The 144,179-nt window shown below is 42.5% G+C and overlaps 4 protein-coding genes across 8 annotated transcripts; all 4 read left to right on the top strand.

Moving 5' to 3' along the window:
* Positions 1-29,714: 29,714 nt before the first annotated feature.
* On the top strand, positions 29,715-139,882 carry LOC115107642 (collagen alpha-3(VI) chain-like). Of its 5 annotated transcripts, XM_029631118.2 has the most exons (42): positions 29,720-29,815; positions 41,031-41,144; positions 44,114-44,710; positions 50,037-50,630; positions 50,964-51,599; positions 51,737-52,327; positions 110,453-111,079; positions 111,275-111,871; positions 112,053-112,664; positions 112,885-113,219; positions 113,399-113,477; positions 113,589-113,734; positions 114,909-115,001; positions 115,172-115,225; positions 115,619-115,690; positions 115,818-115,844; positions 116,767-116,811; positions 117,110-117,163; positions 117,291-117,353; positions 117,620-117,685; positions 117,917-117,970; positions 120,682-120,717; positions 121,373-121,435; positions 121,773-121,835; positions 123,849-123,911; positions 124,308-124,370; positions 126,552-126,602; positions 126,874-126,909; positions 127,264-127,326; positions 127,584-127,646; positions 131,421-131,453; positions 131,577-131,613; positions 131,837-132,342; positions 132,627-132,735; positions 133,067-133,768; positions 134,017-134,125; positions 134,261-134,313; positions 134,497-134,763; positions 135,187-135,270; positions 138,608-138,664; positions 139,093-139,209; positions 139,506-139,882. In XM_029631118.2, exons 2-42 carry the CDS (start codon positions 41,057-41,059, stop codon positions 139,544-139,546), a joined length of 8,046 nt encoding a protein of 2,681 aa, XP_029486978.2. In that variant the 5' UTR covers positions 29,720-29,815; positions 41,031-41,056; the 3' UTR covers positions 139,547-139,882. The 5 variants fall into 5 exon arrangements, with proteins under 5 accessions (XP_064867732.1, XP_029486995.2, XP_029486978.2 ...); XM_065011660.1 differs by lacking the exon at positions 139,093-139,209 and having other exon boundaries at positions 29,715-29,815; positions 138,611-138,664; XM_029631135.2 differs by lacking the exon at positions 139,093-139,209 and having other exon boundaries at positions 29,715-29,815.
* LOC135565315 (collagen alpha-3(VI) chain-like) lies at positions 52,409-55,085 on the top strand (the record flags this gene model as incomplete). The annotated part of the gene is made up of 1 exon (XM_065011669.1): positions 52,409-55,085. A coding segment is annotated over one exon (750 nt), but the record flags the coding sequence as incomplete, so codon positions are not given.
* Positions 99,510-100,798, top strand: LOC135563598 (collagen alpha-3(VI) chain-like). The gene is made up of 2 exons (XM_065006436.1): positions 99,510-100,032; positions 100,169-100,798. Exons 1-2 carry the CDS (start codon positions 99,510-99,512, stop codon positions 100,786-100,788), a joined length of 1,143 nt encoding a protein of 380 aa, XP_064862508.1. The 3' UTR covers positions 100,789-100,798.
* On the top strand, positions 100,952-104,786 carry LOC135563597 (collagen alpha-3(VI) chain-like). The gene is made up of 4 exons (XM_065006430.1): positions 100,952-101,189; positions 101,793-102,068; positions 103,234-103,510; positions 103,994-104,786. Exons 1-4 carry the CDS (start codon positions 100,952-100,954, stop codon positions 104,769-104,771), a joined length of 1,569 nt encoding a protein of 522 aa, XP_064862502.1. The 3' UTR covers positions 104,772-104,786.
* Positions 139,883-144,179: the final 4,297 nt, after the last annotated feature.

Here is a 144,179-nt window from a genome sequence, read left to right as displayed (position 1 = left end):
ACTGGTTGCATCACCGCCTGCTTTGGCAACTGCTCAGCATCTGACTGTAAGGTGCTACAGAGGGTAGTGCAAACGGCCCAATACATCACTGGGGACAAGCTTCCTGCCATCTATGACCTATATAATAGGCGGAGTCAGAGGAAAGCCCATAAAATTGTCAGAGACTCTAGTCACCCAAGTTATAGTCTCTGCTACCCCACGGCAAGCGGTACCGGAGTGCCACGTCCAGGACCAAAATGCTTCTCAACAGCTTCTACCCCCAAGCCATTAGACTGCTGAACAATTAATAAATATCAGCACTGGACAATTTATAGTGACAAATAACGTTTGATTTGATTTCCTATAGTGTTTTTATTTTATTATCTTTGACATAGAAGTGTAGTCTTTCTCCTTCAGGAAACCTACTAGAGAAATACTAAAAGAGCAAATTTTCCAGAACCTGTAGGTACAATTGAAGTCGGAAGTTTACATACACTTAGGTTGGAGTCATTAAAACTCGATTTTCAACCACTCCAGAAAATTCTTGTTAACAAACTATAATTTTGGCTTTGTGCATGACACACTTAATTTTTCCAACAATTATTTACAGACAGATCATTTAACTTATAATTCACTATATCACAATTCCAGTGGGTCAGAGGTTTACATACACTATGTTGACTGTGTTGACTGGAAAATTCCAGAAAATTATGTCATGGCTTTATAAGCTTCTGATAGGCTAATTGACATCATTTGAGTCAATTGGAGGTGTACCTGTGGATGTATTTCAAGGCTTACCTTCAAACTCAGTGCCTCTTTGCTTGACATCATGGGAAAATCAAATCAAAAGAAATCAACCAAGACCTCAGAAAAACAATTGTAGACCTCCACAAGTCTGGTTCATCATTGGGAGCAATTTCCAAACGCCTGAAGGTACCACGTTCATCTGTACAAACAATAGTACGCAAGTATAAACACCATGGAACCACGCAGCCATCATATCGCTCAGGAAGGAGACGCGTTCTGTCTCCTAGAGATGAACGTACTTTGGTGCGAAAAGTGCAAATCAATCCCAGAACAACTGCAAAGGACCCTGTGAAGATGCTGGAGGAAACAGCTACAAAAGTATCTATATAAACAGTAAAACGAGTCCTATATCGACATAACCTGAAAGGCCGCTCAGCAAGGAAGACGCCACTGCTCCAAAACCACCATAAAAAAGCCAAATACGCTTTGCAACTGCACATGAGGACAAAGATCGTATTATTTGGAGAAATGTCCTCTGGTCTGATGAAACAAAAATATAACTGTTTGGCCATAATGACCATCGTTATGTTCGGAGGAAAAGGGGGACGCTTGCAAGCCGAAGAACACCATCCCAACCGTGAAGCACGGGGGTGGCAGCATCATGTTGTGGGGGTGCTTTGCTGGAGGAGGTACTAGTGCACTTCACAAAATAGATGGCATCATGAGGAACAAAATGTATGTGGATATATCGAAGCAACATCTCAAGACATCAATCAGGAAGTTAAACCTTGTTGGCAAATGGGTCATCCAAATGGACAATGACCCCAAGCAGACTTCCAAAGTTGTGGCAAAATGGCCGCTGAATTGCAGCGTGCCAAATTCAAATTAAATTACTAAACATGTTTAATTTTCATGAAATCACAAGTGCAATATAGCAAAACACAGCTTAGCTTGTTGTTAACCTCTTGGAACTACCCATCCCATCCGAGAGAATTGTCATCAAATGACAATAATTAGCATAACGCAACAGACATAAATATTACTAGAAAATATTCATATTAATGAAATCACAAGTGAAATACATTGAAACATAGCTTAGCCTTTTGTTAATCACCCTGTCATCTCAGATTTTGAAATGATGCTATACAGCCAAAGCAAGACAAGCATTTGTGTAAGTTTATAGATAGCCTAGCATAGCATTATGCCTAGCTAGCAGCAGGCAACCTGGTCACGAAAATCAGAAAAGCAATCAAATTAAATAGTTTACCTTTGATGAGCTTCTGATGTTTTCACTCACGAGACTCCCAGTTAGATAGCAAATGTTCCTTTTTTAAAAAATATTAATTTTGTAGCCTAAATAACTCTGTTACTTCTTCACGTTTGGCTGAGAATTCGACCGGAAATTGGTCACGACAACGCCGAAAAATATTCCAAATTAGCTCCATAATATCGACAGAAACATGGCAAACGTTGTTTATAATCAATCCTCAAGGTGTTTTTCAAATATCTATTTGATAATATATCAACCGGGACAGGTGGCTTCTTAGTAGGAAAGAGAGAAACAGTGGCCGCATTTGTCTTTTACACACAAAACACTCTGAGAGCCTCCAGCTGACCACTGACGCAATGTTGAGGTTCAGGCTCATTTTTCAAAATAAAAGCATGAAACTCTCTATTGTGACACTAGACACATTAGGGAAGCCATAGAAAAAGGAATCTGGTTGATATCTCATTCACTGCTCAATAGGGACGCATAGGAACGCAGAGCTTTCTAAATAAGAGTCCCTTCCTGATTGGATATTTCTCAGGCTTTCGCCTGCAATATCAGTTCTGTTATACTCACAGACAATATTTTGACAGTTTTGGAAACTTTCGAGTGTTTTCTATCCTAATCTGCCAATTATCTGCATATTCTAGATTCTGGGCCTGAGAAATAGGCAGTTTAATATGGGTACGTTTTTCATCCAAACATCCAAATACTGCCCCCTACACTCAAGAGGTTTTAATAAGGACAACAAAGTCAAGGTATTGGAGTGGCCATCACAAAGCACTGACCTCAAATCTACAGAAAATCTGTGGTATAACTGAAAAAGTGTACACGAGCAAGGAGGCCTACAAACCGGATTCAGTTACACCAGCTCTGTCAGGTGGAATGGGCCAAAATTCACCCAACGTATTGTGGGAAGCTTGTGGAAGGCTACCAAAAATGTTTGACCAAAATTTTAAAATGTAAAGGCAATTCTACCAAATACTAATGGAGTGTATGTAAACTTCTGACCCACTGGGAATGTGATGAAAGAAGTAAAAGCTGAAATAAATCCTTCTCTCTACTATTATTCTGACATTTCACATTCTTAAAATAAAGTGGTGATCCTAACTGACCTAAGACAGGGAATTGTGAAAAACTGGGTTTGAATGTATTTGGCTAAGGTGTATGTAAACCTCTGACTTCAACTGTAGGTAGGACTAGGGACTGAACGGCTAGCTCAGAGCGTCTACTCTTTTCTTTAACCTGTAGGGACACAATATAGTTAATACTTGGTTTGTATGTTTCTCACTTATGGGTGGAACAAAATACAATTTGGGGAGTGGAATGGGCAGGGTATATGTCAATTTAATACTGTAGTTTTTACTATAGTTAAAAAAGTGTAGTTTTTTGTTGGCATTACAGTAATATTTACTAGTGTTTTTTTCTGGATAATACTATTGCATTTACTATAGTATTCTACAGTATACCACAACATTCTATAGTAGGTACTAGAATTGATCGAGTGATACCACAGTGTGTAGTATAGTATTCTAGAGTATACTACAGTATTCTATATTGAGTACTGTAGTATTCTATAGTAACCTGTAGTATATTTTCATGTGGGTCTGTTTGCTGTATTGCTTCATGTCCTGTTACAAAAGGAGTAAGTTACTAGCAACCATTGTGACAACCAACCCCATAAGGTGTGACATCCAAATTTGCAATGAGCTGATTGTCACAAGCGCAAGAGTGTTTTGATGGCTAATAACTACATTTTTGAATACGATATTAGGATTAAAAGGGTCCCCATTTTAAACACAGACCTTGGTATTTTTCCTAATAGTCTTGTAAGAAATACACACGAGAGTAAAAAGTGTGACAACCAACCCCGGTCTCCCTTACAGTACCCTAACATGACATAGAGAAGAACAGAGTAGAACTATAAGTCTGATTTTCTAAATGGTTCCCAGATGTACTGCAGCCGCCCCATTTAGCCAAATCACGGAAATTATAACTCCTAAAGGTAAATAGCACTCAGGAACTAGGGGTGGAAAAGACCACAGTGCGGTGACTCAGCTCCAAAACATGCTGCAACACTGAAGGGTCTTTTCAAGACTACTAACACTGTTTAGTCACTGTGCGCGGGCTGCGCCAAACAAAGTCTGATGTTTCCATCTTAGTTTCATTGTGCCAGGCTTAAAATATATTTTCTGTCATGAATATGGATGACAAAGTTATTGTAGAGTCACTATGGCTACCGGGCTTGGCATTAATGATTTCCAGCTGTCAATTAAAGACAACCATTGCGATTTCAATGGCTGGCATTGTTCAGTCCGATTGGTGAGTCAGTGAAGGCTGTGCGGCTACAATTGGCAAAGAGAGAGCGAGATGTGATACACCAGAAGCTAGTTACAGTACAGCAGTAACTGTTGGAAAGACTGTTGGTCCCAGGCTCTTTTTGTGCAAGAACACTAAAAGTTACTTGGACGAGGGTCCTACAAAATGTAAGAAAGGTTCATGCAAATCTACAAAAAAAGGGTATTGCACAAAGGTCTTCCGTAAATGGTAGGCCTACCAGGGGGTAAATGAATCAGGATAAATGAGTAAGCGAGCTAATATAATGTAAACAATCGAAAACAATGTTTTCAATGTTTCACAATAACTCCATACAACCAAGTTAGTTATTTAATGCACTGCAGTACTAATTTATTAAGACAGTTCACCAAACTGTTGAACATGCTTTTTGAAATACCTGGGTCATGTTCATTAGGGCATACAACAACAACAAACATTTTGCAACGAAAAACAAAATTAACTGTTTCTTATTAGATAGCCCCTCCCTGTTTCTTTCATTTGATGCCTAGTGAGGTTTAGAGTTTGCCTCCTCATCATGCAGGGGTTGTGTGTGGGGGAGGTGCGGTCATGCTCCCCATTGATGTCACACAGGAAGAGGTGTAATAGAGCCTGAGATTGGTCATGCATGGGAAAACTCAGAGGAATATTCCAGAAACTGCCTTCATACCGAAAGGATATGAAAATGTGTCGATCACGTGTTTGGCTGTGTTAGTAAGCTTTTTCGTTGAAGTGGGTTTTCACCAAAGAAACACTAAATCCAACTGAATTCATTTCAAAGAGAAATAATTGAATAATGATTCTTGGACTAAACTGGCATGTTCCCTGACATTTGTCTGTTTGTGTTTTCTAACGCATAAGTAATACTTGCATTCATATATAAATTACATCAAAATAAACAACATCAGTTTAGACTGATTTTATATTACCCTATCCTATTTAAAGTACTATATGTGTTGTATCATTCTACTTAAAGGTTATTATGATGGTTTTCACTCATGTAGATCATGCAATTACCGTATATCACGTCCATAATTCTTGATAAAGATGAGCAAAAAAGACTGTAAATAAATAATACAGCTATATTGTAAGCTCAAATACAATCACTCATAGAAAGATATTTTGTTTAATAAGTAATACAACAAATCTAAAAAAGATAGGGGTCAAAACTATTGGCAGTGAGATGAACATTGCAAAATCTGGATTTTGTGGTGAATGAACCATTTCTTTATGGAGTTTGGTGTGTGCTTGGTCCTTACTGTCTTGCTGGAAGATTCACTTGCGGCCAAGTGTCAGCCTCCTGGCAAAGTCAACCAGGTTGAGCTCTCAAGGTAAGAATATCACTGTACTGTTTTACACCTGTTGTATCCTGTGCACATGGCTAATAACCTGTCTAAAATATCCTGGTACTTGGTAGAGTTCATGATGTCGTTGACCTTAACAAGAGCACCAGGACCAGTGGAAGCAAAACAAACCCATATGGTAAGGTCAACGGCATCATGAACTTTACCCAGTACCAGGACATGAAATGAATGTAAAATATGAATAAACATTGTTTTCTGATGTTTCTTATACACGTATATGCAGTGAAATAAATCCATATAATATAGCTATACATATACATACAATAAAAGTTAAAAGTTTGGACACAACTACTCATTCAAGGATTGTTCCTAATTTGACTATTTTCTACATTGTAGAATAATATTGAAGACATCAAAACTATGAAATAACACATATGGAATCATGTAGTAACCAAAAAAGTGTTTTTACATTTTTTTATGAATATATTTGAGATTCTTCAAAGTAACCACCATTTGCCTTGATGACAACTTTGCACACTCTTAGCATTCTCTCAACCAACTTCATGAGGTACTCACCTGGAATGCATTTAAATTAACAGGTGTGCCTTGTTAAAAGTACATTTGTGGAATCTCTTTCCTTCTTAATGTGTTTGAGCCAATCAGTTGTGTTGTGACAAGGTATGGTTGGTATACAGAAGATAGACTTATTTGGTAAAAGACGAAGTGCATATTATGGCAAGAACAGCTCAAATAAACAAAGAGAAATGACAGTCCATTATTACTTGAATTAAGACATGAAGGACAGCCAATCCGGAAAATGTCAAAAACTTTGAAAGTTTCTTCAATTGCAGTTGCAAAAACCATTAAAAACGTCATTCCATGTGTGTTATTTCATAGTTTTGAAATCTTCATTATTATTCTACAATGTAGAACATTTTTTAAATAAAGAAGAACCCTTGTATGAGTAGGTGTACAAACTTTTGATTGGTACTGTACATACCGTAGAATTACATTGTCAGATGTTTATTTATAGGCATTTGGTACAGAGTATAATGTATGATTTGACCAAGTGACAACCTTATTCTATCCGGCTCATCAAAACAATGTGCAAGAAGTTGGGCTATTGTATTAGTAGCTAGCAAGTGTGCATCACTGATACAGGGAATAGTTGCTTTCCTTGGCTCCCTACAGAAAGCTTTAGGGCCAGCTGTTATGTTGGTTGTCTATTAGCCAGCTAGATGGGATACTTGTAATCATTACAGCTAGGTTGGTCCAGCTGCTTTTTGGTGTGTTTACAATTCGCAGAGTGTGGGCTGTGCCAGAGACCGTATGGGCCGTGCACATGGAGGAAGGTGGAGATGTGAATATGTATGTATTCGAAGGGTGTAACTGAACTAGCATTTCTGCACTAGGACAGGAATTAAGTCAAAATAGTGACAGCAACTTCCTCTGGGGTGGCCCTTTAAAGTGATTTCCAATCTTCTTAATTAATGGTTCAGCTAAGAGATTTTTGTGCTTATTCAACATTTGGAACCATGCGGGCAGCATGTTGTTGAAATGTGTATGCAAAAATGAGTGGGGTGTGTCAGTTCCAGAACATACAGTAGCTAGCTAGCTTTACCACCCTGTGTTAGTATGTTTTATTAACTAAAAGGGTGACTGCTTTGAGTCTGAAATTGGGAATTTAATTTGAATGGTTTGAATATGATTCTTTGTCAAATCCATTAAAGAAAAGCCAAACAGAAAAATGTTGCTCTGTCTCCTTATTTCTCCTGGTTTGCCAATTATCTGCAAAGGTTGTTACATTGTAATTACGAAATAATTTTAAAAAATGTCACTTTTAAAGGTAGACTCAGCTAAATAGCGTTGCCATGAGTGAGATGCAAGACTTCGCTCTCACACAGTCACACACAGTATCTGTGCTTTTGCACCAAAACAGCTGAGAGGTTTAGCCTCACTTTTCAACGCCCTTAGTTGATGCGGAAATTGGCCTACTATGCTGTTAACTTTCTGTATCTGCTTTCTACTGGGTAAGTACATTGTAAATATACACTGAGTGTACAAAACATTAGGAAAACATCTTTCCATTACATAAACTGACCAGGTGAATCCAGATGAAGGCTATGGTCCCTTATTCATGTCATCTGTTAACAGTGGTGGGAAAAGTATTCAGTTGTCATACTTGAGTAAAAGTAAAGATACCTTAACAGAAAATGACACAAGTCAAAGTGAAAGTGACCCAGTAAAATTCTACTTGAGTAAAAATCTAAAAGTATCTGATTTTAAATGTACTTAAGTACAGTGGTAGAAAAACTATTTAATTGTCATAATTGAGTAAAAGTTTGAATTGAAAGTAAATGCTATATATCAAATTCCTTATGTTAAGCAAACCAGACGTCAGGATTATTATTTTTAATTATGGACAGACGGGCACACTCCAACACTCAAACATTACCAAACACAATATTTGTGTTTCGTGAGTCCGCCAGATCAGAGGCAGTAGGGTTGACAAAGAGTTATATTCATAGGTGCCATAATTCTGTCATGCTTGAGCATTCTAAATGTAATGAGTACTTTTAGGTGTCAGTGAAAATGTTTGGAGTAAAAATAACATAATTTTCTTCAGGAATGTAGTGGAGTAAAAGTAAAAGTTGTAAAAAAATATAAATAGTAAAGTAAAGTACAGATACCCCAAAAAACTACTTAAGTAGTACTTAAAAGTATTTCAGTACTTTACATCATTTTCATGCTCATTAAACCATTCAGTGACTCTTCGTGCATTGTCATCTTATGGGGGCATAGCCAAAGTAGCTAAAATAATGGTTAAAATAGCCTGTCCATCATTTTTATATGACCCTAAGCATGATGGGATGTAACTCAGGAACCACACCTCTGTTTAAGCACCTGCTTTCAATATACTTTGTATCCCTCATTTACTCAAGTGTTAAAAATTACATACCCAAATCTTGTATCTCAGGACCTGAAGCAAGGATATGTATTTTCTTGATACCATTTGAAAGGAAACACTTTGATGTTTGTGGAAATGTGAAAGTAATGTAGGAGATTATAACACATTAGATCTGGTAAAAGATAATACAAACAAAAAAATATGCATTTAGTATTTTTGTAAAAATGCCATACTTTCAGATTGGAGTCTAGGTGTCATTTAGATTTCGACCACCAGATGGCAGCAGTTCGTGTTCAACGTTTCAGACTGATCCAGTGAAGAATTAAATTACTGCACAATTTTTGTATCAAGTCTGCCAGGAGTTTGCCCAAATGTGCCGAATTGGTCAATTGATACATTTTCAAGTACATAACTATATAAAACATACAAAAATGCTATGGTAATAAAATATTCAAGTTTACACACTCAAAGGAATGTCATACATGATGGACCATTAACTTATACACTAACTTTCACACATCTAGATGGCCGGGCGGAGTGGGTGTGGAGCCAGAGACAGCAGTGGGGTCAAACTGTAGATCCCCCCAGTTCCTGCATTTGAACATAAAAATTGATTTTATCAAACAAAACTATGCTACATTTTTATCTCTGGGACCTTCAGGATGACAAATCAGAGCAAGATTACTGAATGTACACTACCGTTCAAACGTTTAGGATCACTTAGAAATGTCCTTGTTTTTGAAAGAAAAGCAACTTTTTTTGTCCATTAAAATAGCATCAAATTGATCAGAAATACAGTGTAGACATTGTTAATGTTGTAAATGACTATTGTGGCTGGAAACGGCAGATTTTTTATGGAATATCTACATAGGCGCACAGAGGCCAATTATCAGCAACCATCACTCCTGTGTTCAAATGGCACGTTTTGTTAGCCTTTTAAAATGATCAACTTGGATTAGCTAACTGATCATTAGAAAACCTTTTTGCAATTGTTAGCACAGCTGAAAAATGTTGTTTTGATTAAAAAAGCAATACAACTAGCCTTCTTTAGACTAGTTGAGTTTCAGTAACATCAGCATTTGTGGGTTCGATTACAGGCTCAAAAACAGAGAACTTTCTTCTGAAACCCATCAGTCTATTCTTGTTTTGAGAAATGAAGGCTATTCCATGCGGGAAATTGCTAAGAAACGGAAGATCTCGGTCAACACTGTGTACTACTCCCTTCACAGAACAGTGCAAACTGGCCCTAACCAGAATAGAAAGAGGATTGGGAGGTCCCGGTGCAAAACTGAGCAAGAGGACAAGTACATTAGAGTGTCTAGCTTGAGAAACAGATGCCTCACAAGTCCTCAACTGGCAGCTTCATTAAATTGTTCCCGAAAAATACCAGTCTCAATGTCAAAAGTGAAAAGGCGACTGCGGGATGCTGGCCTTCCAGGCAGAGTTTCTCTGTCCAGTGTCTGTGTTATTTTCCCCATCTTAATCTTTTATTTTTATTGGCCAGTCTGAGATATGGATTTTCTTTGCAACTCTGCCTCGTTTCTAAGTAACCCAAAACGTTTGAACGGTAGTGTAAGTACATTCAATCCACAATGTAACTAAAATGGTTAAACCTAATGTCCTCCTGTCTCCTAATTTCTACTGCTTAGCCCGTTGTCTGAAAAGGTTTTACATTGTAACTACATAGTAATTGTAAAGGTTATACCCTACTGGGTTTCACTTTACATTAAGTTGCTTGCTCCTGGGTAGGCACATGATAATTACAAGTATATCCTATGTAAATGCATTGTTGTTATATTACACTTGATTCGGTATAGCCTTTGAGGTCATAACAGAAATAAATTAATTAAAAATGACCGGTAGTTTGGGCCTCCTGAGTGTCACAGCGGTCTAAGACACTGCAGTGCTTGAGGCGTCACTACAGATCCGGGTTTGATCCCGGGCTGTGTCACAGCGGCTGCGACTGGGAGACTCATGAGGCGACGCACAATTGGCATCGTCCGGGTTAGGGGAGGGTTTGGGCGGCCAAGGTGTCCTTATCCCATCGTGCTCTAGCGACTCCTGTGGCGGGCCAGGTGCATGCATGCTGACATGGTCGCCAGTTGTACAGTGTTTCCTCCGACACATGGCTTCCAGGTGTGTGTCAAGAAGCAGTGCGGCTTGGCAGGGTCTTGTTTCGGAGGACGCATGGCTCTCGACCTTCGCCTCTCCTGAGTCCATACAGGAGTTGCAGCAATGGGACAAGACTATAACTACCAATTGGACATCATGAAATTGTGGAGAAAAAATAAAAATGACCGGAGTTAATGACAGGTTGACGCCTTGTTACAATTGTTGTTACCAGGTCCTAGACTATTTATCAACCCTGGTTTTACATGAGGATTTGATGGTAGATGCATCTTGTACTTTACATGCAATAAGGTCAGGTTTTGGTTAGAGTTCTTTACATGGTAATTCACAGGTGACTTTCAAACATGTAACTACAAAACATTATATACATAGTGGAACAAGAAAGTGTAATAACATTAGTAATTACACGTAGAATAACCTTCATCTAGTGGATGTGTAATTACACATTCCTTGTTTAATTGTGTAATAACTTAAAGTGCTGCAAATGTATTACTATGTAGTTACATAATAACTGCTATGTTGTTACCTCAGTTATTACGTTGTTCCCCCTATAGTAATAGGGGGAACTTAATGTAAAGTGTTATCCTTTGAAGGATTTGGCATTATGACCTTAAAGGGTAGTATATCTCAACATACACCAGGAGGGTTTTAATGTTCAAAATCTGAAAACATACCTGGATCATGAGTATGAAGCATGTTTTCAATTCCTGCTCTTCATATATAAAATCGGATGTCTGTAATTGGGACCAGATTGCACCCATCTGTTGTGTGTGTGCATGCATATGTGTGTACGCATGTTTGTGGGTGTGGGTGTGTTAGTGCGTACATGCATACAAGCTTGCACATGTGTGAGTTTATCAAAACACATTGTGATCCCCTTTGCTGGGATGATTAAATGGTGTAACTTTCAATAGAAAACACATGATGATGCTGCAGGTTCATATGGCCACTAGTGACGTAACACTGTTCGAGTTGGCTCTCGGCAACTATGACTAAAGAGAGGGTTTATTTTAGAAAAAGGCCTTGGATGTTTTTATTTGTGGGCCACCCTCGCTTCATGTAAGGTGAGGGCTGGATCTTGATTATTTTGTCTGCCACTATTGCTCCCGACTTGCACTGTTTAACCATCACAACTAAACTGAAAGTTCCATTTTGAACGGATGCCAACTGTCGGCTGGATGCAAGGCATTGCTACGAACATCTATTATCAGTGGACCATTGGATACAGACCATGGGTGAAAGTAAGGCAGTAGGATCTGGTACGGCATCCTGGCAAGGTAAATAGTGGGGTTACACTGGTAAAACATGAACCTATCGCAATAATCAAAACAAACTGTAGGCTATTACACCATTATTTGTCATTACTGCTTGTCGGAGACATGAACATTGAGCGAACAGACTTGAAAATGGGTGGTATAGCTTGGGCAATAGTGGACACATACATTCTGGTCAATTAACAACCGCCCAATGTCATTACGCGTACCGGGAAGAAATCTACTTTCACCCCTAATACAGAATGTAACCTAGCAGATGTTGGAAGGTATTCTTTGGACTTCTGCAGCTAAATTGCTCATACAAACCCTTGAACTATACAGCAAAACTCTTGAAACAATACGGGTGGTACTGACAGTCGTCCAGAATCAAGCATTAGTGACATTAGTAGGGAAAAAGATTGAGCCACAGTGAAATACAGTACATTCCCGTTGAGATCAACAGATTTCACTCTTCTTTCGATTAACCCCCATAAACTGGTGATTTTCACTGTGTCCTGGATTCAGTTAACTTCTTAGGGCTGCAATTCCATTAACGGGATCGACATGACAACAGCCAGTGAAAGTGCAGGGCGCCAAATTCAAAACAGAAATCTGATAATCAAAATTCCTCAAACATACATGTATCTTATACCGTTTTAAAGGTAATCTTGTTGTTAATCCCACCACAGTGTCCAATTTCAAATAGGCTTTACAGCGAAAGCACCACAAATAATTATGTTAGGTCACCACCAAGCCAAAGAAAAACTCACTTTTCCAGCCAAAGAGAGGAGTCACAAAAATCACAAATAGTTGCTACTTTTGTTAGGGCGTTAGTACACATATCCAAACGCTCGTGCAGGTCAGGCATAACTTCGGACAAAAACTTCTAAAAGTTATATTACAGGTCTTAGAAACATTTCAAACTATGTATAGAATCAATCTTTTGGATGTTTTTATCAAAAATCTTCAATAAAGTTCCAACCGGAGAATTCCTTTATGTGTAGAGTAGCCATGGAAGGCAGGTCGATATCATGTGAAATGTGCAAGACCAGGAAATGGCTCTCTGCCAATAACCTGACTCATTCCCCTCTCATTCAGCCCCACAACACAGTAGAAGCCTCATTCAAGTTTATAAAGATGGTTGACATCTACTGGAAGCCCTAGGAAGTGCAACTTCATCCATATCCCATATCCCTGGGTTGAAAATCGACCAACCTCAGATTTCTCACTTCCTGTTTGGATTTCTTCTCAGGTTTTTGCCTGCCATATGAGTTCTGTTATACTCACAGACATCATTCAAACAGTTTTAGAAACTCCGGAGTGTTTTCTATCCAATACTAATAATAATATGCATATATTAGCAACTGGGAATGAGGAGCAGGCCATTTACTCTGGGCACCTATGGGCACCTTTCATTCAAGCTACTCAATACTGCCCCTGCAGCCATAAGAAGTTTTCACAAGAAATTGTGGTGTGGTTTAAAAAACGAGTTTTAATGACTCCAACCTAAGTGTATGTAAACTTCCGACTTCAACTGTACATTTCAAAACATTAACATGTGGTGTTTAGGTGTGTATCTATCAGTTACACATACAGTAGATCACATGGGGGAGAGGCATTGTGCCATGAGGTGTTGCTATATATATTTTTTGATACCAGTTTTGCTGTTCCCTTGCACTAAATAAGATGGAAGGGAGTTCCATTCACTCATGGCTCTGTATAATACTGTACGTTTCCTTGAATTTGTTCTGAATCTGGAGACTGTGAAATGACCTCTGCTGGCATGTCTGGTGGGGTAAGTGTGTTTGTCAGTAATATGGGTAAAGTATCTTAGTGGTGCAGCGGTCTAAGGCACTGCATCGCAGTGTTGCAGCATCACTACAGCCTGGGGTTTGATCCCAGAACCTGTCACAACTGGCCGTGACTAGGAGTCCCATAGGGCGGTGCACAATTGGCCCAGCATCGTCTGGGGTAGTTGAGGGTTTGACTGGGGGGGGCTCTTTTTGGCTCATCACGCTCTAGCGACTCTTTGTGGCAGGCCGGGCATCTGCAGGCTGAGTATAGACGTCAGTTGAATGGTGTTTCCTCCGACACATTGGTGCAGCTGGCTTCCGGGTTAAGCGAACGGGTGTTAAAAAGCGTGGTTTGACGGGTTATGTTATGGAGGACGCATGACTCGACCTTCCCCTCTCCCAAGCTCTTTGGGGAGTTGTAGTGATGAGACAAGATTGTAATTGGATCTAAATAGGGAAAAAACAGGGGTAAAATAACAATAAATACATAAATGACGCAGTCAGTCTTTCACCAACTCTTAGCCAAGAGAGACTGGCATGCATAGGATTCATATTAGCCCTCTGATTACAATGAAGAGTACGACATGCCGCTCTTTTCTGAGCCAGCTGCAGCCTAACTAGATATTTCATTGCAGCACTTGACCATGTGATTGTAAAATAATAACAATAAAATAAAAATAGAACCTGCAGGACTTGCTTTGTGGAGTGTGGTGTGATAAAAGCAGAACATCTCTTTATTATAATTTATTATTATTATTTATTAAGTCCCAACCTTATCTCAGCTTGCTGGTCACCATAGCAGCACCCACCCCCTCTAGTCACCCCCAAAACCAATTCTTCCTTTGGCCTCCTCTCCTTCCAGTTCTCTGCTGCCAATGACTGGAACGAACTACAAAAATCTCTGAAACTGGAAACACTTATCTCCCTCACTAGCTTTAAGCACCAGCTGTCAGAGCAGCTCACAGATTACTGCACCTGTACATAACCCATCTATAATTTAGCCCAAACAACTACCTCTTCCCCTACTGTATTTATTTATTTTGCTCCTTTGCTCCCCATTATTTCTATCTCTACTTTGCACTTCTTCCACTGCAAATCTACCATTCCAGTGTTTTACTTGCTATATTGTATTTACTTCGCCACCATGGCCTTTTTTTGCCTTTACCTCCCTTATCTCACCTCATGTATACTATTATACTATTATAGCTGGAAACGGCTGATCTACATATTCATACAGAGGCCCATTATCAGCAACCATCACTCCTGTGTTCAGATGGGCGGGGTGGAAATATTTGAGTTATTAAGTTTGAGTTTAATTAAAATTAAAAACATGGTCCAAAGTGCTAATTTCAGGCACCGCTGATGGGGAAATATATATATAAAGATATAAGACCAACCAAAAGTTGTAGGTTAAGTCATGGTTGGTTAAGTCATGTAAACCTTCTATTTAGAAGTTATCTGTAACCCAAGCCCTCCCTTAGGCCTACTATAACGAAGGCTGGTTCAACAGCAATGCATGTCTTTTTATCCTGCCGATTTTACGATATCATTACATTTTACAATTCGTTTTTGTTGTTCAAAACTTCTTTAAACTTCTGATGATGTGTGAACGCGATCTCATCTGTAAGATGGTTCCGATTATGTTCATAAAACATAGCCCTATTTGGGAGCAGTATAATGGTGAGTGGACATTCTCCCTTTCTCTTTATATTGGATCTTTGTCCACCTACTGTGAAAAGCTTGGATGTGCGTAAAACCCTCCATAGTCTGCGTTGTTTTAGTATTATATGCCCAAGGGCAGAAATGATGGTGCCTGTAAGTGTGACAAGCCTATTTAAAACAAGTTGTTCTTTCGTTTTGTTCAGAATTTGATTGTAAATTATTTGTTCTCTTTTTAGGCCTCATCAATAATGAATTTAATATTGCTTATTGACAATGTTTGGCTTGTCCTTGCTCAGCTATAATGCAATTTACAGTAGGCCTGGCCCCTATATCAGTGTGAATGTTATTTTGTTTCTGTAATCCATTTACCAAACTAAAATGGACTAACATTGGAATTGGAGCAATACATATAAAAAAGTAAATACCAAATTTGAAGCAACCACATAGTTCGCCATGGAACACATTCTGATTGGCCAGTGAGGAGCCAAGCCTCGACACACCCACAACTTGTGTATACATCAAAACCCGGCCCTTTCGTGCCAACGGCAGCAAGTGCGCCTTTAATTGAAATAGTGAAAATAGCTCAAATATTTCTGACACACCCCTGAACCTATAACGCTGCCTCCTGCACTTAGATTTACTGTTGCGTTAGGTTGATTAAAATAGAGCCCATAGTGTAATTAGGAGTTGCCCTCATTGCAACCCCTTTTAACGCATGGCATTTACCGTAAGTGCTCTTGTGTTGGGTCTGGGTGTGAGATCCATTGGCCACGTCACTCGTCTATCCAATGCCACGGATCATCTGGAGGGCCTGGTGTCTTTCCAGAATGCCAATGTTTAATCCCTTTAAAAATGAGGGGAATCAAAGGAAATGGGTTCACTAAGAGATGGATTGCAGCTGTGCCTGTGCTCCCCATGTGCACAGCACATTTCAAGCTTATTCGTCCTCTTGGGCCCGAGCAGCATTTTTTCCCAGCCTTCTATTTTTTTACTTGGACGGCTGTCGGGATGTCTGCTTCCCATTTAACCATTGTCTTTTAAACATTCCTTTATTTTTGGGGGGATCATAGAGATGAGAGGATGCCATCAAAAAGAGCAAACCAGTCAGTTTCACCGACACTAAACTCTGTAGCATTTACTCCCCCAATCTAAGATTCATTTTGGAGATTAAGAGCTCTTACTGACATCATTTTTATTTGCTTAGAGACGTCTCACGCATATGATGGAATAGCTTTTGTTTTCCTTCAGTCAAATTGAACTAAATAAGAGAGGATAAAGTGGACGGCACATGTCAAACGTTTGATTTATGACCCTATGTCCGGATGACGTGTGCATGCCCATATTTGGGCATCCTGTCAGGACATCCTGGCGGGAAGTGATCACGTGCTCTAGGGAGTGCCCATATTTGGGCATCCTTTCAGGACATCCTGGCAGGAACTTATCACGTGCTTATGCCCATACAGTGGGGCAAAAAAGTATTTAGTCAGCCACCAATTATGCAAGTTCTCCCACTTAAAAAGATGAGAGGCCATCATAGGTACACTTCAACTATGACAGACAAAATGAGAAAAAATAATCCAGAAAATCACATTGTAGGATTTTTCATGAATTTATTTGCAAATTATGGTGGAAAATAAGTATTTGGTCACCTACAAACAAGCAAGATTTCTGGCTCTCACAGACCTGTAACTTCTTATTTAAGAGACTCCTCTGTCCTCCACTCGTTACCTGTATTAATGGCACCTGTTTGAACTTGTCATCAGTATAAAATACACCTGTCCACAACCTCAAACAGTCACACTCCAAACTCCACTATGGCCAAGACCAAAGAGCTGTCAAAGGACAACAGAAACAAAATTGTAGACCTGCACCAGGCTGGGAAGACTGAATCTGCAATAGGTAGGCAGCTTGGTTTGAAGAAATCAACTGTGGGAGCAATTATTAGGAAATGGAAGACATACAAAGATCACTGATAATCTCCCTCGATCTGGATTTCCACGCAAGATCTCACCCCGTGGGGTCAAAATGATCACAAGAACGGTGAGCAAAAATCCCAGAACCACACGGGGGGACCCAGTGAATGACCTGCAGAGAGCTGGGACCAAAGTAACAAAGCCTACCATCAGTAACACACTACGCCGCCATGGACTCAAATCCTGCAGTGCCAGACGTGTCCCCCTGCTTAAGCCAGTACATGTCCAGGCTCATCTGAAGTTTGCTAGAGAGCATTTGGATGATCCAGAAGAAGATTGGGAGAATGTCATATGGTCAGATGAAACCAAAATATAACTTTTTGGTAAAAACTCAACTCGTCGTGTTTGGAGGACAAAGAATGCTGAGTTGCATCCAAAGAACACCATACCTACTGAGAAGCATGGGGGTGGAAACATCATGCTTTGGGGCTGTTTTTCTGCAAAGGGACCAGGACGACTGAACCGTGTAAAGGAAAGAATGAATGGGGCCATGTATCGTGAGATTTTGAGTGAAAACCTCCTTCCATCAGCAAGGGCATTGAAGATGAAATGTGGCTGGGTCTTTCAGCATGACAATGATCCCAAACACACCGCCCGGGCAACGAAGGAGTGGCTTCGTAAGAAGCATTTCAAGGTCCTGGAATGGCCTAGCCAGTCTCCAGATATCAACCCCATAGAAAATCTTTGGAGGGAGTTGAAAGTCCGTGTTGCCCAGCAACAGCCCCAAAACATCACTGCTCTAGAGGAGATCTGCATGGAGGAATGGGACAAAATACCAGCAACAGTGTGTGAAAACCTTGTGAAGACTTACAGAAAACGTTTGACCTCTGTCATTGCCAACAAAGGGTATATTACAAAGTATTGAGATAAACTTTTGTTATTAACCAAATACTTATTTTCCACCATAATTTGGAAATAAATTCATTAAAAATGTGATTTTCTGGATTTTTTTTCTCATTTTGTCTGTCATAGTTGAAGTGTACCTATGATGAAAATTACAGTCCTCTCTCATCTTTTTAAGTGGGAAAACATGCACAATTGGTGGCTGACTAAATACTTTTTTGCCCCACTGTATATGGGCATCCTGTTCCTGTTCTCACGCTTTAGAGGGTGTGCTAATTTATGCATATATTGCATCTATTCCTTTGAAATTGTCATGATGATTGATGTCTACGGACCTCTTTGAACTGGGGGGGATGTGTTTGAACATTTCAAAGAGTATGGCTCCCCCACCCCCTGTTTTATTGACCTTTTGTTGTCTATGAAACAGGAATGTCCGAGGGGTATTGGGCATGGCAGATGCATTATAAATAAAGCCCAGAACAAGACATGCGGCCCCAGAACACTAAACAAGATTTAAAAAATAAAACCCTGAATATTAAACAGAAAATGTTGTCTCCTAGACCAATTCTCGGGGTGCTATGTGTCTCTTATCATGAACTCAATGACAAAAGCCTCGAGGAAGTTGTGTGAGATCCCAGAATGTTTTAACCTCTCTAGGGTAGCGTCCCATCTGGCAAACATCCAGTGAGATTGCAGAGCACCAAATTCAAATACAGAAATGCTCATTATAAAATTTAGAAAACAAAACATATTTTACATAGGTTTAAAGATTCACTTCTTGTTAAACCAACCACAGTGTCAAATTTATAAAATGATTTTCAGTGAAAGCATACCTAGCCCAGAACATAGCCCAGTTGACAAATGATTTACAAACAGTAACCGGCCAAGCAGGAGCGTTACAAAACTCAGAAATTGAGATAAAATGAATCCCTTACCTTTGATGATCTTCATATGGTGTCAATCAGAAGACATTCATTTACTCAATAAATGTTCCTTTTGTTCGATGAAGTCTCTTTATATCCAAAAACCTTTCCTTCAGTAATCCACAGGCTCAAACGCAGTCAAAACAATCAGACAAAAAAATCCAAATTGTATCCGTAAAGTTCATAGAAACACGTCAAACGATGTTTATATTCAACCCTCAAGTTGTTTTTTTTAGCCTAAATGATCTATTATATTTCAACCGGACAATATTCAATATTTCAACCGGACCATCGTCAATATAAAAGGTAAACAAGAAATGCACTTGCGCATGAAAAAGCTCTGCGACACGGTAGGGTCCACTCGTTCAGACTGGTCTTACTCCCTTATTTATGAGAATACAAGCCTGAAACGATTTCTAGAGACTGTTGACATCTAGTGGAAGGCATAGGACCTGCAAATGAAGTCCTAAGTCATTTTTCTCAGGTTTTCGCCTGCTAAATCAGTTCTGTTATACTCACAGACACTATCTTAACAGTTCTGGAAACTTTAGAGTGTTTTCTATCCAAATCTACCATCTACATGCAAATCATATCTTCTGGGCCCGAGTAGCAGGCCGTTTAATTTGGGCATGCTTTTCATCCAAAATTTCAAAATGCTGCCCCCTACCCTAGAGAAGTTAAAGGAGTTCTGGGTACGAGTAAGGGACATATGTCTTACATATTCCAACCTGAGGGATCTACGGTTAAGATATTCACAGACAGCGGCCCCAAACCCCTTTATCAGGCAAAACCCGGGAGTTTTTCTCCTGCGCTGCAGATGAGAGAATGGCTTAAGATAAGGCTCACGCTCTGTCAAATTGAACAGGCCCTGAGCGGTACAACTCTCCCCGGATATGCACTGTAAGAACTGGTCTGCGGACGCAGTGATCTGAAGGCCCTAAGAATCGCTTCAATGGCATATAGCCTTGACTGTGACAATTTTAGCATGTGAACAATTTGATAGTGCAAATGTGACGAAATCTGTCAGTTCATATGTATTTTCCAAAGCATGCAAGGATGTAAACTTTTTATGCTGGTGTTTAGCTTTAAATGGATTGATTATCCCGTATTCATAAACCTTATGAATAAGCTGGACAGTCTTTTCCAAAATCGTGAACAATTACGGCGCTGGCTGCGTCTATCCTTAAGACATTCCCAGGACCCACATGCCCGACGGTGGATCTTTCCCTGGAGTGAAAACCTACGGAGCTTTGATGGAGTGTGCTAGAGAGCCAGGCTTGGCGTTGGATGCAGGTCAGAGCTAACCAGGCCCTATATCTGTAAGAAAGGAATAGTAAAATTGGTTATTTAATTATAACGGGTTTTAAACTGAATGTACTAAATATTTTGAATTAAATAAATGTTCAAATCCGAATTTCTCACCCCAGAGAATGTGGGGCTAAAAAGTCAAACACCCCAGAAAGAATAGAACATGTCTAGACCAACCCTTGGGTTTAAAATATTGTTATTTCTAACGGTCCCCCACCCCGGTCTATAAATTTACATCGGACACCCCACCAAGCTGCTACCCCTGAGGTGCTATGAAACATAAATGCAATACCTGCAGACATAATGTCTCAATATCGCCCCCTGTAATTCACGGTCTTTGTTCTCTAAAACATTCTGGGGGTACTCCAGACCCATTTTATGGCATACAGGATATCGTCCGAAAAACCGTCACCCCATGCTCTGTAAGCTCATTCCGTACTATCTCTCATTAGGAACACGACCCCGGAGTCTAGGGAAAACAGATACTTTCCACTCTGTTTGCACGGCCGTACCCTAACTCCAAACATCCGGCCAACAGCCCAGGACAGATAAAAGATCATCTGTGAATCCCTCTTAATGGCGCTTTCTGAAGGTGAGTTCGTGAAAATAATATATTTTAAGATCTGGAGTCGGGGAATTGTTTGAATATTATTGATATTATTGGAATATTAAACTGAAGGTATATGTGTTTTAAACCGGGGACACCGATTTTTAATGTCAAATGTACGTATTCTTATAAAATAAATGTATATAGGGTAAATAACTGTTGATATTATCTAACGTTTGTAGGTTCTCCATCATTTACGCAGCTGCTCAGAGGTTTAAATGATCTGGAACAGACAGCGTTAGACGGGGATTCCCAGGCGCAAAATGCACGCAGCCAATCCCCATCACACTATTTTCGACGTAAGTCCAATAATCACATACACAAGAATATTTATACATTAAAAAAAAAAAGTGTGCACCCTATATTAAAAGCTATTTTTGTGTTTACAGCCGACATACTGCCAAGAAGGATAACGGGCTCCTTATGGACCCTGAACGACTTTGTCGGAGCAGATGACACATCCGATGACACAGATGCAATTCTCCCATTCTGTACGAACGTTTTTTCAAACACACCGAGAACAGAGGATTTAAACGTCCCGCCAACTCTCCTGGGAACCTCCACACGCTCACTCCATATTCCAGACCCAAACAAGCAACGCACAACACGGGCTCTAGTACTGTAAGGGTTTTCCTGTGGTGAAGTAGAGGAGGACCAAAACGCAGCGTGGTTATATTGACTCATGTTTAATAAAAACAGATAAACATGAACACTACAAAACAATAAATGTGGAAAACCAAAAACAGCCCTATCTGGTGCAAAACACAGAGACAGGAACAATCACCCACAAACACACAGTGAAACCCAGGCTACCTAAGGATGATTCTCAATCAGAGACAACTAATGACACCTGCCTCTGATTGAGAACCATACTAGGCCGAAACATAGAAATACCCCAAAACATAGAAAAACAAACATAGACTGCCCACCCAACTCACGCCCTGACCATACTAAATAAATACAAAACAAAGGAAATAAAGGTCAGAACGTGACAAGTACATTGCTCAGAATCCTCCCCTCCAGAAAAGTACTACTGGGCAGGGAACTTGTGGCTTCACGAGCCGGCGCTCCATGGACACGGTATGAAGCCATTATATATATATTATTAGTTATACCTAGTTTATTATTTATACATTTTTTAGGCTTGAATATGTTAAAACAAGGACAAATTATGTTTTTACAGGCTCCAACGAGACCGGCCCTGCAGAATCGGGAATGCTTGATGAAAAAAGTCACGCCCCCCGGTTTCCACGATTCGTCAGAACAGCCCTCGCCAAAAAAGCTGAGGTATTTTAATTATGTATTGTTTATATATAGTATTATATCTGAAATGTAGTTGACATTTTATGTATCTAACATATTTTTATATTTAATAACCTATTTTGTATGTATTATTTTCTTTCAGACTCCTCCCCGGCGTATAACGGCACAGAAGACCACACACATCTAGAGTACGCGGAGGATTTTGGCTCACCGAACATTCCCAATGAAACAACCAAACCGGAGGATTCCACCATTTTAAATGACATTTCAGAGGCAGATAACCGGCTATTATGGGATGTGGCCAACCTTCTTGATTCCACCAAGTCTTTGGTGGCAACATCCGGATCTGAAATAGAACAAGATAGGTTTTTCACAGCCTTTTCCAGGGCTCTAAAATCCCGAAAGGTTTTGCTACCCAAACGAATGGGGTTTTTACTTGAGCGACAATACCGACGGGATCTATCATTCTGGCATAGAACAATTCCACGTATGTTAAATACTATTATTACACAGAGAGTAAGTCAATGCAACTTAGTATGTGTTAAGCACATTTTTACTCCTCAACTTAAAAAGGGGTTGAATACTTATTGACTCAAGAGAGTTCAGTTTTTTCGTTTTCATTAAATTGTAAAAACAATTCAAACACAATTCCACTTTGATATTATGGGGTAGGCCAGTGACAAAAAAATCTACATTTAATACATTTTAAATTCAGACTGTAACACAACAAAAGGAGGGAAAGGTCAAGGGGTGTGAATACTCTTTTATTGCCCAACTAGGACTAAATTAAGATTTTATGATTATTTTTTTATTTAAATAAACACATTTTTAAAATTGTAATAAAAAATGATATACAGTATATATGTATATATATATAGTCGGAAGTTTACATACACTCAGGTTGGAATCATTAAAACTATATATATATGTGTGTATATATGTGTATATATATATATATATATATATATATATATATATATATATATATATATACTCACACACACACCACCATTCAAAAGTTTGGGGTCACTTTGAAATGTCCTTGTTTCTGAATGAAAAGCAATTTTTTTGGTCCTTTAAAATAGCATCAAATTGATCAGAAATACAGTGTAGACATTGTTAATGTTGTAAGTGACTATTGTAGCTGGAAACGGCAGATTTGTTTATGGAATATCTACATAGGCGTACAGAGACCCATTATCAGCAACCATCACTCCTGTGTTTCAAGGGCACGTTGTATTAGCTAATCCAAGTTTATAATTTCAGAAGGCTAATTGATCATTAGAAAACCTTTTTGCAATTATGTTTGCACAGCTGAAAACTGTTGTCCTGATTAAAGAAGCAATACAACTGGCCTTCTTTAGACTAGTTGAGTGTCTGGAGCATCACCATTTATGGGTTCGATTACAGGCTCAAAATTGCCAGAAACAAAGTCCTTTCTTCTGAAACTCGTCAGTCTATTCTTGATCTGAGGAATGATGGCTATTCCATTCGAAGAATTGCCAAGAAACAAAAGATCTCGTACAACGCTGTGTACTACTCCTTTCACAGAACAGCACAAACTAGTTTTAACCAGAATAGAAAGAGGAGTGGCAGGCCTCGGTGCTCAAATGAGCAAGAGGACAGCGGCTGAATGGCCCCTTTGGTTCTCTAGAACAATTCCCATTCCAGCTCACACCACCCTCATCCAGCCATCAAGATGAGAAGTGAGCTTCTTAAGCACTTTTTGGCACACTACTAGTCCCAATAAATGACAAGATGAGAGGTGAGCTTCTTAAGCAGTTTTTGGCACACTCCAATTCCCTATAAATGAAACTCCTAATCTACTGGTTTATAGAGGCAAAGGTACAAATGGAACTGAATCCTACCGCAGTGAATAATATTCATGCGGAAGCGCAGCTGTCCAGATATCACAAGCCTGTCCAGATGCATTTTCGCCATTTAGTTATGAGATTTGGTGGATTTCAGAAAATGAACAGTAGCAAGGGAGGGTTTGTGATATTCCCACCTGGGCTTCAAAAATAGTGTCCAAAGAATTGGGTGACATAACGTGCTGCCCCTCCTTATGTTACACATTAGAGCTGTCTATCATGTTATACTCTCTTATATGATGCAAACACATTAGTGTGATTTTCCAGCTCAATGCCGTCTTCGGTCAGTTGACTAGTGGGTTTTATGTGGACTGATATGTTTGTCTTTGGCTATACAATTACAGTATACATTAACTATTCAGTATCTGTGATTTGTGTTCATTACAATAACTATTTTTTGTTCAATAAACATACAAATTCTAATTTGATATTGGAGTGGCATATTTTCCAGGCTGTATCACAACGTACTCCTATTGGGAGTCCCATAGGGTGGCGCACAATTGGCCCAGCGTCGTCCGGGTTTGGCCAGGGTACGCCGTAATGGTATATATGAATTTGTTCTTAACTGACTTGCCTAGTTAAATAAAGGTTAAATACATATTTTTATTTAACAATACATTCAATTAAACTTGGGTTGGTCCCCCCAAGGCTTCTCTGACTCATGGGCATTTTATCAGTTAGTGATTATGGAAACAACGAGACATGTCTTTCTAAAGTATAGTAACCGACAAGGAACAAACCACAATCCACAGAAATTAATTGATGATCATTTTACTGCTGTGCATGGGAGCGCTTCAAATTCACATTGGTGGTCTCTCCACAGCAAGGAAAACTGTGCTAATTAACCCATTAGAGTTTTACCACCATAAACAACTCATCATTTGACCGGAGCGAGTCTATCACTTTTTCTTACAAAATGCTCTCTAGTTGTTTCTCTCACAATCCGTGTCTCTGCATTTCTCTCTATCTCACTCCATGAATCCAAAACAAAATGTCTTTCTGCTTATCTTTCTTTCTCCTGAGAGCTTATCCTTCTCTCCTCCGAACTGCTCTGGAGAGGTTGAGGGAGGAATATATCAAATTATTTCTGAGTTCATCTGTTTTTGTTTTTAAGAGGGAGATGGGGGAAGCCAGGTTTTCAGAATGTGGCATTGAACTTGGATTTTGAGCAGAGAGTTGAGAGCTGTTTATGTATCCCGGGAGAATCCATCTGTAGAGGCCATACTGAGCCTCGTCCCTCTGCTCCAGTTGAGTTGGGGACTCAAGGCTCAGAAGAGCCCTAAAAGCAGGGTGTGAATTATGGAGTAGCCAAGGGGCTCAGCTCCCCTCAATGAGACATTAGCTCCCCTACATGCAACAAAAGTGGGAGGGGGGGTCTCTAAATAATACTAATTTAACCAATCTCCTTGTTTAAAATGCAGTGGTAAATGGTTTATAGGGGTACATTTTACAATAAAAGCTTCCAAATGAAACAAACAACCTCACCTCTCTGTCATTGTTTAAACCATTTCTTTCTATGTGGCTGCTCAAACTGTCTCCCTGTTCACTCAGTAGTGCTTCATTTTGGCCTCAGCTGAGCTCCTTTTAAATGCGTAGATTTTCCTTTATACTTCCTTTTTTTTTTGCCATGAATTCATGGTAAAAGATAGCCTTTATTCCAATGCGTTATAGATTTATCAGTTGATTTACCATTGTTTGCTTTTGTCAGTCAGCTGTTTCGAGCGCTCTTTGTTTTGTTTTTCAGGTGCGTGCGGGTATTGGTGTTCTCCATGCCGTCCGTGGCCAGAAGAAGTAGACCATGTGTGTTAGGTTGACCATCCCATTTTTCCAGGAAGAGTGTTCAGCCCCATTTCAGGTGTCCTGACTTATCAGGCTACGAAAAAATGTTTGTCAGCAAGGCGCATTGATTAATGCAGGCCTAATCAATCGCAAAATGTCATAAAGTGTCATAAAGCACAGTGTTTGGTGTTTTGTAAACAGAACAGTCTATTTTCATTCATCAAATGGTCCGAGTGTATATGTACATCCTAGTATTTGGGAGTGGACGAATATACAGAGGTAGCCTACTTTTTGAAGTGATTTGTTTGACAAATGTGTTCATGCCACATTAAAATGTTGTAATGGGTCTATGTCTTTGAACCACAGCACAGGCTGAAATGTAATGTGACATCTGATCTTCTCTACCTATATTTATATGTCCCTGCTGGAGTTGGCCTATAGAGATGGCCCCTACTTTAAAGCACACTGACTTTTTGTCGTCGGCGGCTTGATGAAATGGCCACCGGTGAGGCCAAAGCTATAGAAGACCATGGAAAGGTCGTACATTTGTCCTAAGAAGAGGTCAGATTAGTTCAAACTAATTATTAAGGGTCAATTTGGTTGATTCATGAGAGGTTCAACGGCAAGATACAGTACTTGCAGAATGGGCCCTTTAACACATGCTGACTTAGCCCTAGACAGCACGAATACAAGGTCTCAATTAAGGCCAAACTTGAGGAGGATCATGGGACAGTTGTACATTTCCCCCTGAGATCCACAGCAGAGTTAAAAAACAGTCCAAGCTTTTTAAGGGTCATTTTTGTTGATTCATGAGAGACTGCCGCTTGGCTCAGCAGACTGTAAAAAAACAGCAATGTCTCAATTCGACACAGCATGAAGGCACAAAGTCAACACACATCAATCAATTAAAAGGCCATAATTACCCTTAACGTTGACATTGCATACATTGTTTTGATGTGGTGTCAGAACGACCCATAATGTACTAGCCCAGTCATATTTTGAAGGCCTTTTCTGAGTATGGCAATGTTGCTTGTTGTGGAGGAACTGTGGTTTTAGAGGGACCACAATGCGAGAGGATGCATGTTTATTAACTACAACTATTAAATCTGAAGTGAAAAGCTTGCACAACTGCTGAGTGAAAACGTAGTTAGCCTACATCTGTTTGAAATGTAGGGCCACTGTTTCTACACAGATTAAAAATATAAACCCAACATGTAAAGTTGGGCCCCATGTCGCACGGATTTGTACACAATTCCTGGAAGCTGAAAATGTCCCAGTTCTTCCATGGCCTGCCACTCACCAGACATGTCATACATTGAGCATGTCTGAGATGCTCCATATCGACCTGTATGGCAGCGTTTTCTTGATTCCGCCAATATCGAATAATATCGCACAGCCATTGAAGAGGTGTGGGAAACCATTACGCAGGCCACAATCAACAGCCTGATTGTAACGAGTGCGCTGAGAGTCTGGAAGCAAGTTCAGGGACTGAGTGTTTTAATTAAAAAAATGTAACATTATACAATATAAGAAAACATGCAGAAAACTGAAGAGCTCTCCAGTAGGTGTACCAAAATATTCAAGGGCTATTTTCTAAAAAGTGGCATTACCATTTTATTAACCTCTTGCTTCTACTCGGGACGCTTGCGTCCCAACTAGAGCTCTGGAAATGCAAATGCGCTACGCTAAATGCTAATAGTATTAGTTAAAACTCAAACGTTCATTAAAATACACATGCAGGGTATTGAATTAAAGCTACACTCGTTGTGAATCCAGGCAACAAGTCAGATTTTTAAAATGCTTTTCGGCGAAAGCATGAGAAGCTATTATCTGATAGCATGTAACACCACAAAAGACCCGCAGGGGACGTAAACAAAATAATTAGCATATTCGGCGCTACACAAAAACCGCACAATAAAATAGAAAACATTCATTACCTTTGACCATCTTCTTTGTTGGCACTCCTAGATGTCCCATAAACACTATTGGGTCTTTTTTTCGATTAAATCGGTCCATATATAGCCTAGATATCGTTATATGTAGACTGTGTGATCAACGAAAAAAAACAGCGTTTCATAACGTAACGTAATTTTTTAAAATTCAAAAAGTCGACGATAAACTTTCACAAAACACTTCGAAATACTTTTGTAATGCAACTTTAGGTATTAGTAAACGTTAATAAGCGATCAAATGAATCACAAGACGAAGTATCTTCTATAGCTGTCCGTCTGGAAAAATGTCCGGCTAGAAACTCAACCAAAATATCCGGTCCTAGACCTGAAGAAATGCGCTGCCTTGCATGTGTTTGACCAAGAAACAACTCGTAGGCAAATGACAAGACTCTAGACACCGTGTGGAAGCTGTAGGTACTGCAACCTCAGCTCATTAATTGTGGTTCACCTTTATCAATGGGTTCAAGTAGCGCAGCAATATATTTTTCCATTTTCAGTGATCAGTTTTTCCTGCGCTTTCCGATGAAACGCACGTTATGTTATAGCCACAGCCGTGATTTAACCAGTTTTATAAACGTCTGAGTGTTTTCTATCCACACATACTAATCATATGCAAATACTATATTCCTGGCATGAGTAGCAGGGCGCTGAAATGTTGCGCGATTTTTAACAGAATGTTCAAAAAAGTAGAGGGTAGAAGCAAGAGGTTAACCTTCAATGATAATTACTTTCCCATTGTTCCTCAACTGTAGGTTGGTATACAATTTTCTATCTCTGGGTCTCTACTTTTATACATTGTAAAAGAACACAATTTCAAATTTTACTACGAGACCGAATCAAGCCGGTCGACCACATTTTCGAAAACTTTTACTTCACTACATTCCTAAAGAAAATAACGTACTTTTTACTCCATACATTTTGAATGCTTAGCAGGACAGGAAATTGGTCCAATTCACGCACTTAAGAGAACATCCCTGGTCATCCCGACTGCCTCTGATCTGATCTGGCAGACTCAATAAACAACAAATGCTTTATTTGCAAATAATGTCTGAGTGTCGGAGTGTACGCCTGGCTATCACAAACAAATAAAAACCTAGAAAAGTGTTCCATCTTGTTTGCTTAATATAAGGAATTTTAAATTATTTATACTTTTTTCTACCACTGACCACCACATGCCAGTTACTTATCTGAAACTGCTTGCAGACTTTACTCAACTGTGACATCGCAAACAAAAACAGAGTAAAGAGTGATGGAATAAAGACTGTGGAATAAAGATAGTTCAGCTCAGGGTAAGTGTTAAACTCTCTCGGACTGTTTTAAAAGGTACTTTTCTCACGCTGTTTATGTGTTGTTGTTTTTACCTAACAAATATCCAGATCTCTGAATAGCCAGATTATCCAATAAGGGTCCTTTAGAGACGGAGGAAGAAGCGGAAGGAGGGAGGTGAGAAGAGAATCTCACTCCAAGTTTGTGACATCATATTCCCCACTGCTTCCATCCAGACCAAACAGGGCTGTGCATCTGGTTTTCATTTAAGACCCCCCCCCCCCCCAATATTTCCCTGTTTCCCCTCTTTGGAGAACGTGGGAGGAGGAAAAGAGGAGTGGCAGTGCTCCAGAAGCTTGGGAGTTTGTCCCGTCTCAGCCTTAGTCAGAGCCACAGATCCTCTGCAGAGCGATCGAGAGGGTGGCAGTCTGTCTCTGAGTGCTTCGTTTCATTGTGTGCCATTGTTCCCAATAACAGCGGATCCTCTGCAATCATCCCCATCTCCACCTCGCTCATCTGCCTTCCTTCGGGAGGAGCTGGAGAAGCCAGCTGCACAGAGGGGAAATACCTGGAGGATAATGACCTAAAGGCCTTTGTCATTTTGCAGAATTTGTTTTACCAAAGACTGTCGAATAAAGATAGTTCAGCTCAGGGTAAGTGTTAAACTTAAAAGTGACTTTTCGAAAGTAGTGAAAGTTGGGAGTTGTTGTTTACTGGTGAGAGCATGTTTTTCCTAGTTTTTGCACAATGGATCAAGAACACTTGATATGTTATTTTTGTTCTCATTTCTTTGCATATTTTCAAGCATTAAATTTGACTTGTGCGTGTCTGAAACTGGCCATGGTATGGCATCTCATAAATGTGAGCATGCAAGACCATAATCATAGTTTTCTTCTGACATGTTACCTTTAAGCTCATAAATATCAGACACCAAGTGTTTGAAGGCAGAGTGATACCTATACTTAGAGGGCGAGAGGAGTGGAAGAGTTAGAGGTGAGACATAGTTACAGTGGGGGGGAAGTAGGAGTGCTTTAGCGATGCAATGCCACAGGACATGTGGAGAGCAGTACAAAGACATGACAAGACGTGTGTCTTCTCTCTATCTTTACTGGATCAGAAAAAGCTGCACTTCTGCATCTAAAATACATCTCTGCAACTCTGCATTGAGTGCTTGTTTTAAATTAGTTGGGATGTGAGGGTAGTTTGCTCACTGTGGAAACTCTGCCAGCATCAAAGTGAGTTCCAAGTGAAGATAATTTATCTGACCAGAGTCGTGAACATGTAAGGTACTGCATTCCACAAAGTGGTGCAGCCGCGCTCTCCTCCACAGACATGTGGTGCACAGGTTTTTGTATTAATTCCGATAAGCATTCATTTATGGCAGGGGGGTCAAACTCATTCTATGGAGGCCCTAGTGTCTGCAGGTTTTTCTTTTCAATTAGACAAACAGGTATGGGGAGTTCCTTACTAATTAGTGACCTTAAGTAATACATCAAGTTCAAGGGAGAAGCAAAAACCTGCAGCCGCCCGGCCCGCCGAGGAAAGCGTTTGACACCTGTGATTTCATTTAAGGCTTAACCTTTTCTACAGGCACATCAAAACAGCAGCATGGACTGAAATGTGTGTTCTTCAAGAAGCTCATGTCAATGTGTCCCAGAGTCACTTGTTCCTTAATTGTTGATGTTAATGCGCATGTTGTCTTTTTAGCATTTGGGCTTTTAGCATAATATAAGTGGCCCCCAAAAGCTGTTTGTTGAAATAAATATGTTCCTGAGTGATAGAAATGGCTCGACATAGACTTATGATTCCAGCGTGCTAAGTGTGTCCCTACATTGGCGTTTGAGCACCACCAATCGGTGGTGGTTGAGTGTAGCGATGTTTTCAGCTCGGTCTCAGCTATAAACCACACCCTCTGGAGTGAATGGGAGAGTGGAAAGTGTGACGAGGGAGCGTTTTCCACACCCCCGGCCAGATGGACTGTGGGAGTTTGGTTCTTCAATATGAAATCCAGAGTCAGGGAAAACCAGGTGTGCATCATTAACCTTTACCCTCACCCTCAAGAGTGAAATTATACATGAGTATTTTTGTGTGTGCTCAATCTTTACCATTTCACTCCAGAAAATGTACTCCCATCACAGTTGTACTCCCACAGCCAGGCTTTTAGGGAAGCTCTTATCATAAGACACCAGCAGAGCACCATTAGGAAAATTCGCAGTGAAGGAGTTGTTTTGTGAATCAGCCTAGCTAAGCTTTATTGCTCTATGCTCTCCAGCAAAGTCACTGTTTTTTAGACACTGCAGCACATAGACCTTTGGGGGGTTTTGCGGTCATTTTATAAGGCCCACCTGAAAGAGTTGTCCCCAAGGTAATTTATTTCAGAATGAACATTTGCGCCAAGTTTCACGACTTCATGATTCACTTCAACTGATGCCATTACTCTTTTGAATGATGAATGTCTAGATGAACTATAGATTGTTGTTCCAGGCTACGTGTGCCATTTTAAAATTGATGCAGTTCTGTACTTGAGCTGTTCTTGTCTAATTTATTTTAAATGTAACCTTTATTTATCTAGGCAAGTTAGTTAATAACAAATTCTTATTTACAGTGAAGGCCTACACCAGCCAAACTCCTACTTCCCCCCCACTGTAACTATGTCTCACCTCTAACTCTTCCACTCCTCTCGCCCTCTAAGTATAGGTATCACTCTGCCTTCAAACACTTTGTGTCTGATATTTATGAGCTTAAAGGTAACATGTCAGAAGAAAACTATGATTATGGTCTTGCATGCTCACATTTATGAGATGCCATACCATGGCAATTGTGCGATGCCCTATGGGACTCCCAATCACGGCCGGTTGTGATACAGCCTAGAATCGAACCAGGGTGTCTGTAGTGGCGCCTCAAGCTCTGAGATGGAGTGCCTTAGACCGCTGCACCACTGAGGAGTAAAAAAATTGTAATATTATGTTCTGAATTGTGTCATGTTTTGTGTAGATCCCAGGAAAAGTAGTTGCTGCTTTTGCAACAGCTAATGGGGATCCTAATAAAATACCAATTAGATGATAACATGTATTCCAATGAAAAAATAGGTAATGTGCTGTAGAAAGGAGTTACATTGTAACATTTAATTCATAAAGCCTTGCAGTCATCACAAAATCTTGAGAGGCCATATGACAGGCCTCGTATTCACAAAAAAAACTCAGAGTAAAAGTGTTGATCTAGGATGCTCTCTAAAAGGCATGACTGGTTCTAGATCAGCTCTCCTACTCTGAGACGTTTTGTGAATAAGGGCCCAGATTTTGACAATGTGCGAAGAACATCAACCTTTTTGGTGATTATCACCTACTTACAATGCAGCCAGCCTGAAGCATTAGGACTGTTGCTGTCAGACAGGCTAACAGGGATGAGCTGCGTGAAATTTGCCTGTCTGCCTGTCCACCTGTCCTCTTTAACCTTTATCATTGATCCTATCATATTCTTCCAGGCGGTGGGAGGGGCGTTTTGGCCAGTGTGGCCCAATATGGCCCTAAGATTGGTTAATTCAGAGGACAGACATCAGGGCTGTGTTCAGTACCTTTTATGTTCTGGAACGTTCAATTGAATGGTAACGGTGTTGTACTGAATGACCGGTTGAAAAAATGGGGAGGGGACGGGGAGTTATAGGTTGGGGAATGCTGCCAGCAAGGCCACTGTCCTTTAAATATGTCACTCATTGCAACAAGCTACACCTTGCCATACCCACCAAACAGGTGCAAACACACCACAGACTGTTTAAGAACATAGAAGAACGTATTGGAAAAATGTGTTGTTCAGTACAAACCGTTCTGCAACGTAAAAAATGTTCAAGCCAAACTGAGCGCACCTCAAGTGTTCTTAGTTGGCACAGTTGAGGGTAACATTGAGAAATGGAATACACAAGAAGACATTTCATAGGGGAAATAGCAATATAAATTCTAGACCTTGAATTTCTATCTGAAACTTTTCATCTCTTAGTTTTCTGTTGTGCAAGCAGAGTACACCTCGTGACTCATTGTAGCAGAGAGGCTTGATGAAAGACAGGGCTCCCTCTTAGAGTTGTAGGTTCTATACAGCAAGATAATGTTTGGGGAAGTGCTGGTGTAGTGCTAATGTGTGAACCCTACGTTACAGCATCATTTGTGGGTATGCTATGCACACAGATGTTTGCACACTGGAAGAGAGCATGGGGTTTGTGTGTTTAATGTCTTTGTTTATTGGATCTGTTTAGTGTCGGCCAACATGATATCATTGAAAAGCGTCAATCTGATATGTTTGCAAAAATATATTATTCAAGAAACATGAAGTTCATGTGAATACATTGCATTTAATGGGGAAGATCAGTGTCACAATCTTGAAACCTACAGATAGGCATCACAGACATGATACTTAAGTTAATACATTGTATTCAAATTGGGTGTCACGTTCTGACCTTTATTTCCGTTGTCTTGTTTAGTATTTAGTATGGTCAGGGCGTGAGTTGGGGTTGGCAGCCTATGTTTGTTTTTCTATGATTTTGGGATTTGTATGTTTCGGCCTAGTGTGGTTCTTAATCAGAGGCAGGTGTCATTAGTTGTCTCTGATTGAGAATCATACTTAGGTAGCCTGGGTTTCACTGTTTGTTTGTGGGTGATTGTCTATGTTGATTGCTTGTGTCAGCACAGTTCTCATTAGCTTCACGGTCGTTATTTCGTTTATTGTTTTTGTATAGTGTGTTTCAGTGTTCAGTGTTTTCTTTATTAAATATCAAGATGAACACAAACCACGCCGCATTTTGGTCCTCCGATCCTTCTCGCCTCTCATCTTCAGATGAAGAGGAGGACGACTGTGACAATGAGGGGGAAGATATGTGTTACAATATAAACGCCTAGAGATGACCGTCAGAGAGATGATGCCTAAGTGAATACATCGCATTCAATGAGATTTAATGCATTATTTGAATATATATGGGTCAAGTAGTTCAAGTAGTTCAGCTCCAGAGTTCCTCTGTGGAGATGGGAGAACCTTCCAGAAGGACAACCATCTATGCAGCACTCCACCAATCAGGCCTAATGATAAAGTGGTCAGACGGAAGTCACTCCTCAGTAAAAGGCACATGACAGTTTGACAAAAGTAACCTGAAGTACTCTCAGACTATGAGAAACAATATTCTCTGGTCTGATGAAAGATTGAACTCTTTGGCCTGAATGCCAAGCACCACATCTGGAGAAAACCTGGCACCTTCCCTATGGTGAAGCATGGTGGTGGCTGCATCATGCTGTGGGGACTGGGAGACTAGTCAGGATCAAGGAAAGATGAACGTAGCATACAGGAAGATCCTTGATGAAAACCTGCTCCAAAGCACTCAGGACCTCAGACTGGGGTGAAGATTCACCTTCCAATAGGACAATGACCCTAAGCATACATCGAAAACCATGCAGAAGTGGCTTCGGGACAAGTCTCTGAATGTCCATGAGTGGCCCAGCCAGAGCCCGAACTTGAACCCAATCGAACATCTATGGAGAGACCTGAAAATAGCTGTGCAGTGACGCTTCCTATCCAACCTGAGAGAGCTTGAAAGGATCTGCAGAGAAGAATGGAAGTAACTCCCCAAATACAGGTGTGCCAAGACTCAAGGCTAATATCGCTGCCAAAGGTGCTTCAACAAAGTACTGAATAAAGGGTCTGAATACTTATGTAAATGTGATATTTCAGTTTTAAAAAATATCTACATTTGCAAAAAACAATCTAAAATCCTGTTTTTGCTTTGTCATTTTGGGGTATTGTGTGTAGATTGATGAAATTTAAAAAAATCTGTTTTGGAATAAGGCTGTAACATAACAAAATGTGGAAAAAGTCAAGGGGTCTGAATACTGAATACGAATACGAATGCACTGTCAATCACCAATACATTTCTTTGTAGTCCAACTAATATTGCTATCAGGGTGTACCTCACAGCTGGCCTGGAACATTGTTTGCTTCTTACAGCCATTTGGGATGCAGTGTTTCAGTTTCAATTACGCAATATTTTGGACAAAACTGGAAGAATGTAACCAAGACTGGGAATGTCAAAACAATCAAACTAGCAATGGCAATTATCACAAGTCAGTCATAACGTCGCTAAGTAATAGGCTAGCTTATCTATATGTGTAGCCACTTATTTAGCAAGCTAAAAACACAGAGGCTAATGTTAGCTAGCTAGCTTCTGGGAGGATTTTTAGCTTTTTAGCTTCTGGCTGACTTTTTCCCCCCATATCGTTTTTCTGTGGCTACAGCTAGAGATGCAGGTGTCATTTGGTTAGCTAGCAAGAAACGTGAATCACTTCGCTTACTAGTTTCGCTGGACTTGAATGACTGTTACAGTTAGCATATTTCTTAGTTGTACAGTAAATCAAATGTACTTGGCATCGATCAAATGGACGTGCAGGCAGGCAAGTTCCCATTCAGTTGTCAAAATGTGGGGAGGGACAAGTATTCCTTGAAAATAAAAAAATAAGCTAACACGTTTGGTGTTTGCCAAAAGGCATGTGGGAGACTCCCCAAACATATGGAAGAAGGTACTCTGGTCAGATGAGACTAAAATTGAGCTTTTTGGACATCAAGGAAAATGCTAGTTCTGGCACAAACCCACCTCCACTCACCCTGAGAATACCAGTCCCTGCTGATGAAAAACATCCCCACAGCATGATTCTGCCACCACCATGCTTCAATGTGGGGATGTTTTTCATCAGCAAGGACTGGGAAACTGGTCAGAATTGAAGGAATGATGGATGGCGATAAATACAGGGAAATTCTTGAGGGAAACTTGTTTCAGTCTTCCAGAGATTTGAGACTGGGACGAAGGTTCATCTTCCAGCAGGACAATGACCCTAAGCATACTGCTAAAGCAACAATCGAGTGGTTTAAAGGGAAACATTTAAATGTCTTGGAATGGCCCAGTCAAAGCCCAGACCTCAATCCAATTAAGAATCTGTGGTATGACTTAAAGTTTGTTGTACACCAGCAGAACCCATCCAACTTGAAGGAGCTGGAGCAGTTTTGCTTTGAAGAAATGGCAAAAATTCCAGCGGCTAGATGTGCCAAACTTATAGAGACATATCCCAAGAGACTTGCAGCTGTAAATGCTGCAAAAGGTGGCTCTACAAAGTATTGACTTTGGGGGGTGGGGGGGTGGGGTATGCACACTCAAGTTTACAGTTGTTTTGTCTTATGTCTTGTTTTTTCACAATAAAAAATATTTTGCATCTCAAAATGGTAGGTATTTTGTGTAAATCGAATGATACAACCCCCCCAAAATACATTTTAATTCCAGGTTGTAAGGCAACAAAATAAGAAAAATGGGGGTGAATAGTTTCGCAATCCACTGTATATAAAGCATATGTCAAATTTTTTGGACACACCTATTCATTCCAGGGTTTTTCTTTCTTTTTACTATTTTCTACATTGTAGAATAATAGTGAAGACATAAAAACTATGAAATAATAGATATGGAATCATGCAGTAACCAAAAAGTGCTAAACAAATCCAAATATATTTTAGATTTGAGATCCTTCAAAGTAGCCACCCTTTGCCTGGAAGACAGCTTTGCACACTCCTGGCATTCTCTCATCGAGCTTCACAAGGAATGCTTTTCCAACAGTCTTGAAGGAGTTCCCACATATGCTGAGCACTTGTTGGCTGCTTTTCCTTCACTCTGTGGTCCAACTCATCCCAAACAATCTCTATTAGTGATTGTGATTGTGGAGGCCAGCTCATCTGATGCAGCACTCCATCACTCTCCTTCTTGGTCAAATAGCCCTTACACAGCCTCGAGGTTTGTTGGGTCATTGTCCTGTTAAAAAACAAATGATAGTCCCAATGAGTGCAACCAGATTGAATGTCGAATCGCTGCATAATGTTGTGGTAGCCATTCTGGTTAAGTGTGCCTTGAATAAAAAATACAAAATAAGGCTCGCTGTCAACTGCTTTTATAGTAAGCCTTGAGATGGTACCATCCAGGACATCTAGAAGGGAGTGTATTTTATACCGAACCCCTCCCTTGAGATGTCGTAGAGGCTTCTCAGGGTGCCTCTACATCACAATTTCAATTGGTAGAGTTTAAACGCTCAGGGCAAAAAGAGTTAGATTTACTATACCGAACAAAAATATAATTGCAACATACAACAATTTCAACAATTTTACTGAGTTATAGTTCATATAAGGAAATCAGTCAATTTAAATTAATTCATTAGGCCCTATTTTATGGATTTCACATGGCTGGGCAGGGGTGCAGTCATGGGTGGGCCTGGGAGGGCATACGTCCACCCACTTGGGAGTCAGACCCATCCACTGGGGAGCCATCAGGCCCAGACAGTTTTTTCCCCACAAAAGGCGTTCGTTACAGACAGAAATACTCCTCAGGTTCATCATCTTTCCAAGTGGCTGGGCTGGTGTTGTTCACACGTGGTCTACAGTTGTCAGGCCGGTTTGACGTACTATCAACATTTTCTAAAATGGAGGCAGCTTATGGTAGAGAAATAAACATTAAATTCTCTGCCAACAATTCTGGTGGATATTACTGCAGTCAGCATGCCAATTGCGCGCTCCCTTAAAACTTGAGACATTTGTGGCATTGTGTTGTTTGACAAAACTGTACATTTTAGAATGACCTTTTATTGCCCCCAGCACAAGGTGCACCTGTGTAATGATCATGCTGTTTAATTAGCTTCTTGATATGTCACACCTGTCAGGTAGATAGATGTATTATTATTAAGGAAAAAGGCTCATTAACAGAACAAAACAAATTTGTGCAGCACATTTTTTTTAAATAAGCTTTTTGTTCGTATGGAAAAATTCTGGGATCTTTTATTTCAGTTCATGAAACATGAGACCAACACTTTACATATTGCATTCATATTTTTGTTCAGTAGATATACACTGAGACCAATAAATGAATAACATTCTCTCTTATGTAACCATACCAAACGGAACATATCATACAAATGTGAGTATCCCAGATTTACATTGCTGAGTTAAATAAAGGTTTAAAAAAATAATATTAATAAAAAACATTTACTATATTACATATATTCTATAAGACCAGGCTGTTGCAACGAACTGGCAAAATAAAGACCAGAATTGACGTGTTTCACTATAACTATGCCGAGAAAATGAAAGTTACTCTTTAAATTACTTATCTATGTGAATAGATCTGAGGGTGAGGAAAACATGTCACATTTGATCCCATGATACTGTACCTGAATTTTACCCATTAGCGTGTAACTTCCCAATTTTTCCTTCTTCCCCATTAACTTTCAATAGTTCTTTATATCATCACACACACTTTCCTCACCATAATCTGTGCGTCATTGAGCTGCCCTCCGCTGTGATTTGGCTGGAGTAGCTGCCAGAGCACTGTGTGAGTGCACTTAGATCGTAAAATGAACTCCCCTGGGGCTCAACTATGGGCATATGGCTGCACTCACCTTCATCATTATGTTAATAGTGGATACCTTCCCAGTCATGGGCCATGTATGCCTGTATTTTTTTGTCCCCTTTCCTTTGGTGACAGCGTTTATTTGTCTATGCAAGAAAATTCCTCATTGCCGAACAGCTCAGTTGCCAGTTGGAATTGTAAATATGGGTTTACGGTGAAAGAGAGCTGAGGTTGGGCATTGTGTCATGCAGAAAACAGCAAAGTCAGCACATGGTGCTGTATTTAGCTCTTTCTGCACAGACATGTCCGCAGCATGACATTATCAACAGAAATTCCATAGTTTAGAATACCTATTGGGTTTGCTAAGGTTTCCACCATACAGTATCTATGCAGGCTTACTATTACATTTGAACTGTACATTAATGGGTCTACAACAGCAGCTCTGTGTGAATGGTGCTAATATGGGACCCTAACGGGGAAGTGCTCCGGCAAGTTACCCACTACTTTATGGGGATCTAGTGATGCTGCACTGGTGTGTGTGTGTGTGTGTGTGTGTGTGTGTGTGTGTGTGTGTGTGTGTGTGTGTGTGTGTGTGTGTGTGTGTGTGTGTGTGTGTGTAGGTGTGTGTGTGTGTGCGTGTGTGTGCGTGCGCGTGCGACTTGTTTGAGACTGTGAATCTCAGCTTGGTCAGCAGCGTACAAGGCATTTGATTACTGTTTTTTGTAAACATTTTCAGAGATCCAATAAATTCCTGAGCTCAGCCAATTTGGCGTATGTCCTTCAGTCATGGCATACTGTTTTCGGGGCTCTAAATTAAAAATGTAATTGGTAGCACTGGTGCACCTAACTTAGAAAAGTTAGGAGCACACATAAAATGTGCATATATGTTTTTTTATGTATAGCCTACATTTGGCCGATATGAATCATACTTATTCTCCAGAAGAAGATACCACTTTTCCTTTATTTCTGTGCCACCAAATGTTTGCACATACTGGTAAAGTTATTAGGTTGTTAGTCGGGCTGCATGATATGGACAACAAATCGTATTGTGATTTGATTTGCGATATAGGAATCATAGTATAGAATGATTATTCAAATTCTATGGTTGGCGTTGTTTGGCATGACAACAGATGAAAAAGCCAGGTAGGAGTTATGACAGGGTAGGAACCAATATTCATGTTTTGAATTGTGGCTTGGAATATCCGATTCCATATGCTTTATGGCTGTTCAGACTGCAGGAAAAATAAGAAATTCTATTTGAGTTTGCAAAAAAATGGGATGAGTCACTTCAAACTGCCAATGTGAACAAGGCTTTATTGTGTAGTCTATTTGAAACTCTCTCTGGGTTTGGCCTTAATCTTACTTTGGCAAAACAATCCACAACTGTTGCACACACTCTTTCCTATGAACATTTGATTGGAACAAAGTTTGTCTGCTTGATCTTTCTCTGGACTTTTTAATTTCCCTCGACGACACTTAACATCACAATAAGGGGAAGCTGGACTAAATATAGAACACACAAACCTCACCGTGAAACTGGATTCTCCAGTCCAACAACCATCCTAAGAACACAACTTTTATAAGATGGAAAATATGCTCCTCGCCAACAGTTGATAATTAGCAATGTAGACTGGCTGTTTGAATAGGTGGTTTTGATCATGCCATTAGGCTCTACAAGTCCAAGTTCTAGCTCCAGTTCGAGCTCAATATCACCTACGCTGCTACTTATTTGGACAGACAGAAATGAGCCACCAATGATAGCACTCTAAGAGAGACATAAACTAACCGGAGTGTGGCTGTTGTTTTGAACCCTTAACTGGAGGTATTTGCTGGCAAGTGCCTGTTGTTGATGTGGATAAGGGAGAAATGCATTGAAAACCCCTTTCTTAGACAGCTTTGCAGGATTGGCTAGTCCAAGCTGACGTCGTGGTAGCAGTGGATCCCATATTTCTACACATAGTTCCATGTGATGGTAGTATGAGGTCTTTTTTTCTCCAATGGTTTGTTGAAGAGTAAAACATAACTGTAAATATGTTGTTGACATTAGGTATTTGCTTTCACCGTGTGATGACCGTGGAACAGGGAGGCAACCAAAAGCAACAACTTAATGTAGGGTTCCGCTAGGCTTCATAATGTCCCTGTCAGAATGACAAAAACTCAGTCTTGTAAGTTTTTCTATTTTGAAATATTTGCTCATTTTACGATGTTGATGAATTATTGTGTTGTATTGTACTTAAATAATTAATACTCCGATTATAAAGCATTGATGATGGCAATGTTAAAGGGAAACTGACACACTTAGGACTACTTCACAAAAATGCAACATTCAAGTCTTCTATTACTTTACCTACTATGATGTCTTTTTTTTCAATTATACCTGCCATAGAGACTGTTACCTGCTGTGATGCTGAAAAGAACACCAACCTTCCATGACACTTCCTGTTCTATTTCATTTGCAGGTGTTACTTTTGGTGTTGGGTAGAAGATGAGGAAACACCGGATGTTAGCGCTGTGCGCTCTTCTGGGCGTACTTTCTGCAGGACTGCTGCCCAAACTTGACGCTCAAGAGGAAGGTAAGCTTGGCTAGGTTTCTATTCTCAGTTTAACTTGTGTTGCCCTGTCTTAGGCACCTATCACTTCACATACCCATTGATCTTAGTAGCACCTGGAAGCCTCATTTGTAACTGTGACTATTCAGGTTATGGATAAATCGGTGGATCTGTGCAAGTGCTGTTGAGGATGGTTCTTGTTATTTTCAGCACAAATTAGTCAATTGGCCAAAATGTTAGACATTTAAGAAAAAATGAGGAATGACAATGATGATATTTCTGAGCACTGCTTTTAAACTGGAGTTGGATTGATATGCATGGGTTGAGGTTCCCCCTTTCTTGAAACAAGAAACGTTTGGGTACAAATTCAAAGCTGTCTAGTTCCCTGCAGGAGGTCAAAGGTAGAGTGATTCCTGAGTAGACCTCATGTTGAGCTTTTCTCATGGTGTGAATGAGAAAAGCTCAACATGAGGTCTACTCAGGAGTCACTGTAGCCTTAGAGTCCTGTGTCATGTTTTGGATCCCTGGCCTCGCAGTTTCGCCTCATTTATGATAGCCTTCTGGCAGGTGAGGTGAGCTAAGGTGTACTGCCTTAATATTTTAGCACCAGTTTATAGCCTATTTTACATGGTACATTAACAGGGTCGTGATTGCAGTCATACCACTGGACTTGGCCTCTTTCACAGCTCGGTGAGAGTCCTCAAAACCGTGTTTCTTCTTTTGAAGATTGTGCACAAGGGCTGGCTGCCGATATATACTTTCTAGTGGATTCGTCCTGGATCATGGGACAAGAGAACTTTCAGTACGGCCGACAGTTTCTGTAAAGTGTTGTTAAAGCTCTGCATGAGGATGGCGGTTTGCCCTCGTCCAGTACAGTGGTTCGCCCAAAACCGAGTTCCAGACGATCATGTACCCATCTCCGCTGGGGGCCCTGGCCCACATCCGGGCCATAGCCTACTGGGGAGGTGACACCCACACGGTAGCGGGCAGCCGTGCAGGCGAGGGCGTGACCCATGTGGTGGTGGTCTTGACAGACGGTCGCTCCCAAGATGCAGGTACTGTGGCTGGCCCGTGTGAAGGTGTTTGCGGTGGGGGTGCAGGACACGGTGGACTGGGAACTCAGGGAGATGGCTAGTGCGCTGCAGGACACACACGTGTTCAGCGTAGACTCTTTCCTGGCCCTGCGGGGGGTAATCCAGGATTTAGTGGTGGTGTGCTTGTGCGGCGCAGTGACCCAGGCCGGGGATGCCCCTGTGGTTGTCGAAGCCAAAGGAGTGCCTCGTGATGTGACGGGTACCAACAAGTGGCTTGTGTCACTACCATACTAATGCCTACATTATCATTAAAAAAGAAAGCAGCTGCGAATGTGTGGCCATATCTGGATGGAGTCCTGTATTAACACGATTAAGGGGTATTTAACACGATGACCCTCATTCCACCGTCCGGCACCCATTAACATCATTGTTTCACGTTTAATTTGCCTGTAATACTTTAAGATCACCACCCAGGTTTGCAGGTGATTGACACTGCTAATACTTTTCAGAAGAGGGCTTTTGATGGCACTGGTGGCTGCTATACCTCTTACAAGCCAGATCAACCAATTTCTAAAGCTTGTGCATGAACTGAGAACAGGCCATCTCAGTCATTTGGAATACCCAGTGCCTTTTTTATATGGTAAAGACAAAATCACCATTAGTTTGACATTTTAGTTCGCTACAACAGCATTGACTATGTAAAAGTTACAAGTAGGATCTTCAAACAATTCAACATTCGTGGCAGACTGTTACAGGCGGACAATAATCTATTCACATTATATAGTAACAGGGTATTAACTTCAATAATCTCTTTCTTTGTCGCTCTCTCTCTCTCTCTCTCTCTTTTTCTCTCTATCATCTAACATGCATAGACATTTAGAACACCTTCAGTCCGCGATCTTTGCTCTACAGAAATCACGTAGCTGCTTTTGCCTCATTGAGAACAAATCTCCATATATTAGGCCCTTATGGCGTAGACCTTTGAAAAAGTGAATGAAGAGCAGTGACAAATGGCCTCCCAAATCACGGAGAGCAGCTTTTAACGATGGCTGACCATCCACCCACTGCTTGTGTGTCTTGTTTTTTGTTGTTGTTGTGTGTGTTTAGGCTATGTTTTATCAGTTACTGTCTTCATAACTGTGTAAAATATGTGCATAATATTATACACTTGGAACAGTAATGAACCTGGCCTGGACTCATCCTTGACTTGCAGCAGAGCATAGTTTTAATCCAGTATAATATTGACAGGGCAAATGTAATGTGATATCAACTGAGCAAGTAACATGTAACAGCCTGTCACAATGCACAATCAAATGTTATAGAATAGTTATTTATTCTCTTGATTAACAGTAGAGGCTCTTAAGCATCGAGGATGGGCCACAGGGTCATGACTGGTACCCAGTATATCTGAGGTCTGTAACATTAATCTGCATGGGGTAGCTGAACTCAATGGAGTTGAAGGAGGTCATTTTTGGTGCATTATCACATTATCACATTATCACACAACCCAAGCTGATATAAGACAGATAAAAAGGAGAAACGGACCCCTTTGACAGTATTATGAAATTATAAGTATTATGAGTGTATAATGAGTACAGTGCTTCAAAGCTATTTTGTAATGTTCTGTTGATGTCGCACTGCCCTAAACATTTTGGGAAATTATCATAAACAATGTATTTAGCAAAAAAATACATTCATGGAGTATTATATAGCAAGCTAGGGGGGTCATCCTCAGACTAATTTGCAACCATTATCACCTAAGGTCAACATGTATTCACTCCTTGGTTCAGCCTACATGCAGTATAATGTGCTTTTGTGATGTTTTTTAATGATTGATTGTGTTCACCATGAATGTTACATTCAATGATGTACCAGCACATTATCCTTCTCCCTCTTTCTCTGTTTTAATGCTTTCACATTGCATTTTTTCCCCTGTTTTATCTCTCTCTCCCTTTTAAGCACATGAGTCAGCTGACCTTGTACTCTTAATTGACGGATCTGAGAATGTTGGAGCGGCCAACTTCCCCCGTGTGCGCGATTTGGCTATGAAAGTCATTGAGGGCCTTGATGTGGGCAGGGACACAATTCGGGTGGCCGTGGCTCTGTACAGCACGGACCCCGAGGTTCAGTTCTTTCTAAATACCTATGAGAACAAAGCCGCTGTCCTGGATGCAGTGAAGGCCATTCAGTTCACAGGCAACAATGAGGCTAACCTTGGAGCCGCCTTGGAGAAAGTCGCTGAGAGCCTGTTGAGTCCGGCATCAGGGGGCAGGGCAGAGGAGGGGGTGCCCCAAGCTCTGGTGGTTATCAGTGCTGGACCGTCCAATGACGATTTCAGTGCGGGTGACCGGGCTCTTAAGGCAGCAAGCGTTATCACGTTTGGCGTAGTGGTCGGCAGCACGGCCACCGCCGAGCTGGAGACTATCGCCACAGACAAGAGCTTTGTTCTGTCGGCCCCCGATTTCAGGGCAGTGGCAAGCATGGGTGACCAGCTGCTACCATACGTTAACGGGGTGGCCCAGGGTACCATTGTCGTTCTGAATGAATTCACAGAAGGTAGGTAACTTCCATGCAAGGTGGGAGTGGGTTGAGGGTGCATGGAATTTTATTATTTTGTGTGTGTTGTAGCTGATTGCATACTTTGGGTACTTTAAGAATAATAAATTGCTAACACTTTACATGAAATCAAATCAAAGTGTATTGGTTGCATACTCAGTTTTGCAGACGTTATCGCACGTGTAGCAAAATGCTTATGTTTCTAGCTCCAACAGTGCAGCAACATCTAGCAACACAATAGCAATACACACATAATCCAACAGTAAAACAAATTACAACAAATTAACATATCAGAACGAGGAATATCAGAACGAGCAATGTCAGAGTCCGGAATATAAATATGTACAGTATATAAATAGCCATGACTAGAATAAAAGATATACCATATAAAGAGGGTAAAACAGTATTTAAACATTATTAAAGTGACCAGTGTTCAATGCCCAGGTACATAGGGCAGCAGTCTCCAAGGTGCAGGGTATAGTACCAAGTGGTAGCCGGCTAGTGACAGTGTCTACGGTTCAGGGCAGGGTATTGGGTGGAGGCAAGCTATCAGACTCTCTGGCCCAGCTGTGATGCATATGTACAATCTCCGCCTTCTAAATGGTAGCAGGGTGAACAGACCGTGTCTCGGGTGGCTGAGGTCCTTGATGATTGTCTTGGCCTTGATATTCTTCAAGGGGTATACATAATGCTATCATGACACCTTACCTGTATAAGCGTTGCAATAACACTTTATTCAACGTTATTCAAGAAAAATTCAAGTCCCTTAGAATAGCTTTTAAGTTTGTTCATTCGTAAAATGGAAACGTGTATACGCAGTACCCAACCCCCTGACACACCACAGGGTTAGCCTAAGAGCATTAGCTACCCGTTGCTTATGCTTTGCTCAAGGCCACAAATGGCAACACAACAAATAGTAATTTAAAGACCCAATATGTAGACATTATTATAAATGCCTCACATATTAATCGTAATAAGACTATGCAATTAACCAATTAAATTAATTATCCGACTCCATAAGATAAATAGCAATTTGCAAGAACACCATAGTTAAGTTACAGTAATAGGCCATAAAGAAATGTCTGAGAGTGGAATTCTAAGTACAAATGTATTTAATTACTTTGCAAAATGAGTGGATTCACATACGGAAGAATGTACTCTGGTCAGATGAGACCTAAATGTAGCTGTTTGGCCATCAAGGAAAATGCCATGTCTGGTGCAATCCCAACACCTCTCATCACCCCGAGAAAACCATCTCCACAGTGAAGGATGTTGGTGGCAGCATCATGCTGTGTGGATGTTTTTCATCGGCAGGGACTGGGAAACTAGTCAGAATTGAAGGAATGATGGATGGTGCTAAATACAGGGAAATTCGTGAGGGAAACCTGTTTCAGTCTTCCAGAGATGTGAGACTGGGAAGGAGGTTCACCTTCCAGCAGGACAATGACCCTAAGCATACTGCTAAAGCAACACTTGAGTGGTTTAAGGGGAAACATTTAAATGTCTTGGAATGGCCTAGTCAAAGCCCAGACCTCAATCCAATTGAGAATGTGTGGTATGATTTAAAGATCGCTGTACACCAGCGGAACCCATCCAACTTGAAGGAGCTGGAGCAGCTTTGCCTTGAAAAATGTGCATAAACCCCAGTGGCTAGATGTGCCAAGCTTATAGAGACATACCCCGGGAGACTTGTAGCTGTACTTGCTGCAAAAGGAGGCTCTACAAAGTATTGACTTATTTTTTTTTTTTTTGGGGGGGGGGTGAATAGTTATGCACACTCAAGTTTTGATACAACCCCCCTCCCCCCCCAAAAAATCCATTTTAATTCCAGGTTGTAAGGCAACAAAATAGGAAAATTCCAAGGGTGCTGAATACTTTGTACAAGGCATTATTCCAAGCATTATCAGAGAAAGAGACAAAGAGAGACAAAGAAACCATGGCTTGTTCCATGGCCAATAGTTCATCGGAGGAAAGAAAGAAAAACAAAAATAATCTCACCACAGTAGGTCAGGAACGAAATAACAATTAATTTAAGAGCCTTTTACAATCATCTGAGTTGTTTGGATTCAAAATCCAGTTGTTGACCAATAGCATTAAATTGGAGTTGTTGACCAATAGCATTACTGTAAAGTTAATCTCCAATCACATATCAAACCTACAGAATGTAACTGCTTCTCAGAGGTGAGAAAAAGGGGGTTGGTAAGATCATCACAGAGAAGGCTGAATTCCTGAGATGACAATCAAACTTCTTGCATAGACTGTTGACAGATAAGAAGAGTAATTTTGGGGGCTACCCTATATATGTAATTGTGAGACAGCAGGTGCTTGAAATTTGGGGTTTGAGGTTACACTCCTTATTTATCTCAATTGAATATATTAATCACATTTTTCTATTGAAATAGTGGTAGATAACATTTCACAAATAGGACAATGCATTGTAATGAAATGTATGACAAAAAAACAGATAGGTTAGCATCCTGACTTGATTTCTAACTTAAGCCAGATTGATAATAAAAAACAAACCTAACAAGTGCACAAGCATTACAAAACGTAGTTTTAACTGAATACTGAAATACCGCAGTTTAGACAATTTGGCTATTTAGATCATGTGTAATCAAACTAGCTGACCTACAAAAGAGCAACATGATAACGTAGGTTTGGTATAGTTTAGTTACTGTAGCTGGTTAGATAAGCTTACTGTCCCACTTGGATATACAGTAGATGTCCGCGTATACGGTTAACAAGATCTTTACTTTACTGACTTTATTGTCCCCATGGGGAAATGTTGTTGCAGTATCATGTACATGTTAAACGTGGTGTTAACATACTGTAGAGAACAAATTGGCAATACAAAATTCATAACAGTTACATACAGTATATTGTATACCAATGAAAGAGACTTACTGGGTGGACAGGAAAATTAGCGCGAGCTCTTTAGGAGAGAAATGACACCTGACAAAAAGTTTTGTCTAATTCTATTTTTCCTGCTGGAGGGGGGTGCCTTGATGGGGAGCCTGACCTCATCCAAGCCTGTCTGTTTGAATCTCAGCATATTTTTCTGTCTGACGGTGGCATTGCCAAACCAACAAACATTACACAAAAATGGTAAATGCTCTCAATGAAGATTTGGTAAACAGAGTCATTATAGTACAGTCAACATTAAAAAACTTTTGCGAAAGTACAGATCTACTGCAAATCTTTTCACCTCTTCCTGTGAAGAAATAACATTTTATTAGTATTACACAATTACACTCTTCTCCTAAACTAGTTTCATACACTGGTGGAAAAAGTACCCAATTGTCATACTTTAGTAAAAGTTAAGATATCTTAATAGAAAATGACTCGAGTAAAAGTGAATGTCACCCAGTAAAATACTACTTGACTAAAAGTCTAAAAATATTTGCTTTTAAATATACTTATGTTTTAAAAGTAAATGTAATTGCTAAAATGTCCTTAAGTTTCAAAAGTAAAAGTATAAATAATTTCAATTTAAAAATTTATTTTTTTACGGATAGCCAGGAGCACACTCCAACAGGGTAGCCTAGTGGTTAGAGTGTTGGACTAGTAACCGGAAGGTTGCAAGTTCAAACCCCCGAGCTGACAAGGTACAAATCTGTCGTTCTGCCCCTGAACAGGCAGTTAACCCACTGTTCCTAGGCCTTCATTGAAAATAAGAATTTGTTCTTAACTGACGTGCCTAGTTAATAGAGCTCCCCATCCCGGATCCGGGATCGTGACTACGGCTCAAGCTCATTACCATAACGCACAATGCAAACAAATATTCCTAAAAATATTTAACCTCCACACACTAAATATACATGTTCTACATATATTTACAAAGATACACTTCTTCTTAATGCAACCTCTGTATTACATTTATTTTTAACGTTACAGACATCGTTCACTGGGCTATACAATGAGACGGCGCTCAGATATTAGCAGTATGTCTCCTCTACGTTTGGAGTCCACAGAAACCCAAAATAACCACATAAATATTCCCTTACCTTTGATGTTCTTCCATCAGAAGACGTAGAAGGAGTCATACTTACCCAATACATCGTTTGGTTTCACGTTGTGTGTCCCTGTATTAGCATATGCTAACAGCTTCAGCTGAAATGCATCAAAAATGACTTCTGGTCCAGCACTCTTGCGCATCAAAACTTCCAATTTACATATTATATGTCGACTAAACTGGTCAAACGATGTGCAAAATCGAGCTTTAGGATGTTTTTAGCATGTAGAACAAAGATCAGCGCGAACAGACAAACCGGCTTCAAATGCTGGATCATGGAAAAGAACGTACTCCAAATAGGCCGAGCGCTATAGAGTGCATGTTTTTCAGAGGGACACGAGCAATTTCGCCCGCCAAACGTGTAGGGCTCGTGGGATTCTCACAATGAACGTGCCATTTGAAAGCAGGCATCGCGCTGAAGAGATAGAGACTGTTCCTGGATCGGTAGCTGCCTGGGAAGGGTGGGGGCGATGACGTCAAAGTTGACCCAACTTTTCTGTTGTCCACAGAGAGTTTGGGAGAATGGCTGCCCTGAGAGTTCTGCTTTACATACAGACATAATTTAAACGGTTTTAGAAACTTTAGAGTGTTTTCTATTCAATAAGAATTTTTATATGCATATATTAGCAATTTTGGGAAAAAATATTTTCAGTTTACTATGGGCACGCACTGTCTCCAAAGGGGGCAGTATTCAGCCCGAGCTCTAAGAGGTTATTAATACAAATAAAAAACACTCAGATTTAATTTACAAACGAGCATTTGTGTTTAGTGAGTCCACCAGATCAGAGGCAGTAGGGATGACCAGGGATTTTATTTTGGTAAGTGAGGGAATTGGACAATTTTCCTGTCGTACTAACCATTTAAAATTTAACGAGTACTTTTGGGTGTCAAGGAAAATGGTATTGCATAAAAAAATACATTATTTTCTTTAGGACTGTATTGAAATTAAATTTGCCAAAAATATGAATAGTAAAGTACAGATATCCCAAAAAACGACTTCAAATAAGTTTTACTTAAGTACTTTACACCACTGGTAGCACACCATAAAATTAATCTAGAACACCTCCAAAATGGTACCATTCTGTAATTCCCAGAATGCTGTGCAGCTATGTTTACACAGATGTTACACCTTTATTAATACAGTATGAATTCTAAAATCCATTTTTGTGTGCCTTTCTTAAACATGGCATGCTTTGTGAATTTATGCAACCATTATTAAGGGAGTATCACAGCTGTATTAGATTTATTTAGCTAATAATAGTTAGCTTTTATCAGGGCTTTCTCTAACATGTGTAATTGTATTTTCTCTTTCAGCCTTGGAAGTGGGAAAAAGGGACATCATTTTTCTCATTGACAGCACTATGGGTGCCACAACGATCAACTCTCTTCGAGAGTTTATCAAAAAGTTTGTTGACACCATGCCAATCGGACCGGACCAAGTGCAAGTAGGTGTGGCCCAGTTCAGCAACGCTGCCAGACTTGAGATAGACCTGAACTCATATGGATCCAAGGAGGACCTGAATGCGGCTCTGGGAAGACTCAAGCCAAGACCGGGACAAGTGGTGAACATCGGGGTGGCCCTGGACTTTGTGAGGACCAACATGCTGAGGGCTGAAAAGGGGAGTCGTATTCAGCAGGGTGTGCCCCAGCTGGTGCTGTTGATGACCAGTAAAAAGTCCAGTGACAGTGTGGGGCAGGCTGCTGAGGCACTGCAGCGCATGGGGGTTCTGACCCTGGCCGCTGGCTCTAAGACTGCCGATGAGCAGGAGCTGAAGCAGATTGCCATTGATGAGAGTTTGGTCTTCATGCTGAAGGACTTCCGCATATTGCTTCGCAACCCAAGGATGATTGTCTCTCTCCTCTCCACTCTATCTGGGGTTGTGGTGACTGAGGAACGCACAGAGCCAGGTAATGCTCCTCTCCTATTGTTACTAGGATTCATACTAGCTACTTACATAAAATGTATACCTCACATGTCCGGTGGCATTTTCTTACCCCAAGACTCCAAAAGGCACAGGTGTTAAACTCATTCCATGGAGGGCCGAGATTCTGCAGTTTTTCACTCCTCCATTGTATTTGATATATCAATTAAGGTCACTGATTAGTTAGGAACTCCCCTCACCTAGGGCTTTATTCAAAATCATTGACATCTAATAGTTGTAACTTGAATATTAGAATAGATGTAATGATTTTTTTAGATGTAATGATGATAGTTTTTTCCTCCCCTGTTTTTTTCCCCAGTGGTTGAAATTACAACAGTGCAGACCCAGCGAGTAGTCAGAGACATCGTCTTTATGGTGGATGGCTCTAGCTACATTGGGGGTGCCAATCTTCCATATGTGCGGGATTTCATTGTCGGCGTGGTAAACCTGCTGGACGTGCGGCCCGACAGGGTGCGCATTGGGCTTATGCAGTTTGCAGAGAACCCAAAGATCGAATTCTACCTGAACACACACAATACAAAGCAAGATGTGCTGGCTAGAGTTGATCAGCTCAGGCTAATGGGAGGATCTGCTTTGAACACTGGAGCGGCTATGGATTATGCCCTTACCAACATGTTCCAGGCCTCGACTGGGTCACGTAAGAGGCAGGGTGTCCAACAGGTTCTTCTCCTGATCACTGGAGGCCCATCCCAGGATGAGGTTAAAAAGATTGCAGACAAAGTGGCTGTGGCGGGTGTACTGACCTTCACAGTCAGTGCCGGCCAGGCAGATGAGGCCTACTTGAAGACGGTCGCTTTCGTCCCAAACTTGGCTTACCACGAAGGCAGATTTTCTAGCCTACCAAGTGTTGTTGAACAGATCATGACTCCTTTGATTACTGTGGTCGGCGACACCGACATCTCAGTAACAGACATCGAAATAACCAAGGAACCTGGTAAGCTTTATGTTGTATTTGAGCTTTTATCAGTACATTTTGGATTTAACAGTGGATATTAAATATTTAAACATTTAAAATTCTATTAAAGACATAGAACAAACTGAAAAGTAATGCCATTGACTCTTTTCTCACAGCAGTTGTTGGAGGTGAGAGGGATGTTGCATTTCTGATTGACGGCTCGGATAATGTCCGAGCAGATTTCCCCTACATCCGGGACTTTATCATCAAAGTCATTGAGCCTCTTGATATTGGACAAGATAGAGTACGGATTTCAGTTGTCCAACATAGTGAGAGGCCAGCTCCCAACTTCTACCTGAATACATATAAGGATAAGGCTGAAGTGTTAAGGGCTGTTAATGATCTAAGACTGGCCGGTGGAAGGAGTCTAAACACCGGAATGGCCTTGAAATTCATGAAGGACACTATCCTGTCCCCGGTTCATGGTAGCCGTGCGGCCCAAAATGTCCCCCAGTTTTTGATAGTTTTGACTGGAGGCAAGTCAAAGGATAGTGTGAAGGAATCTGCTAGCGCTTTAAAGACCGATGGAGTGGTACCATTTGGCGTTGGTGTCAAGGATGCAGACCCTAAGCAAATCGAGGCCATTTCTCACAACCCATCCTTTGCTTTCAATGTGAAGGAATTCAGCCAGCTCAATATGGTACAACAAAGGCTCAATAGCTATGTGAGCCTTCCCAAGGAAGAGCTGAAGGTCATTCTGGACCAAGGTAAGCAAAGGTTTTTGTCATGTTCTGTGTTGATGATGCTCTTTGTGCTGTGATGTATTTTTCTTCTAAACGTGCCTTGTTTGTTGTGTCTTAGCCTCGGTTCATGCTTATGCTATCTCAGTTCATACTGATGCTGTGAAAAGAGATATTGTATTCCTGCTGGATGGTTCTGATGGCACAAGGAGTGGATTCCCAGCATTGCGAGATTTTATTCAAAGTATAGTGGGTAAACTATCTGTGGAGGAGAACAGAGACAGAGTTTCTGTGGTTCAGTACGCTGACAAACCAGAGGCCCATTTCTATCTAAACTCTCACAAAACAAAGGATGCCATTATTAATGCCATAAGTAAAATGAGGCACAAGGGTGGAAGGAGCCTAAACACTGGGGCAGCTCTCCAGTTTGTAAGACACCGTGTCTTTACAGCCTCCTCTGGCAGTAGACGACTGGAAGGTGTGCCCCAGATTCTGATCCTTTTGACTAGCAAGAAATCCAGAGATGATGTTAAGGGTCCTGCTGTAGCTCTTAAAGATCTGGAAATTGTGTCATTGGGGGTCGGAGTTGGGGACGCCAATGTCCGTGAATTGGAAATGATTTCCTTCCAACCTGGTTTCACATACCAGGTCACCGAGTTCTCTGAGCTGCCCACAATCCAGCCACAGCTTGTTGCTGTGCTTAAAAGCCTGTCGAAAGACACCGAAGAATCAGTAGCTCCTGGGATTCCTGATGTGACACCTGGGATTCCTGATTTAGTAGGTAAGAACTTCAGATTGGATCTGAGTATGCTAAATACAATATATATACCATATTCTTTATCTTTGGAACAATGCTGAAGTTGAAGCATTGTAAATACATAGATACCTAAGCCTTTGGTAAACATAGTCTCAGTAGAGTATTTCCTGCTATGTCGATACATGTTATGCATTTTGGTGAAAGATGCTAGTATTTGGTTGCATGATTGAAAAAATAGTATTTTTAAATGTCTTTATTCAGAGTATTTATTGGCTTTTTATTCTCTTAAACCAAAACAATTTCCCCCCATTTCACTATGTTCTCTCTCTTTATCTCTTACCTCAACCATGTATGGAGAAACTATACCAACTTTTTTTGAAAATATTATTCCTTGTTGTTCTGCTTGTGATGATACCTTTCAGAACAGTAGTTTAGTGCTCCCAAAACCTGCATACACTACTCCAGATTATCATACACCCTTGCAAATATGCATGTGAATGTGTATTGAGACAGGCAACTAACCACAACTGTAATTTTGCAGTCATTTCTTCTGTCAGTGATATTTTTCCACTGATATGCCTGGTGTTCAGATTCAGCTTCAAACATTCCTAACAATGTTTAATTTTTTAAAACATTTACATGCCTTTTAATTTTTTTTCAACCTTTATTTAACTAGGCAAGTACGTTAAGAACAAAATCTTACTTACAATGACGACCTACATGCCTTTTCTATAATATATTTGTTAGTCAATGTATTCCATTTTTATCTATCTTCACTACCTACTTGATACAGAGAACATCAAAAGGGATATAGTGTTTCTCCTTGACAGTTCAGATGACTCCAGAAATGGATTGCCTGCCATTAGAGAGTTTATACGAAGAATGGCCAATGAACTTGACATTGATGGGGACAATGTTCGAGTTCCTGTTGTCCAATACAGTGACGATGCTCTGGAATACTTCCGCCTTAAAGCTCACAAAACCAAAAGGGCTGTCATCTGCGCTGTTAGAAGCCTAAGGCATAAAGGAGGAAGACCCCGCAACACTGGAGCAGCTCTTCAGTTTGTTAAGGACAGTGTTTTCACTGCCTCGTCCGGGAGTTGGCATCTGGAAGAGGTTCCCCAGATTTTGTTTTTGTTAACTGCTGGAGAGTCTAATGATGACTTCACAGCTTCTGCATCTGATCTGAAACATCTTGGGGTTCTTTCTTTTGTCATTCGGATGAAACATGTAAGGCAAGAGGAGCTTCGATGCATTGCCTACTCTTCCAGATTTATTTTCAACCTACCCGTCTTTGGTGAACTTTTGTCCATACAGCCGGAGATCCTTGCCTTTGTCCAATTTGTCCAATATACACCTACTCATAATTATACAAACACAACATCAGAGATGGTGCTGGGAGGGTTACTGTTTTGCAAAGACATTTCTATTGGCATACAAATTCCAAATCTCCGCTTTCTTGTTCCACATTCCAGAAACATCATGCTTTTCTTGATTGTTTAAAATCAGGAAACTGTGCTTTTCTGGTCCTTTCTGTTTAAGCTCTCTCTTGAACCAATTATACAGTATATCATTGTCTAGTTGATTTACACTAGTTTAGATTATCCGCTGTCTTAAGCATACCATCTTCGTCTTCCTTCATGGAAGGAGTGTTTGATTTCACATCTTGACATATTTTTCCTGAAACTGAAAATCTCGCTCTACAAACTTTCTTAAATATTTTGTCATTTGAGACCTTTTTAAATCCCTTTAATTTCACATCCTATTTCTTTGTATTGTTGCATTGATGACCATGGTTACAAGGCTTGGCAATATTTATAGAGCTTATGTAATGACCTGAAAGTCATCATAGTTCAAATATATATAATGGATAATATTTCTGACCATGTGTTTACTACATTCTATTGATATGCCGTCCTTGTGCATGTATATCTGCCTGGCCTAGTATCTGTCATGGTTTTATTATTAAATTATTATTAAATAGGTCATTCAATGTTCTCTTTTGTTGAATTAGATGCTGCACAGAGAGACATAGTGTTCCTTTTGGATGGATCTGATGATACTAGGAGTGGATTTCCAGCCATGCTTGGCTTTGTTCAAAGAGTAGTGGAAAATGTCAATGTTGGAGAGAACAAAGATCGAGTTTCTGTGGTCCAGTACAGCCGAAATCCAGAGGCCCATTTCTTACTGAACACATATCCAGAAAAACAAAGTGTTCTAAGTTCTATTCGAAGCCTAAAGCACAAAGGGGGTAGACCACTCAACACTGGGGCAGCCCTCCAATATGTAAAGGACAAAGTCTTTACTTCCTCCTCTGGAAGCAGAGGCCAAGAAGGCGTCCCTCAGATACTGATACTGCTGAGTGGTGGAAGATCTCAAGATGATGTTGGAGGTGCTGCTGTTGCTTTGAAACAGAACAGAATTGTACCATTCTGTATTGGTACAAGGAATGCAGACATATTAGAGCTCCAAATAATAGCTCGTTTCCCCTCCTATGCTCTTTCTGTCCCTTGGTTCGATGGCCTTGAAAGTATTGAACAGCAGCTTTTGTCACTTGTAAAAAGGGTCCCTCGTCAGCCAAAACTTTATCAACGAACTGTAGTAGGTAAGGAGTTATTTCTCTACCTCTCTTCATTAGCCATTTAATCTGTCACATTTCAGGTTGATACCTTCTTGCTGAAAATAGCTGGATGTCTTACCCAGTATATTCATGATACTATTTTAAGCATGCCTGGTGAAAAATGTAGCTATCACTTTCTAGTCACAAATATACATTTCCATGATCTTTCTTTACCATTTTACCTGCAAATGACATTTTATTCATATGAATCTCTAGATAAAACTGAATCCAAACAACGGGATGTTGTTTTTTTACTGGATGGCTCTGATGAAACTCTAAATGGATTTGAGGCTATGCGTGACTTTGTGCAAAGACTAGTGGAGAAACTCACTGTGGAGGAGAACAAAGATCGAGTCTCTGTTGTCCAGTACAGCAGAGAACCAGAGGCCCAATTCTATCTGAATACTTACACAACAAAGGAAGATGTTGTTGACACTGTAAGAGGCCTGAGGCACAAAGGAGGGAGACCCCTCAACACTGGGGCAGCTCTCCAGTATGTCAGGGACAATGTCTTTATTGCCTCCTCCGGAAGCAGACGCCAAGAGGGCATCCCTCAAATTCTGGTTCTATTGAGTGGGGGAAGGTCCAATGATGATGTTAGAAATGCAGTTACAAACTTGAAAGAAATTGGTGTCATGGCAATAGTGGTTGGAATGAGGAATGCCGATATACTTGAGCTTCAAACAATTTCATATGAACCTAGCTATGCTTTCTCTGCTACACATTACAACGATCTCCCAAACATTCAACAGCAAGTAGTATCTGCTGTTGAGAGAGTTGAAATGACCGCTACTAACTTGCCAACAACATTAATAGGTAAGACTGCAATCATCAGTTATGCTGTAGTTGGTCAATTCAGTTAGTATAATATTGATGTATTTAATTTAAAAGTTTATTGAATTCCCTAAATGTATATGCAAAATGTTATTAACCAATTTTGTAAATGCTTATAGATGCATCAAATGATACCAGGAGGGACATTGTATTTTTACTTGATGGTTCTGATGATTCCCGAAGAAGATTTACAGATATTCAAGACTTTGTTCAGAGAGTTGTGGAAAAACTCAATGTAGATGGGAACAAAGATCATGTGTCTGTGGTTCAATACAGTGACACAGCAGAGGTCAATTTCAAGTTGGGTATGCATTCAAAAAAATATTCTGTTCTTGATGCCGTAAGAGGTCTGAGGCACAAAGGAGGAAGTCCTCTAAATACTGGAACAGCTCTCCAGTACGTGAGGGACAATGTCTTTACTGCCTCCAATGGAAGTAGAAGCCTGCAAGGTGTTCCACAGATACTGATACTGCTGAGTGGTGGAAGATCGAGAGATGATATCAGAACCCCTGTCACAAAGCTCAAAGAAATGGGAGTAATTTCAATTTGTATTGGCACAGGAGATGCCGACACCCTTGAACTACAAACGATATCTCATGAACCTAATTACGCCCTTTCTATTACTGATTTCGAAGACCTTCCCACAATTCAGGGAGAATTGTTGTCATTGTTAACAGAAGCATCCCATCAACTAGTGCCAACTGTCCCTACCATGCATTTTGGTAAGCTGTAGCCATTTCTATTTTTCTGTAGTGGCATGTGTTCTCTGTGTTCTGGTAAAGGATCTTATCTATGTTATTACATGTCCTTTGAGGAAAATATAGATGTGTGTCTAAGGTGTTTCTCCTTAAAAGAATAATGTTATGCTAGCAATGACCTTGCTTCTGTGCCCTCTCAGAAAAGTGGCTTTCCTTTCTCTCTGCAACCATTCTTTATCTTCATTTCAGAATCTGACAAAAAGGATGTTGTATTTCTCATTGACGGATCTGACGACTCTAGAACTGGCTTTGCTGGGATTCGCCGCTTTGCAGAGAAAGTAGTGGAGAGTCTTAATGTGGAGGAAAATGGCGACCGGGTGGCCCTTGTTCAGTACAGTCGGGATGCCACACCCAATTTCTATCTGAATTCATACTCTTCTAAAAATGATGTGCTTAATTCAATAAGATCCATGAGGCACAAAGTTGGAAGACTCCTCAACACTGGCACAGCACTGCAGTTTGTGAGAGACAATGTCTTTACTGCTTCAGCTGGAGGCAGACGTGCAGAGGGTGTGCCTCAATATCTATTTGTTTTCAGTGGTGGGAGATCTAGTAATGACTTAAGGGGACCTGCGCAGTCATTGAGAGGGGATGGAGTAAGAACATTTAGCTTCGGAACAAGGAATGCTGATACATTGGAGTTACAAAGCATATCTTTTACACCAGCACACTCTTTTTCTGTTGCCAATTTTAACAAGCTTGATGGGATACACTCTTCCGTGGCTGCTGTAATGAGTGGTGTTAAGGAAACACCTGATATTTCAACTGTCATTGGTAAGATTATTAAGATACGCTACCGTTCAAGTTTGGGGTAAGTTAGAAATGTCCTTGTTTTTGAAAGAAAAGCCTACTTTTCCCCCATTAAAATAACATATAATTGATCCAAAATACAGTGTAGACATTGTAAAGCCCATTATAAGCAACCATCACTCCTGCACATTGTGTTAGCTAATCCAAGTGCAAACGGGCTCTATCCAGAATAGAAAGAGTGGGAGGCCCCGGGGCACAACTGAGCAAGAGGACAATTAGAGTGTCTAGTTTGAGAAACAGATGCCTCACAAGTCCTCAACTGGCAGCTTCATTTAATAGTACCCGCAAAACACCAGCCTCAACGTCAACAGTGACGAGGCGACCCCGGGATGCTGGCCTTCTAGACACTCTAATGTACTTGTCCTCTTGCTCAGTTGTGCCCCAGGGCCTCCCACTCCTCTTTCTATTCTGGTTATAGCCAGTTTGTGCTGTTCTGTGAAGGGAGTAGTACACAGCATTGTACCAATTGGCAATTTCTCGCATGGAATAGCCTTCATTTCTCAGAACAAGAATAGACTGATAAGTATCAGAAGAAAGGTCTTTGTTTCTAGCCATTTTGAGCCTGTACTCAAACCCACAAATGCTGATGCTCCAGATACTCAACTAGTCTAAGGAAGGCCAGTTGTATTGCTTCTTTAATCAGCAGAACAATATTCAGCTGTGCTAACATAATTGCAAAAGGGTTTTCTAATGATCAATTAGCCTTTTAATATGATCAACTTGGATGAGCTATCACAATGTGCCATTGGAACACAGGAGTGAAGGTTGCTGATAATGGGCCGCTGTACGCCTATGTAGATATTCAATTTTTAAAAATCTGCCGTTTCCTGCTACAATTGTCATTTAAAACATTGACAAAGTCTACACTGTATTTCTGATCAATTTGATGTTATTTTAATGGACAAAAATTGTGCTTTTCTTTAAAAAACAAGGATATTTATAATTGACCACAAACTTTTGAACGGTAGTGTATATTTCACTGTCACTTAAGGCTTTTTAAATCAAAGATTGTAATACATTTACAGTAGTTTACTGAGAATGTATTCTAAATCACAGTATTAGAGAGCAGCATTGACATACTATTGAATACAAAACGATTTGATTTCAGAACAGATGTGCAGTATATATGGACCTAATTATTATTTTTGCTCATTTTAGACCATTCAACTTTGTTGACATCAGATATCCAGTTGGTGGATGGGGTCGATGTTGTATTTTTACTTGATGGATCTGATAAGATGCGAGAAAGTGTCCAATCAATACGTGATTTTCTTGGACAATTTGTTGAACATCTCGAAATTGGGCCTGACAAAACACATGTTGCTGTGATCCAGTACAGTGACAAACCCACCACTAATTTCCTATTGAACACATACTCATCTAAGAGTGATATCATGGCAAAAGTACGCAATATCAATATTGAAGGAGGAAGGTCCCTCAACACTGGGGAAGCTCTTGATTTTGTTAAAAACAATATATTTACTGCCTCCTCTGGAAGCAGACTCCAAGAGGGCATTCCTCAGATCCTGATACTGCTAAGTGGGGAGAAATCTCAGGATGATGTTTTGGTTCCATCTGAGAGTCTGAAGGCAGATGGGATTGTGCTTTTGACTGTTGGGGTCAAAGACGCAGATGGAGCGGAGATGCAGAGCATTGCATACAGTCCTAATCAGGCATATCTTCGGAGAGAGTTTTCTGACCTCTCTCTTGTTAGACAACAATTACTCTCAGCAATTGTCTCTCACAAAGATGCAGCAAGACCAGGCTTAGGTAAGTGAAACGGAGTACAATATCAAGCAATTTCTTTGAAAACATTTATAAAATAAGTTGTTTTTCAATCATTTTCAAAATATAGTATGTAGCTTATACTGTAGCATGAAATGTATATTATGTACTGTGCACAATTTGCTGATTTAGGTTCATTTTCATTCTAGTTCAAGGCACCAGTGTGAAAAGAGACATTGTTTTCCTCCTTGATGGATCTGATGATGTTAGGAGCAGATTCACAGAAATACGAGAGTTTGTTGCGAAAGTGGTGGAAAAGTTTGATGTGGACCAAGGAAAAGATCAAGTTGCTGTTGTGCAGTACAGCAACAGTGCAGCAGTGAACTTTAACCTGAATTCTTACAAGACAAGAGATGATGTGCTTACAGCAGTCAGAAATCTAAGACCAAAAGGCGGGAGGCCTCAATATACTGGCACAGCCCTCCAGTTTGTGAAGGACAATGTCTTTACTAATAATGCTGGAAGTAGACGTCACGAGGGTGCTCAACAGATCCTAGTGCTACTGACTGGTGGCAGATCTAGAGATTCTCCTCGAGGTCCTTCCAGGGCACTCAAGACTTTGGGGGTTGTAACATTTGCCATTGGATCAAGGATGACTGATTTGGTTGAAATGCAATCAATATCATCTCTTCCAAATTATTCTTATTCAGTCCCTGATTTTGCAAACCTTCAAAACATCCAGAAAAATTTGGAGACACATCTTGCTCAAGTGAGACCACAAGAGGAAACGAGAGTTGGTAAGAAATATTAAACTGTACTGGTGACTTACTGTAAATGTGTAATATCTTTATTTGATTTTTGAAAAGAACAACATCAATTATTTAAATTTTAAACAGGTCATATGTTTTTTTATCGAATTGTTTTATGTATTGCATTAATTTATGGTTTATTGGACAGTGGAAACAGTGGGAAATGACGGAAATAGGAGAGATGTTGTGTTTCTTCTGGATGGATCAGATAACACCAGAAAAGAATTCCCAGCAATTCGTGATTTCCTCCACAAAATCATTGAAAATCTCAACATGGAAGAAAACAATGACAGAGTGGCTGTGGTACAATTTAGTAACTTGGCAGTGGCACATTTTTATTTGAATTCATTTCTGAGAAAGGAAGACATGTTGAAATCTGTGAGGGGGCTCTCACATAAAGGCGGAAGGCCCCTTAATACTGGAGCAGCTCTGAAGTTTGTGAAAGAAAATGTCTTTACAAGCTCCTCTGGGAGTAGATACTTGGAGGGGGTGAAACAAATACTCATTCTGATAAGTAGTGGACGGTCAAGAGACAATGTGGAGGCACCAGCCTCTGCTCTCAAGGAACATGGGGTCTTGGTGTTTGGAATTGGAACCCGGAGCTCTGATAGCAGAGAATTACAGAATATATCCTATGACCCCAGTTATGCTCTCTCAGTGTCTGAATTTACTGACCTCCCCAACATCCATCAGCAGCTTCTTTCTGCTATGAGCACTGTCATTGTACAGGTCAAAACCATGACACCAACAGTAATACCAACAATTCTAGGTAAGAAAAATATGGTTTTGATCAGTTCCATTTGCACTCTTACATCAGGATTTGAGTATTTGATAGCTTTGACATTTTAGGTAGATGCCTCCCGAGGCCTTTCATGTTGGATTTATTTCATACCTCTGTAGGAATGTTCTCTATTATAGCACTCAGTCCAATGCACACATTGCTACTTTCTTTTAATGTTTGTTTGAGATTAGGGAAAGGGATGACTTGTCATGTGAAGGAAGCAGCTTTGTCCTGTTTTTCCCTTACCTATGCATCATTTAATAAAACTATTTCTCTGAACATTCACATTCTCTAGTTGAGAGTCAGGCTCCCAGGAGGGATGTCGTGTTCTTGCTGGATGGATCTGATGGCACTAGGAGTGGATTCCCAGCAATGCGGGACTTTGTTCAAAGAGTAGTGGAGACACTCGGTGTGGATGAGAACAAAGATCGCGTGGCTGTGGTCCAGTACAGTAGAGATCCAGCCGCCCAATTCTATCTGAACACATACACAACAAAAGGAGAGATTCTCAACACTGTAAGAGGTCTGAGACACAAAGGTGGGAGACCTCTCAACACTGGAGCAGCTCTCCAGTATGTGAGAGACAATGTCTTGACTGCCTCCTCCGGAAGTCGACGCACTGAAGGTGTTCCACAGTTACTGATTCTGCTGAGTGGTGGAAGGTCCTTTGACAATGTTGACACTCCAGCTTCTGCTCTGAAGGAGCTTGGGGTCTTGATCTTTGGAATTGGAACAAGGAGCTCTGATAGCAGAGAATTGCAGAGAATATCACATGACCCCAGTTACGCTCTGTCTGTCTCTGACTTCACTGACCTTCCAAACATCCAGCAGCAACTTCTGTCCTCGGTGGAGTCAGTTGTTGTTGACGTTACGCCAGAATCGACAACCGATTTAGGTATGTGTCATCACTGTTAATTGAGAGTCAGGAAGTGTTAGTAAAATGTCAGCTGAGTCTTAGAAACAACGGTATAATATGACCACAAGCCCCACATTTCAACTGTCTGATTGACATAATCTATTTATTTTCTCAGTGGATCATGACACCTCCAGAAAGGATGTGGTATTCCTTGTGGATGGTTCTGATGGCACAAGGAATGGATTCCCAGCAATGCGTGATTTTGTTCAGCGAGTAGTGGGGAAACTCAATGTGGGAGGAGACAAAGACCGCGTTTCTGTTGTCCAGTACGGTAGAGATCAAGAAGTTCATTTCTATCTGAACACATACACCACAAAGGAGGACATTCTTAACACTGTGAGAAGTCTGAGGCACAGAGGAGGTAGACCCCTTAACACTGGGGCAGCCCTCCAATACGTAAGGGACAACGTCCTTACTGCCTCCTCTGGAAGCAGAAGCCAAGAGGGCGTCCCTCAGATGCTGATACTGCTGAGTGGGGGAAGGTCCAGTGATAATGTTGACATACCAGCTTCTGCCCTGAAAGACAGTGGGGTCTTGATCTTTGGCATTGGAACCAGAAATTCCAGCAGAGAGGTTCAAGGGATTGCCACTGATCCTAGTTTTTCCCAGTCTGTTTCTGAATTCACTGACCTCCCCAGCATCCAGGAGCAGTTTTCTCCACACTCATAACTGTACAAGTTGAGGCCACACCCAAAACCCCAACAGTCATAGGTAAGAACGGATGCGTTATCTAGGACAACTAAAACAACACACATATTTCAGTCTCAGGTTCATTGAAGCAATGTTAACATATTTTCTGTTTTGTTTCTGAAACTCTTAGTGGACCAAAGCATTGCCAGAAAGGATGTAGTATTCCTGCTGGATGGTTCTGATGGCACTAGGAATGGCTTTCCAGCAATGCGTGACTTTGTTCAAAGAGTGGTAGAGAAACTCACTGTGGAGGAGAACAGAGATCGAGTCTCTGTGGTCCAGTATAGCAAAGAACCAGAGGCCCACTTCTATTTGAACACTTACACAACAAAGGAAGACGTTGTGGACACCGTAAGAGGCCTGAGGCACAAAGGAGGGAGACCCCTCAACACTGGGGCAGCTCTCCAGTATGTCAGGGACAATGTCTTTATTGCCTCCTCCGGGAGTAGGCGCCTTGAAGGTGTTCCACAGATTCTGATACTGCTGAATGGTGGAAGGTCCTTTGACAATGTAGATACACCAGCGTCTGCTCTCAAGGAGCTTGGTGTCTTGGTGTTTGGAATTGGAACAAGGAGCTCTGATAGCAGAGAATTACAAAAATATCCTATGACCCCAGTTATGCTCTTTCCGTGTCTGAATTTACTGACCTCCCCAACGTCCAACAGCAGCTTCTTTCTGCTATGGGCACTGTCATTGTACAGGTCACAACCATGACACCAACAGTAAAACCAACAATTCTAGGTGAGATAAATATGGTTTTGATCAGTTCCATTTTCACTCTTACAACAGGATATGAGTATTTGATAGCTTTGACATTTTAGGTAGATGCCTCCCGAGGCCTTTCATGTTGGATTTATTTCGTACCTCTGTAGGAATGTTCTCTATGATAGCACTCAGTCCAATGCACACATTGACACTTTCTTTGAATGGTTGTTTGAGATTAGGGAAAGGGATGACTGTCATGTGAAGGAAGCAGCTTTGTCCTGTTTTTCCCTTACCTATGCATCATTTAATAAAACTCTTTTTCTGAACATTCACATTCTCTAGTTGAGAGTCAGGCTCCCAGGAGGGATGTCGTGTTCTTGCTGGATGGATCTGATGGCACTAGGAGTGGATTCCCAGCTATGCGGGACTTTGTTCAAGGAGTAGTGGAGACACTCGGTGTGGATGAGAACAAAGATCGCGTGGCTGTGGTCCAGTACAGTAGAGATCCAGCCGCCCAATTCTATCTGAACACATACACAACAAAAGGAGAGATTCTCAACACTGTAAGAGGTCTGAGACACAAAGGTGGGAGACCTCTCAACACTGGAGCAGCTCTCCAGTACGTGAGAGACAATGTCTTGACTGCCTCCTCCGGAAGTCGACGCACTGAAGGTGTTCCACAGTTACTGATTCTGCTGAGTGGTGGAAGGTCCTTTGACAATGTTGACACTCCAGCTGCTGCTCTGAAGGAGCTTGGGGTCTTGATCTTTGGAATTGGAACAAGGAGCTCTGATAGCAGAGAATTGCAGAGGATATCACATGATCCCAGTTACGCTCTGTCTGTCTCTGACTTCACTGACCTTCCAAACATCCAGCAGCAACTTCTGTCCTCGGTGGAGTCAGTTGTTATTGACGTTACGCCAGAATCGACAACAGATTTAGGTATGTGTCATCACTGTTAATTGAGAGTCAGGAAGTGTTAGTAAAATGTCAGCTGAGTCTTAGAAACAATGGTATAATTTGACCACAAGCCCCACATTTCAACTGTCTGATTGACATAATCTATTTATTTTCTCAGTTGATCATGACACCTCCAGAAAGGATGTGGTATTCCTTGTGGATGGTTCTGATGGCACAAGGAATGGATTCCCAGCAATGCGTGATTTTGTTCAGAGAGTAGTGGGGAAACTCAATGTGGGAGGAGACAAAGACCGCGTTTCTGTTGTCCAGTACGGTAGAGATCAAGAAGTTCATTTCTATCTGAACACATACACCACAAAGGAGGACATTCTTAACACTGTGAGAAGTCTGAGGCACAGAGGAGGTAGACCCCTTAACACTGGGGCAGCCCTCCAATACGTAAGGGACAACGTCCTTACTGCCTCCTCTGGAAGCAGAAGCCAAGAGGGCGTCCCTCAGATGCTGATACTGCTGAGTGGGGAAGGTCCAGTGATAATGTTGACATACCAGCTTCTGCCCTGAAAGACAGTGGGGTCTTGATCTTTGGCATTGGAACCAGAAATTCCAGCAGAGAGGTTCAAGGGATTGCCACTGATCCTAGTTTTTCCCAGTCTGTTTCTGAATTCACTGACCTCCCCAGCATCCAGGAGCAGTTTTTCTCCACACTCATAACTGTACAAGTTGAGGCCACACCCAAAACCCCAACAGTCATAGGTAAGAACGGATGCGTTATCTAGGACAACTAAAACAACACACATATTTCAGTCTCAGGTTCATTGAAGCAATGTTAACATATTTTCTGTTTTGTTTCTGAAACTCTTAGTGGACCAAAGCATTGCCAGAAAGGATGTAGTATTCCTGCTGGATGGTTCTGATGGCACTAGGAATGGCTTTCCAGCAATGCGTGACTTTGTTCAAAGAGTGGTAGAGAAACTCACTGTGGAGGAGAACAGAGATCGAGTCTCTGTGGTCCAGTATAGCAAAGAACCAGAGGCCCACTTCTATTTGAACACTTACACAACAAAGGAAGACGTTGTGGACACCGTAAGAGGCCTGAGGCACAAAGGAGGGAGACCCCTCAACACTGGGGCAGCTCTCCAGTATGTCAGGGACAATGTCTTTATTGCCTCCTCCGGAAGTAGGCGCCTTGAAGGTGTTCCACAGATTCTGATACTGCTGAATGGTGGAAGGTCCTTTGACAATGTAGATACACCAGCGTCTGCTCTCAAGGAGCTTGGTGTCTTGGTGTTTGGAATTGGAACAAGGAGCTCTGATAGCAGAGAATTACAAAAAATATCCTATGACCCCAGTTATGCTCTTTCCGTGTCTGAATTTACTGACCTCCCCAACGTCCAACAGCAGCTTCTTTCTGCTATGGGCACTGTCATTGTACAGGTCACAACCATGACACCAACAGTAAAACCAACAATTCTAGGTAAGATAAATATGGTTTTGATCAGTTCCATTTTCACTCTTACAACAGGATATGAGTATTTGATAGCTTTGACATTTTAGGTAGATGCCTCCCGAGGCCTTTCATGTTGGATTTATTTCGTACCTCTGTAGGAATGTTCTCTATGATAGCACTCAGTCCAATGCACACATTGACACTTTCTTTGAATGGTTGTTTGAGATTAGGGAAAGGGATGACTGTCATGTGAAGGAAGCAGCTTTGTCCTGTTTTTCCCTTACCTATGCATCATTTAATAAAACTCTTTTTTCTGAACATTCACATTCTCTAGTTGAGAGTCAGGCTCCCAGGAGGGATGTCGTGTTCTTGCTGGATGGATCTGATGGCACTAGGAGTGGATTCCCAGCTATGCGGGACTTTGTTCAAGGAGTAGTGGAGACACTCGGTGTGGATGAGAACAAAGATCGCGTGGCTGTGGTCCAGTACAGTAGAGATCCAGCCGCCCAATTCTATCTGAACACATACACAACAAAAGGAGAGATTCTCAACACTGTAAGAGGTCTGAGACACAAAGGTGGGAGACCTCTCAACACTGGAGCAGCTCTCCAGTACGTGAGAGACAATGTCTTGACTGCCTCCTCCGGAAGTCGACGCACTGAAGGTGTTCCACAGTTACTGATTCTGCTGAGTGGTGGAAGGTCCTTTGACAATGTTGACACTCCAGCTGCTGCTCTGAAGGAGCTTGGGGTCTTGATCTTTGGAATTGGAACAAGGAGCTCTGATAGCAGAGAATTGCAGAGGATATCACATGATCCCAGTTACGCTCTGTCTGTCTCTGACTTCACTGACCTTCCAAACATCCAGCAGCAACTTCTGTCCTCGGTGGAGTCAGTTGTTATTGACGTTACGCCAGAATCGACAACAGATTTAGGTATGTGTCATCACTGTTAATTGAGAGTCAGGAAGTGTTAGTAAAATGTCAGCTGAGTCTTAGAAACAATGGTATAATTTGACCACAAGCCCCACATTTCAACTGTCTGATTGACATAATCTATTTATTTTCTCAGTTGATCATGACACCTCCAGAAAGGATGTGGTATTCCTTGTGGATGGTTCTGATGGCACAAGGAATGGATTCCCAGCAATGCGTGATTTTGTTCAGAGAGTAGTGGGGAAACTCAATGTGGGAGGAGACAAAGACCGCGTTTCTGTTGTCCAGTACGGTAGAGATCAAGAAGTTCATTTCTATCTGAACACATACACCACAAAGGAGGACATTCTTAACACTGTGAGAAGTCTGAGGCACAGAGGAGGTAGACCCCTTAACACTGGGGCAGCCCTCCAATACGTAAGGGACAACGTCCTTACTGCCTCCTCTGGAAGCAGAAGCCAAGAGGGCGTCCCTCAGATGCTGATACTGCTGAGTGGGGAAGGTCCAGTGATAATGTTGACATACCAGCTTCTGCCCTGAAAGACAGTGGGGTCTTGATCTTTGGCATTGGAACCAGAAATTCCAGCAGAGAGGTTCAAGGGATTGCCACTGATCCTAGTTTTTCCCAGTCTGTTTCTGAATTCACTGACCTCCCCAGCATCCAGGAGCAGTTTTTCTCCACACTCATAACTGTACAAGTTGAGGCCACACCCAAAACCCCAACAGTCATAGGTAAGAACGGATGCGTTATCTAGGACAACTAAAACAACACACATATTTCAGTCTCAGGTTCATTGAAGCAATGTTAACATATTTTCTGTTTTGTTTCTGAAACTCTTAGTGGACCAAAGCATTGCCAGAAAGGATGTAGTATTCCTGCTGGATGGTTCTGATGGCACTAGGAATGGCTTTCCAGCAATGCGTGACTTTGTTCAAAGAGTGGTAGAGAAACTCACTGTGGAGGAGAACAGAGATCGAGTCTCTGTGGTCCAGTATAGCAAAGAACCAGAGGCCCACTTCTATTTGAACACTTACACAACAAAGGAAGACGTTGTGGACACCGTAAGAGGCCTGAGGCACAAAGGAGGGAGACCCCTCAACACTGGGGCAGCTCTCCAGTATGTCAGGGACAATGTCTTTATTGCCTCCTCTGGGAGTAGGCGCCTTGAAGGTGTTCCACAGATTCTGATACTGCTGAATGGTGGAAGGTCCTTTGACAATGTAGATACACCAGCGTCTGCTCTCAAGGAGCTTGGTGTCTTGGTGTTTGGAATTGGAACAAGGAGCTCTGATAGCAGAGAATTACAAAAATATCCTATGACCCCAGTTATGCTCTTTCCGTGTCTGAATTTACTGACCTCCCCAACGTCCAACAGCAGCTTCTTTCTGCTATGGGCACTGTCATTGTACAGGTCACAACCATGACACCAACAGTAAAACCAACAATTCTAGGTAAGATAAATATGGTTTTGATCAGTTCCATTTTCACTCTTACAACAGGATATGAGTATTTGATAGCTTTGACATTTTAGGTAGATGCCTCCCGAGGCCTTTCATGTTGGATTTATTTCGTACCTCTGTAGGAATGTTCTCTATGATAGCACTCAGTCCAATGCACACATTGACACTTTCTTTGAATGGTTGTTTGAGATTAGGGAAAGGGATGACTGTCATGTGAAGGAAGCAGCTTTGTCCTGTTTTTCCCTTACCTATGCATCATTTAATAAAACTCTTTTTTTCTGAACATTCACATTCTCTAGTTGAGAGTCAGGCTCCCAGGAGGGATGTCGTGTTCTTGCTGGATGGATCTGATGGCACTAGGAGTGGATTCCCAGCTATGCGGGACTTTGTTCAAGGAGTAGTGGAGACACTCGGTGTGGATGAGAACAAAGATCGCGTGGCTGTGGTCCAGTACAGTAGAGATCCAGCCGCCCAATTCTATCTGAACACATACACAACAAAAGGAGAGATTCTCAACACTGTAAGAGGTCTGAGACACAAAGGTGGGAGACCTCTCAACACTGGAGCAGCTCTCCAGTACGTGAGACACAATGTCTTGACTGCCTCCTCCGGAAGTCGACGCACTGAAGGTGTTCCACAGTTACTGATTCTGCTGAGTGGTGGAAGGTCCTTTGACAATGTTGACACTCCAGCTGCTGCTCTGAAGGAGCTTGGGGTCTTGATCTTTGGAATTGGAACAAGGAGCTCTGATAGCAGAGAATTGCAGAGGATATCACATGATCCCAGTTACGCTCTGTCTGTCTCTGACTTCACTGACCTTCCAAACATCCAGCAGCAACTTCTGTCCTCGGTGGAGTCAGTTGTTATTGACGTTACGCCAGAATCGACAACAGATTTAGGTATGTGTCATCACTGTTAATTGAGAGTCAGGAAGTGTTAGTAAAATGTCAGCTGAGTCTTAGAAACAATGGTATAATTTGACCACAAGCCCCACATTTCAACTGTCTGATTGACATAATCTATTTATTTTCTCAGTTGATCATGACACCTCCAGAAAGGATGTGGTATTCCTTGTGGATGGTTCTGATGGCACAAGGAATGGATTCCCAGCAATGCGTGATTTTGTTCAGAGAGTAGTGGGGAAACTCAATGTGGGAGGAGACAAAGACCGCGTTTCTGTTGTCCAGTACGGTAGAGATCAAGAAGTTCATTTCTATCTGAACACATACACCACAAAGGAGGACATTCTTAACACTGTGAGAAGTCTGAGGCACAGAGGAGGTAGACCCCTTAACACTGGGGCAGCCCTCCAATACGTAAGGGACAACGTCCTTACTGCCTCCTCTGGAAGCAGAAGCCAAGAGGGCGTCCCTCAGATGCTGATACTGCTGAGTGGGGGAAGGTCCAGTGATAATGTTGACATACCAGCTTCTGCCCTGAAAGACAGTGGGGTCTTGATCTTTGGCATTGGAACCAGAAATTCCAGCAGAGAGGTTCAAGGGATTGCCACTGATCCTAGTTTTTCCCAGTCTGTTTCTGAATTCACTGACCTCCCCAGCATCCAGGAGCAGTTTTTCTCCACACTCATAACTGTACAAGTTGAGGCCACACCCAAAACCCCAACAGTCATAGGTAAGAACGGATGCGTTATCTAGGACAACTAAAACAACACACATATTTCAGTCTCAGGTTCATTGAAGCAATGTTAACATATTTTCTGTTTTGTTTCTGAAACTCTTAGTGGACCAAAGCATTGCCAGAAAGGATGTAGTATTCCTGCTGGATGGTTCTGATGGCACTAGGAATGGCTTTCCAGCAATGCGTGACTTTGTTCAAAGAGTGGTAGAGAAACTCACTGTGGAGGAGAACAGAGATCGAGTCTCTGTGGTCCAGTATAGCAAAGAACCAGAGGCCCACTTCTATTTGAACACTTACACAACAAAGGAAGACGTTGTGGACACCGTAAGAGGCCTGAGGCACAAAGGAGGGAGACCCCTCAACACTGGGGCAGCTCTCCAGTATGTCAGGGACAATGTCTTTATTGCCTCCTCTGGGAGTAGGCGCCTTGAAGGTGTTCCACAGATTCTGATACTGCTGAATGGTGGAAGGTCCTTTGACAATGTAGATACACCAGCGTCTGCTCTCAAGGAGCTTGGTGTCTTGGTGTTTGGAATTGGAACAAGGAGCTCTGATAGCAGAGAATTACAAAAAATATCCTATGACCCCAGTTATGCTCTTTCCGTGTCTGAATTTACTGACCTCCCCAACGTCCAACAGCAGCTTCTTTCTGCTATGGGCACTGTCATTGTACAGGTCACAACCATGACACCAACAGTAAAACCAACAATTCTAGGTAAGATAAATATGGTTTTGATCAGTTCCATTTTCACTCTTACAACAGGATATGAGTATTTGATAGCTTTGACATTTTAGGTAGATGCCTCCCGAGGCCTTTCATGTTGGATTTATTTCGTACCTCTGTAGGAATGTTCTCTATGATAGCACTCAGTCCAATGCACACATTGACACTTTCTTTGAATGGTTGTTTGAGATTAGGAAAGGGATGACTGTCATGTGAAGGAAGCAGCTTTGTCCTGTTTTTCCCTTACCTATGCATCATTTAATAAAACTCTTTTTCTGAACATTCACATTCTCTAGTTGAGAGTCAGGCTCCCAGGAGGGATGTCGTGTTCTTGCTGGATGGATCTGATGGCACTAGGAGTGGATTCCCAGCTATGCGGGACTTTGTTCAAGGAGTAGTGGAGACACTCGGTGTGGATGAGAACAAAGATCGCGTGGCTGTGGTCCAGTACAGTAGAGATCCAGCCGCCCAATTCTATCTGAACACATACACAACAAAAGGAGAGATTCTCAACACTGTAAGAGGTCTGAGACACAAAGGTGGGAGACCTCTCAACACTGGAGCAGCTCTCCAGTACGTGAGAGACAATGTCTTGACTGCCTCCTCCGGAAGTCGACGCACTGAAGGTGTTCCACAGTTACTGATTCTGCTGAGTGGTGGAAGGTCCTTTGACAATGTTGACACTCCAGCTGCTGCTCTGAAGGAGCTTGGGGTCTTGATCTTTGGAATTGGAACAAGGAGCTCTGATAGCAGAGAATTGCAGAGGATATCACATGATCCCAGTTACGCTCTGTCTGTCTCTGACTTCACTGACCTTCCAAACATCCAGCAGCAACTTCTGTCCTCGGTGGAGTCAGTTGTTATTGACGTTACGCCAGAATCGACAACAGATTTAGGTATGTGTCATCACTGTTAATTGAGAGTCAGGAAGTGTTAGTAAAATGTCAGCTGAGTCTTAGAAACAATGGTATAATTTGACCACAAGCCCCACATTTCAACTGTCTGATTGACATAATCTATTTATTTTCTCAGTTGATCATGACACCTCCAGAAAGGATGTGGTATTCCTTGTGGATGGTTCTGATGGCACAAGGAATGGATTCCCAGCAATGCGTGATTTTGTTCAGAGAGTAGTGGGGAAACTCAATGTGGGAGGAGACAAAGACCGCGTTTCTGTTGTCCAGTACGGTAGAGATCAAGAAGTTCATTTCTATCTGAACACATACACCACAAAGGAGGACATTCTTAACACTGTGAGAAGTCTGAGGCACAGAGGAGGTAGACCCCTTAACACTGGGGCAGCCCTCCAATACGTAAGGGACAACGTCCTTACTGCCTCCTCTGGAAGCAGAAGCCAAGAGGGCGTCCCTCAGATGCTGATACTGCTGAGTGGGGAAGGTCCAGTGATAATGTTGACATACCAGCTTCTGCCCTGAAAGACAGTGGGGTCTTGATCTTTGGCATTGGAACCAGAAATTCCAGCAGAGAGGTTCAAGGGATTGCCACTGATCCTAGTTTTTCCCAGTCTGTTTCTGAATTCACTGACCTCCCCAGCATCCAGGAGCAGTTTTTCTCCACACTCATAACTGTACAAGTTGAGGCCACACCCAAAACCCCAACAGTCATAGGTAAGAACGGATGCGTTATCTAGGACAACTAAAACAACACACATATTTCAGTCTCAGGTTCATTGAAGCAATGTTAACATATTTTCTGTTTTGTTTCTGAAACTCTTAGTGGACCAAAGCATTGCCAGAAAGGATGTAGTATTCCTGCTGGATGGTTCTGATGGCACTAGGAATGGCTTTCCAGCAATGCGTGACTTTGTTCAAAGAGTGGTAGAGAAACTCACTGTGGAGGAGAACAGAGATCGAGTCTCTGTGGTCCAGTATAGCAAAGAACCAGAGGCCCACTTCTATTTGAACACTTACACAACAAAGGAAGACGTTGTGGACACCGTAAGAGGCCTGAGGCACAAAGGAGGAGACCCCTCAACACTGGGGCAGCTCTCCAGTATGTCAGGGACAATGTCTTTATTGCCTCCTCCGGAAGTAGGCGCCTTGAAGGTGTTCCACAGATTCTGATACTGCTGAATGGTGGAAGGTCCTTTGACAATGTAGATACACCAGCGTCTGCTCTCAAGGAGCTTGGTGTCTTGGTGTTTGGAATTGGAACAAGGAGCTCTGATAGCAGAGAATTACAAAAATATCCTATGACCCCAGTTATGCTCTTTCCGTGTCTGAATTTACTGACCTCCCCAACGTCCAACAGCAGCTTCTTTCTGCTATGGGCACTGTCATTGTACAGGTCACAACCATGACACCAACAGTAAAACCAACAATTCTAGGTAAGATAAATATGGTTTTGATCAGTTCCATTTTCACTCTTACAACAGGATATGAGTATTTGATAGCTTTGACATTTTAGGTAGATGCCTCCCGAGGCCTTTCATGTTGGATTTATTTCGTACCTCTGTAGGAATGTTCTCTATGATAGCACTCAGTCCAATGCACACATTGACACTTTCTTTGAATGGTTGTTTGAGATTAGGGAAAGGGATGACTGTCATGTGAAGATAGCAGCTTTGTCCTGTTTTTCCCTTACCTATGCATCATTTAATAAAACTCTTTTTTCTGAACATTCACATTCTCTAGTTGAGAGTCAGGCTCCCAGGAGGGATGTCGTGTTCTTGCTGGATGGATCTGATGGCACTAGGAGTGGATTCCCAGCTATGCGGGACTTTGTTCAAGGAGTAGTGGAGACACTCGGTGTGGATGAGAACAAAGATCGCGTGGCTGTGGTCCAGTACAGTAGAGATCCAGCCGCCCAATTCTATCTGAACACATACACAACAAAAGGAGAGATTCTCAACACTGTAAGAGGTCTGAGACACAAAGGTGGGAGACCTCTCAACACTGGAGCAGCTCTCCAGTACGTGAGAGACAATGTCTTGACTGCCTCCTCCGGAAGTCGACGCACTGAAGGTGTTCCACAGTTACTGATTCTGCTGAGTGGTGGAAGGTCCTTTGACAATGTTGACACTCCAGCTGCTGCTCTGAAGGAGCTTGGGGTCTTGATCTTTGGAATTGGAACAAGGAGCTCTGATAGCAGAGAATTGCAGAGGATATCACATGATCCCAGTTACGCTCTGTCTGTCTCTGACTTCACTGACCTTCCAAACATCCAGCAGCAACTTCTGTCCTCGGTGGAGTCAGTTGTTATTGACGTTACGCCAGAATCGACAACAGATTTAGGTATGTGTCATCACTGTTAATTGAGAGTCAGGAAGTGTTAGTAAAATGTCAGCTGAGTCTTAGAAACAATGGTATAATTTGACCACAAGCCCCACATTTCAACTGTCTGATTGACATAATCTATTTATTTTCTCAGTTGATCATGACACCTCCAGAAAGGATGTGGTATTCCTTGTGGATGGTTCTGATGGCACAAGGAATGGATTCCCAGCAATGCGTGATTTTGTTCAGAGAGTAGTGGGGAAACTCAATGTGGGAGGAGACAAAGACCGCGTTTCTGTTGTCCAGTACGGTAGAGATCAAGAAGTTCATTTCTATCTGAACACATACACCACAAAGGAGGACATTCTTAACACTGTGAGAAGTCTGAGGCACAGAGGAGGTAGACCCCTTAACACTGGGGCAGCCCTCCAATACGTAAGGGACAACGTCCTTACTGCCTCCTCTGGAAGCAGAAGCCAAGAGGGCGTCCCTCAGATGCTGATACTGCTGAGTGGGGGAAGGTCCAGTGATAATGTTGACATACCAGCTTCTGCCCTGAAAGACAGTGGGGTCTTGATCTTTGGCATTGGAACCAGAAATTCCAGCAGAGAGGTTCAAGGGATTGCCACTGATCCTAGTTTTTCCCAGTCTGTTTCTGAATTCACTGACCTCCCCAGCATCCAGGAGCAGTTTTTCTCCACACTCATAACTGTACAAGTTGAGGCCACACCCAAAACCCCAACAGTCATAGGTAAGAACGGATGCGTTATCTAGGACAACTAAAACAACACACATATTTCAGTCTCAGGTTCATTGAAGCAATGTTAACATATTTTCTGTTTTGTTTCTGAAACTCTTAGTGGACCAAAGCATTGCCAGAAAGGATGTAGTATTCCTGCTGGATGGTTCTGATGGCACTAGGAATGGCTTTCCAGCAATGCGTGACTTTGTTCAAAGAGTGGTAGAGAAACTCACTGTGGAGGAGAACAGAGATCGAGTCTCTGTGGTCCAGTATAGCAAAGAACCAGAGGCCCACTTCTATTTGAACACTTACACAACAAAGGAAGACGTTGTGGACACCGTAAGAGGCCTGAGGCACAAAGGAGGGAGACCCCTCAACACTGGGGCAGCTCTCCAGTATGTCAGGGACAATGTCTTTATTGCCTCCTCCGGAAGTAGGCGCCTTGAAGGTGTTCCACAGATTCTGATACTGCTGAATGGTGGAAGGTCCTTTGACAATGTAGATACACCAGCGTCTGCTCTCAAGGAGCTTGGTGTCTTGGTGTTTGGAATTGGAACAAGGAGCTCTGATAGCAGAGAATTACAAAAAATATCCTATGACCCCAGTTATGCTCTTTCCGTGTCTGAATTTACTGACCTCCCCAACGTCCAACAGCAGCTTCTTTCTGCTATGGGCACTGTCATTGTACAGGTCACAACCATGACATCAACAGTAAAACCAACAATTCTAGGTAAGATAAATATGGTTTTGATCAGTTCCATTTTCACTCTTACAACAGGATATGAGTATTTGATAGCTTTGACATTTTAGGTAGATGCCTCCCGAGGCCTTTCATGTTGGATTTATTTCGTACCTCTGTAGGAATGTTCTCTATGATAGCACTCAGTCCAATGCACACATTGACACTTTCTTTGAATGGTTGTTTGAGATTAGGGAAAGGGATGACTGTCATGTGAAGATAGCAGCTTTGTCCTGTTTTTCCCTTACCTATGCATCATTTAATAAAACTCTTTTTCTGAACATTCACATTCTCTAGTTGAGAGTCAGGCTCCCAGGAGGGATGTCGTGTTCTTGCTGGATGGATCTGATGGCACTAGGAGTGGATTCCCAGCAATGCGGGACTTTGTTCAAGGAGTAGTGGAGACACTCGGTGTGGATGAGAACAAAGATCGCGTGGCTGTGGTCCAGTACAGTAGAGATCCAGCCGCCCAATTCTATCTGAACACATACACAACAAAAGGAGAGATTCTCAACACTGTAAGAGGTCTGAGACACAAAGGTGGGAGACCTCTCAACACTGGAGCAGCTCTCCAGTACGTGAGAGACAATGTCTTGACTGCCTCCTCCGGAAGTCGACGCACTGAAGGTGTTCCACAGTTACTGATTCTGCTGAGTGGTGGAAGGTCCTTTGACAATGTTGACACTCCAGCTGCTGCTCTGAAGGAGCTTGGGGTCTTGATCTTTGGAATTGGAACAAGGAGCTCTGATAGCAGAGAATTGCAGAGGATATCACATGATCCCAGTTACGCTCTGTCTGTCTCTGACTTCACTGACCTTCCAAACATCCAGCAGCAACTTCTGTCCTCGGTGGAGTCAGTTGTTATTGACGTTACGCCAGAATCGACAACAGATTTAGGTATGTGTCATCACTGTTAATTGAGAGTCAGGAAGTGTTAGTAAAATGTCAGCTGAGTCTTAGAAACAATGGTATAATTTGACCACAAGCCCCACATTTCAACTGTCTGATTGACATAATCTATTTATTTTCTCAGTTGATCATGACACCTCCAGAAAGGATGTGGTATTCCTTGTGGATGGTTCTGATGGCACAAGGAATGGATTCCCAGCAATGCGTGATTTTGTTCAGAGAGTAGTGGGGAAACTCAATGTGGGAGGAGACAAAGACCGCGTTTCTGTTGTCCAGTACGGTAGAGATCAAGAAGTTCATTTCTATCTGAACACATACACCACAAAGGAGGACATTCTTAACACTGTGAGAAGTCTGAGGCACAGAGGAGGTAGACCCCTTAACATTGGGGCAGCCCTCCAATACGTAAGGGACAACGTCCTTACTGCCTCCTCTGGAAGCAGAAGCCAAGAGGGCGTCCCTCAGATGCTGATACTGCTGAGTGGGGGAAGGTCCAGTGATAATGTTGACATACCAGCTTCTGCCCTGAAAGACAGTGGGGTCTTGATCTTTGGCATTGGAACCAGAAATTCCAGCAGAGAGGTTCAAGGGATTGCCACTGATCCTAGTTTTTCCCAGTCTGTTTCTGAATTCACTGACCTCCCCAGCATCCAGGAGCAGTTTTTCTCCACACTCACAACTGTACAAGTTGAGGCCACACCCAAAACCCCAACAGTCATAGGTAAGAACGGATGCGTTATCTAGGACAACTAAAACAACACACATATTTCAGTCTCAGGTTCATTGAAGCAATGTTAACATATTTTCTGTTTTGTTTCTGAAACTCTTAGTGGACCAAAGCATTGCCAGAAAGGATGTAGTATTCCTGCTGGATGGTTCTGATGGCACTAGGAATGGCTTTCCAGCAATGCGTGAATTTGTTCAAAGAGTGGTAGAGAAACTCACTGTGGAGGAGAACAGAGATCGAGTCTCTGTGGTCCAGTATAGCAAAGAACCAGAGGCCCACTTCTATTTGAACACTTACACAACAAAGGAAGACGTTGTGGACACCGTAAGAGGCCTGAGGCACAAAGGAGGGAGACCCCTCAACACTGGGGCAGCTCTCCAGTATGTCAGGGACAATGTCTTTATTGCCTCCTCCGGAAGTAGGCGCCTTGAAGGTGTTCCACAGATTCTGATACTGCTGAATGGTGGAAGGTCCTTTGACAATGTAGATACACCAGCGTCTGCTCTCAAGGAGCTTGGTGTCTTGGTGTTTGGAATTGGAACAAGGAGCTCTGATAGCAGAGAATTACAAAAAATATCCTATGACCCCAGTTATGCTCTTTCCGTGTCTGAATTTACTGACCTCCCCAACGTCCAACAGCAGCTTCTTTCTGCTATGGGCACTGTCATTGTACAGGTCACAACCATGACATCAACAGTAAAACCAACAATTCTAGGTAAGATAAATATGGTTTTGATCAGTTCCATTTTCACTCTTACAACAGGATATGAGTATTTGATAGCTTTGACATTTTAGGTAGATGCCTCCCGAGGCCTTTCATGTTGGATTTATTTCGTACCTCTGTAGGAATGTTCTCTATGATAGCACTCAGTCCAATGCACACATTGACACTTTCTTTGAATGGTTGTTTGAGATTAGGGAAAGGGATGACTGTCATGTGAAGATAGCAGCTTTGTCCTGTTTTTCCCTTACCTATGCATCATTTAATAAAACTCTTTTTTCTGAACATTCACATTCTCTAGTTGAGAGTCAGGCTCCCAGGAGGGATGTCGTGTTCTTGCTGGATGGATCTGATGGCACTAGGAGTGGATTCCCAGCAATGCGGGACTTTGTTCAAGGAGTAGTGGAGACACTCGGTGTGGATGAGAACAAAGATCGCGTGGCTGTGGTCCAGTACAGTAGAGATCCAGCCGCCCAATTCTATCTGAACACATACACAACAAAAGGAGAGATTCTCAACACTGTAAGAGGTCTGAGACACAAAGGTGGAGACCTCTCAACACTGGAGCAGCTCTCCAGTACGTGAGAGACAATGTCTTGACTGCCTCCTCCGGAAGTCGACGCACTGAAGGTGTTCCACAGTTACTGATTCTGCTGAGTGGTGGAAGGTCCTTTGACAATGTTGACACTCCAGCTGCTGCTCTGAAGGAGCTTGGGGTCTTGATCTTTGGAATTGGAACAAGGAGCTCTGATAGCAGAGAATTGCAGAGGATATCACATGATCCCAGTTACGCTCTGTCTGTCTCTGACTTCACTGACCTTCCAAACATCCAGCAGCAACTTCTGTCCTCGGTGGAGTCAGTTGTTATTGACGTTACGCCAGAATCGACAACAGATTTAGGTATGTGTCATCACTGTTAATTGAGAGTCAGGAAGTGTTAGTAAAATGTCAGCTGAGTCTTAGAAACAATGGTATAATTTGACCACAAGCCCCACATTTCAACTGTCTGATTGACATAATCTATTTATTTTCTCAGTTGATCATGACACCTCCAGAAAGGATGTGGTATTCCTTGTGGATGGTTCTGATGGCACAAGGAATGGATTCCCAGCAATGCGTGATTTTGTTCAGAGAGTAGTGGGGAAACTCAATGTGGGAGGAGACAAAGACCGCGTTTCTGTTGTCCAGTACGGTAGAGATCAAGAAGTTCATTTCTATCTGAACACATACACCACAAAGGAGGACATTCTTAACACTGTGAGAAGTCTGAGGCACAGAGGAGGTAGACCCCTTAACATTGGGGCAGCCCTCCAATACGTAAGGGACAACGTCCTTACTGCCTCCTCTGGAAGCAGAAGCCAAGAGGGCGTCCCTCAGATGCTGATACTGCTGAGTGGGGGAAGGTCCAGTGATAATGTTGACATACCAGCTTCTGCCCTGAAAGACAGTGGGGTCTTGATCTTTGGCATTGGAACCAGAAATTCCAGCAGAGAGGTTCAAGGGATTGCCACTGATCCTAGTTTTCCCAGTCTGTTTCTGAATTCACTGACCTCCCCAGCATCCAGGAGCAGTTTTTCTCCACACTCATAACTGTACAAGTTGAGGCCACACCCAAAACCCCAACAGTCATAGGTAAGAACGGATGCGTTATCTAGGACAACTAAAACAACACACATATTTCAGTCTCAGGTTCATTGAAGCAATGTTAACATATTTTCTGTTTTGTTTCTGAAACTCTTAGTGGACCAAAGCATTGCCAGAAAGGATGTAGTATTCCTGCTGGATGGTTCTGATGGCACTAGGAATGGCTTTCCAGCAATGCGTGACTTTGTTCAAAGAGTGGTAGAGAAACTCACTGTGGAGGAGAACAGAGATCGAGTCTCTGTGGTCCAGTATAGCAAAGAACCAGAGGCCCACTTCTATTTGAACACTTACACAACAAAGGAAGACGTTGTGGACACCGTAAGAGGCCTGAGGCACAAAGGAGGAGACCCCTCAACACTGGGGCAGCTCTCCAGTATGTCAGGGACAATGTCTTTATTGCCTCCTCCGGGAAGTAGGCGCCTTGAAGGTGTTCCACAGATTCTGATACTGCTGAATGGTGGAAGGTCCTTTGACAATGTAGATACACCAGCGTCTGCTCTCAAGGAGCTTGGTGTCTTGGTGTTTGGAATTGGAACAAGGAGCTCTGATAGCAGAGAATTACAAAAAATATCCTATGACCCCAGTTATGCTCTTTCCGTGTCTGAATTTACTGACCTCCCCAACGTCCAACAGCAGCTTCTTTCTGCTATGGGCACTGTCATTGTACAGGTCACAACCATGACATCAACAGTAAAACCAACAATTCTAGGTGAGATAAATATGGTTTTGATCAGTTCCATTTTCACTCTTACAACAGGATATGAGTATTTGATAGCTTTGACATTTTAGGTAGATGCCTCCCGAGGCCTTTCATGTTGGATTTATTTCGTACCTCTGTAGGAATGTTCTCTATGATAGCACTCAGTCCAATGTACACATTGACACTTTCTTTGAATGGTTGTTTGAGATTAGGGAAAGGGATGACTGTCATGTGAAGGAAGCAGCTTTGTCCTGTTTTTCCCTTACCTATGCATCATTTAATAAAACTCTTTTTTCTGAACATTCACATTCTCTAGTTGAGAGTCAGGCTCCCAGGAGGGATGTCGTGTTCTTGCTGGATGGATCTGATGGCACTAGGAGTGGATTCCCAGCTATGCGGGACTTTGTTCAAGGAGTAGTGGAGACACTCGGTGTGGATGAGAACAAAGATCGCGTGGCTGTGGTCCAGTACAGTAGAGATCCAGCCGCCCAATTCTATCTGAACACATACACAAAAAAGGAGAGATTCTCAACACTGTAAGAGGTCTGAGACACAAAGGTGGGAGACCTCTCAACACTGGAGCAGCTCTCCAGTACGTGAGAGACAATGTCTTGACTGCCTCCTCCGGAAGTCGACGCACTGAAGGTGTTCCACAGTTACTGATTCTGCTGAGTGGTGGAAGGTCCTTTGACAATGTTGACACTCCAGCTTCTGCTCTGAAGGAGCTTGGGGTCTTGATCTTTGGAATTGGAACAAGGAGCTCTGATAGCAGAGAATTGCAGAGGATATCACATGATCCCAGTTACGCTCTGTCTGTCTCTGACTTCACTGACCTTCCAAACATCCAGCAGCAACTTCTGTCCTCGGTGGAGTCAGTTGTTATTGACGTTACGCCAGAATCGACAACAGATTTAGGTATGTGTCATCACTGTTAATTGAGAGTCAGGAAGTGTTAGTAAAATGTCAGCTGAGTCTTAGAAACAATGGTATAATTTGACCACAAGCCCCACATTTCAACTGTCTGATTGACATAATCTATTTATTTTCTCAGTTGATCATGACACCTCCAGAAAGGATGTGGTATTCCTTGTGGATGGTTCTGATGGCACAAGGAATGGATTCCCAGCAATGCGTGATTTTGTTCAGAGAGTAGTGGGGAAACTCAATGTGGGAGGAGACAAAGACCGCGTTTCTGTTGTCCAGTACGGTAGAGATCAAGAAGTTCATTTCTATCTGAACACATACACCACAAAGGAGGACATTCTTAACACTGTGAGAAGTCTGAGGCACAGAGGAGGTAGACCCCTTAACACTGGGGCAGCCCTCCAATACGTAAGGGACAACGTCCTTACTGCCTCCTCTGGAAGCAGAAGCCAAGAGGGCGTCCCTCAGATGCTGATACTGCTGAGTGGGGAAGGTCCAGTGATAATGTTGACATACCAGCTTCTGCCCTGAAAGACAGTGGGGTCTTGATCTTTGGCATTGGAACCAGAAATTCCAGCAGAGAGGTTCAAGGGATTGCCACTGATCCTAGTTTTTCCCAGTCTGTTTCTGAATTCACTGACCTCCCCAGCATCCAGGAGCAGTTTTTCTCCACACTCATAACTGTACAAGTTGAGGCCACACCCAAAACCCCAACAGTCATAGGTAAGAACGGATGCGTTATCTAGGACAACTAAAACAACACACATATTTCAGTCTCAGGTTCATTGAAGCAATGTTAACATATTTTCTGTTTTGTTTCTGAAACTCTTAGTGGACCAAAGCATTGCCAGAAAGGATGTAGTATTCCTGCTGGATGGTTCTGATGGCACTAGGAATGGCTTTCCAGCAATGCGTGACTTTGTTCAAAGAGTGGTAGAGAAACTCACTGTGGAGGAGAACAGAGATCGAGTCTCTGTGGTCCAGTATAGCAAAGAACCAGAGGCCCACTTCTATTTGAACACTTACACAACAAAGGAAGACGTTGTGGACACCGTAAGAGGCCTGAGGCACAAAGGAGGGAGACCCCTCAACACTGGGGCAGCTCTCCAGTATGTCAGGGACAATGTCTTTATTGCCTCCTCCGGAAGTAGGCGCCTTGAAGGTGTTCCACAGATTCTGATACTGCTGAATGGTGGAAGGTCCTTTGACAATGTAGATACACCAGCGTCTGCTCTCAAGGAGCTTGGTGTCTTGGTGTTTGGAATTGGAACAAGGAGCTCTGATAGCAGAGAATTACAAAAATATCCTATGACCCCAGTTATGCTCTTTCCGTGTCTGAATTTACTGACCTCCCCAACGTCCAACAGCAGCTTTTTCTGCTATGGGCACTGTCATTGTACAGGTCACAACCATGACACCAACAGTAAAACCAACAATTCTAGGTGAGATAAATATGGTTTTGATCAGTTCCATTTTCACTCTTACAACAGGATATGAGTATTTGATAGCTTTGACATTTTAGGTAGATGCCTCCCGAGGCCTTTCATGTTGGATTTATTTCGTACCTCTGTAGGAATGTTCTCTATGATAGCACTCAGTCCAATGCACACATTGACACTTTCTTTGAATGGTTGTTTGAGATTAGGGAAAGGGATGACTGTCATGTGAAGGAAGCAGCTTTGTCCTGTTTTTCCTTTACCTATGCATCATTTAATAAAACTCTTTTTCTGAACATTCACATTCTCTAGTTGAGAGTCAGGCTCCCAGGAGGGATGTCGTGTTCTTGCTGGATGGATCTGATGGCACTAGGAGTGGATTCCCAGCAATGCGGGACTTTGTTCAAGGAGTAGTGGAGACACTCGGTGTGGATGAGAACAAAGATCGCGTGGCTGTGGTCCAGTACAGTAGAGATCCAGCCGCCCAATTCTATCTGAACACATACACAACAAAAGGAGAGATTCTCAACACTGTAAGAGGTCTGAGACACAAAGGTGGGAGACCTCTCAACACTGGAGCAGCTCTCCAGTACGTGAGAGACAATGTCTTGACTGCCTCCTCCGGAAGTCGACGCACTGAAGGTGTTCCACAGTTACTGATTCTGCTGAGTGGTGGAAGGTCCTTTGACAATGTTGACACTCCAGCTTCTGCTCTGAAGGAGCTTGGGGTCTTGATCTTTGGAATTGGAACAAGGAGCTCTGATAGCAGAGAATTGCAGAGGATATCACATGATCCCAGTTACGCTCTGTCTGTCTCTGACTTCACTGACCTTCCAAACATCCAGCAGCAACTTCTGTCCTCGGTGGAGTCAGTTGTTATTGACGTTACGCCAGAATCGACAACAGATTTAGGTATGTGTCATCACTGTTAATTGAGAGTCAGGAAGTGTTAGTAAAATGTCAGCTGAGTCTTAGAAACAATGGTATAATTTGACCACAAGCCCCACATTTCAACTGTCTGATTGACATAATCTATTTATTTTCTCAGTTGATCATGACACCTCCAGAAAGGATGTGGTATTCCTTGTGGATGGTTCTGATGGCACAAGGAATGGATTCCCAGCAATGCGTGATTTTGTTCAGAGAGTAGTGGGGAAACTCAATGTGGGAGGAGACAAAGACCGCGTTTCTGTTGTCCAGTACGGTAGAGATCAAGAAGTTCATTTCTATCTGAACACATACACCACAAAGGAGGACATTCTTAACACTGTGAGAAGTCTGAGGCACAGAGGAGGTAGACCCCTTAACACTGGGGCAGCCCTCCAATACGTAAGGGACAACGTCCTTACTGCCTCCTCTGGAAGCAGAAGCCAAGAGGGCGTCCCTCAGATGCTGATACTGCTGAGTGGGGGAAGGTCCAGTGATAATGTTGACATACCAGCTTCTGCCCTGAAAGACAGTGGGGTCTTGATCTTTGGCATTGGAACCAAAAATTCCAGCAGAGAGGTTCAAGGGATTGCCACTGATCCTAGTTTTTCCCAGTCTGTTTCTGAATTCACTGACCTCCCCAGCATCCAGGAGCAGTTTTTCTCCACACTCATAACTGTACAAGTTGAGGCCACACCCAAAACCCCAACAGTCATAGGTAAGAACGGATGCGTTATCTAGGACAACTAAAACAACACACATATTTCAGTCTCAGGTTCATTGAAGCAATGTTAACATATTTTCTGTTTTGTTTCTGAAACTCTTAGTGGACCAAAGCATTGCCAGAAAGGATGTAGTATTCCTGCTGGATGGTTCTGATGGCACTAGGAATGGCTTTCCAGCAATGCGTGACTTTGTTCAAAGAGTGGTAGAGAAACTCACTGTGGAGGAGAACAGAGATCGAGTCTCTGTGGTCCAGTATAGCAAAGAACCAGAGGCCCACTTCTATTTGAACACTTACACAACAAAGGAAGACGTTGTGGACACCATAAGAGGCCTGAGGCACAAAGGAGGGAGACCCCTCAACACTGGGGCAGCTCTCCAGTATGTCAGGGACAATGTCTTTATTGCCTCCTCCGGAAGTAGGCGCCTTGAAGGTGTTCCACAGATTCTGATACTGCTGAATGGTGGAAGGTCCTTTGACAATGTAGATACACCAGCGTCTGCTCTCAAGGAGCTTGGTGTCTTGGTGTTTGGAATTGGAACAAGGAGCTCTGATAGCAGAGAATTACAAAAAATATCCTATGTCCCCAGTTATGCTCTTTCCGTGTCTGAATTTACTGACCTCCCCAACGTCCAACAGCAGCTTCTTTCTGCTATGAGCACTGTCATTGTACAGGTCACAACCATGACACCAACAGTAAAACCAACAATTCTAGGTAAGATAAATATGGTTTTGATCAGTTCCATTTTCACTCTTACATCAGGATTTGAGTATTTGATAGCTTTGACACTTTAGGTAGATGCCTCCCGAGGCCTTTCATGTTGGATTTATTTCGTACCTCTGTAGGAATGTTCTCTATGATAGCACTCAGTCCAATGCACACATTGATACATTCTTTGAATGGTTGTTTGAGATTAGGGAAAGGGATGACTGTCATGTGAAGGAAGCAGCTTTGTCCTGTTTTTCCCTTACCTATGCATCATTTAATAAAACTCTTTTTTTCTGAACATTCACATTCTCTAGTTGAGAGTCAGGCTCCCAGGAGGGATGTCGTGTTCTTGCTGGATGGATCTGATGGCACTAGGAGTGGATTCCCAGCAATGCGGGACTTTGTTCAAAGAGTAGTGGAGACACTCGGTGTGGATGAGAACAAAGATCGCGTGGCTGTGGTCCAGTACAGTAGAGATCCAGCCGCCCAATTCTATCTGAACACATACACAACAAAAGGAGAGATTCTCAACACTGTAAGAGGTCTGAGACACAAAGGTGGGAGACCTCTCAACACTGGAGCAGCTCTCCAGTACGTGAGAGACAATGTCTTGACTGCCTCCTCCGGAAGTCGACGCACTGAAGGTGTTCCACAGTTACTGATTCTGCTGAGTGGTGGAAGGTCCTTTGACAATGTTGACACTCCAGCTGCTGCTCTGAAGGAGCTTGGGGTCTTGATCTTTGGAATTGGAACAAGGAGCTCTGATAGCAGAGAATTGCAGAGGATATCACATGATCCCAGTTACGCTCTGTCTGTCTCTGACTTCACTGACCTTCCAAACATCCAGCAGCAACTTCTGTCCTCGGTGAGTCAGTTGTTATTGACGTTACGCCAGAATCGACAACAGATTTAGGTATGTGTCATCACTGTTAATTGAGAGTCAGGAAGTGTTAGTAAAATGTCAGCTGAGTCTTAGAAACAATGGTATAATTTGACCACAAGCCCCACATTTCAACTGTCTGATTGACATAATCTATTTATTTTCTCAGTTGATCATGACACCTCCAGAAAGGATGTGGTATTCCTTGTGGATGGTTCTGATGGCACAAGGAATGGATTCCCAGCAATGCGTGATTTTGTTCAGAGAGTAGTGGGGAAACTCAATGTGGGAGGAGACAAAGACCGCGTTTCTGTTGTCCAGTACGGTAGAGATCAAGAAGTTCATTTCTATCTGAACACATACACCACAAAGGAGGACATTCTTAACACTGTGAGAAGTCTGAGGCACAGAGGAGGTAGACCCCTTAACACTGGGGCAGCCCTCCAATACGTAAGGGACAACGTCCTTACTGCCTCCTCTGGAAGCAGAAGCCAAGAGGGCGTCCCTCAGATGCTGATACTGCTGAGTGGGGGAAGGTCCAGTGATAATGTTGACATACCAGCTTCTGCCCTGAAAGACAGTGGGGTCTTGATCTTTGGCATTGGAACCAGAAATTCCAGCAGAGAGGTTCAAGGGATTGCCACTGATCCTAGTTTTTCCCAGTCTGTTTCTGAATTCACTGACCTCCCCAGCATCCAGGAGCAGTTTTCTCCATACTCATAACTGTACAAGTTGAGGCCACACCCAAAACCCCAACAGTCATAGGTAAGAACGGATGCGTTATCTAGGACAACTAAAACAACACACATATTTCAGTCTCAGGTTCATTGAAGCAATGTTAACATATTTTCTGTTTTGTTTCTGAAACACTTAGTGGACCAAAGCATTGCCAGAAATGATGTAGTATTCCTGCTGGATGGTTCTGATGGCACTAGGAATGGCTTTCCAGCAATGCGTGACTTTGTTCAAAGAGTGGTAGAGAAACTCACTGTGGAGGAGAACAGAGATCGAGTCTCTGTGGTCCAGTATAGCAAAGAACCAGAGGCCCACTTCTATTTGAACACTTACACAACAAAGGAAGACGTTGTGGACACCGTAAGAGGCCTGAGGCACAAAGGAGGGAGACCCCTCAACACTGGGGCAGCACTCCAGTATGTCAGGGACAATGTCTTTATTGCCTCCTCCGGAAGTAGGCGCCTTGAAGGTGTTCCACAGATTCTGATACTGCTGAATGGTGGAAGGTCCTTTGACAATGTAGATACACCAGCGTCTGCTCTCAAGGAGCTTGGTGTCTTGGTGTTTGGAATTGGAACAAGGAGCTCTGATAGCAGAGAATTACAAAAAATATCCTATGACCCCAGTTATGCTCTTTCCGTGTCTGAATTTACTGACCTCCCCAACGTCCAACAGCAGCTTCTTTCTGCTATGGGCACTGTCATTGTACAGGTCACAACCATGACACCAACAGTAAAACCAACAATTCTAGGTGAGATAAATATGATTTTGATCAGTTCCATTTTCACTCTTACAACAGGATATGAGTATTTGATAGCTTTGACATTTTAGGTAGATGCCTCCCGAGGCCTTTCATATTGGATTTATTTCGTACCTCTGTAGGAATGTTCTCTATGATAGCACTCAGTCCAATGCACACATTGACACTTTCTTTGAATGGTTGTTTGAGATTAGGGAAAGGGATGACTATCATGTGAAGATAGCAGCTTTGTCCTGTTTTTCCCTTACCTATGCATCATTTAATAAAACTATTTTTCTGAACATTCACATTCTCTAGTTGAGAGTCAGGCTCCCAGGAGGGATGTCGTGTTCTTGCTGGATGGATCTGATGGCACTAGGAGTGGATTCCCAGCAATGCGGGACTTTGTTCAAAGAGTAGTGGAGACACTCGGTGTGGATGAGAACAAAGATCGCGTGGCTGTGGTCCAGTACAGTAGAGATCCAGCCGCCCAATTCTATCTGAACACATACACAACAAAAGGAGAGATTCTCAACACTGTAAGAGGTCTGAGACACAAAGGTGGGAGACCTCTCAACACTGGAGCAGCTCTCCAGTACGTGAGAGACAATGTCTTGACTGCCTCCTCCGGAAGTCGACGCACTGAAGGTGTTCCACAGTTACTGATTCTGCTGAGTGGTGGAAGGTCCTTTGACAATGTTGACACTCCAGCTTCTGCTCTGAAGGAGCTTGGGGTCTTGATCTTTGGAATTGGAACAAGGAGCTCTGATAGCAGAGAATTGCAGAGGATATCACATGATCCCAGTTACGCTCTGTCTGTCTCTGACTTCACTGACCTTCCAAACATCCAGCAGCAACTTCTGTCCTCGGTGGAGTCAGTTGTTATTGACGTTACGCCAGAATCGACAACAGATTTAGGTATGTGTCATCACTGTTAATTGAGAGTCAGGAAGTGTTAGTAAAATGTCAGCTGAGTCTTAGAAACAATGGTATAATTTGACCACAAGCCCCACATTTCAACTGTCTGATTGACATAATCTATTTATTTTCTCAGTTGATCATGACACCTCCAGAAAGGATGTGGTATTCCTTGTGGATGGTTCTGATGGCACAAGGAATGGATTCCCAGCAATGCGTGATTTTGTTCAGAGAGTAGTGGGGAAACTCAATGTGGGAGGAGACAAAGACCGCGTTTCTGTTGTCCAGTACGGTAGAGATCAAGAAGTTCATTTCTATCTGAACACATACACCACAAAGGAGGACATTCTTAACACTGTGAGAAGTCTGAGGCACAGAGGAGGTAGACCCCTTAACACTGGGGCAGCCCTCCAATACGTAAGGGACAACGTCCTTACTGCCTCCTCTGGAAGCAGAAGCCAAGAGGGCGTCCCTCAGATGCTGATACTGCTGAGTGGGGAAGGTCCAGTGATAATGTTGACATACCAGCTTCTGCCCTGAAAGACAGTGGGGTCTTGATCTTTGGCATTGGAACCAGAAATTCCAGCAGAGAGGTTCAAGGGATTGCCACTGATCCTAGTTTTTCCCAGTCTGTTTCTGAATTCACTGACCTCCCCAGCATCCAGGAGCAGTTTTTCTCCACACTCATAACTGTACAAGTTGAGGCCACACCCAAAACCCCAACAGTCATAGGTAAGAACGGATGCGTTATCTAGGACAACTAAAACAACACACATATTTCAGTCTCAGGTTCATTGAAGCAATGTTAACATATTTTCTGTTTTGTTTCTGAAACTCTTAGTGGACCAAAGCATTGCCAGAAAGGATGTAGTATTCCTGCTGGATGGTTCTGATGGCACTAGGAATGGCTTTCCAGCAATGCGTGACTTTGTTCAAAGAGTGGTAGAGAAACTCACTGTGGAGGAGAACAGAGATCGAGTCTCTGTGGTCCAGTATAGCAAAGAACCAGAGGCCCACTTCTATTTGAACACTTACACAACAAAGGAAGACGTTGTGGACACCGTAAGAGGCCTGAGGCACAAAGGAGGGAGACCCCTCAACACTGGGGCAGCACTCCAGTATGTCAGGGACAATGTCTTTATTGCCTCCTCCGGAAGTAGGCGCCTTGAAGGTGTTCCACAGATTCTGATACTGCTGAATGGTGGAAGGTCCTTTGACAATGTAGATACACCAGCGTCTGCTCTCAAGGAGCTTGGTGTCTTGGTGTTTGGAATTGGAACAAGGAGCTCTGATAGCAGAGAATTACAAAAATATCCTATGACCCCAGTTATGCTCTTTCCGTGTCTGAATTTACTGACCTCCCCAACGTCCAACAGCAGCTTCTTTCTGCTATGGGCACTGTCATTGTACAGGTCACAACCATGACACCAACAGTAAAACCAACAATTCTAGGTGAGATAAATATGGTTTTGATCAGTTCCATTTTCACTCTTACAACAGGATATGAGTATTTGATAGCTTTGACATTTTAGGTAGATGCCTCCCGAGGCCTTTCATGTTGGATTTATTTCGTACCTCTGTAGGAATGTTCTCTATGATAGCACTCAGTCCAATGCACACATTGACACTTTCTTTGAATGGTTGTTTGAGATTAGGGAAAGGGATGACTGTCATGTGAAGAAGCAGCTTTGTCCTGTTTTTCCTTACCTATGCATCATTTAATAAAACTCTTTTTCTGAACATTCACATTCTCTAGTTGAGAGTCAGGCTCCCAGGAGGGATGTCGTGTTCTTGCTGGATGGATCTGATGGCACTAGGAGTGGATTCCCAGCAATGCGGGACTTTGTTCAAAGAGTAGTGGAGACACTCGGTGTGGATGAGAACAAAGATCGCGTGGCTGTGGTCCAGTACAGTAGAGATCCAGCCGCCCAATTCTATCTGAACACATACACAACAAAAGGAGAGATTCTCAACACTGTAAGAGGTCTGAGACACAAAGGTGGGAGACCTCTCAACACTGGAGCAGCTCTCCAGTACGTGAGAGACAATGTCTTGACTGCCTCCTCCGGAAGTCGACGCACTGAAGGTGTTCCACAGTTACTGATTCTGCTGAGTGGTGGAAGGTCCTTTGACAATGTTGACACTCCAGCTTCTGCTCTGAAGGAGCTTGGGGTCTTGATCTTTGGAATTGGAACAAGGAGCTCTGATAGCAGAGAATTGCAGAGGATATCACATGATCCCAGTTACGCTCTGTCTGTCTCTGACTTCACTGACCTTCCAAACATCCAGCAGCAACTTCTGTCCTCGGTGGAGTCAGTTGTTATTGACGTTACGCCAGAATCGACAACAGATTTAGGTATGTGTCATCACTGTTAATTGAGAGTCAGGAAGTGTTAGTAAAATGTCAGCTGAGTCTTAGAAACAATGGTATAATTTGACCACAAGCCCCACATTTCAACTGTCTGATTGACATAATCTATTTATTTTCTCAGTTGATCATGACACCTCCAGAAAGGATGTGGTATTCCTTGTGGATGGTTCTGATGGCACAAGGAATGGATTCCCAGCAATGCGTGATTTTGTTCAGAGAGTAGTGGGGAAACTCAATGTGGAGGAGACAAAGACCGCGTTTCTGTTGTCCAGTACGGTAGAGATCAAGAAGTTCATTTCTATCTGAACACATACACCACAAAGGAGGACATTCTTAACACTGTGAGAAGTCTGAGGCACAGAGGAGGTAGACCCCTTAACACTGGGGCAGCCCTCCAATACGTAAGGGACAACGTCCTTACTGCCTCCTCTGGAAGCAGAAGCCAAGAGGGCGTCCCTCAGATGCTGATACTGCTGAGTGGGGGAAGGTCCAGTGATAATGTTGACATACCAGCTTCTGCCCTGAAAGACAGTGGGGTCTTGATCTTTGGCATTGGAACCAGAAATTCCAGCAGAGAGGTTCAAGGGATTGCCACTGATCCTAGTTTTTCCCAGTCTGTTTCTGAATTCACTGACCTCCCCAGCATCCAGGAGCAGTTTTTCTCCACACTCATAACTGTACAAGTTGAGGCCACACCCAAAACCCCAACAGTCATAGGTAAGAACGGATGCGTTATCTAGGACAACTAAAACAACACACATATTTCAGTCTCAGGTTCATTGAAGCAATGTTAACATATTTTCTGTTTTGTTTCTGAAACTCTTAGTGGACCAAAGCATTGCCAGAAAGGATGTAGTATTCCTGCTGGATGGTTCTGATGGCACTAGGAATGGCTTTCCAGCAATGCGTGACTTTGTTCAAAGAGTGGTAGAGAAACTCACTGTGGAGGAGAACAGAGATCGAGTCTCTGTGGTCCAGTATAGCAAAGAACCAGAGGCCCACTTCTATTTGAACACTTACACAACAAAGGAAGACGTTGTGGACACCGTAAGAGGCCTGAGGCACAAAGGAGGGAGACCCCTCAACACTGGGGCAGCACTCCAGTATGTCAGGGACAATGTCTTTATTGCCTCCTCCGGAAGTAGGCGCCTTGAAGGTGTTCCACAGATTCTGATACTGCTGAATGGTGGAAGGTCCTTTGACAATGTAGATACACCAGCGTCTGCTCTCAAGGAGCTTGGTGTCTTGGTGTTTGGAATTGGAACAAGGAGCTCTGATAGCAGAGAATTACAAAAAATATCCTATGACCCCAGTTATGCTCTTTCCGTGTCTGAATTTACTGACCTCCCCAACGTCCAACAGCAGCTTCTTTCTGCTATGGGCACTGTCATTGTACAGGTCACAACCATGACACCAACAGTAAAACCAACAATTCTAGGTGAGATAAATATGGTTTTGATCAGTTCCATTTTCACTCTTACAACAGGATATGAGTATTTGATAGCTTTGACATTTTAGGTAGATGCCTCCCGAGGCCTTTCATGTTGGATTTATTTCGTACCTCTGTAGGAATGTTCTCTATGATAGCACTCAGTCCAATGCACACATTGACACTTTCTTTGAATGGTTGTTTGAGATTAGGGAAAGGGATGACTGTCATGTGAAGGAAGCAGCTTTGTCCTGTTTTTCCCTTACCTATGCATCATTTAATAAAACTCTTTTTCTGAACATTCACATTCTCTAGTTGAGAGTCAGGCTCCCAGGAGGGATGTCGTGTTCTTGCTGGATGGATCTGATGGCACTAGGAGTGGATTCCCAGCAATGCGGGACTTTGTTCAAGGAGTAGTGGAGACACTCGGTGTGGATGAGAACAAAGATCGCGTGGCTGTGGTCCAGTACAGTAGAGATCCAGCCGCCCAATTCTATCTGAACACATACACAACAAAAGGAGAGATTCTCAACACTGTAAGAGGTCTGAGACACAAAGGTGGGAGACCTCTCAACACTGGAGCAGCTCTCCAGTACGTGAGAGACAATGTCTTGACTGCCTCCTCCGGAAGTCGACGCACTGAAGGTGTTCCACAGTTACTGATTCTGCTGAGTGGTGGAAGGTCCTTTGACAATGTTGACACTCCAGCTTCTGCTCTGAAGGAGCTTGGGGTCTTGATCTTTGGAATTGGAACAAGGAGCTCTGATAGCAGAGAATTGCAGAGGATATCACATGATCCCAGTTACGCTCTGTCTGTCTCTGACTTCACTGACCTTCCAAACATCCAGCAGCAACTTCTGTCCTCGGTGGAGTCAGTTGTTATTGACGTTACGCCAGAATCGACAACAGATTTAGGTATGTGTCATCACTGTTAATTGAGAGTCAGGAAGTGTTAGTAAAATGTCAGCTGAGTCTTAGAAACAATGGTATAATTTGACCACAAGCCCCACATTTCAACTGTCTGATTGACATAATCTATTTATTTTCTCAGTTGATCATGACACCTCCAGAAAGGATGTGGTATTCCTTGTGGATGGTTCTGATGGCACAAGGAATGGATTCCCAGCAATGCGTGATTTTGTTCAGAGAGTAGTGGGGAAACTCAATGTGGGAGGAGACAAAGACCGCGTTTCTGTTGTCCAGTACGGTAGAGATCAAGAAGTTCATTTCTATCTGAACACATACACCACAAAGGAGGACATTCTTAACACTGTGAGAAGTCTGAGGCACAGAGGAGGTAGACCCCTTAACACTGGGGCAGCCCTCCAATACGTAAGGGACAACGTCCTTACTGCCTCCTCTGGAAGCAGAAGCCAAGAGGGCGTCCCTCAGATGCTGATACTGCTGAGTGGGGGAAGGTCCAGTGATAATGTTGACATACCAGCTTCTGCCCTGAAAGACAGTGGGGTCTTGATCTTTGGCATTGGAACCAGAAATTCCAGCAGAGAGGTTCAAGGGATTGCCACTGATCCTAGTTTTTCCCAGTCTGTTTCTGAATTCACTGACCTCCCCAGCATCCAGGAGCAGTTTTTCTCCACACTCATAACTGTACAAGTTGAGGCCACACCCAAAACCCCAACAGTCATAGGTAAGAACGGATGCGTTATCTAGGACAACTAAAACAACACACATATTTCAGTCTCAGGTTCATTGAAGCAATGTTAACATATTTTCTGTTTTGTTTCTGAAACTCTTAGTGGACCAAAGCATTGCCAGAAAGGATGTAGTATTCCTGCTGGATGGTTCTGATGGCACTAGGAATGGCTTTCCAGCAATGCGTGACTTTGTTCAAAGAGTGGTAGAGAAACTCACTGTGGAGGAGAACAGAGATCGAGTCTCTGTGGTCCAGTATAGCAAAGAACCAGAGGCCCACTTCTATTTGAACACTTACACAACAAAGGAAGACGTTGTGGACACCGTAAGAGGCCTGAGGCACAAAGGAGGGAGACCCCTCAACACTGGGGCAGCACTCCAGTATGTCAGGGACAATGTCTTTATTGCCTCCTCCGGAAGTAGGCGCCTTGAAGGTGTTCCACAGATTCTGATACTGCTGAATGGTGGAAGGTCCTTTGACAATGTAGATACACCAGCGTCTGCTCTCAAGGAGCTTGGTGTCTTGGTGTTTGGAATTGGAACAAGGAGCTCTGATAGCAGAGAATTACAAAAATATCCTATGACCCCAGTTATGCTCTTTCCGTGTCTGAATTTACTGACCTCCCCAACGTCCAACAGCAGCTTCTTTCTGCTATGGGCACTGTCATTGTACAGGTCACAACCATGACACCAACAGTAAAACCAACAATTCTAGGTGAGATAAATATGGTTTTGATCAGTTCCATTTTCACTCTTACAACAGGATATGAGTATTTGATAGCTTTGACATTTTAGGTAGATGCCTCCCGAGGCCTTTCATGTTGGATTTATTTCGTACCTCTGTAGGAATGTTCTCTATGATAGCACTCAGTCCAATGCACACATTGACACTTTCTTTGAATGGTTGTTTGAGATTAGGGAAAGGGATGACTGTCATGTGAAGGAAGCAGCTTTGTCCTGTTTTTCCCTTACCTATGCATCATTTAATAAAACTCTTTTTCTGAACATTCACATTCTCTAGTTGAGAGTCAGGCTCCCAGGAGGGATGTCGTGTTCTTGCTGGATGGATCTGATGGCACTAGGAGTGGATTCCCAGCAATGCGGGACTTTGTTCAAGGAGTAGTGGAGACACTCGGTGTGGATGAGAACAAAGATCGCGTGGCTGTGGTCCAGTACAGTAGAGATCCAGCCGCCCAATTCTATCTGAACACATACACAACAAAAGGAGAGATTCTCAACACTGTAAGAGGTCTGAGACACAAAGGTGGGAGACCTCTCAACACTGGAGCAGCTCTCCAGTACGTGAGAGACAATGTCTTGACTGCCTCCTCCGGAAGTCGACGCACTGAAGGTGTTCCACAGTTACTGATTCTGCTGAGTGGTGGAAGGTCCTTTGACAATGTTGACACTCCAGCTTCTGCTCTGAAGGAGCTTGGGGTCTTGATCTTTGGAATTGGAACAAGGAGCTCTGATAGCAGAGAATTGCAGAGGATATCACATGATCCCAGTTACGCTCTGTCTGTCTCTGACTTCACTGACCTTCCAAACATCCAGCAGCAACTTCTGTCCTCGGTGGAGTCAGTTGTTATTGACGTTACGCCAGAATCGACAACAGATTTAGGTATGTGTCATCACTGTTAATTGAGAGTCAGGAAGTGTTAGTAAAATGTCAGCTGAGTCTTAGAAACAATGGTATAATTTGACCACAAGCCCCACATTTCAACTGTCTGATTGACATAATCTATTTATTTTCTCAGTTGATCATGACACCTCCAGAAAGGATGTGGTATTCCTTGTGGATGGTTCTGATGGCACAAGGAATGGATTCCCAGCAATGCGTGATTTTGTTCAGAGAGTAGTGGGGAAACTCAATGTGGGAGGAGACAAAGACCGCGTTTCTGTTGTCCAGTACGGTAGAGATCAAGAAGTTCATTTCTATCTGAACACATACACCACAAAGGAGGACATTCTTAACACTGTGAGAAGTCTGAGGCACAGAGGAGGTAGACCCCTTAACACTGGGGCAGCCCTCCAATACGTAAGGGACAACGTCCTTACTGCCTCCTCTGGAAGCAGAAGCCAAGAGGGCGTCCCTCAGATGCTGATACTGCTGAGTGGGGAAGGTCCAGTGATAATGTTGACATACCAGCTTCTGCCCTGAAAGACAGTGGGGTCTTGATCTTTGGCATTGGAACCAGAAATTCCAGCAGAGAGGTTCAAGGGATTGCCACTGATCCTAGTTTTTCCCAGTCTGTTTCTGAATTCACTGACCTCCCCAGCATCCAGGAGCAGTTTTTCTCCACACTCATAACTGTACAAGTTGAGGCCACACCCAAAACCCCAACAGTCATAGGTAAGAACGGATGCGTTATCTAGGACAACTAAAACAACACACATATTTCAGTCTCAGGTTCATTGAAGCAATGTTAACATATTTTCTGTTTTGTTTCTGAAACTCTTAGTGGACCAAAGCATTGCCAGAAAGGATGTAGTATTCCTGCTGGATGGTTCTGATGGCACTAGGAATGGCTTTCCAGCAATGCGTGACTTTGTTCAAAGAGTGGTAGAGAAACTCACTGTGGAGGAGAACAGAGATCGAGTCTCTGTGGTCCAGTATAGCAAAGAACCAGAGGCCCACTTCTATTTGAACACTTACACAACAAAGGAAGACGTTGTGGACACCGTAAGAGGCCTGAGGCACAAAGGAGGGAGACCCCTCAACACTGGGGCAGCACTCCAGTATGTCAGGGACAATGTCTTTATTGCCTCCTCCGGAAGTAGGCGCCTTGAAGGTGTTCCACAGATTCTGATACTGCTGAATGGTGGAAGGTCCTTTGACAATGTAGATACACCAGCGTCTGCTCTCAAGGAGCTTGGTGTCTTGGTGTTTGGAATTGGAACAAGGAGCTCTGATAGCAGAGAATTACAAAAAATATCCTATGTCCCCAGTTATGCTCTTTCCGTGTCTGAATTTACTGACCTCCCCAACGTCCAACAGCAGCTTCTTTCTGCTATGAGCACTGTCATTGTACAGGTCACAACCATGACACCAACAGTAAAACCAACAATTCTAGGTAAGATAAATATGGTTTTGATCAGTTCCATTTTCACTCTTACATCAGGATTTGAGTATTTGATAGCTTTGACACTTTAGGTAGATGCCTCCCGAGGCCTTTCATGTTGGATTTATTTTGTACCTCTGTAGGAATGTTCTCTATGATAGCACTCAGTCCAATGCACACATTGATACATTCTTTGAATGGTTGTTTGAGATTAGGGAAAGGGATGACTGTCATGTGAAGGAAGCAGCTTTGTCCTGTTTTTCCCTTACCTATGCATCATTTAATAAAACTCTTTTTTCTGAACATTCACATTCTCTAGTTGAGAGTCAGGCTCCCAGGAGGGATGTCGTGTTCTTGCTGGATGGATCTGATGGCACTAGGAGTGGATTCCCAGCAATGCGGGACTTTGTTCAAAGAGTAGTGGAGACACTCGGTGTGGATGAGAACAAAGATCGCGTGGCTGTGGTCCAGTACAGTAGAGATCCAGCCGCCCAATTCTATCTGAACACATACACAACAAAAGGAGAGATTCTCAACACTGTAAGAGGTCTGAGACACAAAGGTGGGAGACCTCTCAACACTGGAGCAGCTCTCCAGTACGTGAGAGACAATGTCTTGACTGCCTCCTCCGGAAGTCGACGCACTGAAGGTGTTCCACAGTTACTGATTCTGCTGAGTGGTGGAAGGTCCTTTGACAATGTTGACACTCCAGCTGCTGCTCTGAAGGAGCTTGGGGTCTTGATCTTTGGAATTGGAACAAGGAGCTCTGATAGCAGAGAATTGCAGAGGATATCACATGATCCCAGTTACGCTCTGTCTGTCTCTGACTTCACTGACCTTCCAAACATCCAGCAGCAACTTCTGTCCTCTGTGGAGTCAGTTGTTATTGACGTTACGCCAGAATCGACAACAGATTTAGGTATGTGTCATCACTGTTAATTGAGAGTCAGGAAGTGTTAGTAAAATGTCAGCTGAGTCTTAGAAACAATGGTATAATTTGACCACAAGCCCCACATTTCAACTGTCTGATTGACATAATCTATTTATTTTCTCAGTTGATCATGACACCTCCAGAAAGGATGTGGTATTCCTTGTGGATGGTTCTGATGGCACAAGGAATGGATTCCCAGCAATGCGTGATTTTGTTCAGAGAGTAGTGGGAAACTCAATGTGGGAGGAGACAAAGACCGCGTTTCTGTTGTCCAGTACGGTAGAGATCAAGAAGTTCATTTCTATCTGAACACATACACCACAAAGGAGGACATTCTTAACACTGTGAGAAGTCTGAGGCACAGAGGAGGTAGACCCCTTAACACTGGGGCAGCCCTCCAATACGTAAGGGACAACGTCCTTACTGCCTCCTCTGGAAGCAGAAGCCAAGAGGGCGTCCCTCAGATGCTGATACTGCTGAGTGGGGAAGGTCCAGTGATAATGTTGACATACCAGCTTCTGCCCTGAAAGACAGTGGGGTCTTGATCTTTGGCATTGGAACCAGAAATTCCAGCAGAGAGGTTCAAGGGATTGCCACTGATCCTAGTTTTTCCCAGTCTGTTTCTGAATTCACTGACCTCCCCAGCATCCAGGAGCAGTTTTTCTCCACACTCATAACTGTACAAGTTGAGGCCACACCCAAAACCCCAACAGTCATAGGTAAGAACGGATGCGTTATCTAGGACAACTAAAACAACACACATATTTCAGTCTCAGGTTCATTGAAGCAATGTTAACATATTTTCTGTTTTGTTTCTGAAACTCTTAGTGGACCAAAGCATTGCCAGAAAGGATGTAGTATTCCTGCTGGATGGTTCTGATGGCACTAGGAATGGCTTTCCAGCAATGCGTGACTTTGTTCAAAGAGTGGTAGAGAAACTCACTGTGGAGGAGAACAGAGATCGAGTCTCTGTGGTCCAGTATAGCAAAGAACCAGAGGCCCACTTCTATTTGAACACTTACACAACAAAGGAAGACGTTGTGGACACCGTAAGAGGCCTGAGGCACAAAGGAGGAGACCCCTCAACACTGGGGCAGCACTCCAGTATGTCAGGGACAATGTCTTTATTGCCTCCTCCGGAAGTAGGCGCCTTGAAGGTGTTCCACAGATTCTGATACTGCTGAATGGTGGAAGGTCCTTTGACAATGTAGATACACCAGCGTCTGCTCTCAAGGAGCTTGGTGTCTTGGTGTTTGGAATTGGAACAAGGAGCTCTGATAGCAGAGAATTACAAAAAATATCCTATGTCCCCAGTTATGCTCTTTCCGTGTCTGAATTTACTGACCTCCCCAACGTCCAACAGCAGCTTCTTTCTGCTATGAGCACTGTCATTGTACAGGTCACAACCATGACACCAACAGTAAAACCAACAATTCTAGGTAAGATAAATATGGTTTTGATCAGTTCCATTTTCACTCTTACATCAGGATTTGAGTATTTGATAGCTTTGACACTTTAGGTAGATGCCTCCCGAGGCCTTTCATGTTGGATTTATTTCGTACCTCTGTAGGAATGTTCTCTATGATAGCACTCAGTCCAATGCACACATTGATACATTCTTTGAATGGTTGTTTGAGATTAGGGAAAGGGATGACTGTCATGTGAAGGAAGCAGCTTTGTCCTGTTTTTCCCTTACCTATGCATCATTTAATAAAACTCTTTTTTCTGAACATTCACATTCTCTAGTTGAGAGTCAGGCTCCCAGGAGGGATGTCGTGTTCTTGCTGGATGGATCTGATGGCACTAGGAGTGGATTCCCAGCAATGCGGGACTTTGTTCAAAGAGTAGTGGAGACACTCGGTGTGGATGAGAACAAAGATCGCGTGGCTGTGGTCCAGTACAGTAGAGATCCAGCCGCCCAATTCTATCTGAACACATACACAACAAAAGGAGAGATTCTCAACACTGTAAGAGGTCTGAGACACAAAGGTGGGAGACCTCTCAACACTGGAGCAGCTCTCCAGTACGTGAGAGACAATGTCTTGACTGCCTCCTCCGGAAGTCGACGCACTGAAGGTGTTCCACAGTTACTGATTCTGCTGAGTGGTGGAAGGTCCTTTGACAATGTTGACACTCCAGCTGCTGCTCTGAAGGAGCTTGGGGTCTTGATCTTTGGAATTGGAACAAGGAGCTCTGATAGCAGAGAATTGCAGAGGATATCACATGATCCCAGTTACGCTCTGTCTGTCTCTGACTTCACTGACCTTCCAAACATCCAGCAGCAACTTCTGTCCTCGGTGGAGTCAGTTGTTATTGACGTTACGCCAGAATCGACAACAGATTTAGGTATGTGTCATCACTGTTAATTGAGAGTCAGGAAGTGTTAGTAAAATGTCAGCTGAGTCTTAGAAACAATGGTATAATTTGACCACAAGCCCCACATTTCAACTGTCTGATTGACATAATCTATTTATTTTCTCAGTTGATCATGACACCTCCAGAAAGGATGTGGTATTCCTTGTGGATGGTTCTGATGGCACAAGGAATGGATTCCCAGCAATGCGTGATTTTGTTCAGAGAGTAGTGGGGAAACTCAATGTGGGAGGAGACAAAGACCGCGTTTCTGTTGTCCAGTACGGTAGAGATCAAGAAGTTCATTTCTATCTGAACACATACACCACAAAGGAGGACATTCTTAACACTGTGAGAAGTCTGAGGCACAGAGGAGGTAGACCCCTTAACACTGGGGCAGCCCTCCAATACGTAAGGGACAACGTCCTTACTGCCTCCTCTGGAAGCAGAAGCCAAGAGGGCGTCCCTCAGATGCTGATACTGCTGAGTGGGGGAAGGTCCAGTGATAATGTTGACATACCAGCTTCTGCCCTGAAAGACAGTGGGGTCTTGATCTTTGGCATTGGAACCAGAAATTCCAGCAGAGAGGTTCAAGGGATTGCCACTGATCCTAGTTTTTCCCAGTCTGTTTCTGAATTCACTGACCTCCCCAGCATCCAGGAGCAGTTTTTCTCCACACTCATAACTGTACAAGTTGAGGCCACACCCAAAACCCCAACAGTCATAGGTAAGAACGGATGCGTTATCTAGGACAACTAAAACAACACACATATTTCAGTCTCAGGTTCATTGAAGCAATGTTAACATATTTTCTGTTTTGTTTCTGAAACTCTTAGTGGACCAAAGCATTGCCAGAAAGGATGTAGTATTCCTGCTGGATGGTTCTGATGGCACTAGGAATGGCTTTCCAGCAATGCGTGACTTTGTTCAAAGAGTGGTAGAGAAACTCACTGTGGAGGAGAACAGAGATCGAGTCTCTGTGGTCCAGTATAGCAAAGAACCAGAGGCCCACTTCTATTTGAACACTTACACAACAAAGGAAGACGTTGTGGACACCGTAAGAGGCCTGAGGCACAAAGGAGGGAGACCCCTCAACACTGGGGCAGCACTCCAGTATGTCAGGGACAATGTCTTTATTGCCTCCTCCGGAAGTAGGCGCCTTGAAGGTGTTCCACAGATTCTGATACTGCTGAATGGTGGAAGGTCCTTTGACAATGTAGATACACCAGCGTCTGCTCTCAAGGAGCTTGGTGTCTTGGTGTTTGGAATTGGAACAAGGAGCTCTGATAGCAGAGAATTACAAAAATATCCTATGACCCCAGTTATGCTCTTTCCGTGTCTGAATTTACTGACCTCCCCAACGTCCAACAGCAGCTTCTTTCTGCTATGGGCACTGTCATTGTACAGGTCACAACCATGACACCAACAGTAAAACCAACAATTCTAGGTGAGATAAATATGGTTTTGATCAGTTCCATTTTCACTCTTACAACAGGATATGAGTATTTGATAGCTTTGACATTTTAGGTAGATGCCTCCCGAGGCCTTTCATGTTGGATTTATTTCGTACCTCTGTAGGAATGTTCTCTATGATAGCACTCAGTCCAATGCACACATTGACACTTTCTTTGAATGGTTGTTTGAGATTAGGGAAAGGGATGACTGTCATGTGAAGGAAGCAGCTTTGTCCTGTTTTTCCCTTACCTATGCATCATTTAATAAAACTATTTTTTCTGAACATTCACATTCTCTAGTTGAGAGTCAGGCTCCCAGGAGGGATGTCGTGTTCTTGCTGGATGGATCTGACGGCACTAGGAGTGGATTCCCAGCAATGCGGGACTTTGTTCAAGGAGTAGTGGAAACACTCGGTGTGGATGAGAACAAAGATCGCGTGGCTGTGGTCCAGTACAGTAGAGATCCAGCCGCCCAATTCTATCTGAACACATACACAACAAAAGGAGAGATTCTCAACACTGTAAGAGGTCTGAGACACAAAGGTGGAGACCTCTCAACACTGGAGCAGCTCTCCAGTACGTGAGAGACAATGTCTTGACTGCCTCCTCCGGAAGTCGACGCACTGAAGGTGTTCCACAGTTACTGATTCTGCTGAGTGGTGGAAGGTCCTTTGACAATGTTGACACTCCAGCTTCTGCTCTGAAGGAGCTTGGGGTCTTGATCTTTGGAATTGGAACAAGGAGCTCTGATAGCAGAGAATTGCAGAGGATATCACATGATCCCAGTTACGCTCTGTCTGTCTCTGACTTCACTGACCTTCCAAACATCCAGCAGCAACTTCTGTCCTCTGTGGAGTCAGTTGTTATTGACGTTACGCCAGAATCGACAACAGATTTAGGTATGTGTCATCACTGTTAATTGAGAGTCAGGAAGTGTTAGTAAAATGTCAGCTGAGTCTTAGAAACAATGGTATAATTTGACCACAAGCCCCACATTTCAACTGTCTGATTGACATAATCTATTTATTTTCTCAGTTGATCATGACACCTCCAGAAAGGATGTGGTATTCCTTGTGGATGGTTCTGATGGCACAAGGAATGGATTCCCAGCAATGCGTGATTTTGTTCAGAGAGTAGTGGGGAAACTCAATGTGGGAGGAGACAAAGACCGCGTTTCTGTTGTCCAGTACGGTAGAGATCAAGAAGTTCATTTCTATCTGAACACATACACCACAAAGGAGGACATTCTTAACACTGTGAGAAGTCTGAGGCACAGAGGAGGTAGACCCCTTAACACTGGGGCAGCCCTCCAATACGTAGGACAACGTCCTTACTGCCTCCTCTGGAAGCAGAAGCCAAGAGGGCGTCCCTCAGATGCTGATACTGCTGAGTGGGGGAAGGTCCAGTGATAATGTTGACATACCAGCTTCTGCCCTGAAAGACAGTGGGGTCTTGATCTTTGGCATTGGAACCAGAAATTCCAGCAGAGAGGTTCAAGGGATTGCCACTGATCCTAGTTTTTCCCAGTCTGTTTCTGAATTCACTGACCTCCCCAGCATCCAGGAGCAGTTTTCTCCACACTCATAACTGTACAAGTTGAGGCCACACCCAAAACCCCAACAGTCATAGGTATGAACGGATCACTGTTATCTAGGACAACTAAAACAACACAGCATCTTTCAGTCTCAGGTTCATTGAAGCAATGTTAACATATTTTCTGTTTTGTTTCTGAAACTCTTAGTGGACCAAAGCATTGCCAGAAAGGATGTAGTATTCCTGCTGGATGGTTCTGATGGCACTAGGAATGGCTTTCCAGCAATGCGTGACTTTGTTCAAAGAGTGGTAGAGAAACTCACTGTGGAGGAGAACAAAGATCGAGTCTCTGTGGTCCAGTATAGCAAAGAACCAGAGGCCCACTTCTATTTGAACACTTACACAACAAAGGAAGACGTTGTGGACATCGTAAGAGGCCTGAGGCACAAAGGAGGGAGACCCCTCAACACTGGGGCAGCTCTCCAGTATGTCAGGGACAATGTCTTTATTGCCTCCTCCGGAAGTAGGCGCCTTGAAGGTGTTCCACAGATTCTGATACTGCTGAATGGTGGAAGGTCCTTTGACAATGTAGATACACCAGCTCTGCTCTGAAGGAGCTTGGTGTCTTGGTGTTTGGAATTGGAACAAGGAGCTCTGATAGCAGAGAATTACAAAAAATATCCTATGTCCCCAGTTATGCTCTTTCCGTGTCTGAATTTACTGACCTCCCCAACGTCCAACAGCAGCTTCTTTCTGCTATGAGCACTGTCATTGTACAGGTCACAACCATGACACCAACAGTAAAACCAACAATTCTAGGTAAGATAAATATGGTTTTGATCAGTTCCATTTTCACTCTTACATCAGGATTTGAGTATTTGATAGCTTTGACATTTTAGGTAGATGCCTCCCGAGGCCTTTCATGTTGGATTTATTTCGTACCTCTGTAGGAATGTTCTCTATGATAGCACTCAGTCCATTGCACACATTGATACATTCTTTGAATGGTTGTTTGAGATTAGGGAAAGGGATGACTGTCATGTGAAGGAAGCAGCTTTGTCCTGTTTTTCCCTTACCTATGCATCATTTAATAAAACTATTTTTTCTGAACATTCACATTCTCTAGTTGAGAGTCAGGCTCCCAGGAGGGATGTCGTGTTCTTGCTGGATGGATCTGATGGCACTAGGAGTGGATTCCCAGCAATGCGGGACTTTGTTCAAAGAGTAGTGGAGACACTCGGTGTGGATGAGAACAAAGATCGCGTGGCTGTGGTCCAGTACAGTAGAGATCCAGCCGCCCAATTCTATCTGAACACATACACAACAAAAGGAGAGATTCTCAACACTGTAAGAGGTCTGAGACACAAAGGTGGGAGACCTCTCAACACTGGAGCAGCTCTCCAGTACGTGAGAGACAATGTCTTGACTGCCTCCTCCGGAAGTCGACGCACTGAAGGTGTTCCACAGTTACTGATTCTGCTGAGTGGTGGAAGGTCCTTTGACAATGTTGACACTCCAGCTGCTGCTCTGAAGGAGCTTGGGGTCTTGATCTTTGGAATTGGAACAAGGAGCTCTGATAGCAGAGAATTGCAGAGGATATCACATGATCCCAGTTACGCTCTGTCTGTCTCTGACTTCACTGACCTTCCAAACATCCAGCAGCAACTTCTGTCCTCTGTGGAGTCAGTTGTTATTGACGTTACGCCAGAATCGACAACAGATTTAGGTATGTGTCATCACTGTTAATTGAGAGTCAGGAAGTGTTAGTAAAATGTCAGCTGAGTCTTAGAAACAACGGTATAATTTGACCACAAGCCCCACATTTCAACTGTCTGATTGACATAATCTATTTATTTTCTCAGTTGATCATGACACCTCCAGAAAGGATGTGGTATTCCTTGTGGATGGTTCTGATGGCACAAGGAATGGATTCCCAGCAATACGTGATTTTGTTCAGAGAGTAGTGGGGAAACTCAATGTGGGAGGAGACAAAGACCGCGTTTCTGTTGTCCAGTACGGTAGAGATCAAGAAGTTCATTTCTATCTGAACACATACACCACAAAGGAGGACATTCTTAACACTGTGAGAAGTCTGAGGCACAGAGGAGGTAGACCCCTTAACACTGGGGCAGCCCTCCAATACGTAAGGGACAACGTCCTTACTGCCTCCTCTGGAAGCAGAAGCCAAGAGGGCGTCCCTCAGATGTTGATACTGCTGAGTGGGGGAAGGTCCAGTGATAATGTTGACATACCAGCTTCTGCCCTGAAAGACAGTGGGGTCTTGATCTTTGGCATTGGAACCAGAAATTCCAGCAGAGAGGTTCAAGGGATTGCCACTGATCCTAGTTTTTCCCAGTCTGTTTCTGAATTCACTGACCTCCCCAGCATCCAGGAGCAGTTTTTCTCCACACTCATAACTGTACAAGTTGAGGCCACACCCAAAACCCCAACAGTCATAGGTAAGAACGGATGCGTTATCTAGGACAACTAAAACAACACACATCTTTCAGTCTCAGGTTCATTGAAGCAATGTTAACATATTTTCTGTTTTGTTTCTGAAACTCTTAGTGGACCAAAGCATTGCCAGAAAGGATGTAGTATTCCTGCTGGATGGTTCTGATGGCACTAGGAATGGCTTTCCAGCAATGCGTGACTTTGTTCAAAGAGTGGTAGAGAAACTCACTGTGGAGGAGAACAGAGATCGAGTCTCTGTGGTCCAGTATAGCAAAGAACCAGAGGCCCACTTCTATTTGAACACTTACACAACAAAGGAAGACGTTGTGGACACCATAAGAGGCCTGAGGCACAAAGGAGGGAGACCCCTCAACACTGGGGCAGCTCTCCAGTATGTCAGGGACAATGTCTTTATTGCCTCCTCTGGAAGTAGGCGCCTTGAAGGTGTTCCACAGATTCTGATACTGCTGAATGGTGGAAGGTCCTTTGACAATGTAGATACACCAGCGTCTGCTCTCAAGGAGCTTGGTGTCTTGGTGTTTGGAATTGGAACAAGGAGCTCTGATAGCAGAGAATTAACAAAAATATCCTATGACCCCAGTTATGCTCTTTCTGTGTCTGAATTTACTGACCTCCCCAATGTCCAACAGCAGCTTCTTTCTGCTATGGGCACTGTCATTGTACAGGTCACAACCATGACACCAACAGTAATACCAACAATTCTAGGTAAGATAAATATGGTTTTGATCAGTTCCATTTTCACTCTTACAACAGGATATGAGTATTTGATAGCTTTGACATTTTAGGTAGATGCCTCCCGAGGCCTTTCATATTGGATTTATTTTGTACCTCTGTAGGAATGTTCTCTATGATAGCACTCAGTCCAATGCACACATTGACACTTTCTTTGAATGGTTGTTTGAGATTAGGGAAAGGGATGACTGTCATGTGAAGATAGCAGCTTTGTCCTGTTTTCCCTTACCTATGCATCATTTAATAAAACTATTTTTCTGAACATTCACATTCTCTAGTTGAGAGTCAGGCTCCCAGGAGGGATGTCGTGTTCTTGCTGGATGGATCTGATGGCACTAGGAGTGGATTCCCAGCAATGCGGGACTTTGTTCAAAGAGTAGTGGAGACACTCGGTGTGGATGAGAACAAAGATCGCGTGGCTGTGGTCCAGTACAGTAGAGATCCAGCCGCCCAATTCTATCTGAACACATACACAACAAAAGGAGAGATTCTCAACACTGTAAGAGGTCTGAGACACAAAGGTGGGAGACCTCTCAACACTGGAGCAGCTCTCCAGTACGTGAGAGACAATGTCTTGACTGCCTCCTCCGGAAGTCGACGCACTGAAGGTGTTCCACAGTTACTGATTCTGCTGAGTGGTGGAAGGTCCTTTGACAATGTTGACACTCCAGCTGCTGCTCTGAAGGAGCTTGGGGTCTTGATCTTTGGAATTGGAACAAGGAGCTCTGATAGCAGAGAATTGCAGAGGATATCACATGATCCCAGTTACGCTCTGTCTGTCTCTGACTTCACTGACCTTCCAAACATCCAGCAGCAACTTCTGTCCTCTGTGGAGTCAGTTGTTATTGACGTTACGCCAGAAACAACAACAGATTTAGGTATGTGTCATCACTGTTAATTAACTTCTTATGGGCAGGTGGGGACGGTAGCGTCCAACCTGGCCAACATCCGGTGAAATTGAGGAGCGTGAAATTCGTCCTACAGAATTATAAATATTTAACTTTCATAAAATCACAAGCTTGATACATCAAAATAATGCTTAACTTCTTGTTAATCCAGCCGCTGTGTCAGATTTCAAATAGTATTTTCAGCGATAGCACACCATGTGATTATCTGAGGACAACGCCCTGCATACAAAAGCATGAAAAACATATTTCAACCAGGCAGGTGCGCTACATATTTCAGAAATAGCGATATAATTAATGCCTTGCCTTTGATGATCTTCTTTTGTTGGAACTCCAAAAGATCTCAGATACATCACAAATGTTCCTTTTGTTTGATAATGTCCTTCTTTTTATCCATAAAAACTCAGTTTAGTTGGCTCTCTTTAGTCAATAATCCACCCAGTTTTCCTCCATCAAAATGCATACAAAATGAATCCCAAACGTTACTAATAAACTTTTCCATACAACTCAAACAATGTTTATAATCAAAACTTAAATACCCTAATACGTAAATAAACAATAAAATTTAAGACGGAGAATCGTTATTGTCTTTACCGGGGATAAATACTAAAAAACGTTCTCTCTTCCACTCGCTTGGAAACACTTCAGCCAAAATTGGAGCCATTGCACTGAGAAAATACTAAAGGCTGATCCGGGAGTACCATGTAGAAGGGGCACAAGTATAGAGAGCTAAAGGTGCCAGTGTCCGGCAAGAATGTCTTCAGATCAGATTTATTGTAGATAATGATTCACCACACCACACCCCTCTGTATTGACAGTACTCACAGTGGAAATAAGCATGTATAACAAAAGTGGTTCTACAAGGCATTTCTGGAATGGCAGTAAAGAGGCTAGATGGAATGTACATACACATACTACACACTGACGTATGAATGCTAGGGATAGCATATACCGGGTAGGATACAGTAATAACATAATATCTATGCATTGCTATAAACACAATAATGACCAGACAGTAATAACACAGTTAAATGACTAAACACAACAATGTAGTATACAGGTAAATAATGCACACAACAGAGAATGACCAATGATATGCATAGGCCAGACCTACACCAATCTAATGACATAGAAAGTAGCTGGACTAGCAACTGAAATTTGATTGCAATGTCAAACATGGGATAGTTGCTGCACCACGAGGAAGGCACAGCCTAAATCAGGCTATAAATACAGTGCACATAGCATGAGGCTACACAAACATTGGAAATGTCCATAAACATAATGATATGCATACACACAAAATAAGAATAGAAGAATCATATCCGAGGTATGTGGTACAGCGCATAAATGAGGTAGCATGACTTGCTTGCACCTAGGCTAGCTTGCTAGAAGTAGCATGATGAAAATGGTAAAGGAATAATGAACATTATAAACCTAGTAAATGACTCAACTACCTTAGCAACACCCAACGACGCAATGATCTAAAGAAGCAATGACATGTACAGAACTTACACTTAGGTGCACGCACTAAACACAGGTCAAATGCAATACAGATGAACAGTCCAGCGAGTCCATTCACTTCTGACCATGATCTCACTCTGACGGCAGGAGCAGAGTTCATTGAGGTGTATGGTTAATGCCGTTCCACATGGATGCTGGCCCATGTTGACTCCAAAGCTTCCCACAGTTGTGTCATGTTGGCTGGATGTCCTTTGGGTGTAGGACCATTCTTGATACACAAAGGAAACTGTTGAGTGTAACCGAGTTGCAGTTCTTTACACAAACTGGTGCACCTGGCACCTACTACCATACCTTGTTCAAAGGCACTTAAATATTTTGTGTTGCCCATTCACCCTCTGGGTCCTGTGCTTTGAATGAGTGCAACTTTTCTCCAATGATTAGTAGCGGTACTACACCCCAAAATGATGTCATCGTCAATGTTATATTTTCATTGGCTCGTGAGATTTAAACGGTCCTACACGGACTTCCACATTACTTACCCCAGTATATTTGGTACAAATGTTTTCGTCTTAAGCAGCGGATAACAAATAACACATTTTCTAAATATGTAAGTGATTGTCTGGTTTGGATAGAGCATATACCAAACAAATGGGCTGCTCACTACGCGTTGTTTGGTGTGGTGTAGTTCGTCTGTTTGACAGAGGGGGCCAATTCCACAGTGAAATTCATGCAATTTGGTGATTTTCCTCCTGTTACTTATAACGTCATAATACAGTTGAACAGCAACTGTCATGCCCCTTCAATTTGAAACAATATTTGAAACTGATTCAGAAGGTGAAAAGGTCAGTTCATTCACGTTTAAAAATATCAATGCATTTTTTATTTGATACTCAAAAGTTTTGTACAAATAATCATATTTTTTTAATGCATTTGAGCATGTGCTCTGCTAATTGACTACGTCTTACACAAATACTTTATATACCGGTCCAATATATTCTACAGTGTTGCAGTTGTCTGTGGAATAAGTGTTTACTACTCTATCCTTCATGGCCCTCTCCATATTGACTTTTAAACGGGCATAGCAAATATAGCCGAATAATCGCTCCAAGGTGGTCAGCTGAAGATGTTTTACATTTTTGCATGGGAAAATATGAAATCACCAATTACTGCACATAGTGCCACTTTGTATTGAACAGGATAAGCATCCGTTGAGAAAGGTCACCCGGCTCATGGGTGCACCTTTGAAGTATTAGCAGGGGCACAAAAAGAATGCTTTAATAGCTAACACACAAGCTCAACCAAACGAAGTGCTGGTACAATACCATTTCTATTTCTTCAAATCCAGTGACACAAGAGACTAAAAACAAAGATTATGTGTGTTTACAGTTTTGATTGATTGATGTTAGCTAGCTGTGGGTTAAGCAGGAAAACTACAAGTTCGCTTACATGGGAGTTTGTCAAAGCAGCACTACAGACAGAGCACAATCGCTACCACCTGACACATGCTCAATTGTTGTATCGTTAGTTGAGATGAACACCCCAACAACGTCTATTAGAAACAGTCTTTTGCACTTTCGAGAGTGACCGCTGGGGTGTTGTTCTTACGGTTGAACTTTTAACTGGGTTTCAGTAGTTTGCATCACCACCTGTGATTGTGCAATGCTGTAGTCTAGTTGAATATCGATTTTTTTTTAAATATTCTGCTCAAATGTTCATTACAAAAATGTATTCTCAATAATAATGATATATTATATTTAGTGTCCTCTATTTCCCTAATGGGTGGGCCACCATTGACATTGCAGCTCAACTTGTGTTGTCAACAAACACATTTGATGTATCTGTCTTCTCTCACAGTCACCACAACCGTAGTATTCACTGGCGGAGAAAAGAGGGACGTGGTTTTCCTCATTGACGGCACAACAGCGGTGCGCAGCGAGTTCCCCGCCATCCGTGACATGATCGGGAGGGTCGTGGAAAAGCTGGACGTGGGTCTGGATCGGGTGAGGGTGTCAGTGGTGCAGTACAGCGACGGTGCCACGGTGGAGTTCCTCTTGAACGAGCACTCCACCAAAGACGAGGTCCGCCAGGCCACGAGGAAGCTTCAGAGCAGCGGTGGGAACCGTCGGAACACTGGCCGTGCCCTTGAATGGATCTCCAAGAACATCTACCAGAAATCAGCAGGTAGCCGCATTGAGGAGGGAGTTCCTCAGTTCCTCATTCTAGTCACAGGGGGAAAGTCCAACGATGACGTCTCTGGACCGGTTAATCAGCTGAAGACCAACCTGGTTGCCCCTTTAGCCATCGGCACAAAGAATGCCGACCCCAATGAACTGAGGCAGATCGCCCTAAAGCCAGAACTTGCCTACTCCATTAACAACTTCGGGCAGCTTCCAACAGTGGAGCAGCAGCTTATTGCTTCAGTCAACACCATGACCACCACTGACATCTCCGGCAGTTTTGTTCCCTCAGTTTTGGATATTGGTAAGACATACTAGATTATTTAACCCAACGTAATTCTAAATAGTGCTTACCAATCAAAAATATCTTTGAATATGATGGCAATTTATGTTATGTTTTGTATGATATTGGCTCAACTGTTATGATTTTAAAGATATTTTGCCAACAAGAAAAGTGAAACACCACCTGCTTTACTTTTTCTTGTGTCTTACTTCTCAGCTAACCTCAACATGGGGCGGAAAGATATCATCTTTCTCATCGATGGCTCGGACACCACAGGCTCCAATGGCATCGCCCACATCCGTGACTTCATCCTCAACATCGTTCAGCAACTAGATGTGCAACTTGACCAGGTCCGGGTCGCTGTCGTCCAATATTCCGACAAGGTCAAGACAGAGTTCTCTCTCAACTCCCACAACAAAAAAACAGCTGTGCTCTCAGCCATCAAAAGACTACGCCAGCAGGGTGGAAGATCATCCGATCTTGCCAACGCCATCGAGTATGTGACCAGGAATGAGCTGAAAGCCTCGGCGGGTGTCCGGCTTGCGCAGGCCTCCCAGCATCTAGTGGTCCTTACCGGCAGAAGGTCCTCCACTGACGTGTCCGTGTACGGCCCTCTGCTTAAAGGCTCCCGGGTTAACTGCATCGGCATCGGGGCTGGTGCAGACTACAGGGAGCTCAACCAGATTGCCACCAGCTCTGCCGATGTTCTCCAGGTACCTGCTTTCCCCGGCTTGCCTGTCATTAAGGAGAGGTTTATTGCCAGGCTGAACGGAACAATGCCTGATGAGGCACCACCAGATTTTGTCGACCCAAGTAAGTGAAACCACGCAGAAATGCATTCTCACCTTATTCTGTATAAGAAACGTATTGATAAATACAAAATAAAATCGAAATAAATACTGTAGATATGATTCAACATGGCACCTCTCTCTTTCCCTCTATCCCTCTCTCTCGCTCTCTCACTCACTCTCTCTGTTCTCTCTCTCTGCATCAGGCCTCCCTAAAGCCAAGGTTGCTGATATTGTATTCTTGGTGGACGGCTCCATCAACCTGGGCAAGGACAACTTCAAGGAGGTGATGGGGTTCATCCAGAACCTCATCGACCTCTTCTTCACTGAGCGTGACAACCTGCAGATTGGCCTGGCGAGCTACACCACCGACGTCACCGACGTGTTCTACCTCAACACCTACAAGAACAAGGATGACATAATCGATGCCATCAGCCGCACCGAGTACAAGGGAGGCCGCAGGATCAATACAGGTACCGCCATCCACCACGTACAGGAGAACCACTTCATCAAAGATAAAGGCAGCAGGAAGGATGAGGGAATCGCCCAGATCCTGATGATCATCACCGGCGGAAGGTCGGCCAGCGATAGCAAGACCGCAGCTCTGGCGTTAAAGGCCACCGGTGTGCGCATCTACGCTGTCGGCGTGGGTGACATTGAGGATGAGTTGAACAACCTGGCGAGTGAGGCCTCCACAGTGGCCAGGGCAAGCACGTTTGTGGAGCTCTCTGAGCTCAACGAGCAAATCCTTGAGACATTGGATGACGAGGTGAAGGGAATCAAGCTCTGCACTGGCGTGAGCCAGGAGCCCTCAAAAAGTAAGAACCATTTTAATTTTTCTTCCTTAGTGTTGGTATTAGGGGGACATAAAATGGCATGTCTATTTAACTTCCTGATGATTGTTTTACTTACATTCACTTTCATATTGAACATTGATAAAATAAATGACAAAAAAACATCTACAGTATATTAAAAGTTGTGGTACAAAAACACCAACAACAAGCCAACCTCACCGTATCTCCTCTCTCTCTCTTTCAGCCTGCAGTCTGGAGGTGTTGGTAGGCTTTGATGTGTCCTCACCAAACATCTTCCAGGCCCAGAGGATCCTGGAGTCCAAGATGGGTGCCATCCTCCAAAGGATCACCAAGATGACGGGCATCAGTTGCTCGTCGGGCCAGATCCCATTGATCCAGGTGGGCATCCTGGCCATGGATGCCGCCTCAGAACCCGTCCACCTGGAGTTCACGGACAACGCCGGCATGCTGTTCGAGGCATTCCGAGCACTGCGCGCCCGCGGACCCTACTTCCTCAACGCCAAGACCATTGCCGCATATGGGTCCAGGTTCAAAAGCCGAGCAGCAGATGCGGTCAAGGTGTGTCTGTTTGTCTCTTTTTTTTTTTACTTCATGTAATTATCTTCATAAACATGTAACTGTGTGAGAGCAGATTTGAAGTCTGCCATTTTAAGTTTGACTTGAGAGTAAAGCAAACCAATTTAAACAAATGCCATTCACGATTAATTAAATTAAATGATTGTCCACCCCCCGCACAGATTGTGATCCATCTGACTGATGGTCTGGATGGCCAGTATAATGAAATGAAGAGACAGGTTGAAGAACTTAAGATTTCAGGTGAGGAGAATTATTATGTCTGGATAATAAGCAGTTGAAACGGCATTAACTGAGAAACATGCTGGACAAAGGGAATAGAATCTGAGTCTTATGTGTGTTGTGCCATGCTAGGTGTGAACAGCTTTATCCTGGTGGGTCTGGAGCGGGTACCCAGGTTTGAGGAGGCCGTGCTCCTGGAGTTTGGCCGCGGCTTCAGGTACACCAGACCCCTCAGAGTTAATGTCATGGACTTGGACTATGAGCTTCTGGAGGAACTGGTGAGTGGTGTCTAGGGTTGCAAAAGCTACATGTAATTTATCAAAGTTACCAGAATCTTCTGTAATTAAGCGGTAATCTATGGCAATCTATGATACATTTTGTCATTTATACTTGAATAACTTTAAAAAATGTATTCATATATAATATTACCTGTTTTATATCTGTGTCCAAATAATGCATTTGTTTCTGGTGAATAGACCATATGGTTCAAGAGAATAGCCTTATTAATGAAAAAAGCATCTAATCCAAAATCGAATGAAAAACTCTTCCAACTATTGTCTTTTTCACAACTGCCATCAGTTTTGCCCCAACAAATACCTATTGACATGGTATTATATATTAAAGTGATTAAAGAAAAATATAAAGGATATTTCATGCTGATTCCCTCATATTAAACACCATTGGTATTCATTAAGTCGATGGTTTATATTTAGGATAATGTTTTGCAGCGTTGTCATTCTTTTCTTATTTTAAAATAATGGTAATCATTTTTTAGTTGATGTTTTAAAATATATTTTACATGTGATAAGGCCACACTGAGGGCCAGAGATAATGACAGACACTTGTGATAAAATGAAGTAACCAAAAATGCCACTAGATGTATTTGATCAAATTCTATATCCTTGAAAGTGACCAAAAATCTGGTAGTTTACTGGTAAAATTTCAACCCTAGTGATTGCAACCCTAGTGGTGTTACAGTCACTCACTACTGAAATGTTACCTGTTTTTGTACTTGTACCTATACTGTACCATACAGCCCAACTGCCATGTAACCCAACTTTGCCCCACAAACGCTTTGAGGAAAGAACCTGGAGAAAGACTAAGGACTAAGCTATAGTATGACCACATTGAACATCTTAAAGGAAGATAATTTAAGTCCCAGTCAAGTCACAGAGATGTAGCCTAGTGGTTAGAGCGTTGGACTAGTAACCGGAAGGTTGCGAGTTCAAACCCCCGAGCTTACAAGGTACAAATCTGTCGTTCTGCCCCTGAACAGGCAGTTAACCCACTTTTCCCAGGCTGTCATTGAAAATAAGAATGTGTTCTTAACTGACTTGCCTAGTTAAATAAAGGTAAAATAAAAATATAAAAAAATCAACCAATTATCTTGGCTGTACACAATTGTTTTTGTTCCGTCTTCAATTCCAACTTTGTAAACTTTGCAATTTACAGGACAACATTGCTGAGAGGGAGTGTTGCGCGGTGCCATGCAAATGCACCGGCAGAAGGGGAGACAGAGGAGCAGTCGGACTTGGAGGACTGAAGGTTACTAATGTTCTTTATTATTATTACTTAAGTATGCTAATATTAAGTGTATAAATTAAAAGATGGCTAGGAAAATGTTTCTGTAGACGATGAAAGACCTTGTGCTTTACTATTGTGATGAGTTAGTTATACAGTGTAGATTTATGCATAATATACTTCTTATCTTGCAGGGTGGTCCAGGCGGAGCAGGTGGAGCAGGACATCCCGGAGATGAGGGTGGATCCGTAAGTCAGATTTATGTTCATACTTTATCTGAAACCTTATTAATAACCCCACAAATACATGTTCAGCTTTCTTTCTGTCTTCTTTAGTAAGACTGTGCCCTCAGTCCACACTATACACCTGCTCTGAAGTTTAATAGTAATAATTCCAGATGCTCAAAGTGCAATTAAATCCAATTTTATTTGTTGCGTGCACAGGATACAACAGGCGTAAAACAGTACAGTGAAATGCTTCCTTACAAGCTCTTCCACAACGATGCAGAGAATACTAGGTCACAAATGTGTAGGACCCTAGGGTGATGCACGGCAACCATCGTCAATCTCAATGTTATCCGATACAGTGTACGTACGCTATGTTTTGTTACATGAAATCTCTTACTTCTCGTCCTGTGACAGGGAGACAGAGGTCCTCCTGGTGTCAACGGAACTCAAGGTTTCCAGGGATGTCCTGGGCAGAGGGGCATCAAGGTAAGTACCCAGTTAGCACCACTGTATCAATCATCAGGTTAATTGATGTGAAATCATAATGGAATGTAGTACTTTTTTTGCATAAAATATTTAACAATAGATATCTCTTTTTCTCTCTCTTGATCAGGGTGGTCGTGGGTACTCTGGAGAAAAGGTGAGTTTTTGAAATTGAGAAATTGCCTTCAGGAAGTATTCACACCCCTTGACTTAAAAATAAATATAACAAATAAAACACTAATATATCTCGATTAAATAAGTATTCAATTACATGTTAGAATCATTTTTGGCAGTGATTACAGTTGTGAGTCTTTCTGGGTAAGTCTCTAAGAGATTTGCCACCTGGATTGTATAATATTTGCACATTATTCTTTTTTTCTTATTCTTCAAGCTCCGTCAAGTTGGTTGTTGATCGATGCTATACAGACATTTCATGTCTTGCCATAGATTTGCAAGCCGATTTAAGTAAAATTTGTAACTAGGCCACTCAGGAACATTCAATGTCATATTGGTAAGCAACTCCAGTGTATATTTGACCTTGTGTGTTTGGTCATTGTCCTGCTGAAAGGTGAATTTGTCTCCCAGTGTCTGTTGGAAAGCAGACTGAACCAGGTTTTTCTCTACTGAGGGACCTTGCAGATAATTGTATATGTTGGGTACAGAGATGAGGTAGTCAGTTATTGCACACAGAGTTAGTACATGTAACTTATTATGTGACTTGTTTAGCACATTTTTACTCCTGAACGTATTTCGGCTTGCAATAACACATGGGTTGAAAACTTATTGACTCAAGACATTTCAACTTTTCATTTTTTATAAATGTTTTAAAATGTCTGGGAACATAATTCCACTTTGACGTGGGGTATTGTGTGTAGGCCAGTGACATAAAATGTTAATGTAATCTATTTGAAATTCAGGCTGTAAAACAACAAAATGTTGAAGTCAAGGCTTGTGAATACTTTCTGAAGGCACTGTATATTCAAATGATAATCGATACAGTACATTGATCACATAATACTGATGATTGTTTGAATCTTAATGATGAGTATCAACCCCCAACAACCCTTGTCTTCTATCAGGGTGAATTTGGAGAGATTGGCCTGGATGGCATCAATGGAGAAGAGGTAAGAAAAACATAACTTTAAGATATTTTAAACTATGGCATGGACTGTCATACCGAACTTCAAGGGAACAGTTACAGCTTTTACAATCTTGGTCACATGCCAGAAGGGCTTTTGAAATCCACTCTATAATCCACCATCTTACATAGCAAAATGTACCGTAAATCCAACTTTGAGTGCTTTTGCTTGAAGTTGTTCCCACAAATCAGACCCACAGTAGTAGAGACTAATATGATGACTTATGATTAACGTTTAGACCACACTGTAATGTGTGGCTGACTGATTTATTTCCTTGCACTAGGGCAAGAGTGGAGTCGCTGGACCCCCAGGAGACAGAGGAAACCCTGGGAGAAGGGTGAGTCCTCGTATGGTCATTGCAACCTCACAAATATAATGTTTTGATACTTTTCCATGCATTCATTAATTTTCATGATTCTGATATGGTTATCACTCACAGATACTTCTGTGTTCTTTGTGTTCAGGGACCCAAAGGAACTAAAGGACATGCAGGAGACATCGGGGATACCGGAATCCGAGGAGATCCTGTGAGTATCCTCTGACCACTTTATTCCAGATCAGAGCTTGTTTTCTTTACATAATGATTTTATTCAGGGCCAGGGATGGGTAAATTGGTCCTGGTTCGAACATCATTTGGTATTACCTTATAATGATATCATGACAAGTAATGATTGGGATTCTTATTGTAAATATAACAGAGAAACAAACCAAACTAGTCAGCCAAGTATTTCTACCACATCATTAAGAGCCAAACTGATTCTGAATCTGATTCCATTTGCTTTATGTTTCCTAGGGTACCACAGGGCAAGATAACAACGTGGCTGGACCTAAAGGAGACCCAGGCGATGTCGGCCCAGTGGTAATGTCTTCCTGACTCTCTTCCTCTCGCCAAGCTATAATGTGAACTGCTTTGGAGATTACAGTGTTTTGTATAGGAAATTAACTATCCAGTATCCAGGTATTCTTGATATTTTGAGTGCTTTTTTGCCATTGCACAGTGAGTACGAGTGAGCATGTTCATCACTCATTTCCTGTTTAAATAGTAACTTAAATAGTTTCTCTCACTGATGGACTTTGTCTTGAATCGTAGGGAGAGCCAGGGGACGATGGTAAGATGGGAGGCCCCGGTGAACCAGGCAGGACGGTAGGACCACTCTCTCTCTTCTTCTCTATTACTAAAAGCTCTTGCCTGATATTTGGCTTAATGTTTCATTAAACACAATAGTTGGGTCGTTCCACCAATTTGGTGCCTTTTGAGTGTAACTTGGTAAAAAAACAAACATTTGATTTCACCTCATTTTAATATTTTGTCATAAAGAATATATTTTAATCAAATTGAAGTTTTCCCATCTCAAGAGGTAAAATAAATAAATGGCCATAGTAAGTGCCTATTAAGTGACAAATAAAGTAACAGGGTTGACTGTAACAGGGTTAACCGTCACAGGGTTGACAATTTATTCTTAAATCAGCCATGAATTCCCTTGTGACATTGGGAATGGATGCTTGTTGTGTGCAACAGGGAGTGGCAATCGCAAGCTTCACAAAATAATAACATTATTCAAACATTTCTAGCCCGTCAATAGATGTGAACGACCGCGCTCGATTCGGTCTTCTGTAGCAGAATTTTTTTATTTTTTTATTTTTTTACGTTGGATAAAAGTAGAGGCGCAGAGCACTTGAATATTTTGGTATACCTACTGGAGAGCTTTTCTTTGTCTACACCCATTCAGCATCATTCAGACCCTCTTAAGCCTTAGCCCCACCCATCTCTTTAAGGATTCCCATGTGAGGACATGTGTTAAAAATAATGAATACGGTAGTGTACTAAACATCCTCAAGATTTTAAGACTAAAAGTTGGTTTATACTACGTCTATTAACATGTTTGTTGACATTTGTCACAGGGACATCCAACATCAAACAAGTATAAACAAAAGTAAAACACAAAAACTACAGGCTGCATGACATCAGCAGCCTGGTAGTCCAAAATGACATAACTTGTGTATTTTAAAACCAATAAACCCATTTGTTTAAAAATGTATTTAGTATAGGTCAATCTAGCAAACCAGGCAACTAAAACCAACTTTCTGAACAATGTTTTGGTTAGTTTCTAGCTTGTTAGCTAGCTAGCTAATGTGAAGTTAGCTGGCTAGCCAGTTCAAATAATGATCATATCATATATGACAACGTCTTAACTTCAGGTAATTTGTATGAATTATTACAGGAAAATAAACTCACAACAAGATCATTGTTTACAAGTTAATGGCGAGCCAATTACAGAAAATAGCTTACGGTTGTGAGTGTGATGAAATAAAAGCTGAGCATTCTACCAGAGAATGTTTGAACTTGGACACTGTCTCGTTGGCCTAACGTTATATCTTAATTTGACTTTGGAGCAGGTCATATTGTTCTTCACATTACCGTCTCTGGTAAACACACACTATATAAAATAAAATCAAAGTGTATTTGTCACATGCGCAGGATACAGAATGTGTAAATGGTATAGTGAAATGGTTATAGTGGAGTCTTTTGTTTAGACATGTAACTAACATGTAGCTAGCTAAACAATTAACCATAATCCCAACTACTAACATTACTACACTGCAAAAATCTGCAGGTAGCTAAACAAACTAGGTTCAATGTTAGCTAGCTAACTAACATTAGGCTATAACTAGCAATGCAAATGGCTCTGCGATATGAATAATATTACTACACAGATCATACACGTAACATTAGCTAGCAAGCCAGTCAGATAACATTCGCTAACAGTACGCTTTAACTTGCAATAAAAATGACTTTCTGACTAAATTAGAAACGTATCATATCTGAAAATGTAGCTAGCTAGACTCTGTTACCTGTATACATGGATGAACGCTTCTCCCTCTCTGTCATGGATGCCATGGTTGCCCTTACTTTAAAACTGTAATCTGGAGACAGGTGTTTTATACAACAGCCTTCTACGTGTTCTGTTTTTGACTCACTCCGCATATTTTCAATCAAACGCCTGAATTTTCTCCATCTCTTTAGCTTCCACCTGGCATTCCACTGATTTCAAAACTCGGTTATCCAGAAAGTGGAGAGCCTTAGCAAAATTTGTGCAGTTCTTTGTGATATCTTTCAAAAAAGCTGCTATAAAAATGATTACCTACACATACTAAGCAGCTCATATTACAGACAAAAGCGTGCTACATGGCAGACCAATCCGAACTCATCTCTTGGCATATCCAGCCCAGCCATAGCCAAAAATAATAAAACCGGCTCATTTCACCTGCCGTACTGTGTGATTTGATGTTCGGTGTTTCTTTCAAATAATAAAAAAAAAGAAACAGTTTCACCATATTAAACTAGAGTTCAGTTCACAGAACAGGGTTGGCCTTAAAACGAGTTACAGAATGAATCACTAATCACATTAAATAAATAATCATCTTCAAAATGACTTTGTCAAAGCAACAAAATAACTAGGGCTTTACAGTGATGGTGAAACTGGAGAGATTTTGTGATTAAGTGGGTTAAAATCTTCCTAGAAGTGACACGGGGTTGACGGAGGGAAATGTCAAAATGCTGAATTTGGCACTTTAGCAAGCCTTTATCAAAAATGGGATATATTGAATAATAAATTGGATATATAAATTGGACATATTTTATAATAAATTGGATATATTGAATAATCCATGAGATCTAAATGAAAGGGCACTTCATTTAATATAACAGGCTTTTAAAATTAAAATGTTCTATTTAAAATGTCAAAATGCACTCATTTTGTGGAACTACCCAGTATACTTACCACCACATTATGAGGTAACTCAGTAATAACAGTGGCTGTTTAATTTGTTTCTTTCCTGTTTGGATTATACTAGGGTTCTGATGGTAGAAGAGGCCCACCCGGACAAGCTGTAAGTGAACCCTGAACCTGACCACTTGATGCGTTGCTTAAGAAAGCCTAATGTTTGTTAACCAAGCTACATTACTGTATCTGCCATCAGGCAAACCAGCACCCTCAATCCCCATTACCCGTTGCTATCTGCATATCTACGACACTTCACATGCACTCGTCAGACTTATGACCACACTACATACACCCACACTGTATACGTACTGTACATACTAGCACGTGTGTAGAATTTGCAGTAGCATATATGTAGCATATAGCATAATAACATTACCCACACTTAGCAAACTTAACATCAACAAACATCCATTTCTTTTGATGATCAAACTTAGCATATCAGGCTAGCAGCTGTCCTTACTTACATTGGGCTGACTTTCCTTAGTGTTAGCTACTCAATTATCTACAATAAACCCACTTCATCTAATTTCAACAAACTGATCATGTTTACTGAGGTCCACTCTCTGTGGGGTCATAGGAAAGCGGATGTTTCTGGTTTTCAGGGATACAGTATTTTCAACGGAATTTCTGTTTCCCCTGAAAAACGGAAGTGAGGACCCCGTTTTTTAGGCTTTTTATGCCTGCTAAAAAGATGGTTACCTGAGGTCTAATCATACACTGAACTTAATTGAGACGAGACATGGGTTTCTCTTATGTTATAGGGAGACCCTGGCAAACCCGGAGGTGATGGTGTGCAGGGAGAGCCAGGTATCGGAGGATCCAGGGTAAGTGCATCCGTCCACTCTGTGTGTTTTTTTGTTGTTGATAGGACATTGTGTAGCTTATGCTGTGCATGTATATCCTCCCATGCTAGATTTCATCAATTACTTTCATCACACTTTTATTGGTATCAGTCATTATGTGGGCTTTCATAGTAGCCATGTCTATACTGGAGCTAGGTGGCTGAACTAAGTCCAACAGGCAATTGTCCTTCAGATTCAAATCACACTCACTTTGTAACCAAACACAATTTTTTATCCACCAAATCCATTGATCACTTTGATTCAACAGGAGAACAGTTTCTGATTTAGATGCGTGTGTGTGATGCTTTGTCCTATTTAGGGCCAAGCTGGACCAATTGGTGCACCTGGTACCAGAGGTGAAGACGGGAACCCTGGACCAAGGGTAAGGAAACTACCAGAGCCATTTTGAATATGACACACCTCTGATATTGGCATGTCAGGTTCTGCAGTATGTTAAGACTTTAGTCTCTACTGTGTATCAAAACATAACGCTTCTAAAAAGAATGGTGCCGAAAACGTTGGTTCTAATTCATGTAGATTGTATATATATCTACCCATTCATCTTTGACCTAATTGTTTCAAAATGTCCTCCCAAGTGGAGCAGCAGTCTAAGGCACTGCATCGCAGTACTTGAGGCGTCACTACAGACCCAGGTTCGATCCCGGGCTGTGTCGCAGCCGGCAGCGACCGGGAGACCCATGATGCGGCACACAATTGGACCAGCGGCGTCCGGGTTAGGGGAGGGTTTAGCCGGCTGGGATGTCCTTGTCCCATCGTGCTCTAGCGACTCATGTGTGTACAGTGTTTCCTATGACACATCGGTGCGGGTTAAGCGAGCAGTGTGTCAAGAAGCAGTGCGGCTTGGCAAGGTCGTGTTTTGGAGAACACATGGCTCTCGACCTTCGCCTCTTCCGAGTCCGTACGGGAGTCGCAGCGATGGAACAAGACTGAAACTACCAATTGTTTGCGCATGTATAAAACAATGTATTCAGATCCTTTACTCAGTACTTTGTTGAAGCACCTTTGGCAGCGATTACAGCCTGAAGTCTTCTTGGGTATGACGCTACAAGCTTTGCACACCTGTATTTGTCGAGTTTCTCTCATTCTTCTCTGCAGATCCTCTCAAGCTCTGTCAGGTTGGATGGGGAGCGTTACTGCACAGCTATTTTCAGGTCTCTCCAGAGATGTTAGATCAGGTTCAAATCCAGGCTTTGGCTGGGCCCGTAAAGGACAGAGACTTTTCCTGAAGCCGCTCCTGCATTGTCTTGGCTGTGTGTTTAGGGTCATTGTCCTGTTGACAACCTTCGTCCAAGTCTGAGCAGGTTTTCATCAAGGATCTTTCTATACTTTGCTCCGTGCATCTTTGCCTCAATCCTAACTAGTCTCCCAGTTCATGCCACTAAAAATCATCCCCCACAGCAGGATGCTGCCACCACCATGCTTCACTGTAGGGATGGTGCCAGGTTTCCTCCAGACGTGACACTAGGCATTCAGGCCAAAGAGTTCAATATTGGTTTAATCAGAACAGAGAATCTTGTTCCTCATGGTCTGAGAGTCTTTAGGTGCATTTTGGCACTCCAAGTGGTCTGTCATGTGCCTTTTACTAAGGAGTGGCTTACATCTGGCCACTCTACCATGAAGGCCTGATTGGTGGAGTGCTGCAGAGATGGTTGTCCTTCTGGAAGTTTCTCCCATCTCCACAAATTAACTCTAGAGCTCTGTCAGTGACCATCGGGTTCTTGGTCTTGGTGGTTTCAAACTTCTTCCATTTAAGAATGATGGAAGGCCACTGTGTTCTTGGAGACCTTCAATGCTACATACATTTTTTGGTTCCCTTACCCAGATATGTGACTCAACACAATCTTGTCTTTGAGCTATATGGACAATTCCTTCAACCTCATAGCTTTGCTTTTGCTCTGGCATGCACTGTCAACTGTGAGACCTTATATAGACAGATGTGTGCCTTTCCAAATCATGTCTATTCAATTGAATTTAACACAGGTGGACTCCAATCAAGTTGTATAAACATCTCAAGGATGGTCAATGGAAACAGGATGCACCTGAGCTCAATTTCGAGTCTCGTAGCGAAGGGTCTGAATATGTGATATTTCATTTTTTATTTTTATTTAATACATTTGCTAAAATGTCTGAAAACCTCTTTTCACTTTGTCAATATGGGGTTTTGTGTGTAGATCGTTGAGAAGTTTTTTCCATTCAACTTTAGAATAACGCTGTAACATAACAAATTGTGGAAAAAGTCAAAGGGCTTGAATACTTTTTGAGGGCACTGTACGACAAAAGGCATTGTTTCAGCATCGATGTAACTTCTTAGATGACTGTGTCATGGGTGTCAATGGTGATAAGATTTCTCTGATTTTTAAATGTTTTATTCCAGGGCCCAGGAGGAGCCCAGGGACCCCCCGGAAACAATGGCAGGAGAGGACCTCTCGGTCGCAAGGTACTGAACTTAACTGATCATCATTGGCATGGCTCTAGTCTAGCTAATGCTTCAGTCATCCCAGGCCTTGTTTAGGTTACAGTATAATCACATTGGCCTAAGCCTCCCACTCTCCTGTTACTGGACACACATACACAGCCTATTAGAGTCAACATAGAATGCTAACTAACAAAACATCCAGGCCCGTGTGTCACATCTATTTCAAATAAAAGGGGTGAATGCATGTAAATCTAGATGAAATCTCTGCACAACTCAGAAGGAATGTGCTCTCTCTCTCTCTCTTTCTCTGCCTCTCTCTTCCCTCTCTCCTCTCTCTTTCTTTTTATATCTCTCCCTGTGTACCATCTCTACTATCTTTCTCTCTCTCTGGCTGTATCTCTGTATCTTTCGTTATAGGGTGAGCCAGGAGAGCCCGGACCCAAAGGCATCGTGGGACCTCTGGGACCTCGTGGTGAACCTGTAAGTCAATACATCACATCCTGTCAGCTCAACACAACTGGAACCTAGGGAAGGTTAACCAACTGACTATTAATCAGATTGTAGATTACATGAGATCAACATACATTGAGATTGATACAATAAAAATGCACAAGTGTAATAAATCATATTGATGTTATTGCAGTTGGAATTATCTTCTTACACTTCTTATCCTATGAAATTGATACATTTATGAGATTACTTGTTTCATTTGTAGCCCTATGGAATGGTGTTCATATGAATTTAGGCTTAGAGCAGTGTGACACTTTGATTTCCTCCAAATTCTCTACCTTTCTCCTGAAGTGTGCACTTGCACTCTCCCAACCATAGATTTAAGCATTGGATTGGCGTAAGCAATAAGCATTGACAGGAGGGAGTTTCCACCAATGGCAAAGGGATAGTTCCCCCAAATTCCAAATGTACAGTACTTTCTGAAAGTACTCAGACCCTTTGACTTTTCCCAAATTTTGTTACGATACAGCCTTATTCTGAAATGGATTACATTAGATGTTTTCCTCTTCAATCTACACACAATACCCCATAATGGCAAAGCAAAAACAGGTCTTTAGACATTTTTGCCAATGTAATAAAAACAAAAACTGAAATATCACATTTACATAAGTATTCAGACACTTTACTCAGTACTTTGTTGAAGCAGCTTTGGCAGCGGTTACAGCGTCGAGTCTTGGGTATGATACTACAAGGTTGGCACACCTGTATTTGGCGACTTTCATTCTTCTCTGCAGATCCTCTCAAGCTCTGTCAGGTTGGATGCGGAAAACCACTGCACAGCTATTTTCAGGTCTCTCCAGAGATGTTAGATTGGGTTGAAGTCCGGGCTCTGGCTGGGCCACTAAAGGACATTCAGAGACTGGTGCCGAAGCCACCTCATGGCTGGGTTTTTGCTCTGACATGCACTGTCAACTGTGGGACCGTATATAGACAGGTGTATGGCCTTCCAAATCATGTCCAATCAATTGAATTTACCACAGGAGGACTCCAATCAAGATGTAGAAACATCTCAAGGATGATCAATGGAAACAGGGTGCACCTGAGCTAAATTTCGAGTCTCATAGCAAAGGGTCTGAAAACTTATGTAAAAAAGGCATTTCTGTTTTTTATAAATTTGCTTAAAATCTTTTTTCGCTTTGTCATTATGGTGTATTGTGTGTAGATTGATGAGGAAATATTTGTATTTAAACCATTTTAGAATAAGGCTGTGATGTAACAAAATGTGGAAAAAGTCAAGGGCTCTGAATGCTTTCTGAATGCACTGTATATAACGGTTTTCTTACCCTATAAGCAGGTAAGACAGAAATCCATACTTTGGTTTCTTTTACCAGGCCAGATCAATGTTAAATCCATATGAGGATGTGTGTAAGTACACACTTCAGGAGACAGGTAGAGAATCTGGACTCAACCTGAGATGTGCTCCAGGCTCCTAGGCCTCCTGATGGTAATCTGGATTTCACAGTCATGGCCAGTTCAAGGAGCAGCAGGATTTATGTCTCTGAGCTCCTCTCACTCCTCAGAACCTAATACCAAACATTCTATCTCATTTCATTGGCTTCTTACGTGATCTGTCCCCATTCTGTGAGTTAGTCCCTGGTACAAGTACAGGGCTCTCCAACCCTGTTCCTGGAGCATTACCCTCCTGTAGGTTTTCTATCCAACCCTAGTTGTAACTAACCTGATTCACCTTATCAACCAGCTAATTATTAGAATCAGGTATGGCAGATTAGGGTTGGAGAGCCCTGTATTTGTACATACTATCCTTGTACTCTAATGATCAGTTTAGATAAGTGCATATAGTTTTCTCCTCAACCATTACCTCAGGCTGTATATTAAGACCTGGGTTTAAAAAGTATTTGAAACTTGCAAATACTTTGAGTGTTTTCTTGTGCCTGCCTGGAGTGCCATATGGGCAGGGTAGGCACTTTTGGGACCATTTCATTACTTATGTTGCCCCAGGCAGGCTCAATCAAGCACAGTGAAAGTACTTGATGATTTTGAATACTATTTGAACCCAGGTCAGCTGCACTTACAGCGACATTGTTCGGTGTTAGTTTAACTCACATGATACTTTTAACTATAAGATTGGGTCAGTAGACAATACTGTGCCATCTGTCAAATTGCAGTAAGCACAGTATCCTCTTCTTACAGGGCGAAGATGGTCGAGATGGATTTGGAATCGCAGGGCCCAAAGGAAGAAAGGTAAATAATCAAACCTTTGACAAAATGCGATTTGCAACTGTTTGTACTGTACGCACAATATATTCATCTGTTCAGTCCAAGCTGTCCAATCTGCACCAAAATAATTCATGTAATCATGTTGTGTGTAATGTTGTCTGGAGCAGCCTACTACTTTTAAATATCCAACAAAATCAATCAGTCAATCAATCAATGTTCTATGTTATAATGAGCTTGCATGATATCTGAAATTGCCTTGTATGCTCAAATGAACAGACAAGTGTCTTCCTTACAGGGTGATGAGGGCTTCCCAGGATTCCCAGGACCAAAGGTAATGTCAAGGACATAATCACTGTCACATTTCATTCAGTTAAACTCAAGAATTGTTCAAATTAAGAATAGAGCTCCTTTTCACTCAAATAATCTCAGGTTGTAATATGACCTGTAATATGGGCTCTCTTGAATTAGTCACTTTTGACACAAGGGTTGTGTTCACTAGGGCACACCGTAGCAAAATGTTTTGCACTGGAAAATTATAACGATCATTTCCTATTAGACAGGTTCACATGGTACCTTCCCGTTTTGAGCCATTTACTTCAGTTTCTTGCCAAATTAACATGACCAAGGTTTCTGTCTTATTGTTCCCTGTGATGGTTCCCACACTGATGTTTCTGTCACCATACAGGGAGCGGCAGGTGATGGAGGAACCAATGGCGGACCAGGACCCATAGGAAACCGTGGCCAGAGGGTGAATGTTTTAGCTGGGGTGGGAGACTGGGATAAGGAGTGCTGTGTGCTCTGGGAGTTTCTTAACTGCCATTATAACTAAAACAACCACTGATATGTGTTTGTTTCACCTACCTTAGTTGACTGCACAGACTGTAAGTTGCTCTGGATATCAGGGTAGAGTGTAGAGTATGGATAAATTATGTGTATGTTTGGAATGTCATCATACACAATGATGTTTTAAATCTAACTTTTTATGCTGTTGTATTGCTCTTCTAGGGTGTTTCAGGAGAAATTGGTACTCCAGGACAGAAGGGAGAGGTTGGATACCCGGGACCTTATGTAAGCACTGATTTAACTGTACATCATGGATCCCTTTCAAGTACCCAGATTAATCCTGGTCCTGGACTGAAAAGCACGTTCAATCGACATTCTCCATTTAGAATGATTTTTAGTCCAATACTAGGCTTAATCTGGGTCCAGGAAACCAGCCCCATGTGTTTACAACCCGGAGAGACCCTTTATAAACGCATTCTCTCCTTTGCTCTGTACAATAGTCCATAACTGCATACAGATTAATTCATAGTAATGACTAATAGTCTAAGACTAGTTAATAGTTAAAAAAATATATTAAAAAATTTACATAAGTATTACGACCCTTTACTCAGTACTTTGTTGAATCCCCTTTGGCAGTGATTACAGCCTTGAGTCTTCTTTGGGTATGATGCTACAAGCTTGGCAAACCTGTATTTGGGGAGTTTCTCCCATTCTTCTCTGCAGATCCTTTCAAGCTCTGTCAGGTTGGATGGGGAGCATCGCTGCACAATTATTTTCAGGTCTCTTCATAGATGTCCGATGGTGTTCAAGTCTGGGATCTGACTGGGCCACTCAAGGACATTCAGAGACTTCTCAAAATCTAATCAAATCCAATTGTATTTGTCACATGCGCCGAATACAACAGATGTAGACCTTAAAGTGAAATGCTTACTTACAAGCCCTTAACCAACAATGCAGTTTTAAGAAAAGTGTTAAGAAAGTATTTACTAAAATAAACTGAAGCAATGTGCGATGACACAGGTTAGTCGAGCTAATTGAGGTAATATGTACATGTAGGTAGAGGTAAAGTGACTATGCATATATAATAAACAGAGAGTAGCAACAGCGTAAAAATGGAGTCATTGCAAATAGTCTGGGTAGCCATTTGGTTAGCTGTTCAGGAGTCTTATGGCTTGGGGGTAGAAGCTGTTAAGAAGCCTTTTGGACCTATACTTGGCGCTCCGGTAACGCTTGCCGTGCGGTAGCAGAGAGAACAGTCTATGACTACTGTGGCTGGAGTATTTGGCATTTTTATGGCCTTCCTCTGACACCGCCTGGTATAGAGGTCCTGGATGGCAGGAAGCTTGACCCCAGTTGCCATACCAGGCGGGGATGCAACCAGTCAGGATGCTCTTGATTGTGCAGCTGTAGAACTTTTGAGGATATAGGGACCCATTCCAAATCTTTTCAGTCTCCTGAGGAGAAATAGGCATTGTCGTGCCCTCTTTGCGACTGTCTTGGTGTGTTTGAACCATGACAATTTGTTGGTGATGTGGACACCTAGGAACTTGAAGCTCTCAACCTGCTCCACTGCAGCCCTGTCGATGAGAATGGGGGGCATGCTCGGCCCACCTTTTCTTGTAGTCCACGATCATCTCCTTTGTCTTGATCACATTGAGGGAGAGGTTGCCCCTATAGCCCGTCTTATCGTTGTCGGTGATCAAGCCTACCACTGTTGTGTCGTCGGCAAACTTGATGATGGTGTTGAAGTCGTGCTTGGCCATGCAGTCATGGGTGAACAGGAAGTACAGGAGGGGACTGAGCACGCACCCCTGGGGGGCTCCCGTGTTGAGGATCAGAGTGAGATGTGTTGTTATCTACCCTTACCACCTAGGGCCGGCCCATCAGGAAGCTCGGGACTCATTTGCAGAGGGAGGTGTTTAGTCCCAAGGTCCTTAGTTTAGTGATGAGCTTTGAGGGCACTATGGTGTTGAAAGCTGAGCTGTAGTCAACGAATAGCATTCTCACGTAGGTGTTCTTATTATCCAGGAAGGAAAGGGCAGTGTTGAGTGCAATATAGAATGTGTTATCTATGGATCTGTTGGGTCGGTATGCAAATTGGAGTGGGTCTATGGTTTCGGGGATAATGGTGTTTATGTGAGCCATGACCAGCCATTCAAAGCACTTCATGACTACAGATGTGAGTGATACCGGTCGGTAGTCATTTAGGCAGGTTACCTTGGTGTTCTTGGGCACAGGGACTATGGTGGTCTGCTTGAAAACATGTTGGTATTACAGACTCAGGAACAGGTTAAAAATATCAGTGAATACACTTTCCAGTTGGTCAGCGCATGCTCGGAGTACACTTCCTGGTAATCAGTCTGGCCCTCCGGGCTTGTGAATGTTGACCTGTTTAAAGGTCTTACGCACATCAGCTATGGAGGGTGTGATCACACAGTCGTCTGAAACACCTGGTGCTTTCATGTATGCTTCAGTGTTGCTTGCCTTGAAGCGCGCACAGAAGTCATTTAGCTCGTCTGGTAGGCTCGTGTCACTGGGCAGCTCATGGCTGTGCTTCCCTTTGTAGTCAGTAATAATACGTATCCCTGCCACCTCTGACGAGTATCGGAGCCGGTGCAGTAGGATTCAATCTTAGTCCTGTATTGACACTTTGCTTGTTTGATGGTTCGTCGGAGAGCATAGCGGGATTTCTTATAAGCATCCGGGTTAGAATCCCGCTCCTTGAAAGCTGCAGCTCTCAATGTTGGCTAATAGGACTGATGGTAGAGGCGGGTTACCCAAAGCCACTCCTGTGTTAGGTGCTCTTGTCTGTGCGCTTAGGGTTGTTGTCCTGTTGGAAGGTGAACCTTCACCACAGTTTGAGGTCCTGAGTGCTCTGGAGCAGGTTTTCATCAAGGATCTCTCTGTACTTTGCTCCATTCATCTTTCCCTCGATCCTGACTAGTCTCCCAGTCCCTGCCTCTGAAAAACAACCCCACAGCATGATGCTGCCACCACCATGCTTCACCATAGGGATGGTGCCAGGTTTCCTCCAGACGTGACGCTTGGCATTCAGGCCAAAGTGTTCAATCTTGGTTTCATCAGACCAGAGAATCTTGTTTTTCATGTTCTGAGAATCCTTTAGATGTCAAGCGGGCTGTCATGTGCCTTTTTACTGAGGAGTGGCTTCCGTCTGGCCACTCTACCATAAAGTTATGATTGGTGGAGAGCTGCAGAGATTGTTGTCCTTCTGGAAGGTTCTCCCATCTCCACAGAGGAACTCCAGAGCTCTGTCAGAGAGACCATCGGGTACTTAGTCACCTCTCTGACCAAAACCCTTCTCCCTCGATTGCTCAATTTGGCCGGGAGGCCAGCTCTAGGAAGAGTCTTGGTGGTTATAAACTTCTTCCATTTAAGAATGATGGAGGCCACTGTGTTCTTGGGGTCCTTCATTGCTGTAGAAAAGTTTTGTTACCCTTCTCCAGATCTGTGCCTCATACACAGTCCTGTCTCGGAGGTGTGGGACCTTATATGGACAGGTGTGTGCATTTCCAAATCATGTTTCAATCAATTTAATTTACCACAGGTGGACTCCAATCAAGTTGTAGAAATATCTCAAGGATGATCAATGGAAACAGGATGCACCTGAGCTCAATTTGAAGTCTCATAGCATAGGGTCTGAATACTTATGTAAATAAAGTATTTCTGTTTTTAATACATTTGCAAGAATTTCTGAAAACCTGTTTTTGCTTTGTCATTATGGGGTATTTTGTTTAGATTGATGAGTTTTTTTCTTTCTTCATTTAATCCATTTTAGAATAAGGCTGTAATGTAACAAATGTGGAAAAGGGGAAGCAGTCTGAATACTTTCTGAATGCACTGTACAGCATGTCACATTGTAAAATTATAGAATATGTATTGTTTATAACGTCAACACAATCCGTTCATTGTTTATGTAATTGACACAAATAATGGTGTTGTTATCTAGAGTGGTGTCAGTCCTGAGAGTGTGTCCTGTTGCTTTGTTTCCTTCCAGCTGTGTCCGTCTGTTGTTCAACTCTGCTGTTTGTCTTCCCACAGGGCCAGAAAGGACCGAGAGGACCTGGCGTTGTGGTGGGAGTCCATTTATCAGACAGAAAATATTTTGTATAGGAAATTTGACCAAAAAAAGTTTACATGTGTGGAATATGTATAATTGTCTTAACATCAGTTTTAAATGGTTCCTTTTCTCTTCAGCAATGTGACTTGGTGAAGAAAATCAGAGACAACTGTCGTAAGTAAAAAACTGCTTACACTGATTAGTATGTAATATACCTTATTTAACTGATTCATTGGTGCCGAAAAGGGATGCCAGGACCCCCCATCCTTAATGTCGTGTAAACCCACCTTAGATGCACACTGCATAACCCACCTCCCTCTCCTGCTCTGGCACTCATATACTTGACATAGGAGTATTAATGCCCCAAAACCTGTTTTCTTTTTCGTTTTATTCTTAGCTTGCTGCTATGGTCAGCAGGAGTGCCCACTCTACCCTACCGAGCTGGCCTTCGCACTGGACACCTCCGAAAACGTGGGTAGGCCTGCCTTCAACAACATGCGTGACACCGTGCTCCGCCTGGTTGGCAACATCACCATTGCCGAGAGCAACTGCCCCCGCGGCGCCCGAGTGGCCCTCACCCTCTACAACAATGAAGTGACCACCGAAATCCGCTTTGCAGACGGGCTGAAGCGGCGTGCACTGGTGCAGCATGTGGAGGGCCTCCAGGCATTACAGACGCGCAAACAGCGTAGCCTGGAGACGGCCATGAACTTCCTGGCGCAGAACACCTTCAAGAGGGTGCGCAGCGGCTTCCTCATGAGGAAGGTGGCCATCTTCTTTGTTAATGGGCCAGTGAAGGATCAGCGGGCGGTAAGCGCAGCCGCCCTACGCCTCTATGACTCCGGCATCGCCTCAGTGTTCCTGACCAATAAAGAGGATGGCCAGCTCACCAGAGCTCTGAAGGTAACGTAAAGCGGGTTTAAGGAGCAGACAAGAGGCAGAAAAATAGGCTCTGTCACCAAAACACAGAGCATGTTTATAATTTTGGCTCTAATGTCTGCACCAGCATACTGTAGAATGAGGCAATGTATTCTGCATGCAATGTGGTAGTATAGATATTGAAATGTAGTTATTGTTCTGATACCTGAAAGTAGTATACAACACTTAAACATGAATTTACAGAGATGTCTTGTCAGCTGACCTGAACATGTTTTTTTACATGTTGTTACCTCCTCTCTTTGTGTCAGATGAACAGCACTGGGTCAGCACTGGGTCAGGTGATTGTGCTGCCCAATCCCGGAAGTGCACAGTACATCTCAGCTATCCAAAAGGTCATGAACTGCCACATCTGCCTGGGTAAGAGCTTTTCTCATATCCTTAGAGACTAACTTCACACAAATTCTGCAATTAACTTTTATTTGAATTTCTATGCAACAACCAATAAGTACATTGTGCATTCTTGTGTTCTAAATTTTTTTATGGAACACTATTTATTTTTAATGGTGTTACGGATTTTCCCACACTTTCCTTCTGATCATAGTAGTTCTATTGTAAGCTAATTGGATGCACATTGCCTGCCATTGACAGTTGCAGAAAAATAGCTTTCTAAACAAATCCAGTGGGACATAATGAAAACCATAACAAGCCAAAATGCCTGACCCCATTTATGTGTTCCTTTGTTCTCCAGACTCCTGCGCCCCAGACCAAATGTGTGACTATGCCCCCCCTCAGCAGTCAAGAGACAGGAGGGCCTCCACCACTGATGTGGACATTGACATGGCCTTTGTCATGGATAGCTCCGAGACCACCTACCCCACCGTCTTCACTGAGATGAAACGCTACGTTGCACACATCGTAGAGCAGCTGGAAGTCTCGTCGGACCCCGTGGCATCCATCCACCACGCCCGCGTGGCTGTAATCCAGCATGCTCCCTACGAGTTCCTGCGCAACAGCAGCGGCTCACCCATCCTTGTGGATGTGGGCCTGACTGACCACCGCTCGGCCCAGGACATCCGCAACTTCCTACTTGAGAAGACGCCCCAACTGGAGGGTGGGCGGGCGCTGGCAGTGGCCATCGAGCACACGGTGGAGCAGGTGTTTGAGAAAGCACCCCACCAGCGAGACCTCAAGGTTCTGATGTTGTTTGTGACAGGCCCTGTGGAGCAGGATGAGGAGCGGCTGGTTGCTGTGGCCACCGAGGCCAAGTGTAAGGGCTATTTCTTGGTCATCCTGGGTGTGGGCGAGAAGCTGGGTGCTGGGGACACCCGCGTGCTGACGCGCATGGCCAGCGAGCCGTCCGACGTCTTCTTCAAGAGGCTGACCAGCACCACGCACTTCTACGACATGCACATTCAGAACTTTGGCCGACTGCTGCCCAAGTATCTCAGCAGTGAGTGCATTATTTTACACTGTTGCTGTCTATTGAGTATCTGTTTGATTTATGTTAATCTTGTATACACTGAAAACAGGTTTTTCATAGACAAAGCAAATTCAATACTAAGATTGAAATCACATTCTTGTGGACATATTGATTGTCGTTCTGGTTTTAATTGTGGAAACCACTTAGAAACCTTTAATGGCCTTTTTGTCAGTTTTATACTGTATGTGAATATTGTCCTTTTCCTCCTGTGTCTGCAGTTGAGAACGTTTTCTACATGTCCCCTGAAGTCTCCAAAAACTGTCACTGGTACCAGAGTGACCAGTCATTCCCCAAGTTCCCCTTCCCCAAGTCACACCACAGCCAAGAGTGAGTATTCAGATCATGTTTATCACGTGTATAGTTACTAAATTGTTTGTCATGTTTGTCATGTAAATCGCTATATAGATATCTTTATCTATTGGTAGAATCCTATATAACGTGTCAATAATCCACTATGCGTAGGAAACATCAAAAACACGAAAACCACCAGGCAGTCCATCCAAGAAAGCACAACGGTACATTAAATAAAAATAAAATTGTAGGGTTTACCACCAGTTCAATAAATCAACACCAGTCATGCTTTGTCTCCCGTGGTGGTTCAAAGACTGATCATTTGTGAACGTGTATGTTTTTATCTGTGTATGTTATGTGTGTGTGTGTGTTCTATGTCTGCGTGCGTCAATACGTTTTATCCCTAGACCAAGACTCAGACGAGTTGCACGTAGCCAACGTCACTTCCAGCAGCCTGACCCTGCGCTGGGCCAGCCCGGACCCCAAGTACATGGCCTACTTTAAGGTGGTGGTGACGCGCCTGCGTGACAACACACTGGTGTTGAGGAGAAATGTGACGGGCACGGAGCTCACTGTTGGCGGCCTGGAGAGCGCCCAGACCTACCACGCCGTGGTGACCATGCACGCCGCCCAGGGCCACGTTGCGGCCACCCACAAAGGCATTATTACCACCAGTAAGTCCATGATACACACCACAGCGATTGTCTGGTCTGCTTAGGTTTTCCCCGTTTTTCCCCTGCAATGGTAATGTCAACCTGAAAATCTATGTTAATGACAGTTTTGCCTGAGCAATTGATAGAAATGTGTATACTGTACAGTAGGCCTATTTCGGCATAATAAAATATCTAAAGTATTGTTATTGTGATAATTAAATTGGTATTGTGTTTCATGTTGTGGAACATCCAAGCACTGATAAAGGTGGTTTTCCTGTTTCGGAAAACCATCTTTCTTTCTTTCATATATTTTATTGGAATGATTTTCTTTTGTGCAAGGCAAAACAAAACATGCCACCTGGTGGCAGACTAGCCACACAACATCCATAAATATCTGTATAACTGAATCCACTGACCATTATTATGTAATATCTGATTGGACAGAAGCAGCAGCAGAGCATAAGGTCACTGCCCCCATGGAGGTGACAGGTATCATGGCCACTACACCACTGGACAAACCAGAGATTGGTGAGTGACACCTGTCCCTGTGTATGTGTGTGTGCGTGTGTTTTTTTGTGGTTTTACTATCCTTGTAGGGACCGAAGTCCTCACAAGGATAGTAAAACATGGAAAATCCAGACAAGTGGGGACATTTCGCTGGTCCCCACAAGGAAAAAAGGCTATTTTAGGCTTATGGGTTAGGTTTAGGGTTAGAATTAGGGTTAGGGTTTAGGGATTAGGTTTAGGATTAGGGGTTTGGTGCTAGGGTTTAGGGAAAATCAATTGTTTTGTCCCCACAAGGACAGTAGAACAAACGTGTGTGTATATGTGCGTGCGTGTGCGTGTGCAAGGGGTGGCGAGGGTTGGCATGATTTCAAACCATGTTTTCTTCAAACAATTAGCAGATTTATTAGGCATTGAGGCTAATTTGAATTGGCCCACTAGGAACTTTCCATTTGAACTCAAAAAGAGCCAGCTTTTACTTTTGAGAAACCGCCCCTTGGCTTGCTTGGTTCAGAGATTGCCTTTCATTCTAGCTAATGGTCTCTAATGGGATTCATTGTGTTTGCGTTTGCATTGGCAGCATTGTTGTTACTCCAATAAATCCAACAGAATGGTTCAGAATCACTCTTCAACAAACAAAAGCTTTTCACACATAATGCACAATGATTTTCAAGTTAAAAGCCCACTAGTAAATCATTTATTCAAAAAAAAAAAAACATGGGTGTAAATATCACAGAGAGGTCCTTTAATTAAAAAAGGTGCCTTTTTAATCTATATTCAGAAGGGGCCGACTGGCCATCATGCTAAATGGGCTGGTCAGTTTTTTTGCCCAGTTGGCCCATCTAACTTTTTAGCACAAAATGCTCCTCATCTGGTTAATAATGGGGGCCTCAAGGAACAATAAATCTGGTCACAGTCCGCCCTTGCTAGAAGAAACCAACCCTACCATTACACTTGTTTACACTGGGATCAGTTGTTGCACTGGGATCGGAACGCAATCATGGTTACACTAAGACACTGTGTAGTCATGATCGCTAGCAGTAGCCACAGCAGACATTTTGGAATGGCACGTCGCATTGAACAAGAAAGGAGCTGATTGGCTGACACTGCCATTCCAAAATGGCTGCCGTGGCTACTGCTAGACAGCATGAGGACGAAAAGGGCAGTTTTCTGTAAAAAAAAATAAACGAGCAGTATTTCTGCCCCAGATAGTAAGTTATGCTGCCAAAAATATGGGGCATGGAGAAAATTATTACTTAATAAACAACTGAACTGTTCACTGAAATACAATCTCTTAACTATTATTATAGCTCCTGTAGCTTTTACAGTGAGAGAGAGAAAAAGTATTTGTGGAAAAAAACTCCATTGATGAAGATTTATTGCTCACATGTTGAGCCTTGGAGTGAGGCCACTGCACACTCTCCCTTATGGTAGAGAGCGTACGGTGGGAATAGCTAAGAGATTAGTTAATCTCCTGAACCAGCGAATCAGGGAGTTTTTGAGGGGGGCTGCCTCTGAGATTCAGATAACTCTGAGAACTCACAAACACAACTACTATAGTTTTCATAGTGACAAATGATTTTTTAAATCATATACAGTTGAGGTCAGAAGTTTACATACGCCTAAACCAAATAGATTTAAACTCAGTTTTTCACAATTCCTGCATTTAATCCGAGTAAAAAATCCCTTTTACGTCAGTTCAGATCACCACTTTATTTTATAATAGTAGGGAATGATTTATTTCAGCTTATATATATTTCATCAAATTCCCAGTGGGTCAGAAGTTTACATACTTTGGTCAAACGTTTCAGGTAGCCTTCCACAAGCTTTCCACAAAAACTTGGGTGAATATTGGCCCATTCCTCCTGAAAGAGCTGGTGTAACTGTGTCAGGTTTGTAGGCCTCCTTGCTCGCACATGTTTTTTTTTCAGTTCTGCCCACAAATTTTCTATAGGATTGAGGTCAGGCCATTGTGATGGCCACTCCAATACCTTGACTTTGTTGTCCTTAAGCCATTTTGCCACAACTTTGGAAGTATGCTTGGGGTCATTGTCCATCTGGAAGACCCATTTGCGACCAAGCTTTAACTTCCCGACTAATGTCTTGAGATATTGTTTCAAGATTTCCACATAATTTTCCTACCTCATGATGCCATCTATTTTGTGAAGTGCACCAGTTCCTCCTGCAGCAAAGCACCCCCACAACATGATGCTGCCACCCCCGTGCTTCACGGTTGGGATGGTGTTCTTTGGCTTGCAAGCCTACCCCTTTTTCCTCCAAACATAACAACGGTCATTATGGCAAAACAGTTACATTTTTGTTTCATCAAACCAGAGGACATTTCTCCAATTAAGTACGATCTTTGTCCCCATGTGTGGTTGAAAACCGTAGTCTGGCTTTTTTTGTGTCGGTTTTGGAGCAGTGGCTTAATCCTTGCTGAGCGGCGTTTCAGGTTATGTCGATATAGGACTCGTTTTACTGTGGATATAGGAACTTTTGTACCTGTTTCCTCCAGCATCTTCACAAGGTCCTTTGCTATTGTTCTGGGATTGATTTGCACTTTTCGCACCAAAGTACGTTCATCTCTAGGAGACAGAACACGTCTCCTTCCTGAGCGGTATGACGGCTGCTTGGTCCCACGGTGTTTATACTTGCGTACTATTGTTTGTACAGATGAACGTGATACCTTCAGGCATTTGGAAATTGCTCCCAAGGATGAACCAGACATGTGGAGGTCTACAATGTTTTTCTGAGGTCTTGGCTGATTTCTTTTGATTTTCCCATGATGTCAAGCAAAGAGGCACTGAGTTTGAAGTTAGGCCTGGAAATACATCCACAGGTACACCTCCAATTGACTCAAATTATGTCAATTAGCCTATCAGAAGGTTCTAAAGCCATGGCATAATTTTCTGGAATTTTCCAAGCTGTTTAAAGGCACAGTCAACTTAGTATATTACACTTATGAACCACTGGAATTGTGATACAGTGAATTATAAGTGAAATAATCTGTCTGTAAACAATTGTTGTAAAAATTACTTGTGTAATGCACAAAGTAGATGTCCCAAACGACTTGCAAAAACGATAGTTTGTTAACAAGAAATTTGTGGAGTGGTTGAAAAACGAGTTTCAATGACTCCAACCTAAGTGTATGTAAACTTCCGACTTCAACTGTATATTTTCATGATATACTTACAGTATACTTACAGTATATGTACATATTATATTTACTATTACATCACAGTATAAAAACAGCTCTATGACGGCGCATACAATTAAAGTGTTAAGGATGTTGTAGATCCGTTTGTAAAAGGTTGTTGCTTGAGTTTAGAAACTCTCCCCCCCCCCCCCCCCTGTTTGACAGCAGAGCCTCAGCAACAAGTGGAGCAGCAGCCCGAGACGGAGATCCTTCCAGCTATTGGTAAATTCCCCTATTGGTAACACATTCTATGAAGTGCAGTATACAGCATTATACAGGGCAGTGCACAGACCTTTTGGGGAGCATGTGCTCAAACCAAAAAAAGGACCCCCCACACACACACAAAAAAGGTATTTATATAGCAATATAGCTGTTTCGTTGTTACCCATCTGCTTTTAGTCAGATACGTTTATTAGGACTTAACTAAGCATGGCAGGTTGCCAACAGTGGAACATAAATGGTTTTGCTTCCATGTGGGTGAGTAAACAGAGGATAATGTACAGTAGTATACACCTTATCAGAGGTGGATGTTCCATCTGTCAATCCATTGTCTAAAATAACATTTATCAGGGACAGACAATATTGCAAATATTCTGTATGTGTAAATAAATGCTCATTGGAGTTTTCCTTCAATCTTGTCCTGAGGGCAGCTCCGCCTCGAGGGCAGAAGGCCTGGGATTGGTTGGATGAAAGCCGTGCAAACAGCGGGCGGCGCTCACAGCGACGAGTGAGAATAAAAGGAAAGAGAAGAAAAGGCTCCCTAGGTGGTAGGTTGGTGGTATAAAGGGGGCGTAACAAAGTTACTTTGTATATGATTTGCCATATACAAAGTTGCTCTTTGGAATCTTACCATAACCCCTAACCTTCACCAATAACATGTATTTTCGAAACTTAACCCAACCCCTAACCAATTGGGATTACTTGTCACATTTCACGCCTAACCTTAACCAAACACATGTTTTTCTGCCGTTGAGGCAGACCTGCCCTCAGAACAAGATAAATTAAATGTTATTGTTTTTGTTTAAAAATCATGTCTGTCTTCTTTCCTGCTTTTCACTGACAGCACCTGTCAACCAAGGAGTCATTGCCGCAATAAAAACGTAGGAGGACATTGATTCATTGTCAACATATACCTCTACTGTGGAGATTCTGAGGAAAATCAACAAAAATGACCAAAGAGATGCTATACCAAAGGAGAGGTGGCTGCACTGGATTCCACAAACAGGATTTGATCAAAATGAGTATTGAAGTAGTCTATATTACAAAAAGAAAGAAAGCAAATCATTTTGCTGCATGATTTTTCCTACTGGTGCTACATAGTGTTTTTTGTGTTTTTTTTTCTCTGGTTGAGTTGCGGAGAACATCCAGTGTTTGTAATGTAACATTTCTGGAACAGTTACAGAATATGTTTTTCATTAAAAAGTTAAACTCGTCATTTCATTAAGTAATGTGTATGAATATCTTGGGACACAGATTTATCAATAAATCCTTATTTACATATGCACATGCACATACACTCACAAGTCCACAGTGACTTTGAAAGAGTCATCATACGTTTTGTATTACGTCACTATATCCCCCAATACAGACATTCACTCACCATGCTGATGTATACACAAGTCCAAGCTGGCAGTGTGTATATAATGACAGTTAAACCAGTTTCTCAGCAAGGAAAGGAATTCATCATGTAATGTAAATTCACTTCTAGAACCACTGCCTCAAACACACATGTTCCAGTTTTTTGAATATGGAATGTACTTATCAAGCTGTTAGTGCTTTTTTGTTGTCTTGTTTTACTTAACTTTGTGTTTCATCTGGGAACGGGGGGAAATAAACATTTATTAGTCTTTCTAATAAACTTGAGCAGTGGATTTCTTATTTTTGGTACATGACTCAGTTTGAGAGCAAAGCTCTTTAACAGTACTGACTGGTCCCTGGAGACTGTGAAATGTTAGACTGACCAAAAAAGAGAGAGGCCAAAAGGACAAAAAACGAAGACCGAACAGAGTGAAAGATCCTGTGTGTGTGTGTGTGTGTGTGTGTGTGCGTGCGTGCGTGTGCGATACTGACGCAACATAGGATCGTTATCCTCATGAGAGGAGTGGGAAAAGGCCAAACAAAGCACTTACCGTCAAACAGAAGTCATTTGAGGCAAGGGATTGATTACCTAACCACCATAGAAATCCAGATGATATACTCTAGGTGAAATAGACCTAGTAGGCACCATTTAAGTATTAGGTTCCACTGTTGAAGATGTAATTGTCATGGTATGATTGGCTTAACATTGTGCTCATTAAGTTGCTGCACTCATCTAAGTTGACAGGTTAATTGTGACAAGTGAAAGTATTTATCTGTGGTCTATCATGAATTGTTTATCACAACATCAACCTGTCTATTTAAGGCTGGTACAGTAGACCATACTTTATACTTCTGAGGCTTAAATGGATGAGAGACACTGAGCCTTGCCTGTCCCAGGCAGAGATAATGCTGGCCAAATAGTTTACAGGTGAACCTCTGTAAATGAGAATGTGTTCTCAGTCAACTTACCTGGCAAAATAAGGGTTAAATAAAAATCTTTGTAACACTAAGACTGCACTTTCATGCTGGCTGCAATGAAATTCCAGCCCGTGTAGAAACGGGTCAAGTCCAAGGAGCTCAAACTGTTCTGGGGACTGTGAAGGAGGAAATGTGATTTATGGGTTTGGGCTTAGTAGTGTTAGAGAAGGGGTCCAGTGACCCCCGAACTCAGCACAGTAACTCCAGATGCTCTACCTTTGCAGTTGTTTTGATGGCCAAGATAGGACTGCTCCCTTCACAAAAATGTTCCTTAAAAACGCAAAAAAAATGAAGCCCTGTCACAAATGAGACATTTAGATCAGAGAATGAGGGGAAAGGCATTCAACTCCCTAACCTCTTTTTAATGTTGATCACTATGGTAACTCAACAAGCAACAGTGTCACAACATTTTGACTGAACTTTCCGTGAATCTCTTTGAAAGTATTTATCAAAAGATTATTGGAAAGGGGAAGTCATTTTTCTGATTGGACCTTTCAAAACTGCCCATGTTTTATATTAAAAAAATGTGTCTTTAGACTAAGTACGTTATCAAATAGTAGAATTATAGTACTGTAATTGTAATACTTATACATGTAATCTGGATAAGCTTATAAATATGTAATAGTGTACACTTTCTGAGTAAGCCCTGTTGGCCGTGTGGGACTTATTGTACAGTACTTCAAGGAAAATTACCTCATGGCTGTGATCTATTTGCTGATGAGGGAGTGTTGAGATATCCCATGCTAAGTGTTCAGAGGCTTACTTGTCACAGAGCACTTAATAAAATACATGCTTGGTGACTTTATGTAACCATTCGCTTAGCATGTATTCACTAGTGAAAAGGTCTCCACTCAAATTAGCTGTTGGCAATTAGAAGTGAGACATGGGGTGTACTCACTAGGGACCAAAAGGAATCAAACGGGCTGAAACCGGGAGAGACTAATGTGAATTTGTCTGTTTGCAAAACATTTTGTTACAGTGTGCACTAATGAATACACTCATGGCATTCCCACCAAGTCTTTAGATTGCGCTGCTGGAGCTGTTTAAATGAGGAGTGTGGTGTACCATTATTTTATTCTTCAGAATGTTCAGGTTAGTTTTGTAAAACAAAACAAAAACTGTTAAACTGTTCTCAACAGCTGTGTGTTGCTTGCGTAAGTCTAATGGCATGGAATTAAACACACACACAAACCATTATGCACTCTGGCACATACAGACATACTGGATACAAGCCTCATTCTGTTTTCCAGTTGGGTTTTGCTCACGCAAGCTTTTCGTGCTTGCTCTGCAATCTCTTTGTTTGTAAAAGCATCCCCATCCCGAATAACCCATTTAGTGTCCACTGTTTGCATTGATCAATAGTTTAAGCTGTGATAAATAACCAACATGTGTTCCAAGTGTCGCCTCTTATCGCTCATCCAAGAGAGGCTAACACAGCTTGACAAACACAGTGCAGTTATGTGAACTTGATAAGCAGCGTGTGGATTTCACAGTGACAGATGCATTGTTTTGTGTTGTTTTCCCCAACATATTTCCCTGTGCTGCCACAGCTGAGCCCAAGCTAGCTAGCTCTTCCATGGTTCTCCAAGTGGTGTGGTTTGTCCTGAGAGAAGAACTCTGGCAGTGCAAACTGCTAAGTTGTCAGCCGTCCATGTAGAACAGAAACGAGGGTCATGCCAGACTGGCACCAACCGTGTCAGAGTTTCTGTGGGGCATGAGGAGTGACTAGGTGTTGTACTGCTGTGCATTCAGCGTGGGCCAAAGATTACGTCCCTCTCCTTGTCACTATGCCACCACTGTCTACCGAATTAACTCCTTTCACTAAAAACATCCACCCTCAGCGCTATTAACTTCACTTTATCATGGTCGTGGTTTCCAGTTGACAATTGTTTATCATGGTAAGCAGCATTGTAGAAACTTCAAACTCAACGGTACGACTTGATTAGGGTAGTGTCAACAACGCAGCTAGCCTACCCCAGCAGTACTCTATCATTTTAATCATTTTAGTCAATTAGATTCTTGCTACGTAAGCTTAACTTTCTGAACATTCGAGACGTGTAGTCCACTTGTCATTCCAATCTCCTCTGCATTAGCGTAGCCTCTTCTCTAGCCTGTCAACTATGTGTCTGTCTATCCCTGTTCTCTCCTCTCTGCACAGACCATACAAACGCTCCACACCGCATGGCCGCAGCCACCCTAATCTGGTGGTCCCAGCGCGCACGACCCACGTGGAGTTCCAGGTCTCCGGTAGCCTCTGGAACTGCCGATCTGCGGCCAACAAGGCAGAGTTCATCTCAGCCTATGCCTCCCTCCAGTCCCTCGACTTCTTGGCTCTGACGGAAACATGGATCACCACAGACAACACCGCTACTCCTACTGCTCTCTCTTCGTCCGCCCACGTGCTCTCGCACACCCCGAGAGCTTCTGGTCAGCGGGGTGGTGGCACCGGGATCCTCATCTCTCCCAAGTGGTCATTCTCTCTTTCTCCCCTTACCCATCTGTCTATCGCCTCCTTTGAATTCCATGCTGTCACAGTTACCAGCCCTTTCAAGCTTAACATCCTTATCATTTATCGCCCTCCAGGTTCCCTCGGAGAGTTCATCAATGAGCTTGATGCCTTGATAAGCTCCTTTCCTGAGGACGGCTCACCTCTCACAGTTCTGGGCGACTTTAACCTCCCCACGTCTACCTTTGACTCATTCCTCTCTGCCTCCTTCTTTCCACTCCTCTCCTCTTTTGACCTCACCCTCTCACCTTCCCCCCTACTCACAAGGCAGGCAATACGCTCGACCTCATCTTTACTAGATGCTGTTCCTCCACTAACCTCATTGCAACTCCCCTCCAAGTCTCCGACCACTACCTTGTATCCTTTTCCCTCTCGCTCTCATCCAACACTTCCCACACTGCCCCTACTCGGATGGTATCGCGCCGTCCCAACCTTCGCTCTCTCTCCCCCCGCTACTCTCTCCTCTTCCATCCTATCATCTCTTCCCTCTGCTCAAACCTTCTCCAACCTATCTCCTGATTCTGCCTCCTCAACCCTCCTCTCCTCCCTTTCTGCATCCTTTGACTCTCTATGTCCCCTATCCTCCAGGCCGGCTCGGTCCTCCCCTCCCGCTCCGTGGCTCGACGACTCATTGCGAGCTCACAGAACAGGGCTCCGGGCAGCCGAGCGGAAATG

Source organism: Oncorhynchus nerka, linkage group LG3, assembly GCF_034236695.1.
Source record: "Oncorhynchus nerka isolate Pitt River linkage group LG3, Oner_Uvic_2.0, whole genome shotgun sequence".
In the NCBI taxonomy this organism is placed as follows: Eukaryota; Metazoa; Chordata; class Actinopteri; order Salmoniformes; family Salmonidae; genus Oncorhynchus; species Oncorhynchus nerka.
This window is presented reverse-complemented; position numbering and strand designations above follow the sequence as displayed.

Coding starts and splice junctions, on each gene's coding strand:
- LOC115107642 (XM_029631118.2), top strand. CDS start 41,057: ATGAGGAAACACCGGATGTTAGCGCTGTGCGCTCTTCTGGGCGTACTT. Junction 112,665..112,884: donor GAGCCAGGAGCCCTCAAAAA/GTAAGAACCATT, acceptor TCTCTCTTTCAG/CCTGCAGTCTGGAGGTGTTG. Junction 123,912..124,307: donor GAGGACCTCTCGGTCGCAAG/GTACTGAACTTA, acceptor CTTTCGTTATAG/GGTGAGCCAGGAGAGCCCGG.
- LOC135563598 (XM_065006436.1), top strand. CDS start 99,510: ATGCGGGACTTTGTTCAAAGAGTAGTGGAGACACTCGGTGTGGATGAG. Junction 100,033..100,168: donor AGAATCGACAACAGATTTAG/GTATGTGTCATC, acceptor TTATTTTCTCAG/TTGATCATGACACCTCCAGA.
- LOC135563597 (XM_065006430.1), top strand. CDS start 100,952: ATGCGTGACTTTGTTCAAAGAGTGGTAGAGAAACTCACTGTGGAGGAG. Junction 102,069..103,233: donor AACACTGGAGCAGCTCTCCA/GTACGTGAGAGA, acceptor TGAAACTCTTAG/TGGACCAAAGCATTGCCAGA. Junction 103,511..103,993: donor AACACTGGGGCAGCTCTCCA/GTATGTCAGGGA, acceptor TCTCTATGATAG/CACTCAGTCCATTGCACACA.